We start from the raw sequence: 144179 nt of genomic DNA on the forward strand, positions 1-144179 counted from the left end.
TTTTTTTTATGTAAAGGTGAGCCTCACAGAAATTAAGCAACTGGGTAAAGGCTATACAGCTAAAAGCAAGAAACCAGGTGTGGCAGGGAAATTTTAAGATGATCCCCAATGATCTACATGCTTGTACAATTCCCTCCCCTTTCGTGTAAGAGGGACCTGTAACTGGAATTTCACCAACAGAATGTGGTATCATTATAGGACATCACTTCTGTGATTATGACATACGGAAAAGGTGAAGAAGTTGGGAAGATATAATTAGGATTCCTAAATCAGCTGACTTTAAGTTAATCACTGGGGATGTTGGTTAGGTCTGACCTAATCATGAAAGGCCTTTAAACACCTGTTTAGAAGTAAGAGACAAGCAGCAGCAGGTGCTTTCTTTTGGTCTGAAAGAGCAAAATGAATGTGTAGAGAGGACCATGTGATAGAGAACTTCAGTCCTACAACCACAAAACACAGAATTCTGCCAGCAACCAGGGAGTTAGAAGAGGACCTGGAGCTGAAAACGAGATTGTCATCCTGGTCCACACCTTGATTTTAGCTTCCTAACACCCTGATTCAGGCACCTAGCTAAGCTGTGCTTAGACTTCTGACCCACAGTAACTGTGAAATATAAATGTCTGTTGTTTAAAGCCACTGAATTTGTTATGCAGCAATAGAAATCTTATGTTCCAGGTGTGACTCATTTAGAATCCTATCATATTTCCATTACACTGTTTTCACATTTTTTTATGACACAGGGCCTATGCCATAGTTGTCTCACAACAGCTATTTCCCCATCATTCTTTTATTCTATCATAACATTTTTCCAGCTTCCCCTGCAGTAAGGTATGAAAAAGTAAATACATTCAAGTCAGAAAGACATAAAGAGAAGTAATGTGGGAGGCTTTAGGAAAAGATTTTCCTCCTTGATAAATGGGAAAACAATTTGAGGAGATATATCATTTGTTTCTTCCTTTCTTTGATGTGATTGTGTGAAGATCCAATTGTTTGAAAGTACAGCCACCATATTGTGTCTTTAAAGGGAAGACCGAAGACGAGGAGAGATGCTGAACAGCAGCTCTGCCAGTACCAAACTGCTTATAAGCAAACACGTTGTGATGTGAGAAAATAAATCCCCAATGTTTTAGCTTTGTGTGACAATAGACATAATAGAGTCTAGCTGGTAGAACATGCTTGCAGTTGAAAACAACTGTATTTGTCAGCGTTCTACAGAGAAACAGAACAAACAGAGTGTGGGTGTATGTGTGTGTGTGTACAAGATATTTATTTTAAGAAATTGATTCGTATAATCATATATGGAGACTTGACAAGTCCCACATCTGATGTGGGATTCTGGCAGACTGGAGACTCAGAAAGAATTGCAGTTTGAGTTGAAAAGCGATCTGCTGTAGAAACAGGAAGAACTGATATTACAGATGAACTATGAAGGTTGTTTGCAGAAGAATTCCCTCTTGATGGCAAGAGATCATCCTTTTACTCTTAGGCTTTCAACTGACTGGATAAGGCCCACCCACATTATGGAGGTCAATCTTCTTTATTCAAAGTCCCACCAATGAAAATGTAAATCTCATCCAAAAACAACATCAGATTAGCACTCAGAATGGTATTTGATCAAATATCTGGGCATCATGACTCAGACAAGTTGACATACAAAATTAATTATCACAGCATTCTAACTGATAAAGGAAAAAAAGATGCTTTGTATGTCTTATCCTGATAACTCTACATACTTCATGAGAAAAGAATTTAGCTTCAGCAATAAAAACAGCTGTCATTTACTAAGTGGGAATTTTGTGCTAAGTTTATTACACTTTTCATAAATTATTTTATTTAAAACACTTGTCAAGATTATAAGGGCTTTAAAATCTTTTATTTATTTATTCACCAATTATTTATTTAGCACTTAAAATGCGCCAAAGATGGTTTGGGGGGCATGCACGTAGCAGTAAGCCAGAAAAAGTCCCAGCCCTCAAGAAACGTATATTCTAGTGAGGTAGGTCAGACAGTAAGCCAATAAACAAATAAATATGTGACACAATGCTAGCTAATGATTAGTGCTATGAAGAAATGTATAGTAGATTATAGTACAAAGAAAGAAGAAAGACGTGGTGCATTTTAAGGAAGCAACATGTTAATAAATGATGTAAGGGAGTGAACTGTATGTGTATCTGAGAAAAAAAAATGGCACAGGTAGAGAGGAATACATGCCCTAATTAGAGTGAGCTCAGTGCATATAAAGAACATGAAAAGGCCAGCAGTCATTATTAGGATCGAGTAAGCCAAGGCCAGAGAGTTAGGAGATGATGGCAGACATAGCTGAAAGCAAATCATACGTGAATAGATTCATTGGAAAGTTTTAAGGAAACTTCTGTGATCCAATTAATGTTTAAAAATGTTACTTTGTCCCCTGAGTGAAGCTGGACTGAAGGGAGCTAAGGGTGGAAGCAAAGATGCCATTAGAAAGCCAGTGCAGCAGAACAGGACAGAGATGATGGTGACAGGGAGCTGGGTGACAGAGGTGGAGGGGTGATTGTTGTCTACTTTTCATAGATTAGGAAGCTGAGCTTGGGAAATGTTAAGAAAATGACTCAGGGTAACAGAAAAACAACTCAGCAAAACTAAAATTAAAAGATAAAAATACCTGAACAATGAAGAATCTTTCTTCAAGACAAAATGGATTAGAAAGAGGGAGGCATTTTTAGATCTTCCACTTCGTAGGAGAATAATGATGTTTTGTTTTCTCTTGACCAAGATGGTTGAAATGACATCACTTAAGCAAGAATTTAAATCTGGAGAGGGCATAATTATTTAATATATAAAGTCTCAAGGTATGTAAATACAACATTGCTGATCACTCATTGCAAAACAAACATACTAAGGTTGATACTCACACCCTTTCCCCCTTTCATTTTAACATACTTTCCAAACTATTCAGTGAGAATTATTGATTATTCAATGAGAATATCTTTTGTAAAACGATGACCTGATAAATACACACACACAACTGAATCGGCCATTTCAAGAAATAGCATTATCTTCACTGTTCACGATGAACTCTAGAATTTTTAATTTGATTTTATTTTTTAATGCTAGTTGCAAACCCCTAACTTCATTTTAAAACCTACTAATAGATCAGTGATTAACGTCTCAAAAGCAGTGGGGCAGAAACATAGAGAAAAATTGTAAATATTTAGCTTCTGTGTCCATTTGTGTCCTTCCCAATTTGGGTGCAGGATTATTACACAGTTCCTCTGAGACCAATCCATAGCCCAAGAGCAACTGGGTTCACAACTGTGACAGCAGGAACAGTCTCGGAGGCCTCTCCTTGACCTTTTTAATCTCTTATTACATTTGCTTTTGTCAACAGGTAGCCACCTGTGGTAGTGTGACAGAGTTAGGGACCTCAGACTTAAATAGTCTAAGATGGAACCGGGGCTCCTTATCTGGCTGCCCAGGGCCAGAGCCCACCTGCCCCTGCAGCCCACTGGTAAAGGATCCATCAGGGAATAGTTAAGAGCAGGAGCTCCAGAAGACAATGCCAATCTCTAGCCCTGCTCTAACATGAGTTGTGCAAGCTTTGAGGGTTGCCTAACTGTGCTTCAGTTTACTTAGTTTTGTAATAGCCCTAAAGGATCTCACTCAGAGAGTCACTGGGCTAGCAAATGAGTTGATGAAAGCAAAGGGCTTAGTCAAAGCTTGCACACATCGAGTACTCAGTTGATAATTGCTGTTACTAGTAGTAGTAACAGCAAGGGCATGATGTCAGAGGGAAATGGAGCAGAAGAGAGTGATCGAAATATGTTTTCTGATACTTTACTACTGCCAAATTTAGGTCCCTATTATAACCGAATAAATATGAAAAAGAGTAGAGTTGAAAAAGGACTTGACCTGTATCAGTCTGACCCCTTTATAGATCAGGATGCACAGAAATGTTATTTCACAAAATTTTAACTTAAAGGAACCAGGCCAATTAAGTTTTTATTGCCAAAAAGTAAATAGAAACTGTAGTAAATTTTTAAAAATTAAGAAACTGTTTTCTCTATATATATATTCTAATATATATAGTGTATAATATTTATATATTATATATTAACATTATATAAATATTCATATAACATAAATATTATATATAATATAAATGTTATATTATAAATTAAATATTTATATAAATAAATACATTTAAAGATTGGAAAGATTACTTTTCAATACTATTAAGATAATCCTTTCTAGTAATAATGCTTAGAATGAATGAACACTCAAACATGCACACGCATGTGCACACAGACACAGAGTAATTTCATAACCCCTGGAATTAAATTACTTTTTGTTTCTCACATACGATGAACTTGGAGAACTGTTACTGTCAATCCCACTATATACTTATGTAGCTGTATATTATTGGCAGCTGATCCCTGAGATTTAACTGGGCCCTGATCATAAGGTAATGCATACAGACGGTAATATGTAGAGGAATCACTAATGCTAACACTCAAGCAATAAAGTCAAGTCTTCCATGAAGTTAAGTGGAGTTAATGCTTGTCTAAAGTGTGTACTAGTAGATAACTACTTAAATTCATATATGCATATGTGTGTAGATATGTTTATATAGAAAGAGAGAGGAGATAAGTAAGTTAAAAGATATTTTAAAATTTTGAAGTTAGTATATACATTGAGTTAATAGTAGCAAGCATCACTTAGCTATTTAGTAGAATAATGGGCATTTTTGACTATTAGTGACAGCTACTGAAAAGAGAATCATAATTTTAGAATATGATATATATTTAGTGTGTATATATCTATTACTGTATCTACATCTATATATGTGTGTACACTACATGTTTATATATATGTATAACTATATATTGATATGTGTGTGTATATACATGGATACATATATGTAGAGAGAAAGAAAGAAAGAGAGAGAGGAGATGAGTAAGTAAAGGGGTATTTTAAAATTTTGAAGCTAGTATATACATTGGCTTAATAATAGCAAGCATTGTTTGGATATTTAGTAGAATAATGGGTATTTTTGTCTATAGTGATGCTACTGAAAAGAAAATCACATTTTAAAATGATGATGAAACTTTTAGTTCCAAATATTCTGGTTTATTTATTAATATACTTTCTAACGAAGTTCAACATTCAAAATAATAAATTTCCAAAATATATAGGCAAATATATTGATGGAACCATTGATAACATATGTTTCTGAATATAGATACACACACACACACACACACACACACACACACACAAAATCAAGACTTAAGAATGTGGAGGCTGCTTGTACCCAATCAATTAAAATATGGCTCTTCTTCTAGAAAGTTTTCTCTGAAATCGAACCAGAAGTACCTGAGTGACACTCAGTTTAAGAGAGAAACTCACATTTCATAACTGAAATTCAAGGAATAAGATGACTTTGATTGGTTCATTATAATCTGGTGAAGGAAACAGACTACTGGATACAAACTATTTTAAAACGACATAATTTAAAAGCTACAAGAGGCTGGGTGCAGTGGCTTATGCCTGTAATCCCAGCATTTTGGGAAGCTGAGGCAAAAGGATCACCTGATGTCAGGAGTTCAAGACTAGCCTGGCCAAAATGGTGAAACCCCATCTCTACTAAAGATACAAAAAAAATCAGCAAGGCATAGTGGCGCATGCCTGAAGTCCCAGCTACTAGAGAGGTTGAAGCAAGAGAATCACTTGGACCCAGGAAATGGAGGTTGTATTGAGCCAAGATTGTGCCATTGCACTCCAGCCTGGGCGACAACAGCAAAACTCCATCTCAAAATAAATAAATAAGTAAATAAAAGCTACAAGAAAAAAAGTTTCCCAAAACTATAATTCACATCAATAGGATTTGAATCCATCTAATTTATGCACTCATAAATAGGAAATAGAAATTTCAATCTAGATATTTTTCTTTTCACATCATTTGATTAGTTTAATACTCCAATTTTTTTATTATATTCATTGTGTTTTTAGAGGGCTTCTGCATTTGGTTGAGCAGTACACAGACTTACTGCCTGGGATGCGACTAAGATGTGCCTACGAAAGAAAGATGCCTGTTTTTGTTGCTGTTGTTTTGTTGTTGTTTAAGTTCTGGGTGCAGAATGTGTAGGTTTGTTACATAGGTATACAGGTGCCATGGTGGTTTACTACACCTATCAACCCGTCATCTAGGATTTAAGCCCCACATGCATTAGCTTTTTGTTTTAATGCTCTCCTTCGCCTTGCCCCCTACTCCCTGACAGGCCCCAGTGTGTGTTGTTCCCCTCCCTGTGTCCAGGTGTTCTCATTGTTCAACTCCAACTTATGAGTGAGAACACGTAGTTTCCTGTGTTAGTTTGCTGAGGATGATAGCTTCCAGGTTCACCCATGTCCCTGCAAAGGACACGATCTCAATTTATTTTTATGGCTGCCTAGTATTCCATGGTGTATATGTACCACATTGTCTTTATCCAATCTATCATTGACGGGCATTTGGGTTGGTTCCATGTAAAAAGACACCTTTCTATAATTCACCCACTGGGCAGGTCCACCTTTTACAATTCACTCAAAAGCTCCTTTTGTGCTAATTGTGCCCCTAACTGTTTTGTGTGACTATTTGTCTGAATAACCCAGCTAAATATATGGATGTGTGATGGGTGGTGGTATGGAAGTAGAAGCCTAGAATTATTGAGTAGTTTCAGTTTGTGAGGCTAAGCCCTTGCAAATCAGGAACCTCGTATTCCATATCAAATCTTTATAGCCTCAACTTTTGTAACAGGCCCTTCTGCAGCAACCAGTTCCATGCAAACTTCCACGAGCTTCAAACAGCAACCCTAAGACTACAACACACACCTCTCCCTTTCTGACTAGAGCTTCTTGGACACCTGGTATGAACTGGGTGCTCACTCATGGATGTACAACCCTGGAATGTGAGAGAATGAATGCACATATCAACAACTGCTTGCCAGTGAGAAGGAATCAATGGGTAGACATTTTGAGCTGTATTTCATGAGTCTCTTCATAACATCCTATAACACTGGGCACCAGTTGTCCACAGTGATGGTCAGTTTTATATATCCCTTTATTGGCTGCCTTTCCTTTCCTGATTCACTCTCCTATCTCTTACTCCCACTCCCCAGGATCAGGTCCTAAATAAATTACAACACAAAAACCTTTGATTCAGGCTCCACTTCTGTAGGAACTTAACCTAACACTCAGATCTTTTATGATCACATATCCTCGATGGAACATCTTAAAGAACAATTGATAGGAAACTCCAATACACACATTTACAGGTCAGTGTAAATGTGTATGTTTCTGTGTTATTACAATTTCAAGAAATTATAACTTTTATCAAATGATTCAAAAATATATTCTCTCACATACTACATAGCTCAGAGTAGGAAGCTGAAATTGTATCCTCTTGTATCCCATTGTCAAGTCCATTTCTTACTTGGCTCCTATTGTACAAATCCCTTCCACATGGCTTTCTTCGTTCCCACCCTCTTGCCCTGCTCACTCTATCAAATTTTAAGCCCCTGTTACATGCTTCAGTCTTCCAAGTCCTGGGGCCTGGCATGACTTTCTTTAAATTATTCATTTCAAACAGCAGTATTAAAATGTTATAATGTTTGTTTTCTTATTACAAAGGCAATGCATTCTTTAAGAGATACTTTAAAAATTATAGATAAAATTTTGGGGAAAAGCCACAAAAATTAACAGTAAGTACAAGCTTATGATGTAATCAATGTTATCCTTTTGTAATTAAAATTCCATATTTTTATGATTTTTTTTCCTAAGGCAGGAATATAATGTAAAGAATGTTTCATAATGGTTTTAAATAACTGAAAACATCATTAACTTTTGAGATAATAAATACCCTTTCATAGTGTTTTCTGGCAGCCTAGTTCCTCTTCATTCATTTGTTCATATATTCAGCAGATACTGTTTTAGAGTTGCCTAATTTCCAAATTCTATCCTAAGTATTGTAGATATAATGACCCAGTCTCTGTCATTATAGACTTTATATATAATAATTTCTCAGTATTAACAAAGGAATATTAACAAGTATGTTAAGTGCTAAGAGGGTATAGAACATAATCTATTCCTGGATCAGGAAAGAGAAACCTAGTATTATATTTCCTTCAATCAAATTCTTGGACATTTACTTTGTTTTTAATGTTTTATAATTTTTTTAAAAAAAGCTCTCCAGTGTGCATCCTTACAGATAAATCTTAACATAATTTCCTAATGACTACCTGAGAATAAATATATACAAGAGAAATTGAAGGGTCAAAATATATGTACCATTTTAAGATATCTAATTCTTATGTATGTTTTATATATACATCCTACAGAAAGGTTATACCACACTGCAGCGGATCACCCACTGTGCTCATTCTTAAATGTTTTCTTTTACCCCATCAATAATGGATATATTCTCAAAATCTCTCTCACTCTCTCCACCCTCCTTTCCTCCCTCCTTTCTTCCCCATAAATAGATGCCAATTACCTACTAAGTAGTTACACTTTTCAGAGAGAGAGAGAGATTGAGTTTTAAACTAATTTGTCCTGCATTTATTAAACTTGACTAAAATAAGAATCCCTTATGGGGCTTGTAAAAAAACGCATTTCTGGTCCCCTAAAAAAATCTTCAAGGGAAAGCACTGACAATTTTAATTTTTAAAAGTGCCAAGTTATTCTTTTTATAAAGAAAAAAAGAAAAAAATAGAAACTTATTCATGAAAATGTCTATTAAAATGCCTAAAGAACAGAAGGCTATATGGATTGTGAACTCCATTCTTATCAAAGAAACCAAGAATAATTATGTGCTGTCTTAAAGTCATCAGTGAAGCAAGTTCTACAGAAAATGTAGTATTTCTTTGGTCTGATACTCAATGACTGCAAAACTATGGCTGCAAGGACCTGCTCTGTCTAAACTTTGAAAGTGGAATTTATTAGAAAGTTCAAGAAAAAGCAGGTCAAACTGGTATCAGTATTTCCTTTATGTATTTATTCTCTTTCAGACAAATTAATGGTTGAGAGAATATCAAATCTAAATCAGTGAAGCAATTGATGAAGTTTTTCTCACTATACCCACAGAAGGAAGTGGCTGTGCTCTGCAAGGGAATCTGTATTAAACATTTATGAAATGTGTATCATATTCTACAGTACCAGGTCCTTGCCTAAATTGAAAATAAAGAGTTTACAGTTTCCTGTAACAGCCCAGTTATCCAATTTGGGAGCAGATTTATTTTAAAAAAATTATAAAGTCTAATATACTGCAGTGAAAACATATGCAAAGTACTGCAGGATTATTAAACAAGTCTGGGTGAAAGATTATCAAATTATTGCACTTAGAAGACCACTCATGATACAGAGATGTTGAGTTTAGCTTCTAAACCTAAGTGCACTTTTTACAAATAACTTGCAAATTCATTAAGTCCATCAGCATTTTCTAATACCATTTTCAAAGAAAATACACAATTATAAAGCCCTGGTTATTACTTCCTGTGTGCAGACAAACGGCTCTTCATTAAAGAGACAGTATCTCTCAGTGCACTTTGTTCTTACCAAGCAGTGATCATTAAACTACTTGCTTAGCAAACCTTGTTGGAAACAAAGGGAAACAACACCAGAATGAACTATAATATGAACAATATGTAATTTAAGGCTTGCACATATATGCTGGTATTCTCACTGCTGTTTTACAATGTGTGTGTAACTAAGTGTAATGCAGTTAGGCATAATCTTCTGTCCTCATAGTAGAATTTTCCTTAGTCTATAAATCTCTCATGCAGCAACACTGCTTAAATCAACTCAAAAATCTCAACAGACACTTGCAGTTAATCTATACATCTTTAGTTAGCACATAACCTGCTTATAAATTGTCTATTCTATTTACTCACAGTATGGCGGAATATGTTATATAAAACACATGATACTTTCTTCCATATAGTAAATCCTTGTCAGTGGAATGCCTTTGAATATTGGCTTCATAGTATACAGAGATAATTACATTTGAACCAATAGATTATTAATTAAAGTGTGGTCCTCTACATTCATGCAAGTTTTAAGTTATTTTAACATCTCTGTTGTAGATTTCTAAATGGCGAATTTCTCTTTATTTCAAAATTATTTAACACAGTTCCAAGCAAGGCTTATCAGCCACAACTTCAGGAAACTTTCACAATAACATTCCAAGAACTAATTCTAAAAAGCAGTGCATTTCAGAGTATTTCAGAGATAAATTTGTGAAGAAACAAGAACACTTTAGAATGGGTGAGATTTCTTCTGTTTGTACAAATTCCAATGCATTGGCTAATCTTGTTTTAACAGTGACCAATAGTGACACTTTCACTGCTTCACTCTTGGAAACCAGCATCCAAACTAGAAGTTATCATAAATAGACAGTAAGTTGGAAATAATATGATGGATTCAAGACAGAGGATTTGGGGACTCTGTGTAAACATTTGACTACCAGAATATTCCAAACGAAGCAAACGCTTAGGCAGCCCTCCACTTTGCTAGAACTAAATCTGGCAAGGGCTGCCTTCATACTTAAATAGAATATAGGGAAGAGGGGCTGGACTCCCCAAAATACTTGCACAGAAACATATCATTGCTAGGAATATATGACCAAATACAGATTTTTGAAAATGTTTACATCATTATAACTACCCCAAAGCTTATTTACAAATATTTTAAACAGAAAGTCACTGTAAAACTTATGATAGTTCCCTAGCTGATAAGGAAGCTTAGAGGAGAAAGATGTAGGCAGGAAGAGGCAGTGGGAACTTGGTGACATGGGGAGGTACTAATGAACATTGTCACTGGCCTGTTGCCAGATCATTTGGGAATCACTACTACACTAACAAAAATGTTTTGGAAAATTTCGAGATGAAATTCATGTTTGTTTCTGAATTCTGTGGTTGAGCTGGCAGGGAAAGAGTCAACTGATAAATTGATTTACCAAACGTTCATTTTATTTATAAATGACTTCAGCAGAAATATGCTTTAAAGTTACAGATTCAGGGATTTTTATAGTATGTAACTAACCTGTGAAATTTAAACAAAGAATGAAAACTTTCCTTTAATACTTTAATCACTAGTATTAACCTTATATTTCAAATAACTCGAAATGTGGTGTATACCTGGAATGTGGATTCCATATTTTTGAAGGGTCACATAATCCAAAACTAAAGCCAAACTTTTTTTTTGAAGTTGTAGCTAACAATCTTATTTGGTAGTTGATACAATTTTATGATCCATTATTTGAATTATCATGGTAAAATAAATACTCAAAGGATAGTGACTATGGTTACTACTCCCAATATAATTCTCAGAAGGCTGGAACTCTCTCTCTAAAATTCAAAGTCACTTTTTGAGGGTAATATCCTCCTTCAGTTTTACCCTCTGTCCCTCTGATCCACACTGTAATTGCCTTCTTCTTTGATAACATATTCCAAGAAAACCCCACTATATTTCCTGTGTCATGTGTTTCCTAAATCTGGGCCATCCCACTTAATTAAAGTGTTCTCTCCCAAGTTTAAACCATTTCTCATCTGAGCCATACTGAACAACCGATGATTTGGTATTTTCTATCATCTATCATCATCTGTCAATGATGTGCCAAAAGACAGATAAGATGAGGACACATAATTATGAGTACACTGATTGCTATTTTAAAAAGAGTATTAAATGCCACAGAGATTCATAAGAAGAGATTATATCCAATTCATTTAGGAATTGAACTAAGGAAAGACTTTTTAGATAAAATAAAACTTGAACTGGCATTAAATATAACCATGCCCAAATTAGAGACAGAATGGTAAAAATACAATATCACACTCTAGTTAAAAATCCTTCCCATAGCCTTCAGAATCCCATTACAACGTGGAAGCACAGAATATAAGGTCCTGAATGACGTAGGTCCTGTCTGCTTTTCCGTCCCTTCATCTTACCATAACTTCACTTTGAAGTATATGCTCTTGTCACATTGAACTATGTTCGGTTCCAAGTAGAAGAAACACATTTTTGATTTCATGCCATTGAATTTGCAACTTCTATTGTTCAGAATATACTTGAGTATCTCTCTTTCTAGTTAACTTTCCCTCTCCACAACCTGGCCTGGCCAACTCTTACTTAACAGCAAAAAACTCATTTCAAACCTCATTTCTACTGGGATGCTCCTCCATGACAATTCTTTTATTCTTTTCTTTTGCTTTTTTTTCTCTCTCTCTCTCTTTCTCTCTCTCCTTCCCTTCCTTCCTTCCTCTTTCTTTCTTTTTCTTTCTTTCTCCCTTTCTTTCTCTTTCTCTCTCTGTCTTCCCTCCCTCTTTCTCTTTCTTTCTTTCTGTCTTTATTTTCTTTCTTCTGTGCATGTGCTTATTCCAAGTGCTTCTAGAGCATTTCTTGAAAACTTTCCCTTTGTTATAATACTGTCTTTCTTGGCTGTTGGGGGCAGACAGTTGAAGTACTTATACTGTACTTCTCAGTTCAGGCCCCTTTATCATCATTGGTGTGAACAAAACCCTTCTCTGATTTTAGGTATTTATTTATTGCTTTTTAGTTCCTCATCCATTCTTAACCCTACTTTCATTATATGCAATCACTCATTCTGTTTAGTAAGTATAATTTTCTTTGTGTATTTTTATAAAATATATACCTCAAATGCCTGTATTTACAAACTTATACAAATGTGCTGGTTTTGATTTTTCATTTCTTAGTTTACCAAAATATTATGTATATACTATGCATCCGTGTTGCTGTTAATCCATGTAATCTGTTATACTTAACTGCTATACATAATCCACAGCGTGCATTTACTCTCTCAATACTACATATCTGGATTGCTTAGAAGAACCTGCCATCACACACACACACACACACACACGTGCATGCTCCCACATTCTCATACTCACATATACACACTTGCACACACATCCACACATATACACATACACACTAACTTCATGCACATATACACATATACAATTCTGCAATGACAATGCTCCTAGATGCCCCATCATGAATTTGTAAGCACCTCTTTGGTAACAGACCCAGGCATGGAACTGCTGAGTCATCATCTGTTTTATAATTAATTTATCCACAAAGTGCCAGACTGTCTTCCAGAGTGACTAAAGCTTCCCAAATCCTCACATCTCTGCCATCACTTAGCTTTATTGAGCTTTCTAATTTTTCCAGTCTAATAATGTGTAAAACATCTTTACTGAAACAGAAACAACTCCTTGACACTGAAACTGAATTATGTCTCTTATTTGTCCACCTATTGTGTAATAGCCTGTAAAATGGTAGAGACCATTAAAACCCAAAAGTGCTGAAAACATATCTAAAAAATGAAGATTTCAAGAAAGCAAGTCTGAAAGTGAAAAGCAGCAATAATATTACCTTAGTTAATTAAAAAAGAAATTGGCTAAGGTAAACTAGCTATGACCCAATTTCAATTCTAACTCCATGGTTATTTCCATATAACAGAAGGCAATGTCTTTATGCCTTAAGTGTTAAAAATTATTATAAAAATATTACATACTTCATTCTTTTGGTAGGCATAGTGATCAATAGCTCCAGGTCCTTTTTATGTCTCACTAATTCTAAGATACCTCTGTGATAGGTAATGTGACATTAGACTTTTCACAGTTATCATTAATGGGAATCAGAGGTGTTTTAGTAAACTATTCTTTCCATCAGTCAGATGAGCTTCTCAGCATGTTCAGCCTCAGCAAATTCATCTGCTCAGCAGGTTCTAAATGCCTGCTCTAGTTCTCCAAACTTCATGATGCAGGGGTTAAAAATCATGACACAAAACTTGTCAGCACAGCCTGCTAATACACATGTATCAGGATTGCCCAATGAACTGCCTGAGGAATTCTTTGTTTGCTTTGTTCTGACCTTTTCAAAGTCTTCATTAATTTATACATTCAAAAACTATTCTTTGAAGTATTTTCTAAGAAATAATTTAATCCATTTGTCGTTGATTTATATCTTGTTCATTACAAAAAGAATTTTAAGTGGCAAATCATTCATCACTTTTTATTTCAATGATACATTGAATTTATTCTTTTTTTCTATGAGTTGGAAATCTTTTTCCTAATGCTTTTTGTTCCTTATTAGAAAAAAGGTCACATGCATTTCTATGTGATTCACAGTGGTTCATAGTGAGGCAGCTCATCACATTCTGGGGCTATCCCTTCTGTTATACATACAGATTGGTCCTTTTCAGAGATCTTTTATTTTATCCTTTATAGATCTATATATAATTCTTCTTACTCTCCAGGCCTGTGTAACAGAGAATTTCTAATCTTGTGTGGCTTAATTAGAAAGAAGCAGGCACACATATGGCTGACAGTCTTGGAATTAGAAGCTTTGAATGTGAGCTATTCTCCCATAAACTCCACTCAGCAATTTGGAGCATTTGATGAAGATTCTTTGGTTTCCCTATTCATAATTTACAGTAACACTCCTGAATTTTAATATGAATATTCATTATTATTTATTGAACAAATACTTTCTACGGTGCTAACTGTGTGCAAGGTACTGTTCTTAGCATTTTAAATATATAAAGCACTTGGATCCTCAGGACAAACAACCCTTTTAAGCAGGCACTAGTATTATGTTCACTTTGCAAATGAAAAAATTGGGCCCAGAGAGGGTACCTAAATAGTCCAAGATGACATAGCTTGTCAATGTCAAAGCTGAGATTCGAACCTTAGCAGTCTAAACAGTTACTGGTCTAAATCTGTTTCTATGTAATGATCCCAAAATATACATGATTTTTAAAGCTTTCAGAAAAATTATATTATTTGGACCTACTATCATTGTGTATGCAAAAAGTAAAGCTTACTTTATGAAAAGAAAGACAGATTCTACTCCATGAAGTCTAGATCATTCATGGCTCTCTTCACTTTCCTCATTAAGAAGTTCTATTCCAACAATCTCCCAAATGTGCTCCATGGATTATAGAGCTACAGGACCAAGTGGGCAAACTCCCATGCCCTTCACTTCCCTGCCTGTCTTCTTTACTGAAACCATTACCCAATCTCTTTGAAGCAAAAATACCAACCATACCAAGAAAGCATAGCATCATACATTTAAAACATTTTTTCAAATTTCATCCAAGGGAAAACTTACCCAAATTTAACAATCATGGCATCAAGGCTTATGTATCATTCAATTATTTGGCATAGCAACTTAAAGGTCACCTTTCTAGCACCAATATGTTATATTTTATTTTAAAAAGACAATCACACACCATTTACCTTTCTAAGTTAACAAGGATGCATCAATAAACACTTATGAAATACTCACCAGCTGTCAAGTACCATGCTAGGGCTAGGGAATGCTGAGGTAGAGAAGGCAGTAACTGACCTCTGAAAATGCTTATACAGAAGTCAGAAAAACTGAAACCTGATAGAGATGCTGTGAACAAAGTAAGCTAAGGTTTATTTTTGTTGTTTTTGTGAGCATACTTGAATTAAAAGCATCAGATGTGAAGCTTAGGATATTGTTTAAATAACAAAATAACCATAATAATTTTTTTGATTAAGGATGTATATACACAGAGACTTTCTTTTAGGTCTTGTATGAATGAAAATGAAAGGACTTATAAGATTTAAATTGCTGTCTCAGATCAAGCTAAAGACATTTTGAAAACAACTCCACTAAGCAAGATTAATACATTTGAACAATTAATTCAAATACAAATTCTATAGGAAGTCATACAATTTTCAACCTAGAAAATATGTGGGAAACAATGCATTATTTTGGATCTTTCTGATAAATTTGATTTTGTGCTTATTTAAACTCCTACATCATTCCTCAATGTAACAATATCACTAAAACACGAATAATGTAGTGATGTCATGGTAAGAACTGGAAAGGCTTTCGGAACAGAGATAACAAACATGTTATTCTATCTAGCCATACACTCACAGATATAGAGTCAATTCCAGCAAAGGAAAAATCTTTATTATCTTTGTAACTTCAGTCTGAAGTGCTCACAGCTGGTTCTTATTCATTCTTCAGACCCAGCCTCTTCTCTTTAGATAAGGCTTTCTCTGACTTCCAATCTAAAGCAGGCTCGTTATATTCTCTCAAATCTGTTCTTTTATGGCACCTACTGCAATTTTTCATCACGTGGTAAACTGTTTACTTATTTGATGGCTTCCTCCTAATTCAATTATATGCCTATGGATGAGAGACCTGTCTGCCTTGGTCATCACTATATCCAGCACCTGGCATGCCACACTCCAGTTGAATCTTGAATAAGCAAATTAATGTGGTCATAACGTGCATTCTCAGAAATGTCTGAAATCCATCTGTGATTGATGGTATTCTTTTCAGTAGCTTCAGGACTTTCATTCTGCACACATCTTTATGTATACATTAAACTTTCCCATTTAAACCTTTTAAAATATTAAAGCACCAAACAGTGTTAACTGGTAATTCACAGAAGTACCTTTGGGAGATTATTTTGTAATGCCATCCTTATTAATTTCCACCCTAAATCTTGTGTATGAGGGAGATGTTCTGACAGTTAAGAAGTATGACAAGGAAACAATAGCTGACAAAGTTCATCTTTAGTTGAAGGACAAAAATTCATTAAAAAAATAAGTCTCACAAAGTAAGGAACACACAAAAAAACTATACTGATTAATATCTCAAGAACAAAATGAACTCTTATTTTCTTTACCCGTTTAGCCACGGAAGAGTGAAACAATCTAGGAAGCAGCTGAAGACAGATTTGCAGCTCTTTGTAAGTCCAGTATTGGCTAAACAAAATATTATAGTGGCTATTTTCCCACACATTTCACTATTCTATTCTAAAATTTCAAAGTAATATATTTTAAACTTCTATAGTCCCCTTCTATTCAGTTTCTTCATATATATCACAACCATCCTGCTTTGCCTATACTGACAGAAACATCTGTTTCAAAAAATCTGAGACATCAGATAAAACGGCAAAAGTTAACCTGAATTTTATCCGTGGTGCTGCCATATAGTAACTAAATCTAGTACTTAAATTCAGGGTTTTTTTTATTCATCTACAAAATGGGGATAATAATAAATTGTTAGAATTAAATAAAGGAATGAATTTTAAAGAGCTCTTTAACTGCAAATAACTCTATAAAGATGGGTAACTATTATTATCCTCTTCACTGGAACTCAATGAATTAAGGTCCCAGTTCAAAGGATTTCATAAATTTGTATTGTGTGTTAGTGCTGCAACTTTTATATCCCACTTTTTAAAGTTTTATTCCATTATAACACTCCTGATTTCTTGCCATTTTTATTCTCTCTGCTCCAGGTTAATTGAGACCAATAATCTGATGGTTGAGTTTGGAGGAAGAAACTTGGCCCACGTAGTTCAGCCCTTTGTTCTTCTCTTTTCTGGTAGTGAACTCAGTGGGAAGCCATGCATCTCCTTTACCATGTTCCTCCACTGGCAGGTTCAGCTTCTGATGGAGAAGGCCAACCCCATCACTGACAGTGACCAGAGACTTGGTAGCCAGCATCCAGTAGCCCACCAATGATTCATTCCTCCTGATACTTCTTCTTTGTGTAGACCCCAACCACTCTGAATCTGGCTAACTTGTAAAACCAATAGAATAATGAAGAAATGACAGTGTGTGACTTTCTGAGGCAAAACCATAAGAGAAATCATGACTTTTGCCTTGTTCCTTCTGGGAGAAGCCAGCTGCCATTGTTATGAAGACACTCAAACAGTCCTATGGAAAGGGACTGAGGAATACTGCCATAGCCTGCATCAATGTGTCAGCAACGTAATTAAGCCATTTGCAAGGCAGATCTTCTGGCTTCAATCAAGCTTCAGACTAGAGCTCAGGCTAACATTTTCACAACAACCTCACTGGGGACCCTAAGTCAGAACCATCGACTCCTGAATTCCTCATCAGGAGGAATTGTGTGATACTATATGATAAATGTTTATTGTTGTTTGAAGCTGCTAAATCTTGAGATAATTTATACACAGTGATAGATAATTAATTCAAGAGGTTAAATGCTACCAAATGTTGTTTCAGTTAGGAGACATGTTACATTCTCCAATATCAGCTTTAAATACCAAAGTTGAAATTTTACCTTCCAAATGTTGTACTTTTTGTGTTTTTGTTATTACTTCAGACCTTGAGTGAGGAAGAGGGGTTCCAGTTATGGGGTTCCCTAAAACACTCTAACATTATGCTTTGCATTTTAGCATTCATTCTCTATTCAACTAGCATTCTGTTAAACACCTACTAATTCCAAGCACTGTGCAAAAGTATTGAATGCCAAAAGAGTAAGAAGACCTTTTCCACTGACATTAAAGTTTGCATAGACTTGTGAAAAATAGACATAATTACTAATAACTACTAAATTATATCATAGTCAAATCTCATAAACTAGTCAATTGACTATGGGGGCAAGAAGAGAAGAGTTCAGCTAGAATAAAATTGATTTGATATATTTAATTAAAAGTACCTCCCATATATATATAGACAGTGTATGTTAGTAAGCCCAGCCCAGTGGGTTACCACACTTATAATAATCCTCTTTAAAGAGAGAAGCATAATGTTGAGAGCATAAACACTGGAGCAAGGCTGCCTCAATTCCTCTCCTGGCTCTGCCTCTTGGGACTGGTGTGATCTTGGGAAATTAACTTTTGGTGCCTTTTTCTGCATCTGTCAAATGAGGGTTAAATGGGTGAATATATGTGCAGTATGTAGAATAGTGCCTCGCACCATATTACTGTTTGGTATTACTATTAGAATTTACAAAATCTTTTCATTATGCTGACATATTCATGCATATAAGAGCCAAGTAATATGTTATTGTTTTCATCAATTAGTTTGCCAAAACATATATTGAAGATGTCACCTAGCATTTCAAGAGCTTCAAGAGAAAACTTTGCTCTTATCACAGCAGATTAGATCATGTGCTGGAATTGCTTGTGTCCATTTTTTGATGCACTAACCAGAATTACCTTACTAATGTTATCCTATGAGAAACAATTCAAGATTTTTTATTTCTTCAAGTTCTTCACATAAATAGACAACAATGCAAAATAGATTGATTTTTTATCTTGTTCAAATTCATACTTTTTCAAATAAAAATGCTTTATTTCATATTCTAGTTCAAGTTGTTCAGTAGTCCGCTCTTTTCATAATTGTTCTCAGTTATGACATCATTTATGGAATATAAAGCATTTAATAGATTTTGTTGAATAAGACATTTTACTTACTAAGCTATATATCTAAGGTGCAAAAGAGATAGCCTCTCCTACATTGTATTAACTACATTATGGCATCTTTTGCTCACTATTATTCAAAATCATAGAAATTAAAAAAAAGGAGAGAATAGAGAGGGAGTCACAAAGAATGTCTTGTACAAAAATAAAAATGAGTTAATGAGCATGTTCCAATACAATGGACTAATATTTGTGTCCTCTCAAATTTAATATGTTGACATTGTAACCCCCAATATGATCGTATTAGGAAATGGAGCCTTCGTAAGGTAACTAGGTCATGAGGGTGGAGCCTCAAGAAGCTTCATCAGCTACATGTTCAATCCATCTAGTATTTACACTTCTTGTGAGGTCAAATAAAAATTCCATAAAGTTATATCCTGTGAAATGTATTGCAATCCACCTAATTCAGAGTTGTATTTAAAATGCTAAATGGCCCCATTTTTTGTATGATGAGAATGATTTCAAATAATAATTTTAAGTTCAGTGTTATTTGCAAATGAAAATGGAGTAAAGGAAGGGAGAAAAAAATTTTGCTCAATCAAATTTGCAGTGTTTTACCCTAGATATTGAAAGAAGAAATCAATGGAAAACTCTTTGTGATTCGTTTGCCTTTTCCAAACATATTGCGTCATTCATCTAACCCAATTTAGTAACCTTATTTAAACTTTTTTCTTGATGTGAAGCACAAAGAACTTTGAGTTTGTTCTTTCTAATCTAGAGAATGAAAGGTCTTTAACAGTAACATAACTGAAATATTTCCAATAAAATTCTAAAATCAGGTACAATTAATATAATCACGATTCTACACAATAGAATTATCTCTGTGTTAAGAAACTGCTCGGAAAACATAAAAAGTTCATGCAGTGAAGTAAGAACTGGGGAAAAGTAAGAAAACACAAACCATGATTTCAACCTCTTCTACTTTTTCTCTGCTGTGTGTCTAAATCAGCTAAATATAAGAGTAAATAGAGGCTTCAGTGGTATATCTCCCATAAACAAATAAAATAAGATATTAAAACCAGAAACAGTATTCGTAATAATTTTAAGATGTGAACTGATATAATAAATAAAATGCAAATCTATATTGAATAATCTGTGGACAATATACAACAAAGAATAATGACTGTACATCAGCATTTGAAGCAATCACCAGTAAGCTTCAAAGAAAAGGAGTAAACTAACCATTCTCTTGGCAAAATAGATAGTAATTCACATTGTGTTCTTTGATAGTTCCCATCTACTTCAAAGGAACTTACCCACTGTCTTTCCTGGTCCTCCTTTACTCACCCAACAATCTAGCTGGTTGGAACGTCCTTAACTGGACTGCTAACACTGATGTTTTTAAACAGAGAATTTCAAAATTGATGGCACAAAACCTCACAATAAAGATTTATCTCACTTTCCACCTTTTCTCCAAAAAGACACTACTCAAATGCACATATTTTACTGGATAGAGACAGTTACAGTGTAGTAACCCTAAAGATATCATATGGTACTTGATTCTTAGTACATTAACACCAATATATTTAGTTATTTAAATGTTATTTTCCCTGTTGACATTCAGGCCTTGAAGAGCTTAATTATAAATCAAATACATTACAATACTAGCTGAAAGCTATGTCTGGCCTAGAATAGAAAGATAAGGGTGTAGACATCAGAGAACACTAAGAAGTTGCTTGAGACAAGAGGAAGGACAGACATTGTATTGCTGTAAAGACTGGGTAATTTATTTAAAAAAAAAAAAAACGGTTTAACTGACTCACAGTTTCCCATGGCTGGGGATGTCTCAGGAAACTTAAAATCATCGCAGAAAGGGGAAGGGGATACAAAACACATATTATATGGCTGCAGGAAAGAGAGAGAGAGAGCACAGGGGAACACCAGATACTTATAAACCCTCAGATCTCATGAGAACTCACTCACTGTCACAGAATAACATGTGGAAAACCACCCCCATGATTTAATCACCTCCCCCGAGTTCCCTCCCTGGACACGTGGAAATTACACTTCAAGATGCGATTTGGGTGGGGACACAGAGCCAAACACTAGCAGGCATGAAGACCACATGAGACCACGTCATTTCTATCTCTGAGTAGCTTTACTAAGTATTTATGGATGATATCACTTTAAATGTGCTTTTGAATTTCAGTTGTGTGTACAGTGTGTGGACCACATTCAACATTTTTTTCTTTCTTTAGGAAACAAGAATATTGACTATATAGAAACAAAGAGAATTCAAACACAAAAAGAATAAAAATGTTTAGTCTTTATTTTCCTGTAAGGAAAGAAAAGTCGGGGTCAGGAGCAGTGGCTCACTCCTATAATCTCCACACTTTGGAAGGCCAAGGCTGGCAGATCACTTGAGGTCAGAAGTTTGGGACCAGCCTGGCCAACATGATGAAACCCCATCTCTACTAAAAGTACAAAAATTAGCCAGGAGTGGTGGTGCATGCCTGTAATCCCAGGTACACAGGAGGTTGAGGCACGAGGATCCCTTGAACCCAAGAGGTAGAGGTTGTGGTGAGCCAAGATCGCGCCACTGCACTCCAGCCTGGGTGACAAAGTAAGATTCCAACTCAAAAAAGAAAAAGAGAAAAAAAAAGCTTCCACAGAAGTCAAAGACAATAAAAGCACACATGGATTTAGCCATAAAGTTTTTATTTCTAAAACATGGTTGTAACTGAAAGCAAACTGGGCTTTTATAAATTTTCTTATCCAGAGCCTTTCCCTTGAAGAGCAGCTTTCATTGTTTTATTTTCTAATGCACTGATTTTAATGAAATGCATCTGCCATGTTAAAGGGAACTGTAAAATGATAAACACATATAATACTGAAAACTCCAGTTGCTCACCAAGCATATTTTGCCATTTCTGCCACATGGTGTGCTTAAAAAAGAAAGTACAGCTGGGTTATTTCTTTATGTTCTTATAAAGTATTGAGGGATTCTTTTCTTCTTTTTACACAGAACCAACACACATTTCTTAATAGAATATGTAATGGCAATTTTTTTGCATGTACTCTGTACAAAACTTTCACAACAAAGCTTAGCACCATAAGAATTGGGTCACTGAAACAGTTGTTACAAGCTGTGTGTCCTGGATTTGTTCAATCCATTAGAATGACTGGATTTTAATCTTTTTCTGCGTCAACACAGTTCACTGACCCCGCCATCTTTTACTAGCTGGATGGGAGTTTTTATAAAGATTGATAGTACTTCTTTAAAAAATCTTTACTCAGAGCAATTAATACAGTGATATGTCCAAGAGGTCTCTGCCCTAAGGAATCCAGTGCTGACCTATTATGCACCGCTGTTTCCTGTACAGTCTAGCAGGATGGAAACTTTGTGCACTGGAATTTACAAATCAGTAATCAGAAATTCAGTATTAAGTATCACCAAAGACAGCCAAAGGCATTGGCTCATTGTTACTATTAAAATTGTTATTCCCTGAATAATGTTAATTATGAAAAATGATAGAACAAATTTCTATAAGTCATGTCTTTGTGAAACAAATGAATTTCTTTTTACAATATGTATTCACATGGATAGGTTCCTTAAAATAGGTGTTTTATTGTGACTTTTATTTATTTTTTTTTTTGAGATGGAGTCTTGCTTTGTCACCCAGGTTGCAGTGCAATGGTGCAATCTCAGCTCATTGCAACCTCCACCTCCCCGGTTCAAGCAATTCTCCTATCTCAGTCTCCTGAGTAACTGGGACTACAGGCACCTGCCACCACACCCAGCTAATTTTGTATTTTTAGTAGAGATGGGGTTTCACCATATTGACCAAGCTGGTCTCAAACTCCTGACCTTTTGATCTGTCTGCCTTGACTTCCAAAAGTCAAGGCATGAGCCACCACGCCTGGCTTATTGTGATTTCTTCCAAAACTAGTTTATTCAAACATGTTTTTAATACCACAGTAAGGACCTTGTTAGAATCACCATATAAAATTATAGTTATAGATCAGTTTCATTACTGCTGTCTCTTACTTTGCAGATTTTGAAAATATCTTTGATTATTATTAAGGCTTCTTCTTCCTTAGCAGAGAGAAGCTGACCCACATGTAAGTAAAGTGGAAATTGACAGGCTTTTACAAATAAGTAGAGAAGTATTGTTCTGGTATCTCTGCCTTGTAAGTTTAGAATCCTAAATTATTTCACCAGAAGGACTAAACTATCATACCTTTTCTAGGGCAGTGTATTAGACCATTTTTACACTGCTATAAAGAAATATCCAAGACCAGGTAATTTATAAACAAAAGAGGTTTAATCGACTCACAGTTCCCCATGGCTGGGAAGGTCTCAGGAAACTTACAATCATGGCAGAAGGTGAAGGTGAAGCAAGCCATGTCTTACATGGTGGCAGAAGGGAGAGAGAAAGAGAGAGAGAGAGAGGCCAAAGGGGAAACTGCCATACTTTTAAACCATCAGATCCCATGATAACTCATTCACTGTCATGAGAACAGCATGGGGGAAACTGCCATCATGATCCAATCACCTCCCACCAGGTCCCTCCCTGGACATGTGGGAATCACAATTCCAGATGAGATTTGGGTGGGGACACAGAGCCAAACCATAACAGACAGGGATCCCCAACATTAATTTGATTGGTGTTTGGAATGAATCTCAAGTAGAACCCAAGGACAATGTCAGGTGATAGGAGAGGCTCAACCTACATGTGCTGAGTATATTGATAAACCAAAGGTCTTCCCACCATATGACTTCCCCATACCTACTATCTCGGAGGACTTTAAAAGAGCTTCAGTGTATCTTAGCCACCTCTTACTTCTGACAGGCTTGAATGTACTGGAGAGAGAAATGTTGAAGTTATATGGCTGAAAGGTTATAAATAATGTAGTAAAGTTCTAGAAAAGATTGTGGAAGAACTGGCTTTAGACCACTTCCATTGTATAGTGGGATGAAGATAAACCCTGGCACATTGGTATGTGAATTTGTAGAGGAAGTGGTGGTGCAGGGAAAATTACAAAGAGAGTTGAGTGGTGTCTATCTAATGGCTTTTAGTTTCTCTGTGAAATATAAGACTAGCTCATTAATGTGTAAGGAAGGAGTATGAAGTAATAAAATATCTCAATAAGAGTGAAAAATATTTTAAACAAAAAATAGTTTGGAGCATAATTTTGAAGTGTCATGAATAATAGCATAAAAACTGTGTATTTCTATCACTGAGAGTGAGTCTTTTTATCTCATCTGAGACTTGACTAACAACTGTTAAATTTGCAATTTAAAAAGTCATTGATAATCTTAATGAGAACCATTTCAGTAAGGGAGAAAGTCAAATTGAAATAGATGGAGGAGTAACGGAGTAGAAGAAATGGAAATACAGAGATGGATTCAGAAGTGTGGCTCCAAAATAAGCAAACTCTTTAACCCAGAAATTCTACTTCTGGAAATATATCCTAAAATCTTTAAAGATTTGGCATGCCTCTTGTCTCATTCCCTCTTCAAGTTCTGACACATGAAGTATACTCATGAGAATATTCAAATAAAAACAAATTGTGTTAATCCATACAAGCATAATATGATAACCAATTTGTGATTGCTTAGGAAAGCCTTAAGAGGAGAACATAACTTGACCTCAGATTGAACTGGGGCCTCCTATCTTTACCCTGAATCTGTGTTTTAGGGTGCACATGATTGGCAGTCCATTGGGAAAGTGAGTAGGGTAGAAGTGGTAGCAAGGGTAAGAGAGAATGAGAAAGTGAGAACCAGCAAGACACACACACACACACACACACACACATAAACACAGACACACACACACGAGAGAGAGAGAAAGAGAGAGAGAGAGAGAGTGAGCACACCTTGATCTTTAAAATAGAATCTCTTCTGGATGGGCAGATAGAAAGAATGGTTAGGCTGACCTCTAAAATGCCAGACCAGAGTTTGGCCTAGGTGCCTACTCAGGGATTCATAAAGTGCAGTGTACCCACTGTGCATGAGGACTACAAACTCCAGAAAGACAAATATTATACCTGGTTTTGTTTACCATTGTAACACTAGAACAATACCTGACATAATGAATATTCACTGAGCATATTAATTAATTAAAGAATACAGATGTCAAGAAAACTATTTCAAGATGTCATATTTTGACCAAGGAGATATGAAATATAGGAAGGACTAATAATCAACAAACACACGTGGGTATACTTGAAACAATTATTTTCAGTTTCTCTTCTTTATGGACATGCCAGCATCAATTGTGATCAGTCCATGCCTGTATCTCACAGGTTATTTAATCATTTGAATTTTTCCCCTTGGAGGTTAGGGTTTAAATGAGAATGTAGTTTAGGGGAAAACATCACTTTTTTAATCAAAAATATCTTATTTTTATCAACATGGATTATCAAATTTGTTGGACAAGGATTTCTATAGTAATGCTTAGTGGTTTTGAATGCTATTATCACTCTTACCAAATCTTCTGAAAACATTGTTTTTATACTTTTTAAGTAATTGTTTTAAATGATGGTGAGTACTAGATGCAAATAATTTTAAGACATTTTAGAAAATCTAGTTTCATTTTTTTAAAATACTATATTTTCAAGATACATGTTATTCTAGCTAATTTATTTCTTTTACTGCATTTTGTGCTATAATCTTCTTCAAATGATACTTTGATATGTTCTCCATAACTCATAGAGGAAGGAACAGAAATTCATGTAATACTTTCATTTATTCAAGATATTTATTGAGCACCTACTATGCGCTGCACTGCTAGGTATAGTGGATAAAATGATGGCAAATGGCAACATGTTTTTAAGAGTCCAACATAGAATTATGCTATCATATAATTAAATTACTGATTCTATAATTACATACTAGAGGAAAGAAACCTGTTCTAAACTTCTGCCTCAGAGAAGATTGACCTTGGAAGATGACCCAAGAACAGAGATATGAGGGATGAGCAGGCGTGCAGGAGAAAGCAATCCATGAGAAGAAAATAAGTTTTGAAAAGGCCCTTTGGCAGAAGGGATGGTGAGGCTCGCCATGAACAACTACTCTGTAGACTGCCTGAAGGGAGCCTCTGGGGTTATTCTTTGGCTACCTTACATGTCAATGGCTATGGCCCTGCAAGTATGGCTCAAAGAGTGACAGCAGTAAAAGGGGAGGCTGGAATGACAGACGGGAGCTAAGTAGGCTGGGATTGTAAATCATTCTAAGTATTATTGTCCATTTCAGAATTCTAAATGAAATAGTTACACAGATTTGGGAAAATCTGTCTAACTGAGATGCAGAGAATAGAGTGGAGGGAGTACAGGGAGAAGGTAAGCAGTTAGAGTAGTTGTCCAGTTGAGAGAAGATGGTAGCAATGAAGGTAGAGATAGCCTCATGGACTCACAAAGATGGTATCACTCTTAAACTTTATTTAATCTTACTTCCAAGTGAATGTAGACTCTGCACAATCTCTACACAATCACTACCGGGTTATTATTTATGTCTCCTCTTGAGCACCTTCCGATGTTGATATAAACAAAAATCATATATAGGCTAATATAATTGAGCAATAGAAAACCCAGACTGGATTCTGAAAGTTTGGTTTGAAATCTACTACCACCTTGCATGGCCATGGGAAAGTTTCTTAACCAAACCATGTCTCAGTTTTCTCTTTGGTAAAATACTGAAAATAGTATCTACTTTAGAGAGTTATGAGAATGGACTAAAATAATGTACTTTTAGGATCTATAAAAATTTTTAGTAGTAAAAGTCCAATAACTAGATTTTCATATTAATAAATGATGAAATTTGATTTGTAAAGCTATAAAACAAACATCTGAATCAGTTGAGCATCCTATTATTTTATGATCATTTCAGGATAAAGTGAATATTTTACAGTGTACTATATTGCAACCTTTCTTTTCACATATTAAGATCCAAGTTACTTTCTTCCATTAAAAATTCTATTGTTCATTTTTTATTGTAGTGTTCTTGACATAAAATGTTGGTATAGGATAAACAGTGGGATTCCAAATAACCTGTTCTTAACTCTGGATAATTAGTATGTTAATATATCTTTTAAAATTTATCTTAATTATATTTAAAGCTCTGACTTACATCTATAAAATAGAATATAAAATTAAGTTAAATTCAGCTATAATAGAGGAATAAAGCTGATAACTTGAGAATAGTAAGATTTATGGAGCTTGTTAATTCTCTAAAATTACTTTATTGCTTCTCCTCTATAAGGTGAGAGCCACAGAGTATTGCCTAATTCAACTGTTGTGGCATAAAATATATTCACTTTTTATTGAAGTATAATATTTCTTATTACTGTGATTTTTTTTTTCCAGAGACTAAGAATTTGTGTGTCATCCCAAGGAGAGACAATTCTTCATCTTTTCTCTTTAACATAATGTAGGTTTTAAGGGCATTAGTATGACTAAAGTAGTAATAATAATAATTTCTGAAAAAGCCAGTTCAATTATCCTCATTATTGAAAAATGCCATAAACATGCTTTATGTTGTCACATTTCTAAAGTACAGAATGTTGTATGTGTTTTAAAATTTTGTGAAATAGTAAATTTAAGTATAATCTAGCATTTTATTTGTAGTGCTGGGTACTCATTTTACTCGGTATTACTAAAGGTAATAAACATTCTGGCTATGTTATTGCTGCCTCAAGTTATAAGTTTTACTTATGACCATTCTTTTAAAATGAGCAAAGATAATGCTTAATGTCTCTTTTACTCCTTAAAAGAGTGATAATTACTGACAATGAAATATAGAATGATTTAAGGTTTAAGAAATATAGGGATTCCCTTTCCTATAACTTATATTTATTTACTAATTTATTAATTGTTTCAAAAGAATTTATCATGTCCCTTTTAAACGACTGTGAAACTTCACTGAATTCTGAGGGCATAAGTGCTTAAAGAAAATAACCCATATCCTTACACAGAATGCTTTCAAAGCTATGAAAATATAATGTACACAAGTAATTTATTATGCTCATAGTGTATATGCGGAAAAAGATCAAGAGATAACTTGGACTGCAAATTAGGTGACACATCACAAAAGGCCATATAAAAGATATTAGCTCTAACATAGATTAAGGGCAGTCAATGAAAAAAAACTTTTAACAAAGAAGAATGATGATCATACTTTTTTGTATCCAAAAGATCATTTTTGCAGTAGCATGGAAGATGAATTGCTCTGCAATAGTGTAGAGGATGGTTGAAATTGGAGCAGGAATACCAGGAAAGATAATGAAAATACTAACTAAATAGTAATGATGAGAAAGTGAAGGAGAGATATAAAATATATTTAGTAGGGGAAAATAGAGTTTATTATGAAGAGTGAAAAGGAGAAAAGATGTGTATAGTGAATCCTAGGTTTTTGACTTGGGCAACCAAGTAGATAATGTAGCCAAACAGTAAGAGGGAACCAGGAGGAGGAACAGATTTGTGTGGGATGGAAAGATATGTTCATTTGAATTAAAGTGAAAATATCGTGTTGTGGCTATATTAAATGAGGTTGCTTTTTATAAAAGTAGTTCTGTGGTTCCCTGTGTTAGTCATACTACATTTATTTATTCAACAAGAGTTCCTGAGTAATAGCAATGCCAAGGCAGAGTAATGGATAGGGGTGAACAATACGATAATGAATATGTATGATTCCTCCTTTTAAGAAGCTTATTGAGTATGAAAGTGGAAATAAGTTACACAAATAATCAGCATTTATTATTACAGATGTCCAAACCAATTGCTATGAGAATTAAGGTAAGAAGGAATTTATTTGGTGACAAGTTTCATGAAATACACTTTTTTCCTGAAATGAGATTTCATTTCAGGAAATGAAATCTTTTTGTAAAATGAGATTAAAATTATACCTGAAAGATAGAAAGAAAAAATAGAATTTTGATTGGTAAAAAAAAAAAGTGTGGGAGGACATGCTAATAGAGGGAAGAGAATGGGCACATGCAGGGAATGTGAACCACATAGAAACATCTAGTGGTTACGCAGTTTGACCAAAGTGGAAATTATACGGGAGTAATTATGAGTATTAGTATTGGAAACTAAACTTGATCTTGAAAGAGGTCAAAGAGTCAGGATTTCACTTAGTAGCAATAAGAATATACTGAAAGTTTCTGAGAAGGGGGATGAATGACCTATCAGAGCTGTGCTTACTAACATTAATTTTGAAGCTGGTTTACAAAGAGACCATTTAAGGGGCTCTAGTTAGTATAGAAAAGAGAAAACGAGGAAGACTGATTTATGGGTCTTGTCAGATTGTTAGAATTAACAGAAATGAAATAAAAAATGACACGATGGTGTCAAACCAATATTACTGGGTGTATCCTAGTGACATTAACTAAAATTGGACAAAAAGATTTTTTTGTTGAAAATAATGAGATAAGCCATGGATTAATTCCACTGGTCATTCAAATGGTGTTGTCCAATGACCCTTTGCAAACAAGAAACAAAAGTCAAAAAAGAGTTTAGGCCTGGATTTATATGTTTGTAGGATTATAAAAATCAGAAAAAAAAATATGATATCCATTGCAAGAATAATGATTTAGTCTTTATGATACATACTCTGACTCATGTATTTATAATGTTTTCCTTACTTCAGGTGAATGAACTCTGTAGGTACAGAGATTCTTTGTATCCTAAGCACCTAAAACATAATGTTTGATGAGGCTCTTTTGGTTGCAAGGAACAAAGTCATTTAAACAAACTCAAGTAACAGAGATTTAACATAAGGCTCGGTGAGAGAGATGAGACATACAGAAATAGCTGAGTAAGATCCAGAGTAGAATCAGGACATGTGGGGATTGAAACTAGATTCAAGGCAGTCCTAGGGATATCAGAAGCCAGAATTTATATTCTTCAATGAACATGGTCCCACTAGTTTCATTCCTGTGCCTCTTTTTTCAAGTCTTTATTATTTTTTTCTCTTACAAACTAATTTGTAATTTTCTTCCTTTTTATTATCGTAACTATCCTGCTTATTGATAATTTCTGTGTTCTCATAACTTCTGCTTTAGCATGACCCATCATGATCCTGGAATTTACGGTATCTTTGCATCCTTTCATTTCTAGCTCCTGTTGTTACCTGCGTAATATTCTCTGTCGATACTAATATCTGCTCCATAGTGCATTGTGCTATTGGTCCTATTCCTCCCAGTTTTTGAAGAACTTTTCAGTCTTATTCACCCTTTAGGCTGCCTGATCAATCAATAAATTCGCTGACTTGAGTCAGCTGCCCACCCTTTGTTCAGTCAAAAGAAGCCATCTAAGCGGGAGGTCTTATAATAGAAAATATGCCACTCAGTGCTACCTTTTCATTGCAAGCTCTGGGTGCAATTGAAGTGTCTAGTACAAATATTATTTTTCCTATCAGAGGTAATTGTTAATAGTGCATATATTTAATTCCAAATAACTCAACATATATATTTTTTTATAAAAAGTGTGGACACATAGGACCATAATTCTATTAATGCTGTGAAAAATAAATGCTTAAAGTAAAATAATTCCTCATTATTATATTTTAAACATTAAAAAGTATATAGTCAGCTGTTTCTTGTTAGTATAATATCTGCTATGATCATGTTGAATTTATAAAGTTAAATTGAATGCAACAGGTAGTAACATATTTTACTTGATGTCAACTTGCAAATCATAGGACAAGATCTAAAATGTAGAGACTGACTTCACTTTATGGCATATTCTCTAAGTATTCTTCAGTTATTTTATCAATATTGTTTTCTTTTTCCAATTACAGTATGTATACTTCAAGTCAGGGAATATGTTTTTAACTAACATTGTATTCTCTCACAAAGTTTAATAATATTGAGTTAGATAATTACAGTTATGTTGTTGGTTGCTGGCTGGTTTCAGGTTTTATAAATGCACATTTCTCAATTTAAAGTTTAAGAGATTTAATATTTATGTGGATATATATGGGTACAAGCATGCACACACATGCAAACACACATATTATTAAATACATGCTAATTATAGCTTATATCTCTTGCCCCCAAATATACATAAATGATAAAGGAATTATTTTATGGCAATTTCATAATCAAGCACCTTTATATAATTGCTCATTTCTCTCTTATCTTACACTGTTTGGCATTTGAATTTTTAAATACACTTTTTTAAAATGTTAAGGTATTCATGATGGAATTAGAACAAGATCCTTTAGACCTTTCTGTTGACTCATTCTTATTGCATGAAATGATCTAAATATGTTTATCATTTTTTTTATTTTTCCTTTAGCTAATATTCGCTTACATCTCTATTAATTAACTCTCAAAGGCTAATAGTGCATTCAGAAAAAGAGCCTGACTCACTGTTTACTTTTAATATGTATATATGGATACTGAAGATTAGAATCCAACTCTGTGTCATTAAAACATATGATTACTCTTTTCTACTTATTCTTTTACTTTCCTTTTCTTCGCATTACCAATACAGTCAAAAAAGAAGAAATAAATGAATTTTAAAGGATAAAAAGTTTATGTTTTTAAACCATTATAGTGACCATTCAGAAATAGCTTTTTTATTCATAAAAGAATCACAATGATGTTGTATCAAAGATACAATAATTAAAGATAGTAAGTATATATTATTCAATACATACTTAGGCACCATTGTGGGCAAGTAGCATGCAGTGATTGGTAATACAAAAATGAGTTAGACCAATGTACTGCCTTTCAAACGTTTACAATCTATGTGAAGAAAACAGAACTGCCAACAAATAAAGTAAATAAAGTGTTACAAAACCCACATTGGAAGTTCAACACGTAAAAAAAATTTTAGTCTTCCACTCAATGTGCATTAAATGTGATTTTACTTTTTCCGTATTTCCAACTATTTATATTTTGGCTCCTCTTTTGCTGAATATTAGAAACTTAATCTCAGAATCTCACTTGATTTAGGACAACCTCAGAAAAATTTTTGGGTTTCCTCAGTCAATGCCGGGTTTCCTTGGTCAATTCAGAGTCTATCTTCGCACTGATCCTTGAAATTAGATCTGTGTTCCAAGGGATTCCTCTGTGCCCAAAATAGGGGTAAGAAACAGCAGGAAATGGAAAGAGGATGATTTGATTAATGGTTGTCATCATGTAGTCACACTGGTTTCTGCTAAAAATGTTCATATTCTCATTGTTTCTCTGGTTGTTGGTCCATATAAGTTGCTGCTCTTTCCTTCTTTAATCCTACTTAAACCATAATCTGGACAACCAGATGTCAGGTATGTGTGAGCCCTTCAAAAGCATATAACAAACACTTGATTTTCATGCACACCACAATGGGTACAAGAGAACACTGGAGACTGTCTCAGGTACCTCTGCTCAACCACTGCATTTTTGGTCATGTGTTACATCGCAAGAGAAAACACAGTTAAAAACATTCTGGTCCCAAAATAAGGAAAATGGAAGCAGTTTTAAATCCAGCTGGGAAAACTGCATTAGGTTTCAAGGCCTGGGAATATCGTCTATAGCTTTCCACTGTGTCCTCTGGACTTTGGCTTTGAGTCAACGTTTCTTTTTCATAAAAGGTAACATTTGTTTGTTGATGAGTAGTTTTAATAGTCCCTGCTTCCTGTTTGGATAAATTCAGAGTTCAGAGAGTCTCCTTCTTCTTCATATTGTCTCTATTCCTTTCAGTCTCAGCTGGCAGTTCTTCTCATAAAATATTCCCAATTACCTTGTGAGCTTTTTGTGGATTTCATAGTTCATTCCAATAGATAAAAAGTCATCCACAGATTTTTCTGAGATAACTCCTCTATTTTTGGCTTCTGCTAACATGGCTAAGGGACGATGCCAATAAGCTTCCTAGAGGCTCCCTGGTTTGATTGAGAAGAGCTATGAGAAATATACCTTTAATCTCTTGTATTAAATACTCTGGCCTTTTGATTTTTCTGAAGTTGCAGCAAAAAGTTATGAGTCACATCCTGAGTTTCTCTCTGTGCAACACTTTCAGACGCAATCTCTTAATGTTTGCATCTTTCACTATCCATATAGGCTTAGAATTTCCCAAATTATCAAGTATGGTTCCTTTTAGTTGAACAGTACTTTCCTCAGTTTAGACATCTTCTTACATCTTACTATAAGCAGAAAGAAGAAACCAGGCTTCACCTTCAACACTTTGCTTAGAAATCTCCTCAACCCAATATCCAAGTTCATCATTTATAAGGTTCGCTTTTATATAACTGCAGGAAGCAATTCTTTCCAAGCTTCCTGCTACTATAAAACAAGGATTCTTCCAGTTTCCAATAATATGTTCCTCACTTCCTTTTGAGCACTGACCAGCAGGATTTTCTTTTTATTTTTATAAATTCAAGGGGGTACATGTGCAGTTTTTGTTCCACGGATATATTGAGTAGTGGTGGCATTGGGCTTCTAGTGTACCCATCACTGGAATAGTGAACATTATACTTAGTAGGTAATTTTTCAGACCTCATCTCTCTCCGATCCTTTTCTCTTTTGGAATCTCCAATATCTATTATTTCCCTCTATATGTTCATGCATACCCACTATTTACCTCCCACTTATAAGTGAGAACATGCTGTACTTGATTTTCTGTTTCTGAGTTGTTTCAGCTAGTTAAATCAAAGTTTTAAAATATGGGGTCCTACAACATAGAAGGGCATCATTCCTTTAAAATTAACACAGAATTTGCGTATGTGCACTTTTTGTTTTTTCTGGTGAAGATTTTATATTGTTTATTAAATTATTAAGGGTTTCCATTTGTGGTATTTTACAAATATTCTCATAATGTTTTGTTTTATTTTGTTTTGTTTTGGGTCAGAGTCTGGCTCTGTTGCACAGGCTGGAGTCCAGTGGTGCAATCTTGGCTCACCACAAGTTCAAGCAATTCTCCTGCCTCAGCCTCCTGAGTAGCTGGGACTATAAGCATGCACCACCATACCTGGCTAATTTTTGTATTTTTAGTAGAGACAGGGTTTCACTATGTTGGCCAGGCTGGTCTTGAACTCCTGACCTTGTGATTTGCTCGCTTCGGCCTCCTAAAGTGCTGGGATTACAGGTACGAGTCACCGTGCCTGACTGATCATAATGTTTTGTACCTTATCCCTTAAAGAGGTGAAACCTATTTCCCCACCTCTTAAATCTAGGCCGTCCTTGTGAATTTCTCTGGCAGAAGTAACATTGAGTTCCAGAATCTAGGTCTCAAGAGGATTTATGCATCCTCCCTAAGCTCTAAGGGAACTCTGAAAGCACTGTGTTGTGAAGAAGCCATGGGTAGAAAGTGCAGTCAGTCACTCCATTATTTCAGCCATCTTAGTTGATGACCCAAATGTGTGAGTGATGCCAGCTGGCTACGACTGCATAAAGCCCAGTTGAGATTAGCAGAAGAAAACACCCAGGCAAGGAACAGACCTGTGAGAAATTATAAATCAGTGTTGTTTCAAGCCACTAAGCCTTAGGTTATGGTATGTGATGTTGCAACAGATATCAAAAATCTATAAAAAGCTGATGTGGGGCAAAAAGCAAGTTCTCTTTCAAAAATTTTCCCCTTTACTACTGAGTCTTTTTGACAGAAGTCCTAAGAAGGAGACATCTTTTATCAACATTTTAATGACATTTTTCTTCTCCCTGGGTCAAAAGGAGATAATATTCATCTTCAGAAAAATTTATTTTTCTACAATAACTCTGTAATTAAAATATTTTTTATTCATTTATATTATACAAAAATAACATATAGACTTGGTTTTCCTTTGAAGAAGTCAAAATTTCCAGGATCATTTTATCAATACACAAGCTCACAGGCTTACATCCATCTTCAATTTTTTAGGGATAGGTAGCCACTTGTTCAGGTATTGTTTGCTCTACTCTATTTTCTTTCTCCTTTTTCTTGATTTCTCCTGATTAGAAGAAGTAAAAAAATTCTTTGGGGTAAAACTGATGTATGCCAGCGTAGGAAATGGTGCTCAAATCTAGGAATGCAGACTCCGAGAAGCAAAAGAGTACCTGCCTCAGCTGATTGCAAACTGGGTTGCAGCTATTGTACATTGATTGGTAATTGCTTTCTTTAGCTGCTTAGTAAGCTTATCTTGTTATTTTTCTCCATCTCAAATTCTTATAATGTTGTCAATGGAATTTCTTGACCATTGTGTCAGGCCATTCTTGCGTCGCTTTAAGGTATACCTGAGACTAAGTAATTTATAAAGAAAAGAGGTTTAATTGGCTCATGGTTATGCAAGCTGTGTAAGTATGGAGCTGGCATCTGCTCAGCTTCTAGAGAGGACTCAAGTAGTTTTTACTCACAGCAAAGGGTGAAGCAGGAGCAAGCACCTCACATGGCAAGAGCAAGAGAGAGGATTGGGGGAGGTGCCATATACATTTAAACAATCAGATCGCATGAGAACTCACTCACTGTAGCAAACATAGCACAAACAAGCCATAGGGCACAAACAAGCTGTGAGGAATTCACCCCCATGCCCCAGACAACTCCCACTAGGCCCCACCTTCGATACTGGGTATAACATTTAAACATGAGAGTTGGGTGAGACAAATATCCGAAGCATATCAACCATCTTTATATAAATATACAGAATCTCCAATTTGCACTTTTAATGTTATCATAAAAGAGGATTCTTCCACTGAGAAATTAATCATTTTATGTTCATGTCCTGACTCAAAAACAATTATGACATATCTATATTATCTATTCTAGATCTTTTTTAACCCTCTATCAAATGCTCAGTATAATAACAATGAAAGAAGTAATATTTAGGCCAGGTGCAGTGGCTCATGCCTGTAATCCCAGTGCTTTGAGAGGCCCAGGTAGGCAGATCACCTGAGGTCAGGAGTTTGAGAGCAACCTGGCCAACATAGTGAAACCCCATCTCTACTGAAAATATAAAAAACTTAGCCAGGTGTGATGTTGTGTGCCTGTAATTCCAGCTACTCAGGAGGCTGAGGTGGGAGAATTGCTTGAACCCAGAAGGCAGAGGTTGAAGTGAGACAAGATCCTATCACTGCACTCCAGCCTGGGTGACAGAAACTCATCTCAAAAAAAAAAAAAAAAGAGAGAGAAAAAAATTAATATTTAATTTAATAGTATTTAATCAAAATGAGGTCCACACCTTAAAATCAAATTTATGTTATTGGTCCCCAAAAGGTTGTTTTATATTTCACCATGACATTTGAAAATTCCTACTATCAGCAGGTTCACAGTCTTAGTCTATTTAGTCTGTCATTTCATTTTCATTTATTTGTAGGCACAAAGAACATTTTGAATAATTCCAGACCTATTATATTTTGGTAATTCTATAAGTATATTTATTTAAATATCACTGTATTGGATTACATTGTATTTTAATCCCATTAACCATAACTAGGATAAATTGGAACATTCACATATAAACATTATTTCTTTCACAGGGATTCTTACTGCACTATACATTCCCAGTCAGAATAAATGCATATAATACTAATTCAAATGTGGTCTAATTTAAGTAAAAGGTGATGTTTTCAATTCAGTTGTCACTTATGACTTGCGGATGAATGGTTTTCATTTTTGATCCATAAGCTATTCAAACTGTCATGGGACATTAAAATGCTTAGCTAAACTTTGCACACACATATTCATTACAATAAATTTTTAAAAATCTTTCAGTTATCAAATTATACCTCTTTTTCTATTTGATTTTTCTTTTCATTGTTAAATTCTTTGTTGATTTGTTATCAGTGTAACAGAAATACCATTTTAATATACATTTTCAATAAAATTTCCTCCTTAAAGTTTAGAACTTTAAAATGAACAAAAGAGAATACTCGATAAATATTAAGTTAAAGGCAAACACTCTGTTTCCAATAAAATGAAAGAAGTCACTTTCTCATACAGGTATTTTCCCCAGGATCTAAAAAAAATCTTGATATTTTATTCTAAATTCTTATCCTTTCTATCATTTTCTCAATAGGTAACACTATTCCTGGTTTTATTAAATTTCTCCCCAGTATGTATTGCATAATGAATCATTTCAATAATGATATCCATACCCCTAAATAATGGGTCCTTATCCTTCCGGTATTCTTTTTTGACAATCCCTAGCTCTAGTTTGCCTTCATCGTCTGCACTGTGTTCCAGAGATGCTGAGAATACTACAGAAAGCCTCAAAATTGTGCAGACATTTCTAATTTCTTCCTAATTTATCTAATTATTCCCAACAGTAATAGAACTCTGATTTTTTTTTTTTTAGAGCAGCAATGTGTCTAGCTAATATAATCTATTTCCCTATCTATCTTGTGTAGTTCTGGTAAATTAGATGTAAATACAAATGTGCTGACAATTATCGAAAAAGTTTTACTTTCCTGATATAGGTGCCACTTACCACTTATTCACTGCTTCTTCCCCCATCTTCTGTTTCTAATGAATAAAAGAAGCTGGAGGTAGAATGCCATTTTGAGACCCTGTGGGGTGACCAACCCTCCTGGTGAAATAAGGGACTGTGGAGTTTACTTAGACATGGAACTTTTCCTTTCAAAACAGAGAAAACCCTAGGCAACATGGAAGAAGTTGGTTATCTTACCAAAGGGTGAAGTGAAAATTAAGATGAAAGCTATTCAAGATGGCAGAAGAGAAAGAAGCGCAGTTCCTGATGGCATCGTGGAGCTACCATATAAGCTATGGGGTTTTTATTAGATAAGAGAAATAAACTTCTGTGTATCAAATATTAAAACTTGGCTTTTGTTACAAATAAACATGCTCTTTAACTGAGTTCACAACATCGATGGAGTCTATTTCATGTGAAGCACATCGTAGTCCATTTGAATGGTGTCCCTTGAAGTTGTGCAGCACACAGCCTGCAGCTAGCTGTATGTGGTGGCCCTGACCGAGACTATACTGTCTTAAACCATAAAACTCCTAATGTTCAAATGATGTTTCTACCTTATAGACAAGCTGTTTCTCAGATGTATTCTCTCTCAAATATCTTCAAATCATATACCCTTTCTTTCTTCCATGTGGTCTTTTAGAAAAAAAGATTCTCTCTCTTTTTTTTTTTTTTGAGACGGAGTTTCGCTCTTGTTACCCAGGCTGGAGTGCAATGGCTCGATCTCGGCTCACCGCAACCTCCGCCTCCTGGGTTCAGGCAATTCTCCTGCCTCAGCCTCCTGAGTAGCTGGGATTACAGGCATGCGCCACCATGCCCAGCTAATTTTTTGTATTTTTAGTAGAGACGAGGTTTCACCATGTTGACCAGGATGGTCTCGATCTCTTGACCTCGTGATCCACCCGCCTCGGCCTCCCAAAGTGCTGGGATTACAGGCGTGAGCCACCACGCCCGGCCCTCTCTCTCGCATAAAATTATGATCTCTGAGTTCTAGTGAACTAGTTTATCTCCATCTTTAAATACTGTAGCACTAAACATGGACTCTTGAGTAAAATATTAATTTGTTTGTTCACTTGAATCATTTATATTTTAGCTGTGTACACTTTTCTTAATAATGTGCAAATATAGAATATAAATATATAGACAATAATGAGCAAATGTAGAATCCCCCATGGAAAAAAAGAAATTAAACAAAAGCTTTTCCTTAAGGTTAATGCTAGGAAAACAATGTTTCTCCTTCTTTCTAAATTTTGAATCAGTTACAAACTCTAGGCATTCAGAACTTAAATAGCATTACTGAGATAATGTGCTTCTGATTTAGACTGTGTTATGCTACCCTCCCTGGCATATCATTCCTTTATTTTATTTTATTTTATTTTTTTGAGACAAAGGGACTCTTGTCCCCTAGGCTGGAGTGCAGTGGCACAGTCTTGGCTCAATGCAACCTCTGCTTCTCATGTTCAAGTGATTCTCCTGCCTCAGCCTCTCAAGTAGCTGGAATTACAGGCACCCATCAGAACCGGCTAATTTATAAAACTTTGCAGGTGAATTGAGAGGGGAGCCTCTGACTCTCATGTATTATGAAGCATTATGCCAAAGCCAGATGTTTTTGTATGTTTGGAAACAACAAATGGCTGCCTAATAGGCTAGAATCAGAGGCTTCCTTGATGAAAGGTTTCTAATGAGATAAGGAGTGTGTAATACAGAGAAAAGACACTTGGAAATAAGTATGCATTCCCATTCAGTCTATATGACCTTAAAAATTCATTTAACCTTTATCTTGTCTCTTTAATTATTTTCAAATGGATAATATATGCATCAAATAAAACTAGGATGGTATAAACAAGGGCATATTGCTTCACTTCTCCGGAGCTATACCATTTGCCCAAGAGACTGGATGAAGAGAGAGATCAGAAGTTACGTTTAGTATTTATGGAACACTAGGAGATTTCCTATTTCTATCAGGTAGTGTTTTAGGTATTTACTAATAAAAAAAAAAATCTACGTTTTAGGTATTTACTAATCAAAAAAAAATCTACAGCTTAGAGGCTAAAACTGCAATCGTTTTAGAATCTCATAGTTCTGAAGTTTGATTGGGTCAGGTAAACAATTCTTTCACTTGGGGTTCTTCACAAAGTTGGCTTGAGTGTTGGCTGGGGCTAGAGTCATCAGAAGAGTCCCCTACCATCACCCTGCCCGCTGGGATGCTAGGCGGGGCCTCTCCATCTCTCCATGTGATCTCAGGGCCATTCCCTGGGGCCTCCTTCTGTGGCTCCTCTGCATGGCCTTTTCAGTAGGGTAGCCAAATTTCTTTAATGATGGTTTCTACAAGTGAACATTCCAAAGTAGGATGCAGAAGCTACCAATCATCTTCAAAATTAGAACTGGCACACTGTTACTACTGCTACATTCCAATGGTTAATGCAAGGCAAGACCAGATACAATATGAAGTGACTGCTTAAGGACATGAATTCCAGGAGGCATGGCTCACTGGGGGTATCTTTGGAGTCTAGCTACCACACACAGCAAGTTGGAAAAAAGGCATAAAATCACAGCTTTCTTTCTCAAGAGTGTAGAAATCTACACATGTACTTAGAAAATAACTGTAGGTTGGTATTTTCAGTATGTTTATAGAAGAGCAATAATCTCTGACGGGGCCCTGTGCTTCATAGTTAAAACACTTGGGTCCTGGTGCACTGGCTCGTGCCTGTAATCTCAGCACTTTGGGGGACTGAGACAGCGGATCCCTTGAGTTCAGGAGTTCAGGACCAGCCTGGGCAACGTGCAAAATCCCATCTCTACTAAAAATACAAAGATTAGCCAGAACCGGGTGCGGTGGCTCACACCTGTAATCCCAGCACTTTGGGAGGCCAAGGCGGGTGGATCACCTGAGGTCAGGAGTTTGAGACTAGCCTGGCCAACATGGCGAAACGCCATCTCTACTAAAAATACAAAAATTAGCTGGTATGATGGTGTGTGTCTGTAATTCCAGCTACTTGGGAGGCTGAGGCAGAAGAATCAGTTGAACCCGGGAGACAGAGGTTGCAGTGAGCCAAGACTGCAGCACTGCACTCCAGCTTGGGCAACAGAGCAAGACTCTGTCTCAAAAAAAAAAAAAAAAAAACAGAAAAGAAAAAGAAAAAAGAAAAGATTAGCTAGTCTTGGTGGCATATGCCTGTGGTCCCAGCTATTCCAGAGCCTGAGGTGGGAGGTAGCAGTAAACTGAGATTGTGCCACTAGACTCCAGCCTGGGTGACAGAGCAAGATCCCGTGTCAAAAACAAAACAAAAACCACTTGGCATACAGTGTTCCTCAACCAATTTAATCTAGACTTGTGATTTCAATTACTTTTTCTGACAGAATAATTTTCAAAAACAGAAGAGGTTTTATCAATATTAAATGAAAATAAAAATATATCTTAACATTCCAAAGGAATGATCATATAGTAAGCTGACTGGACAGAACTAACAAGAAATTCAAGCACCTAGATAAAATTGGCTGACTAGTAAGGATATTATGAATTGCCTCCTGGTGGGCATTTACCATTCAGCCTAACTTAGAAAAAAACAAAACAAAATTTTCTGAGAAGAACCACCAAGCCATAGGCTCTGGGTCTGCTACGCTGCACGGCTGTCCCTGCTCATATCATCAGTTCAGTTTGTGATATTTACAAGAGCCTCTGTGACCTTAGAAAAATGTCTTATGTGTTATTCCCACAGACTCTTTGTTTCATTTATTTTTATGCTTTTTAGTACAAAATATTAATCTTCCAAATTAATACAATCTACCTTCTCGTGGTTACCAATGCCAAGGCATGCTTAGCAAGTAACAGAGACTTGGACAAAGAAAAAATAAGATGTGATTCTAGAAGAACAGAAAATCTGAGGACAATAAATAAAATAATGTCTCTCATGTACTTGGGAATCTGTCAAATTAATAGATTATTTGTAGCAAAGCAAGTAGTTAATTTATCTAATGATTCACAAAAATCTGGTCAAAGGATGCGTAGTGGACGTAATTGAGAAAGCTTACCTTAACAGATGACATTGAATTATTATCAAATTAATATAATTACATGTAATTATTGCTATTATTGTGTATGACCATGACTGACACAGAACTCGGGGATGTAACTTACTACTAAGCCAGTTCCAGCTGTTCTTAGATATTTAAAATATAGTTCAAAGAATACTTGATGGAGGATATTAATTGGGATCTGAGATTTGATGAAAGGGTGATGGTGACTTTGGTGGTTGGCATGGGGAGGTCATTTAAACTACCTATAGATCCATAGAAGAAAACGAAGGAAAAAGCAATTATGGGAATCCAATAGAGGGGCATGTTAGAGAATCCTAATTTGCGTCTTTAAATTTCTTGCCGAATATTTGAGAATAGGAATTTCAGATCCATGCTGTCATGTGTACTGTTGGCGTAATTTAGGGATCTACTAAGAGTTTTTGCTCTATCTCGGAGCATGGAAAAAAGTGAAGGGTAAAGGTGAAGGAAGCACTGTATCTAGTCACAGTAACTATAGCTAATGAGTCTTCATTTCCCTTCACTGGTAATTCCACAAGATAAATCTTATTTGGGGATTTGTTTAATTATTTGAAGGAAAGGCCTATATCTTACACATTTTATAAGCAACAGCTATTTCTAGGCTTGTTTTCAAGGACAGGAATGAATACAGCTGGCAACAATTACTTTTAAAATGTAAGGCTTAAATAAGCATTCTTTTAAAAGGGTATTTAAGAGGGTAGCCACAGCTGGACGTTCCTATCATTATGCCTCCCATGTCAATCAAAGTTTATCTATAGTCTAGGTCTCCATCAAGTCCAACGAACATAACTAACAAAATGTGTATTTATGTAAACATAACACTGTTATTAATAGTAGCATTACAATAATCTGGGATGGTTTGGTAGACCTCCACTGTTTTATTTTCAGCTTCTGCCATGGTCTCGTTAAATAGTATATGAGATGAAATAAACAGAGTTCTTTAAATTTGTGGGGAAATCTGAAAGTCTGCCAGCAATAACTTTTCCAGATTCAAAGTAACTATCCTTTGAAGGATAGTGTGTAGGGTGCTAGTTGAAAAAAACAAAATACAGCTTAATATTGGTGGTTGATACATATACACATATACACACACACACATACACATACATATAATACGTATCAAATCCTGGGCTTGGTAGTAATCAGAGAAACTCTCAAGGCCGCTGATCCTGCTAGACACATGGTATAGTGGTTCAGTGTGCCCAGGCTTGCTGCAGCTGCCTTCCACATGCAAGAAGCCACCTGAATGCCACTTCTGAGAATCAGTAGTAAATGTAGAAAATTACATGTGAGGTATACCTGAAATATGTGAAATAGAGACTGATGTATCCTGTAGTAGACTATATAGCAAGTAGGCTGAACACTTTTGGTACAGTGTACAGAGTTCTTTAAATTTGTGGCATAACCTGAAACACTGCCAAGGATAAAACATCACTTTGTAAATAAAGCTGAGTGACTTACACTAGTTAATTTAGAGGACTAAAATGAGTCCTCTATATTTTCATAGCCTTTCATGTAAAATCATTGGAACTCTAAAATCAAAGTATTGAACTTTTGCAGTTTTTAGGTATTGTTGTACTTATTAGAAACAGAATTTGCAAATAGAAAGAAACTGAAATCTACCTCTACCAAACAAGGAACTGAATGTACTCTATGATGAGAACACAGACATTATAAAAGACCTAACTTTTGAAACTTATAATTGTGCTTTGGAATATCTCAACTTGTGGAATCTTTTGATGGAGCTGTTGCTTCTAATTGGGTAACTACATTTTGTATCTAAATGGATTAAAATTAAGATGACATAATTTTGTAGTATTTAAATTTAATTGAAACTATCAAAATAAACATATTTTAAAGACTTATATGATGAGCTTTGTCTTGTAAAAACGCTTGTTGTACAATACAACTGAGTGAGGTTTAAAAAAGACAACAGCCAAGAAAAGATTTGGACTGAAAAATTTGTACATTTCAGTATAGAGAAATTAGAATAAAGAGTAGATTTTATTTAGCAGTTTGTTGAGCTTAATACATATCTTACCACTTAATTTTCCATTTAAAACATTATAGTTTACAGAAAAGCATTTGTTAAAGCTGTCAGTAATTTCAAATTTATGGGAAACTATGAAGATTTCCGGAAATTTTTTGAATAAATTAAAAATAAGAAAGGCCACATGGAAAAAAATTGCATTCTTTGGAAAAATCCCAGTATCTGGTATTGAAGAAAATACAAATAAGAAACTGATTAAAGTAAAGAGTAAGTATTCTGCTTATGCCACATTTAACATTTAGGTAATTGATAAAAAGCAGTTTCATAAAATTATATATATATATATATATATATGTGTGTGTGTGTCACTGTTAAGGATTTTCTATTAAAGAAAGCAAAAAAAGCAATAAAAATAAAATGTGAAATAAACTGTAAAGCAAAAAACATAAAATTCTAAATAGGTCTGAAGATTAATTGCAGCTTAGTTATAGATGATATTATTTAAAACAGCATCAAAAAAATTAGCTGGGCGTGGTGGCACGCGCCTCTAGTCCCAGTTACTCAGGAGGCTGAGGCAGAATTGTTTGAACCCAGGAGGAGGCTACTGCAGTGAGCTGAGATCGCGCCATTGCACTCCAGCCTGGGTAACAAGAGCGAAACTCCGTCTCAAACAAACAAACAAACAAACAAACAAAAAACAGCATCCCATGACAGTACTTAGTTATCATAAATGGCCCACTAAACAAAAAGTTTCAATAACTTCTCTACTGGGCAGAAATTATTTTAATTATTGTGTTAGTTAATGGCTTAATAGAAATGATAATGTGATATACATATTTCTCATTTAATTTTTTCTCTAAACATAAAATTTTACAACCATGAAACTGAAGGAGTCAACCTATTAAATGACTATTAAGCTGCCTGGCAAACAAGCTAAGTGGTAATTAAAACTGCGTAAGCAAAAATAAATCAAAATTGTAGCTTTTTAAAAATCAATTTTCATCCCCCTAATTCTAGAGAATGTATACTCTGCCTCCTTTGCTTGTGTTTTAGGCAAGAAGCCCAAAATTTAGGATTCATGAATTAAAATTAAATATTAAAATCAGTAAACCTCAATTGCCACGAACAAACAATATGAAAGAGTACTCACAAACACGGATCTATTTGTTTACCCATGTTTCTTAATGTGATAGCTATACTATGAAATTCCTAAAACCAGATGGGAGACAGGCTTAATATTTTGGCAAATAAACACATTCAAGTTAATGAGGAATGGGAGACAGAGTACTCTGGATTTTAGCGTAAACAATTAAAATTAAAAGATGCTACATTTCCTATTCCATCAGTTGACAGTATACTCATTTTCCTGGCAGAAATTTGGAATCTAAGCAGCTCAGGTCCAGTGAGTGCAAACAACTGATATGCTTAGTCCAACAGGGCCCTGTGAGCAGGCCCTCTAGGGCATTTCCTCTGATTCCTCATGACCATGGACCTTTCCCCGCTTAGTGGATGCTGTGATCAGATGGCCCTGAAGAGCAGGGGCCTGAGACCCAGTCAAGACTGCTGTCAACCTCCATCTGATGGAGGCCACTTCCTTTTCATGAGGCTGCTAGGAATGTCGCCCTATACCCACACTATTTCTATTTTTGCAACATTCTTCCCAGTCCTTTCCTTCCTTCTCTTCGTCTCAGCCAAAGTAAAAGCATCCCTGGAATTTAATGGACTGAAAGAAGACCAGACGACTGAGGGGCAGAACGGGGCCTGAAGTGGCTTGGGAAGCAAGGGGGTTAAGGGAGAGGCAAGAAGGTTGAGCGGAGAGGCAAAAGACAATCTCCCCCTACCCAACTGCCCCTCCCAGGAGCAGATACGGCCCCAACAGCCGGCGATTCCCTCCGGCCTGGAAGACAAAGGAAGGATCAGGGCCCAGTGGTGACGGGGAGGGTGGGGGCAACTACTCGCGTGAGCACCGGGACGTGAGAACGCAGCCCCCGCCCCGTTCTCCGCCTCCCGTAGGAAAGGCGGGGCCCCAACACCGCCACGGGACGGGTCTCCCCGCAGCGCGGGCAGCAGGTCCCAGGCTCCCGCACACGCCCAGGCACCGGCTGCTGCGGACGGGCGCGGTGGGGGAGGGGAGAAACGCGGGGGCGGAGCCGGCGGGCAAAGAAAGGCTGAGCGGCGGGGCGGGGGCGGGGCCTGGGCTAGGCAGGCGGGGTCGCGGAGCGGGGCGGGGCGGAGCCGGCAGGCCGGGGGCTGCCGGAGACAGTCACTGCCCTGACGGCGGCGGCGGTGGCGGTTGGCCGGTGGGGGTTGGGACGAGCACTACTGATTCTGCTGGGAAAGCTGGAACTGGCAGCCACCAGGGGCCAAGAGGAGGATCCGGAGCTGGGAGTGTGCCCCGGACCCGGCGGAGGAGGCGGCTGCAGTTGGAGTCCCGGGAGCGCTGCTGGCGGCAGCTTCTCAGCGAAGCAAGTGTTTGAGTCCGCAGCAGCGGCGGCGGCGGCCACGGAGGCAGCTAGGGCCGAGGTAACCGGGGGGCGGCAGCGGCGGTGGAAGCGAGGCTCCTCCCTCGGGTTGGAAGCTGGGAGGCTGAGGCCGGGGCTTGGTCCTGTCCCAACCACCCACCCTCTCCGGCCTCGAGCCCCAGATTTGCCCTCTTTCCTCGCTCTGCCGTCGGCCGGGTGGGAGCGGGAGTGGGGTACGGTGCGGGAGCGCGGAGGCGGAAGCCGACCGGGAGGCGACCCCTCGTCTGGGATTGGCAAGGACCTCGGGCACCCCCTCCCCCTTCAAAAGACACACCCCAATCTCGGGGCGGGGCGGGGCGGGGTGCAGAGGCGCTCCCAGCCTCGAGAAAGGCAGACCTCGGTGTGGAGGCTGCACCTTCGCTCGTGGCCTCTCCGAGGTGGCCCCCCTGTGGCTCCTCGGGGAGGTTCAAACCCAAGGTGCTTCCCTGCGCTGGGAATCCCGGAGTTTCTTTTGTCTGTCAGCTGAAACTGGAGGCCGGACCTGTGGGCAGACACCCACTAGCACCGGAGCACTCTACTCTTTATCTTTTTCCTGCCTTGGAAGGAATTTCTCCCTAGCAGCCTATTCTCCGGTCAGAGTGGTAGATTTTATCACTGACCTCCATCCTTGGCCCAGAGGAAGGGAAGATTCACATTTTACTTGTGTTTGATTTATCATTCGTGTAAGAACTATCATCCCTCATTTTTTTTTTTTTAAGCTGTTTCCCATCCAACTGCGACCCTGGTAATCTTCCCCTAGATTTTTGCAAACTATCAACAAAGAAGTGTGCCTGGAGTAGTAGACAGTCCTTGACTGACTGGACTGTGTAAGTTAATAGAGCTTCCGTAGCTGGCGCTGTTCTACCAATCTATTGGGAATAAGCGTTTTGGCTGGAGTTAAGGACTGTCCTTAAAGTATCTCCCCAACCCCTTGCTATGGTAAAGTTGAAAAAATCTTGGGTAACTTGATTGAAATGTGGCTGTTTGGGAAGCGTAACAATGGGGAAGGAAAATGCAGAAAGGAGAATGTGATTATTTCAGGGGTATTTGTCCAACTTTTTGAAAGTGCCAAAGGTGAAGTAGGTAGATTTTTGAGATTACGTTAACTGGTAAATTGCAACTTTTATTGACCTTAATAAGTTTTTAACATATGATGTTTTGCACTAAGGTTTTTGTTTGTTTGTTTTATTTTAGTTACTTGTGGAAATTTTTGATTACCTGGACGTCTTAAAACCAAGAAACCTGTGAACAGGTTCATTAAGAATCTGCTGTCTTGAAAAATGCATTTTATGAATGCTTCGAATTAAGAAGGTCTGTCATTTCTGCCACATAAGAGACTCTATAATCTGAAACAGTGCCCTGGCAGTTGCCCAGATGCCTGAAACTGGCAAGATCTAGTACTTTGAGTGATCATCCTTCAACGAGAAATACAGAGCTACTTACATTCTGTACCTCATACCGTATAAATGTAATCTCTCTGATGGCATTTAATGCAATGGACCTCTTTTCTGAATCTAATTGTCAGATGCAGAATTAACACTTGGAATCTGGAGAAGCATTTTGTACAAATTGAAAGATTGGGTTTTTTCTTTAGTTTTCCAGATGTATTGTCTCGTCTCTGTACTTGAAACATCCACAGTCACATAAACTCTGGTTATAACCATGGAGTTATGTGACTCATTAAGATATAGGAAAAGTGTTGCTGAGCTGTGGAATCAGGCATTTCTCCCTCAGTTCAACAACTAAACTAATGTATAGACTATTAATCAAGAATAAGGAACCAAATAAAGTCATGCATGTTCTGGTGACAAAGGAACTCTGTGGTTGTTGAATTTTTTTAGTTACTCTGTCATTCAGTCAACTTAATATGCATCTTGGGTCATAATGGATGGAAAAACCTGTGTTGATGTATCCAGATTCTAGCAAATGAAGATTAAAAGCCTATTATGACTAATCCTTGGGAAGAGAAAGTCTGCAAAATGGCTCAAACCAGTTTACTGCAAGGGAAGCAATTTTACTGTAGGGAGTGGGTTTTCCACAAGCTTCAGCATTGCCTCCAGGAGAAAAGTAACTGCTGCAATAGTGCTGTCAATGCACCATCACTTGTAATGAATTCTGGGAATAATGCTAGTGGTGTCTCTGGAAAGGGAGCTGCCTGGGGTGTGTTGTTGGTAGGAGGGCCTGGCAGTGGCAAGACAGCCCTATGTACTGAACTCTTATGGCCAAGTTCACCTACAAGTTTACAGAGAGGTTTACATCGCCAAGCTTTGGCCTTTCATTTCTGCAAAGCCCAGGACTCTGATACTCTGTGTGTTGGAGGCTTTATTAGAGGTCTGGTATCCCAGATCTGCCGCAGTGGACAACTCCCAGGATATGAAGACAAGCTAAGGGATCCAGCAGTCCAAAGCCTCTTACAGCCTGGCGAGTGCGAGAGAAACCCAGCAGAAGCATTTAAAAGGTAACAATGAAAATGTCATGGTGTTCAAATTTCTGTGCTGAAATTAAATTAATTTTTAGTTGTAGTTTTTTGTTTTTGTTTTTTTAACTTTGTGGGGGTACTTTTACTAGTGCTGTACATTTGGCCTTAATCTGAAGTTATGAATATACCTGCTTACTTTGAATATCAAAGGAAGTAAAATTTAGGTTTTTGTAACGCACAGCATATGGATTAAAAGTGTATCTCAATTTTACGTAACAACAGAATGTTACTTATATTACCTATTAATGGTAAGAGAAATTTATTCTTAGGGTAGAGAATCACATTTAGCTGTCTGGAAATAGGTTACATTTTCAAAGGGGAAACTATACGTGGAGCTGAACTTAGAGTAGTTATCGATATAGCATGTAGTATCTTTTTTTTTCTTATAGTAGTAGTATTTCTTTAAGTAAGAAAGGTTTTCCTTAAAAGAGATTATTGGCCACTGAGAATCTGAAGAAAATTTGTTAATGAGTTTTGGGATTTAGTCCCTTATTAATTGAAAAGCTGAGTGATACTTTGATATTTTAAAGTATGTGAATTTATAAAATAGTGAAAAATTGGGATGATCTTACTACTTTTACTTTTAGTTGGTGGTACAAAGAAAGTGTTTTTTCCTAACTTCAACAAAGCTTTTTTTCATGGTAAATGGATTGGTCCAAGAAGTGAGCAAGTTGCTTTTCAGAGTGGTTGCAGATTCAAATCTGTTCAAGAAAACTTAATTCCTTGAAAATGTATTTTTTTGCATATCATGCCTCTGCTCTTTGTAAAAGCGGCAGGCAAATTGTTAGTTTGTGCCTCACTTATGCTTGAATTACCCATTTTGCCATAAGCTTTTTCTCATCTATAATAATATTCTTAGAAGGCAAAAGTTTGTTCTCCAAAGATTCTGGTATACTGTGCACTGGAGGTGTGTGTGTGTGTGTGTGTGTGTGTGTGTGTGTGTGTGTGTGTGTGTGGTGGGGCTCTCTTCGGTGTGAGTGTGTTTCTAGGAGAGATTTGAATTGCTCTGAAAAGAGCGATGTTTGTTTTTATAATACCCTCAAATCTAATGGGGTGAAATCTATAAATTTGGGAAATAATATTGAAAATATTTAATAGTAATTACAGTAAGTAGAATGTGTCAATCATTATTCTAAGTGCTTTACAAATATTAGATCATTTAATCCTCATAATAATCCTGTGAGGTAGTTACTACTCCCATTTAATAGATGAGGAAATTGAGGTACAGAGAGCCTAAGTAAATTGTCCAAGGTTACAGACTCCTAAGTGGAAGGGCTGAGATTTTAAGAGTGTCTGTGTGTGTGTGTGTGTGTCAGTAATCTTAGAAATTCTTAGGAGGACTCGATGGGAAGAGGAGAGGTTTAGAAGGTTATATGTACCAAAGTTGGAGAACGGGAGTTGTGTCACAGTGTGGTTTGAGTGTGGATTTTCAGGTTACCCTTATAGTGATAGAGGGAGTGGTATTCTAGAATGAGAATTATGGATGGTACAGAATTCAAATATGGGAGGAGTTTATTAAAGTCAACCAAAGGGACGTGTCTTTGAGAGGTGTGATATTCCTGAAGACTCTTTAATGTGTACATGTAGTGCAATTAAACTCAAGGCAAATCTCTTGTTGTTAGCCATCAAAATGAGTGTTAAAACTGTTGTATCATTCTTTAATTAATGAGGAAATCTGTTAGTTGATGCCTGTGATGTGTGAGATGCAAGGTTTGATGGAGAGTATTCAATATGGAATCACTGTATGGAATAATGTATTCTTTAATATAAAACTATACCTTTTAATAGAATTAAAGTCTGTACATAAGCAACTCTTTTCCCCTTCTTTTTCTGAAGATACTAGTGGCAGAGCTGAATTTTCATTTCTTTGTGATAATCTCATAAGCTATTTAGATTTATTGGCACCTACCAATAACTTTCAAAGAGTTTAGTCTGAGGTGAACTTAATCTAATGTAACCAAAGTATATAATTTATAATTTTTTGGAATTCATATGTAAATTTCTAATACCTGAATGTTCAATATTTAAAAATCATGTCTGATTACTATATTTTTGATATATTCTGATCCTAAGCATAGCTTTCTCTATGGTATCATAGATTTTCCTGAAAAATAATTCTTTTATTCAATTGTTCCTTTCGTTTTTTCTTTTTCCTGTGTGATTCTCAGTTATTAACTAATTGAAGAGGAAGAAGCAATTAGAGCTGTGTGTAAAAACCACACCAGTCCTGCCTCTCCGATTTACGGAAGGAGCCAATCACTTTGCATTCCCAGTCTACACTTTAATAAAAGAGAAGGTTTAGTCTTTCTACTTGGACCATTTTGGTGCTCTTAACTGATTTCTTACTGGATTTTTCAAAAACCTGTGTCACTTTCTTTCTTCATCATTACAGTAATTGATCATGATATTAATTAGGTAACTATGGTATTGGAACACTCTTTTTGATCATTGATAGAGACATATTTTTGTTAAAACCATGAAGCTGTAATACAGGTATATTCACATGCAAACCTGAGAGCACAATTTGAAGTTAAAAAGATATATTTTTGTTTTGTCTGTGATATTAGATAATCTAGGCCTCTACATTTGGACAAATAATTCAAGGTTCTATTAGTAGAACCTTGTACAACTGATATTGTAGGTTCTATTAGTGATTGACAGATTTCTTAAATAAATCCATTAGATAATTTTAATAGGAATGTATTTTATTTAGGCATGGATAGATATAATTCAACAGGTAGAAAATGGGCAGAAGACCATTGTTTCCAAAGAGTTATAATATTTTGAGGGAAAAAAATGAAGTAGCTAATTATAACATGACAGGAGATTAAATATAAATGTAAGCAAATAGCAGTGAAATATTTATTTTTTGCTTTTGACAAAAACTAAATCCAGAACTAGCTTTTGTATTATTACTTTTTAACCTTTAAATTTCTGATAATATTGATGATTTCATATACAGAATTTTCCAAATTTATGATAGTTCAACTTAGGATTTTTTGACTTTAGGATGGTGAGAAAGCAATATACATTTAGTAGAAACCTTACTTTGAGTACCCATACAACTGTTCTCTTTTTAGCTTTCAATACAGTATTCAATAAATTACATGAGATAGTCAACACTTCATTATAAGATAAGCTTTGTGTTAGATGGTTTTGCTCAAGTGTAGACTAATGTAAGTATTCTGAGCATGCTTAAGGTAGGGTAGGCTAAGCTATGGTGTTTGGTAGGTTGAAAGTTATTAGACTCATTTTTGACAAGATATTTTCAACATACAATGGATTTATCAGTGTATAATCTCATCATAGGTAAAGGAGCATCTGTATTCATATGTGAAACAATTTAATAGTTATAGAAAGTTGATAATGAAAAATCTTATTTATTTGCAGATTCACAAAGCTGGGGAAATTGCAGAGAATTGACTTACTTACAAAGTATGCTTTATTAATCCACTTATCTTTTCTTCAGTTTACTTCCTAGCTTCCTTTAAATTTTTTTTTATGTCTGATGATAGTAGATAGAATATGTAATACACGAAATAGTATGGCTAAATGGTGAACAGACAGAATTCTGCCTTCATGGAGCTTAAATTCTAACATTAATATTTATCTTATTCCTATAAAAAGAAATAACCATCAGAGGAAATACTTGTTATAGTATTCATGAAACACATGAACATTTAAACATTAATAGAATTTTGCGATTTGCTAAAGGAAATGATGTGAAGACACATTGATATCTTTTTTTTTTTTTTCTTAACTGGTTACGGTACAATGCTATTTTTAATTTGTTTACAATATTTTATTTCCGCATTTCTGAAACTAAATTGACGGTTATATTTTTACTTACTTTGAGAACCAAAGGCTGATTTCTTTAATTCTGCCTCCCACTTTAGGCCTTTAGTGCAAAACTTTGTATATTTTGCATTGAATGTGTCTTTTCTAGAGTTAGTGTTACAGGTGGACTCCTAGTAGCCCTATAGTTGTAAAACAAATTCCAATTATTTTTGACAAAAGTCTCAAGCATCTAAGCGTATGACGATGGAGGGTAGTAGCATTAGGTTTTGTGGCTGGTTTAGAAGACAGTTATTTGATTCAACCAGAAACTCCTTTCTGGACTTTGAACAGAAAGATCGTTTTGGAGATTTAGAAGGATGTGTAAGTTTTGAGAGTTTATAGAAAATTTGTGCTAATGGTTAAAGGCAGTATACCTTGTTAGAAAAAGAATGCAAACTGGGAGACCAAATGCTGACATTTGTTTTGTATGTCAAATGGGAATCTTTGAATGTTTGGATGTTCTTTCTAGTTATCTCCTCCAGGAGCATTTATGGATCTTCACTTATATCTAGGGTTTAGGTTTTTAGCTTGTGATGTAGTTACTTATGCACGTATCCTTTGTTATCTTCCCTATTAGGCATATGCTTCTTCATGACATGAATTTCTGATCCATGACTGATGAATTTTTTATATTTGCCATAGTGCTTTGTATAGCACTTTGCATATAGTAATTGTTAAATGACTGTCTTTTGAATGAGCACATAATGCTACTTGCCTATCTAGAGTATGTGTGAACCTAATTGAAAGAAGCCTGAAGCTCTTGAATAAGAAAGGAAATTGAAATGTTACATGATTTAGGTAAGCTTTAAATGCAGACAAGACTGGCATAGTGATTATTAATTTATTAACCTGCTGTCTGTTCTTTAGCATATATTAATATGGCATTAGTCCAGATAGTTTTAAGTGGCCAGATATCTATATCCTGTCTCAACTGACTCCAAGCATTTTTGGCACACTCAACAAAGGGGCCAAGAACAAAAGGGGGCTGGAATGTGTGCCTCCTTCTTACCCTCACTTGTATGTTTTCAAGGCAAAATATATTACATTCATGATCAATCTTGTATAACTAGTGCTATTTAAGATATCTGTCATTATCCATTCTTAAGTATTGTCAAATTAAAAGATCCTTCTAAAGTGCCATTACTATTCGAACTTTAAATAAAATAAATGTATCAATATAATTTCATAATCAGAAGTTTGTCTTTTAGTCTAAAGATCATCATCTTTCACTGAATGGTCCATTGTTTCCAACATTTAACTATATCCTTTCTACTTCAAGTTATAAACTTCTGTTTATTCAAATCCCACTTTCCCTTCTGAAAATCTTTTATTTTTACCCTAGATTGGCTGTTCCTTTCATATTTCAATCTAAGTGCTGCTTCCTTTGGTTCCTGGTACTCTTTATCATTTGCTGAACCACTCCTCAGCCTCTAGTCACTTCTGCTTTGATGGTGTAACATATTGCTCCTGTTGCATACTTAGACCTTTGAAGTCAGCCACGTTCTTAGTTCTGTTCTGCAGTCTAATTTATTGTTTGATAACTCAGAATCCTTTTAGATCAGAGAGAGTAAAGTGGTGCCCTAAAAGTTGAGTATGTTTCTTTTTTTCCCAATTCAGTAAATTTCACATACATATTCAGATTTTTGCTTTTTCTTGAAGGAAAAAAAAACACACCTGGAAATTTTGACAATACTGAGTTCTCATTCCTTTGAGTCAGCCGATGTCTTTATATGAGCCGTGCATGCTCTAATTTGATTCAGTCTTTACCATGCTCTGTTATTCTATACTAGGACCAGTTCATGTGTTTACATATGCCAGCCTGGCTCCTACTCATTTTCAAAGACAAATATGTTTTTTATTCCTCTGGAGAAAAACACTCTATTGTTTATCACTCCCAAAATTTGCTCTCATACTGTCTAGAGTCTGTATCTACAAGTGCTGCTTCCTCTTCCCTATTAGTTTCCCTTCCTCTTTCCTATCAGTTTCTTCTTAGCTTACTGAAATCTAACGTTCATCTCTACACATTTACAGAAAGATGTTTATGCATTATTGCCTGTGAATTTATTGCTCAATTTGCATTTAGCCTTTAAATGATGTATTTTAGAGATTTTTTTTTTTTATTATTTGCACTTTTTTCCTTTTAGAATCTCCCACTGATGCCATTCTTTGGTGGACCTTCCTCTGGGTTCTCTCTGGGTATTTTCCTCACAAGCTTAGATCTTCTCTCTTTATACATATGCCTTCAATTAATTTATTTACTTACATGGCTACCAATGCGTAGATAAAGCTGTTGATGCAAATTTGATTGCTAATAAGATAGCAATTACTAATAAGATAGCAGTCAAATCTGCATCAACAGCCTTATCATCATTCAGATCAATAGATATCCTTTCACTTGGTAGTCCCTCACTAACCTATGTGTAAACCAGCTTCTCTTGAAGCATTTTTATTCGTTGATGATTCATTCATTTCTTAAACAAGTATTCAGTGTCAACTATGTGCCAGATATATACTATTAGGGCTAAAGTCATGAGCCAAGCAGAACACTAAGTTAAGTGAGGGAAAATACATTGAACAAATAATCACAAAAATACCTATTAAGAAAACACCTTTGGTAAGTGATAAGAAGGAAGAAACAGGATGATAAGAAAGCATGTAATAGGAAGCTTGATTATTATCTAGAAATCTGGGAAAACTGACTCCTTATCTAAGTTCTATAATGATTCTTATTTCATAGGCTCTTTTCTGCTAATAAAAATGTAATCTTAGGATCATTGATATTAGTGTCACCTGGGAGGTTGTTAGCAATGCAGACTCTCAGGTCTAGGGAATCAATCTGCCTTTTAATAAGATCCCTAAGTGAATCCTGTGCGCATTAGAGTGCTTTGAGAAGCACTATCCTACGCAGAATTCTAGAGTTTTCTTTAACTATCTTCTGTCATAATATTCTAGTCTAAAATACTTAATCTTTATCTTGGGATAGTCCTCTAATTCATTTACCCTACTCTACAATTTTTATTCACCCATTCTAGTTGATCTACTTGCTTCATTTTTCTCACAGTTGTCTAACTAACAATAGTAAAACAGTATTTTCTTTAGGACATTCCTTGAGCCTGTGATAACCCACATAACAAATTCAAATTTCTCTGCTTAGCTTTAGAAACTTTTAATAATTTGGTTATGCCTCATCTAACATATATTTCTATAACCTCAACAGAGTGCATTGTGCTCATTCATTCTTTCAAGAATTATATTTAAGTATATAAGACATATTAAAGCTTGTAGGGGATATGGACAAATGAGAACATTCCAATTTTTTTAGCATTTAGTAAAACCCTTACATGAACAGTAGAGATATGAAACTTTTGTTTGATATATGTTAAAGATATTATTTTTTTGCAGTTTGCTTTTAGGTCTTTGTTTTCAGCAATTTTGCCTTTTTAAATTTTAATTTCGTGAAGTAAAATAGTTTGATTTTTATGAAATAAGATAACTAAATACTTTTTTTTTTGCAATTAAAAATCTCTGGCTGGTTGTGGTAGCTCACACCTGTGGGAGGCTAAAGTCAAAGGATCGCTTGAACCTAGGAATTTGAGACCAGCCTGGTAACACAGCGAGACCCCCATCTCTATAAACAAACAAATGAGCAAATCTCTTTGAAGTGTGCTCCAGTTGGTTGCCTGTCTTTACCCTCTGGTTGCTTTAGTAGTGTCTTTGACCATATAATTTTCATTGTTTCAAATTTCAAACCCATATCTATTATGCTAACCTAATCTCAGAAATATTTCTAATGCCATTTTCTTTCTACTGTGCACATGTTTGCCTAAATACAGTCTTTAATGATAAAATAGAGTTTGAAAATGTTTATTTTAATTGCTTAACAGAACTAAGTATTCAGAAGAATTACATGTTCCTCAGATTTATCTTGAAAAATTATTTGGAGCTTTCCAGAAACTGGTAGCCTTTTACAGTTGTCTCATTTTTCTCTATTGTTGGCTCTATTCTTTGTACCTCCATCTAATTGTGGTCTTTGTCCTAAGATATTGCAGGTCTTTCCACTAAAGGAAAAGTGTACTTCTCTATCTTTTAATTCTGGCTCCACTGTTAAGATTTGCGTTGGCCAGTGGATTGTTAACAGACATGACCCAAACAGAAGCTTAAAGTTGAGCTTGTCTTCTTGTGTTTCTCCACCAAAATGAGAAGGACAAGATCTTGCTAGCCTGCTGATCCAAGGAACATGAGAGAGCTATGGAACAGATGGGACCCAACCTGCAACTTGTCTCCAACCCTAGAGCAGATCAACAAGAACACAGATGCAGAAGAAAGCTAAAATGATTGTTATTTTAAGTCACAGAGTTTTGGGGTGTTTATGATATACCACTATTGTGAAAATAGCTAACAATACAAAAATTAAATATTTAAAATGGCAAATCATTAATTTTTATCAAAAATATAGGAGTCACCATTGATTCATCAGTTTCATTTGTTGTCTACATTCAGTCCACCAGATACTTTGGTTCTGTCTCCAAGATAATACAAATACCTCCACTTCTCTCTCTCTCCATCACTACGACTCCCATTTTCTACTGCCTGATCTACCACAGCACTAGATTCCTAACCGCTCTTGTTGTTGCTCTTATTTTCACAAAGCAAAGTTATCAGATCGTGTTACTTCCCTGCTTAAAATCTGCCAATGGCTTCTTACTATGTTTAGAATAAAACCTAAGCTCTACATGGTCTACCCCTTGCCTAGCCTTTGACCTTATCCTGTACACTTGCTCCTTCCACATTGCTCTTCATCGACATTGCCCTTACTATATTCTAAAATAGGCCATGTTCCAGCCAGCACATTTTTGTATGGCTACTCGCCCTGTTATCACTTAGGTGCTATCTTTAATGTTACCTCCTCAGAGAGCTTTCCTTATTCACTGAGTCTTTAGAAGTCCCCTACCCAGTCATTGTCTTAAATCACATCACCCCATTTAGTTGTCTCTATTCTAATTTTCAGTATCCTTTCATGATCTGGAACTATTTTGTTCATTCATTTCTTTTGACTTTCTGCCCATCTATTGGCATGAACAGAGTATTTGCCTTTCTTGTCCTCTTTGTATCCAGGACTTATAATACCATAAGAACTTAGAAATTATTTCTTGAATTAATGAATAACTATTTATATTTTAACTTAACATTATAATTTTATTCACACTGATAATTTTTATTGCTTTAGCCATGTTCGATTTTTAAGTAGTCTATAGTTGTTTATTGTAGAACAATTTATATATGTAGATTATATAGTTATAGATGATTAGTTTTAAACCAGTATTTTGGTTATTGTATATGTTGAAATTAATTTTTATCAAATGAAAAATCTTTTGAATAGCAGTAGATTTATGTTATTTGATGAGAGTCATAGGAGGTCACCTTTTGCCTCTCTTCTATAAATCAAAGTTTCAACTGTGGAATAGCTGTCATTCTTTCTGAGACTATCAAAGTTAATATTTATTTGGAAAGTAGAAAAAATTTTTGAATTCAATCTCAGTTGATATGTTGGTTAAGTTGCCGCTTAGAGGGACACAGCTCACAAACAATAAAAGTCACAGGAGTTGAAAGAAAAAAATTAATGGCCCTAAAGGAGAAGAAATCCTTATAAGAAAGCAATTTATGGAGAAATGTTAGATTGTTTTCATCCCCTAAAGCGTTTCGGTGATATGGAAAGTAAACAGGAAAGCAAACATACATGTACCTACCCATTTTTTTTTTTTTGGTCATATCTGCTTCTAACCTGAGTTTTCGGTCTTGTTTTAAAGAACAAATAATCCACATATAAAGGCCCTGAGTATCCTTTCGAATTGAGATCTACTCTACTCACCCACACACCCCATAGATGACCCTTCTTGTAAATTTCCTTTTTATGAAATCTATGTAGTTTGAACATAAGAAGAGATATATGGGTATACACACATACTTGTTACAGACTCTAGTTTTGTACATTTTTTATTCTTTAGCAACAGTTTTCAAGCTTCTTTAATGCATTTACAGACAATTTTCTTTTACAATAGCACAAAATAAGCCAAATACCTGGTGATAAATCTAATCAAAGATGTGTTCAATCTGTACACTGGAAACCAAAACATTAAGAAAAACTGAAAAAAAAATTAAGTAACTGGAGGAATATATCATTTTTATGGATTAGAGGATTCGATATTGTAAACAGGGTAATTCCTACAAGTTAACCTAAGCTTCAATATAATCCTAACAAAAATCCCAACTGGACTGTGCATTCAGTCTCTTACAATACCTCACATCACGTAGCCCCTGGAAGCTCCACCATACCTTCAGAAGTAAATGAGAGTGAAATGAGCTTAATATTGTATTAGTATTTCTTTGATAATTTTGACGTCACAGATTCCTTGAAAAGTTCTCAGAGGTTCCTAGGGTTCCCATATCATACTCTGAGAAACAGTAAGCATCCATTCTTTTGCTCACCTAGTTGACCATTTCACACTTCCCTCTTTTCAACCTCTAATATTTCCCTGCCCACCTCCTGACCCTTACTCTTAGCTATTAACTTGGCTTCCTATATAATAAAAAGTATTTAAATAAATAGCATATACACACACACGTATATATATGTAGAAGAGAACATCTACACATTCACTGGAATATCTACGGTACTAACCCTTCTGCATTTACATCTATATAGTCTGCCTTACATTAACTAGGGATATAGAGTATGGATCTATACTCTAATTATGTTTAAACCATCTGTGCTCCTTTTCCATTCACTTATTTACCAGATCCCACCCCACCTCACCTACTCAATGACATATTTATAGCACTTTATGCTTTCCCATCATTATTCAAATATCCTGTACTAGTTCCCTTTTTAAAACACTCCCTCAACCTGCATCATTCTTCAACTACTACGCAATTCACTGCTCCCCTTTACAGCAAATGCTTCAAAAAATTATGTGAATATTTACTATTTCTTCTCTCATGCATTCATGATCCTGTTAAGAGTATAATCACGCTTTATTTTCCACTCTGCCAGTATTCCGAAACCAGCATGTTGCTAAACCCAATGCTCACTCCTCAACACAGCTGAAATACTTGACATGACTTATCTCCTACTGGCCACCCTACCCCCTTTCTAGCAACACTTTCTTCACTTTCTGATTTGGTTCTCTCCTCTTATCATACTAGCGACTTTTTCTTCGTATCTTACCAATCATGTCAGTCCATTTAGTGTTTCTATAACAGAATACCTGAGGCTGGGTAATTTTTAAAGAAAAGAGGTTTGTTTGCCTCATGAGTCTGGTTGCTGGAAAATCCCAGAGCATGGTACTGGTATCTGCTTGGCTTCTGATGAGGGCCTTGTGCTATGTGACAGCGTGGCAGAGAAGTGGAAGGGGAAGCAGGCACATGCAAAGAGACTTAGCACTAGTGGCAACCTCACTTCATAACTCACCTGCTTTCTTGGGAACTAATCCATTCCCTGGAGATCTAATCTAATCTTAAGAGAAACATATTAATCTACCTTAATAACCTATTCACCTCCTAAAGGGACCACCTCCCAACATTGCTATACTGAGAATTAAGCTTTCAACATGAGTTTTGGCAGGAACACTCAACCATTGCACCAGCCTTTGATCTTGAAATACATCAGGGTTCAAATATTGGATCTCTTTTCTTTGTTTGCATTTGCTTCTTACATAAAGCTTGTTCATGGTCTTAATTATCAAGTATATCTCAGTGGACCCAAATTATTTATGCAGTCAGCAGCTCTTCTCTGCACTTAGACCTATAAATCTAACTGCTTACTCAACTTCTTTGCGTAGGTTTCTAATGTTGAACATGTTCAAAATTAGACTTCTGACTTCCAGCCTGCATCTTGCTGCTCTCTTAGTCTTCTCCTTTTTAGTAAATAGCAATTTATCCTTCTAAGGAAACCACTAAGTACTAGTACAGTAACTGAAGTGAGAGATAGTGGTGCTTGGATTTGATTTGGTGAAGTATCAGTGCAAGTGAAAAGTGTATCCTAATTTATGTTTCAAGATTGATCTGACATATTAGATGTGGGGTATGAAAAATTGAGGTCCTCCACTTTTATGTCAGTTTAGCTATCAAAATTTGTTTGCTATATTTGAAATTTAAATGGATAAATTTTAAATATATATATTCATGTATTTAATAATGAATTCATTACATGTTAATACAAATAAAATTTTGATAAAAGAATATGTTGTCTAAGACAAAAAAACTTAAGAGAATGGCATTGTTTTTCATTTTTTGCAAATCTTTTTTAGTTTGTGTTGAAAGCTTCTTGAAGTGTTATTTTTGCTTCTTTGGAGATAATGCCTTTTTTCTCTGGTTCCTTTTAAGGTTTTCTGTCTTTGGATTTCTGGCATGATGTGCCAAAATGTGGTTTCTGGGTATTTTTGTATTTTATATTTATTGAGTTTCTTAAATCTGTAGATTGATGCTTTTCATAAGTTTGGAAAAGCCTTAGTCTATAGTGCCTCCAGTTTATTCATTCTTTTTATTTCATGCATTCTTTTTCTTTGGAGACCACAATTACATGTATGTTGTACCTTTTAACTGTGTTCCACACATCTTTTAAATTTTTTTCTGTTTTCTCTTTTTCTTTTTTTTCTCTGTGCTTCAGTTTGGATATTTTCTATCAACTTGTTTTGAATTTCTAATCCTGTCTTCTGTTCTAATAATAATGGTGTTGAATACATTCAGAGTTTCTAATGTCAAATATTGTATTTTTTTTAGTTCTAGAATGGAATTTTATTTCTTTTTATAGGTTACATTTTAAAATTGCAATTCTTTTATCTATTTTTATCCATCTGCTCTACTTTCTTTAACATATTAGTCGTTAGTTTATACTAGCAAAAGTATTTATATTATTCCTCTGTCTGCATCAATTATCTTTGTTTTCTCTAGATTATCAATCTATATTCCTGACTTTTTACTGCTTAATAATTTTTTATTTTTATGTCTAAGTGTATGTTAAATGATTATAAATTTCCAGGTGATATCTTTTATCAGAATAGGCTTTCTAATTAAAACAAAGTAACAACAACAAGAAAACCTTGGACCGACAGGGTGAGGGGGCCGATGCAGTCAGTCATCAAGCTGGGCTTGTATTTTTTTATAATATTATTAAGACCCCTGGTTTATTTCTATTATTTTTATGTGGTTCTCTTAAGCTTTTAGTTGGAGACTCAGAAGAGTCTTTTAAGCTCTGAAGACCCTTGGTAATTCAGTTCTTCCCCCCAACATAAGAAATTATGTTTAGCTCTTTAGCTTCCTGCCCTTTATACCTTCAAATTCTTGAAAATCTTCTGAGTTACGTGTTTAAAGTAAGCACCTTGCCTTTAGCAGAATTTTGTTTCCAACATACTGACTATGAGAGATTTCACGTTGGCTTTTAGATGCAGTTGGCCTAGTTCCTCAACTTTTTAAGCATGACTCAGAATATAAGTAAATGTGCCTTGAAGAAATTCAGCCTCCTGTTCGGGACACCACATGTTGGCACTTTGCTTTATAAAAGGAATATAACTGACCCCTTGAAAGCCTTGCTGGTTTGGTTCTCCTGGTAGAGTCCCTGAGGGTGAGCCAAACCTGATTCTTAGTCTGTAACTAAAATCAGTATAGGCTTCCCAAATTAGCAAATAACCCGAGAAGAAATTAGTGGGTCATTGTTTTGCTCACTTTGGAAGAGCTCCTATCCTCTGAAATTCTGATTCATCTTATCTTCTTGCTTCAACAAGCCCTCTCATATCTTGAAAAAGATAAATTTTGTAATTTATTCATTTTTTTCCTAGCTCTTGCGATGGAAGTTTTGGGCTGCTGCCACCTACTACATTTTATCTGGCAGAAGTTTCTATAAACAAGATTTCTCTGGCTCTCTCCAATTTTATTAGATTTATACGTTTGTTAAATAATTTCTTTTAAAAAATTAATTTTATTCTTATTACAAATACATTTTCTTTTAATTCTGTGGCAGTTTTATAAATTAATTTGAATACGAATACATATTCATATTCTGATCATTGATTTTGTTGCTCTGTTTCTAAGCATTATAAGTTTTATAATTTTTTTCACTCTCCTTTTTGGATCTCCTCTCTATTATCATTTCTACTGCTTTGCTCTTCCTGCTGTCTAATTGTTATTGATTGCCTCCATCATTCCCCGTCCCCAGTATGATCTAAATGAGGGCTAAAAATTGAGATAGTAAGTTTCTACTCCAAGCTGATACTAGTGATTTTGGAAATTTAGTCACTGACCCATGATCTTTTTAGGTTTAGTTCCTGTCTTTAAGCTAACTTTATGTGGTCCCTGCTGCTTCTTAAAAGCCATAGCCCAAGCCATAGCCCTGGGTGGTAGTCAGCAGTGCTTTTTGTTTTGTCTTTCTTTTTTTTTTTTTTTTTTTTTTGAGACGGAGTTTTGCTCTTGTTACCAGGCTGGAGTGCAATGGCGTGATCTCGGCTCACCGCAACCTCCGCCTCCTGGGTTCAGGCAATTCTCCTGCCTCAGCCTCCTGAGTAGCTGGGATTACAGGCACGCGCCACCATGCCCAGCTAATTTTTTGTATTTTTAGTAGAGACGGGGTTTCACCATGTTGACCAGGATGGTCTCGATCTCTTGACCTCGTGATCCACCCGCCTGGGCCTCCCAAAGTGCTGGGATTACAGGCTTGAGCCACCGCGCCCGGCGTTTTGTCTTTCTTTCATTATTAATAGGGCATGCCCTAGCTCTAGCTCCTTGTTCCAAACAGTGAGCCTGAGTAGTCCTGCTGCTAGAAGTGGGAGAATTTGTATTCTCTTTACTCCCATCAGCAAACCTGCAGGTTGCCTTGAATACTTCCTTGGCAAACTAGAGATTTTGTCTTCTTACACTTCTTTTCCATTTCTGATACTTTGAAATGTTTATCTTATTCTTGAATGGCTATATTTTGCTTTTTATTTAGAATTCCATATTTTCCTGCTATGTTTTAACAAAGGGGGGACAGTTCATAAAAGCATGAAATTACTACACCTTAGTCCAAAATTCAGGGACAAGTTGTATTCTACATTTTGGCCAAACTCCGGAACACATTTTAATAATCAATTTTACTTACTAGTTTTTTATCCTGGTAAATACATAGTTAATATTTTTTCCCTGATTAGAAGTAGTAATTATATTGCCTGTTTTTTTTTTTTTTTTTTTCCTCTTCTACTTTACTTTATTGGATGGGTAATTTTGTTCCTAAGAAAGGAAGGTCTAGGTTTGTTTTCCCAAAATAAGAAAAGCTATATTGAGTAAGAATTGTTAGTGTTTTACTTTTTCTACTTCTCATCTTATATAAAAACATTTTTAACACCTGGCTTTTTGTAAGAATTTAATCATTTGTTTAATAAAGTGATAGGCAGATGTGTCAGTGTGTACACCCCACCTATTTTAGAAAGTTTAGGTTCTAGGTGAAATTTAGCATCAAAACACATCTCATTACTATTTGGTGAAATTTAGCATCAACACATTATACATTTAGAGTTTACCTTCTAAGTAGTAATGAGATTTCAGGCTTCAGAATTCAGAATGGATAAACAGCTAACCTTACATATAATTTAAGTTTTTTAATCCCATAAATATCAAGGTAACTGGTAATAAATGTAGAAAAAAATATGGATAATTACAGTTGAAAAGCATTAAGTTGGAGGATATTTATGGTTAAAAATCATAATTCTGCATTTAGCGTAGTAGAAAGGGTGACCGAATAAAATGAAACTTGTGAGAGCAAGCTTCATATTTACAGAAAAAGTATTCTAATACATAACAGGTAATTAACTACAGATCCAGATTTAGTGAATTCAGGAGCTGTAGGTAATTAGACTCTTGATATTAATTATATAATAATTTCAGCAAAATTATTGCAAACACCTGTCATCTATTGAGTTTTCTGGAATTTCAATATTGAGATAAGTGATTTTTAGTAAAGGATTTGTACCAAACAAACAGGAGTTTTAATATCCTCAAGAAAGTGAAATTTGAAAAGTAGCATATTCAGTTAGAAGACCTTAAAAGTTACAATATTATTTCTTCCAGAAAAATATTTTCAGCTAATTCAATTGCTGAAAAGTTAGCATCACTTGCCTGGTTTAGCCAAGTTTTAAGAACTTTCATGTTTAATATTGGGTCTCACGCTCTATCTTATACTCTTTGATATTTTCAGAAGCAATTTAACACAATAATCAAGAAGAGGAACTTTGAAATGAATAGAATTCTGTTTCTTCTTCTGCCATTTACTAGTTGTCTCACTTAGCAAGCTACTTACCCTTGAAACCCCTGTTTCTTCATCAGTGAAATGGAAGTGATATTAGTATCTTAATTTACAGAATTTGGGTGAGGGATAAATGGGTAAATCTATAGAGATTGTGCTTCTACATAGTCTAGGTATAAATGTCAGCTTCTGTGTTAGTCCATACAGGCTGCTATAACAAAATGCAATAGACTAGGTAGCTTGTGAGCAACAGAATTTATTTCTTGTGATTCTAGATGCTGGAAAGTCCAAGTTCAAGATATGGGCAGATTTGAAGTCTGGTCACGTCCTGTTTCTTTGTTAGTAGATGACACCTTGATGTCTTGTGCCATCACATGGTATAAAAGGGATGAGCTGCCAGGCATGATGGCTTATGCCTATAATCTCAGCACTTTGGGAGGCCGAGGTGGGTGGATCACAAGTTCAAGAGATCAAGACCATCCTGGCCAACATTGTAAAACCCTGTCTCTACTAAAAACACAAAAATTAGCTGGGCGTGGTGGCATGTGGCTGTAGTCCCAGCTACTTGGGAGACTGAAGCAGGAGAATTGCTTGAACCTGGAAAGCAGAGGTTGCAGTGAGCTGAGATCTCACCACTGCACTCCAGCCTGGTGACAGAGTGAGACTTTCTCTCTCAAAAAAAAAGGATGAGTTAGCTTTCTGGGGTCTCTTACAGAACATTAATCACTTTCATGAAGTTTTTGCCCTCATGACTTAATTGCCTCCTACAGGCCCTGCCTCTTATACCATCACCTTGGAGGTTAGGATTTTAATGTGACTTCTGGGAGGGACTCAAACATTTAAACATAGCAGGATGATTATGTTTATTTTCCATTTTTATATTTAGCTTGACTTCCTGAGGAAGAAAATTAATCAACATACATTACACGTTTCTGATTTAAAAGACAAATGCATTACATCCCACCAACCATTACCTCCCTCCAGAAAGCAAAATTGCTTTAAAATATCTACCAATTAAGTCACCTTCCAAATATGTATTTCAGTGTCTTTATGTTGAGTGTTTAGTACTTGAGAGTTTTGGTTCATTATCTACTTCTGAATGCAGAGCAACTTGAATTAATACAGGTTGAGTATCCCTTATCCAAAATGTATGGGATCAGAATGTTTCAGATCGGGATATATGTATTTTTAATTTTGGAATATTCTCATATACATAATGAGAGATCTTGGGAATGGGACCTGAGTCTAAACATGAAACTCATTTATGTCTCATCCATACTTTATACATATAGCCTGAAGGTAATTTTATTTTTCCCTTGGGAACGAAAATAAACTGTGTGTGATGTGCCTGCGTTTTGACTTGGGCTTGTGTTATGTCCGTGCTCAAAAAGCATCAGACTTTGGAGCATTTTGGATTTGGATTTCAGATTTTTGGAAGAGGAATGCTCAACTTGTGTACTGCATTCAAGTAGAAATCAGTGATCAGTAATTTTGGATCGCTGTTGCATTAGTTTTCTCTTCTGCTGTCATTTTAGGACCTTTCACTAGAGGCACACAAGTTTTTCCTAGAGAAAAGTGTATTTTTCATTCATATTGTACTATTTGTAGGAGACTCATAAAGGGCCAGGGGAGAGAATTACATGCGACATCGGCATGTTTAAGTGTATTGTTTAGAGCAGAAATGGGAAATCCCTCCTACAAATTTTGTTTCACTAATGTTACACTGATCATAACCCAAAGAGTTAAAAATCTAAGTATTTTCTTTTTTAAAACCAGTGGATAACAAAACAAGTGCAGAATAACATGATAATATTCTGAATCATAACGGAAAGTGGGGAGTTGCCACTCCATTTATAATTCAAACCATGGAGCCTCTTTCTCTATTTCTTTCTATTCTAGTTTTTGTTTGTTTGTTTTTTAACTGTACTTTAGGTTCTGGGGTTCATGTGCAGATCATGCAGGATTGTTGCATAGGTACATACATGGCAAGGTGGTCTGCTGCCTTCATCCCCCCCATCACCTATATCTGGTATTTCTCCCCTCATTATCCCTCCCCAGCCCCGCTGTCCCTACCCTAGCCCCTCCCACTGTCTGCAGTGTGTGATGCTCCCCTCCCTGTGTCCACGTGTTCTAATTGTTCAACACCCACCTATGAGTGATAACAAACAGTGTTTGGTTTTCTGTTCTTGTGTCAGTTTGCTGAGAATGATGGTTTCCAGATTCAACCATGTCCCTATGAAGGTCACGAACTCATCGTTTTTTATGGCTGCATAGTATTCCATGGTGTATACATGCCACATTTTCTTTATCCATTCTATCAATGATGGACATTTGGGTTGGTTCCAGGTTTTTGCTATTGTAAACAAACAGTGCAGCAGTGAACATAGGTGTGCATGTGTCTTTATTATAGAACAATTTATAATTCCTTGGGTATATACCCAGTAATGGGATTGCTGGGATATTTCTAGTTCTAGGTCCTTGAGGAATCACCACACTGTCTTCCACAATGGTTGAACTAATTTATACTCTCACCAACAGTGTAAAATTGTTCCTGTTTCTCCACATCCTCTCCAGCATCTGTTGTCTCCAGATTTTTTAATGATTGCCATGCTAACTTGTGTGAGATGGTATCTCAATATGGTTTTTATTTGCATTTCTCTAATGACCAGTGATGATGAGCCTTTTTTCATATGTTTGTTGGCCTCATCAGTGTCTTCTTTTGTAAAGTGTCTGTTCATATCCTTTGCCCACTTTTGGATGGGTTTTTTTTTTTTTTTCTTGTAAATCTGTTGTAGTTCTTTGTAGATTCTGGATATTAGCCCTTTGTCAGATGGGTAAATTGCAAAAATTTTTTCCCATTCTGTTGGTTGCTGGTTTTCTCTAATGATTGTTTCCTTTGCTGTACAGAAGCTGTGGAGTTTAATTACATCCCATTTGTCTATTTTGGCTTTTATTGCCATTGCTTTTGGTGTTTTAGCCATGAAGTCCTTGCCTATGCCTATGTCCTGAATGGTTTTGCCTAGGTTTTCTTCTAGGGTTTTTATGGTGTTAGGTTTTATGTTTAGATCTTTAATCCATCTGGAGTTAATTTTAGTGTAAGGTGTCAGGAAGGGGTCCAATTTCTGCTTTCTGCACACTGCTAGCCAGTTTTCCCAACATCATTTATTAAACAGGGAATCCTTTCCCCATTGCTTGTTTTTGTCAGGTTTCTCGAAGATCAGATGGTTGTTGATGTGTGGCATTGCCTCCGAGGCCTCTGTTCTGTTCCATTGGTCTATGTCTCTGTTTTGGTACCAGTACCATGCTGTTTTGATTACTGTAGACTTGTAGTATAGTTTGAAGTCAGGCAGCGTGATGCCTCCAGCTTCGTTCTTTTTGCTTAGGATTGTGTTGGTTATGCAGGCTCTCTTTTGGTTCCTTATGAAGTTTGAAGTGTTTTTTTCCGGTTCTGTGAAGAAGGTCATTGGTAGCTTCATGGGGATAGTGTTGAATCTATAAATTACTTTGGGCAGTATGGCCATTTTCACGATGTTGATTCTTCCCAACCATGAGCATGGGATATTTTTCCATGTGTTTTTGTCCTCTCTCATTTCATTGAGTGGTGGTTTGTAGTTCTCCTTGAAGAGGTCCTTTACATCCTTTGTTAGTTGTATTCCTAGGTATTTTATTCTCTTTGTAGCAATTGTGAATGGGAGTTCACTTTTGATTTGGCTCTCTCTTTGTCTGTTGTTGGTGTATAGAAATGCTTGTGATTTCTGCACATTGATTTTGTATCCTGAGACTTTGCCAAAGTTGCTTATAAGTTTAAGGAGATTTTGAGTTGAGACAATGGGGTCTTCTAAATATACAATCATGTCATCTGCAAAGAGAGACAATTTGGCTTCCTCTTTTCCTAATTGAATACTCTTTGTTTCTTTTTCTTGCCTGATTGCTTTCGCTAGAACTTCCAATACTATATTGAATAGGAGTGGTGAGAGAGGGCATCCTTTGATGCACTCTTTCCTAGTTTTTTATTCCTCTCTGAGTCCTATTTGATTATTCTTCCTGATATTCCTCTACCATTTACTCTTAAGGCCATAACAAGGAGAATATGTTATATTTATTGAGTTAATTTATGCCTGTACCATTCAATAGGAAGTATAAGTGAGTCAAACAGTGTATCTGAAAAATACAAATTTGTTTGGGGTACATGAGTCACAACTGATTCTTTCTTCTTTCTATACTTGGTCTTGCTCTCTCTCACACAGGTCAGTGGCCTTAAAGAAATATAACTGTACTGTTTACCCCAAACTTACAGTGGAGCGTTCTGGTAGTATTATTTTATTAAAAATTATAAGAATGATTTAACAGCATCCGAAGAGTAGGGATATGTTAAAGCCTACAGCAGTTAATTACAGTAAACCATGCATGGTCTTTTTTTAATTTTTTAAGGTAATGCTTTAATTTGTAATGATAATGCTATTTATTTTAAATAACTGATTATTTTATTGTGTCATCATATTTTTAATTACCAGTATCTATTTTGTCTAGCTTCTTAGTTGGAAGTGTACATTTTTTGGGAAATGCTCTTACTGACATGAAAATGAACCTGTTATAAATATTTAAAAATACTTTTCTCAGAAGATGTGCTCCCTCTCCTCAAAGGTTAGGTGATAATTTATATAATGCACCTTAATCTTAAGAGAAGATCAGTTATCAAGAGTATAGGAAATGAGGCAATTGTGTGTTGCCATTTTTCTAGAAGCTGGGATTTCAGAGATGACATACGGATATTTCTCTAGTCTTACAGAAGTCAAAGAAAGATGTAGAGTCCTCATTGTTATTCCTGAGTGACAGTAACCATTTTTGCCACATTTTGGCATATTGCAAATGTCCCTGCATTTGAGAGGTACTTCTCTCTTAATGACACATTGGTAGCAGTTTAATTTGCTTCTTTCTAGAGCCACAACCAAAAAAATCATACACAGACTTTTATCTAGTACTTTGAAGTATGGTAAGAATACACTAATACTGCAAAAATGAATTGGAAGATATAAATAAATGTTTTGTAGGTATAAGTAACCTATATAACGGGAAATTTTTGTAATAAGGCCTGTATTATGGTCCTCGAAAGAAACAGAAGAGATCTCTCTCTCTCTCTCTCTATTTATATATATATATATATATAAATCTCTCTGTATATATATATATATAATATATATGTAGAGATTTATATATTAATTTATATATTTATAAAAATATATATTATATATACACATATAAATATATATATTTTATATATAAAATATATATATTTATATGTGTATATATAATATTATATATACACATATAAATATATATATTTTATATATAAAATATATATATTTATATGTGTATATATAATATTATATATAATAATACATTTGGCTCACACAATTTTGGGACTAAGAAATCCTAAGACCCGTAGTCAGCAAGCTGCAAACCCAGGAGAGCCACTAGTTTTATTTCAGTGGAGTCCAGAGGCCTGAGAATCAGGAGAACTAATGGTGTAAATTCCAGTATGAAAGCTATCAGTCTCAAAACTCAAAAGGAGCTGATTTTTCATATCCAAAGACAGAAAAAGACTGATGTCCCACCTCAGTTAGTCAGGAGGAAGGGTTAGCCTTTTGTTGTATTCAAGCTTTGATTGGATGAAGGCCACCACCACACATTAGAAAGGAATATCTGCTTTACTCAGTCTTCCCATTCAAATGTCAATTTCATCCAGAAACACTCTCACAGACATACCTAGATTAATATTTCACCAAATGTCTGGGCACCCTGTGGCCCAGTCAAGTCGGTACATAAAGTGAACCATCACAAGCACTTAGGAACTAAATGCAAGCCAACAATGAGCTGTTGTTTTTGTTTAAAATTTTAAAGGCATGACACTGGAATGAATAAGCACTGTTCTGTATACCAGTAATGAAATAAACCCATTTATTTATTCATTCCATAAATATTTATAAATCATCCACTTTGTGTGAAGTTCTGTGTTAGCTGCTAGAAATGCAGTGGTGAATAATATGTGGTTCCTTCTCTTTCAAAGTTTTTGAAAGTGGATGCTAAGCTACCAATTCCTTAGTTATTTGATTAATTACAATTGTTATAAGGGCTTTCATGGATGTTGTAGGAGTGTATACATAAAGAATGTTACCTAGTTTGGGTTGTCGGGTAAGGAATGTAGTCAGGGAAGACCTCTCTGAATGAGTGATATTTGAGCTGATTTCTAAAGGATAATAAAAACCTTGAAATGAGGAGGGGTGAAAATTATGACAGGAAAGAGATGAGCATGTATAAGGGTTCTAAGGCCAAAGGGAGGATCTACTTAAGGAACTAAGAGCAAGGCTGATGAGGTTAGAGAAATTGGTAAGATGCTAATTTTTGGTCAGATCCTGGAAAACAGAATCCTATAGTTTGATTCAGCATCCTGCTAGGTCTAGATGGGCCTCAGTGACTTCACTGCTAATGATCTGATCTAAGAGCATTGGTCTGTTCAGAAGAACCTCAAAGGACCAACAGGAAAAAGGACAACTCAGTAACAGTGACTTGCTCAATATTACACATATAAAGGACACAGTTTCCTGAGTTCTGAATATTCAGACTCCCCGGTATGTACCAAGCTATGTATTTTGTGTTTCAGAGAAACGTTAAAAAATAATAATTTTGCATTAATTTTAGTTTTCATACATTAAAATTTACTGTTTGTAGAGTACAGTTTTATAATTTTAATAGATGCATGGACTTGTGATACAGAGCAGCTCCATCACGCCAGCAATTCCTACTTGCTATCCTTTTTAGTAAACTCCTTCTTGTAGTCCAACGTATGGCAACCGCTGATGTAAATTTTATTCCTATAACAGTTTTCCATGTGTCATATAAACGCAATAGCATGTGCAGCCTTGGAACTGGGTTCTTTCACTTAGAAAATTTATTTGGGATTTATCCATGCTGTTATGTGAACCAATAGTAGTTTTTTGTTTGTTTGTTTCTTTTATGACTGAGTTATATTCTGTTGTATGGATATGCCACAGTTAGTTTATCCCTTCACCAGTAGAAGAACCTGTAGACTGTTTCTAATTTGGGGGATTGTAAATAAAGCTGCTGTGCTGTAACATTTATGTACAGATTTTTGTGTGGCCGAACATTTTCAGTTCCCTTTGGTAAATACTTAGAAGTGGGATTGCTGGGTCATTTGCTAGGTGTATATTTAACATTTTTAGAAATGTGCCAGACTTTTCTAACGTGGTTGTATCCTTGTCATTGCTCTGCAGCAGCACTTGGTGTTGTCAGGGTTTTTGCTTATTTGCCGAATTCTAATAGGTGTCAGTGGTATCACACTGTGGTTTTAATATGCACTTCTCTAACGACTAATGATGTTGAGCATGTTTTTATGTTTATCTGGCACTCCACTATCTTCCTCTCTAAAGTGTCTATTTCAGTCTTCTGCCCATTTAACATTCTTTTTTTGTTTTCTTATTTTGAGAGGTCTGTATGTATTCTGAATAAAAGTCCTTAGTCAGAAATTTCCTTTACAAATATTTTCTGCCAGTCTTCAGCTTGTCTTTTCATTATCTTAACAGTGTCTTATAGCTATAGCTAATTTTGATAAAGTCAAATTTTCAATTTATTTTTTCCTTTATGGATCCTGCTTTTGGTGAAGTGTTTAAAAACTCCTTCCCTAACTCAGTATTACAAAGATTTTTCTCCTAAAAGTTTTACAGTTTTATGTTTTATACTTAAGCTTATGATCTGTTTTGAGTACGTTTTTCTATGATGGGGTGAGAGATATGTATTAAAGTTCATCTTTTTTTTGCATTTGGACATCTAGCTGTCATTGTTTTTCAGCATCATTTGTTGAAAAAAAACTTGCCTTTCTCAGTTGAATTACCCTGACAGTCTTGTGAAAAATCACATTCCTGTATATATGCTGATCTGTTTCCAGAATTTCTATGTCTCTATCGTTAACAAATACATAACATACTGTCTTGATTGCACTAGCTTTAATGGTAAATCTTAATTGGGTAGTGTGAGTCCTTCAACTTTGTTTTCTCTTTCAGAATTATTTCTGTTATTTTAGTATTTTATAATTATTTTTTGAAGCCACATATCTTACGTAAAACAACTGGAACATAATAGTCTTTACCTGGAAACAGGCCTACGTTTTGTTTTCTGCAGGAGGCTTTAATGTGGAAGAGAGGTGAGTTCATCTAGTCAGGAGTCATGAAATTTGATATGTGTTGTTGCTGTGGGTACCCTCAGTGCACCTCTGACTTCAAATCTTCTAGTAATAGGTTGTATTTAGGTCAGGGGCTGATTTTCCAGGTCGATTTTATCAATATCTACTCTACCTTCAACTCTCAAATTCTTCTCTTCTGCAAGTCTCAGTAGTGAGGGCAGAAAATGGGGACATTATTTGTTTTTCTGATTAAGATGATGTATACCCCTTGACCTGGTGTGAGGTCTTCTGATCGTGCCCATCCCCTTGCTGTAGGCTGCAGTGGGTTTTCATTAGTTCCTCAAAGACAAGTAACTCTTACTCCTCCCCACGCATTCCTTATTAAGGCTTTTACATAGGGGTCATATGGGAGAAGAGCCTAGAAAAAATGGGGGCAGGATTTCATTCCCTACCTTTCCCAGCCAGGGTGGTTGCTGTATTTTTTAAAGCCCTAAGGTGTCAGTAGAGAAAGAGTTAGCAAGAGAGTGTGAATGCTCTTGATCAGTGGCTCTAGGGGCTCCACATTCTGTCTGTAGTTCACACTGTTTCTCCCTCCAGCTCTGAGGTGTTTTGTTGAAAGGCTAGGAGGGACATTCTTCCTAATACTCTATGTCTGAACAAGTGAGGAAGAAAGTGAGCTGAAACCTGGTGTTTCATAGAAACAATTTTAACTCTAAAGACACTTTGGACATGTTCAATCTGTTCATCTATCTAATAGTATATTCCTTATAATTTATTTACAGTAGCTTTAAAAGCTCATTAATCTCCTAAGAAAAAGTCAGTAAGTAAATTCATTGTATCAAATAAAATGAACAGTGAATGTCTTTCATTTCAGAATTTCAGCTGCCTTTCTGCCAGAAAATCAAGAGTGTCACCACAAAAAGGATAACTATGTGAAGTAATACACATGTTAATTCATTAGAGTTAGGCCTTCCTCAATGTAGATCTACTTCAAAACGTCATGTTATACATGGTAAATACTTACAATTTTATCTGTCACTTTTTAAAAAACATTAAGTAAATTAATCAATAAAAGGCTAGCTATCGAAGGCATTACTCATATTCAAGACAATTGAAAATGGGGGAAAAACTAACTCAAGGATTTTAAATTGAATTAATAAAAATATTAAGAATGTAATAAATATTGGCTCAATATTAATGAAGATAAGAAAGGTAAGACAGTTAAGATATGCATACAAAGTCAAACCCTGTATCATACGGTTGCTTTTAAATACAGTGTTATCTTTATGACTATGATAACCGAGTGTCATTACATTATCTCATTTGGAATAATAATAACAATATACATGTATACAAATATTCACAAACACAGGAAAGTCTGTTTTAGACTGTCTAAATTATTTATGCTTTGTGTACACATACTTTGGTGGGATTTTTATTTACAAATAATAAAATGTAATCTAACAGAAAAATGTGAATTTGTGTGTCAATTGGTATAGATATCCCCAAATAGGTGCTTTTGAAATAATTGAAAGGGAACTTAAATATGGGAATTCTGAGTTTAGTAAATTTTAATCCTTTGTTTTAAAATAACAAAACTTTTTCCCATCAAGTATCATTCATTCATGAAGCAAATTTATTGAGTGTTTATGATGTGCTGAGAGTGGTTTTGAGTGCTGGGAAACTGAACAGTGCACAAGACAGGCATAGTTCCTGCCCTCCTGGAGCCTACATTACGGTCAAGGAGATGTAGAGGTGTGCAAGAACTTCACGCCTAGCCTTTTAACAAAAGAAGTACAGAAATAACACAATAAGTTAATCTAAGAATGTGATAAATGCTACAAAGAAACAATTGCAGGAACAGTAATGGCGATAAGGGCTGCTTAAGATATGGTGGTCAGAGAAGGCTTCTTTCAGGAGTAAAATTTGTGCTGAAACCTGAAGGGTAAGAAGTACTGCCTTGGGGAGGGAGCTTTCTTGGCAGAGAGAGTAGCAAGGCCTTCAGTGGACAAAAGCTCAATGTTCGAAATAGGTCCCGAATGGGGAAAAAAAAAAAAAACTTGGTGTTAAAACAGAAAGGAAGACAATGTACTAAAATGAGAGGGAGGACTTAGGAATGAATCCTATCTGCTTTTAACATGACTAAGACCATTTAAATAGTCCTGGGAAATAGCTTCAAGGCAAGAAAGTGAATCAAAAACCCCATGTATTTTGAAACTATGAGAGACCTGTAATCCTAAATCTCAATGTAATGTGCAAGTTAGTATCAAGTTGAGATGCAAAGCTGGCAGACCATTATTGGTTCAAATAAGTGCATACTCTGATGAGTATCAAAAGGACAAAAGCTCTCATTTGATCCCAGGGAGATAAGTTATAGACTTATGCTAGAAGTTTCCTGGACCCAGATAAGCATATAGAAAGAATGAAGAGGGCAGGGCAGAATGAGTCACACAGATGAGCCATGTGTATGGGGAGGAAGGTATTGAGGGAGGGGGTGCAGTAAGAAACTCTTCTGGTAGTTGTGTACATCCCCACAGCTTTTGAGCTTAATTGGCTCCAGGGGAGTTGAAGCTCTAATTATTTATACCTGTAACTCTGATGCATAAGGAGACTTCTTGCCAGCCTGGACACTGCATGTACTCGACTTTTAGTTGCTGATCCAGAAAGAATTTACTCAAAAAGAGTTATCACAAGATACATCAAATATGTCTCAAGAACAAATTCGAAAGGAATGTGAAAAACAGGGCATAAGAAACAGCATAAAAAATGTTTCTATCAAACAAAAAGAAATCTGTCACCAAATATGTTGCCTTAAATGAAAACATAATTAATGAGTGATTGCCCGAGTTAAACAGTTGCATGAAGCAGACATATAAGTGCTTGGAAAAGAGTTTATAAAACAGAATGAGATGGAACATAGCAAAAATGCTTTCTTATAATCACTGAATTGGGAAATTCCCTTAGAAATGTGACATAAAACTTAGAAGGTGTAAAATGAAAAAAATAAAGACTGATATGTTACCTATACAAAAGTAAAAAAAAAAAAAGAAGAAGAAGAAGAAATTGTACATGTCCAAAAAAAAACCTTTTAAAAAGTCAAAAGCAAAATGATAAATGGTGGAAAACATTTGTATTACATACAACAAACAATTTCGGTTTTTTTGTTTGTTTGTTTGGAGTCAGAGTCTCGCTCTGTTGGCCAGGCTGGAGTGGAGTGACACTATCTCAATTTCTTAACACTTAAAGAGTGTCAATACGAGAAAAATTATCAGTCTTTTAGGAAATGGGTAAAATATATGAAAACACAATTTAAAGAAAAAGAAATATGATTCCTAGGTACTTGTGACTATGATTGCCCTTATGGTAAGGAATTATAAATTAAAAGCATAAAAAGATACGTGAATAGAAAGGATATGTTCTCGTATTCAATAATAGAGAAAGTTAACCTAATTTATTACGTTTCAAAATAGCTAGAAAAGAAGAATTGTAATGTTCTCAATACAAAGAAAAGATAAATGCTTGTGTTGATAGGTATCCCAATTACCCTGATTTGATTAATACACATTGCATGTAGGTATCAAAATATGGCATGTACCCCCAAAATATGTACAACTCATATATATTGTAATACATAGTATATAATATTAATATATGTATTATATAGTTTTTTTTTAACTATAATGAGGATGCCATTTTTCACCTAGCTGTAGAAAAAGTAAATAAAATTAATCACTATTATGGAGGGGCTAGGAAAACACCTACTGTTACACAGCTGTTGGCTATGTGTGTGTAGATATATATACACACACATTACATATATATGTCTGTGATAAATATGTACACACATTACATATATGAGTGTATATATACATATACACATTGCTTGTATGTACATATATATGTATACATATAATTCATAAGGAGAGCATCACTTTGGCAATATCTGTTAAAATATACATGAAGGTGTCCCCTAGTCTAACAATTCTATTCCTAGCAATATATCCTACTGATATACATTACAAAATTATGTGGACAAAAATATGATAGATTTAAACTGTACCATATCAACAATTACATTAAATGTAAATGATAAATATCTTAATTAAATGGTAGAATTTGACTGGATAAAAATACATCTAATTATATGTTGCCTATAACAATTACACTTCACATATAAAGAGGCAAATAGCTTAAATATAAAAGAATAAAAAAGTATATACCATGCTAACCCTAATTAAAAGAAAGGTGGTGTGCCTACATTTATATCAGACAAAGTGGATTTTGGAAAAAAGAATATTACCAGGTATAAAAAGAGTCATTTCCTAATGATAAAGGGGCCAATTTCTCAAGAGGATATAGCAGTCATAATATTTGTACCCCTTATAACAGAACTTCAGAATATAGGAAGCAAAACTAACACTATTTTAAGAAGTACACACTTATATTCAAATATTTTATCACTCCCCTTTTAACAATCCATAGAGTAAATAAACCAAAAATCAGCTAGTACATAGGACACTTGGACAATACTGTTACCAAATGAGCTTAATTGTCATTGACAGAACAATCTGCCCAGCAACAATAGTATATACATTCTTTTAAGTGCAAACATAGCATTTTCTAGGATAGATAAATTCTTGGCAATAAAATAAGTAACAATAAATTTGAAGCTGTGAAAGTTACACAGAACATGTTATCTGATACAATTGTATTAAACTGTGATAATAACACAGTAACATAAAGATAATTGGGACATTCCCAATTATTTGAAAGCTCTATAACTCACTTCTAAATAATGGATGTTTTACAGATGAAATCAAAGGGAAAGTATTTTGAAGTGAATGATACTGAAAATGCTTAGAGGGAAATTAACATCATTAAAGGATTATTAGAGGAGAAGAAAAGTATGAAAAATGACTTTAATTTCCACTATAAGAAATAAGGTAAAGGAAGAGCAAATATCCTGGCATAGGCAAAAGAAAGGAGATAATCACTAAATCCTATTAATATTACCAAATTTCTTTCAAATCTGTCTACTTTATGCTATCCCCACTGCTACTAATTTATAATATACTTTCTAATATCGGTAATGGTTAGTCAGTGGACCACAGTGGGTAAGAGTATAGACTAGGGTAACCCCCACTATGATGTGCCCAGGACTAGGGAAGGAGGAGATTGGGAGGAGGTGGGGCTGGGTCCTGAGACCCAGTGCTTAAAATTGGGAGAGTCTCCGGCAAACCCAGATGGATGGTCCCCCCTGTGTAGGTTCTGGAACCAGACCTTGGACTTGAATGCCTTTCTTGTCACTTATAAGTAACAAGTGACTGATCCTCTGTGCCTTGATTACCTCTCCTGGAAATGAGTATTATAATAGTACCCATCTTAAAGAATTAATGTGAGAATCAGATAAGTTAATGGATGTGTGAAGTACTTAAGGGGGGTGGGGAGTTGGGGAGAGATAGCATGGGGAGAAATGCCACATATAGGCGAAGGGGAGGAAGGCAGCAAATCACACTGCCATGTATGCACCTATGCAACAATCTTGCATGTTTTTCACATGTACCCCAAAACCTAAAATGCAATAAAAAAAAAGTATTTAAAAAAAAAAAAGCATATGGAGCACTGAATTAAAGTTGGCGGTGATGGCATTGGTGATAGTGGTAGTTCTGATGGAGATTTTTTTTTTCTAAGTTCTAAGCATTGGCCTCATATCTCACTCTTTTCTTCTAGACTTACCCTACATCAGATTTTCCTTCACATATACCAGAGTTATCTCTCTAAACTCCAATATAAACATATCAATTTTCTGCTTAAAATATTTCAGTGGTTCCTTAGTACCCTTAGGGCAAAGCCCACATTTCATATGAAAACCCAGCATTTACTCATTTCATGATTCTCATAATTCTTTCTTCTGTACTTCACTGGTTTGTCTCCTCTTGAAGCCTCTGCATGTGCTGTTGCCTCAAGTAGATTTTCTTTACTGCCTGTCCTCCCCTAGCCCCAGCTGTTTCTCCTTACTAAACTCCTTCGCCTAGCTCATTACCTTACCAATCTCAATTCCCCAGTTTCCCTGACCTCTCCCCCAGACTTTCCCTAAAAAACACTGCATTTTCTCACTCATAGGTGGGTGTTGAACAATGAGAATACGTGGACATAGGTAGGGGAGCATCACACACTGGGGTCCGTTGGGGAGGACTAGGGGAGGGACAGCGGAGGGTAGGGAGGTTGGGGAGGGATAACATGGGGAGAAATGCCAGATATATGTATATAGGTGACAGGGGCAGGGTGGGAGGGGTGGATGGAGGCAGCAAACCATATTGCCATATATGTACCTATGCAACAATCCTGCATGATCTGCACATGTACCCTAGAACCTAAAGTACAATAAAAAGAAATATATATTTATTTATATATAAAAGTAAGTTAAGGTGGCTTCCTGTGTGCTGTATCTGAAGTGGTACTTACTATGTACATTATTCTAGTATATTGTGTTCTGTATATATTTTACTATATGATTTTTTTTATCAGCCATCTTTGTGCTCGTAAAGGACAAAGTATATATGTAAGATACAATAGAGTAGGTTTTCCCAAACTCAGCATGTTCCTTGCCAGGATTGCCTCACATTCCCTTTACCCTCCTGTAGCAGTGTGATTGGTTCCTCAAAACCTAGATCATCTTGAGCACCTAATATATGAATATTATACGGACATTCTCTTCCTTCCCTACCTACTGCACTTGAGTTGGTCATTTCTTCTTGTCTTTTTAGTAATTTTACTGCTTTTTCTCATAGCACCCTGAACACTGCATTGAAGTTAATTCATTTTCCATTCTAGCTTACAACAATGTCAAATCTTTAGTTTCTATTGTGGGCACTGTGCTAGGTTCTGTGGGTACACTGATGAGCAAAACCAATTTAGTCTCTCTTCTCTTGATGCTTCCAGCTGAAGAGAAAATTTTTAAAATGACATTAAATAATTAAATATATAATTGCAAATTTTATAGTGGAGTGGAAAAGAGCTACTGTGTTTGACATTATGAAAGCATGTTATAGGGATTTGACCTTGAAAAGGTTACTCTCAACTTAAAATTGAAGATAAACTGCATGAAGAAAGACAGGAAGTGCATACCAGGCAGAGGAAGCTACAAATGAAAAGGCTCATGTGTAATTGTGTCTCATAAAGTCATTGAAAGAAGGCTAGTCTGGCTGGCAAAACATTTGAAGTGACCCTGGCTGCAGTAGAAACTCACAGGAGAGGAATTGTTAGAGGCATGTAGATTGTTAGGGGAGTCCTGGTAAAAGAGATGAGAGTAGTTTGGGTTACAGTGATGATGTTACAGACTGAGATGAATTTTAGATTTTTTTTTTTTTTTTTTTTGAGACGGAGTCTCGCTCTTGTTACCCAGGCTGGAGTGCAATGGCGCGATCTCGGCTCACCGCAACCTCCGCCTCCTGGGTTCAGGCAATTCTCCTGCCTCAGCCTCCTGAGTAGCTGGGATTACAGGCACGCGCCACCGTGCCCAGCTAATTTTTTTGTATTAATAGAGACGGGGTTTCACAATGTTGACCAGGATGGTCTCGATCTCTCGACCTCGTGATCCACCCGCCTCGGCCTCCCAAAGTGCTGGGATTACAGGCTTGAGCCACCGCGCCCGGCCAAATTTTAGATTTTTTTAAAAGAAATATTGATTCTTGCATGGTGATAAATTAGATCTTGGTGGCTATGATACTGAAAGATTAAGAAAACAGTTTTAGAAAACATTATTTGTCAGTTTCTGGTGTCCATAACTGGATGGATTATGTCCTCTTCACTGTTGCATCTGCTCAGCACCTTATTGACCCCACAGCACACATCAGGTAAATATATTTTGAAAATGAATGAGCATTGTTCTATTTCTGAAAAAGTTATAGTCAACTGCAATATAAATTATACACATAGGAAATGCATTAATTAATGAAGTAAAGCCTAATAGTTTGTTCTTTACTTGGAAATTTGAAAGTATGGGATCTTGACTATAGTTCATCTTTGTACAGTCTTTTAAAATGTGTAGAAGATAAGCTAGTATAAATTGCAGTATTTTTGTGAGAAAAATATTGATAAAATACTTCTAAATTCTACAGTACTCTTGATATTTTTCTTTTTATTAAGGTGGTCCCCAGCATTTGTTTTGTTTTCCACTCTGCAACATATTTTAGCTTTGTCATAAGGAAATCACACTTTTTAATCACTGACTCAAAACAATCAGAAAGGGAATTTTGAAATCTAGTTTTTTTCATTTCCTAATGCCTTTGGTAATTTATAATTATGCTGAATCACACACAGACACTTTATAGTTGAAAATGCTGTAATTGGAAATGTAAACTATTTGGGACCAGTATTGTACTTAACATAAGGAATTGAAACTTGTATATTTTTTGGTCTGATACCTTATTTTATTCTTAAAGAATTTATAATTAATACTCTAATATTTGAATAATAAATCTTAATATCATAGCCACTTAACATTCAAAATGCTCATGTGAATGTGTTTTACAGGTGTGTTCTACTCCCTCTTCTGGGAATGAAGCCTCCCCAGCAAAGCCTATACCTGCTTGTTGATTCTGTTGATGAAGGGTGTAACATTACTGAAGGTGAACAAACGTCTACCAGCTTATCTGGGACTGTTGCGGAACTTTTAGCTGGTCACCATGAGTTCTTTCCACCATGGCTGTTGCTTCTCTGTTCTGCCCGAAAACAGAGTAAGGCTGTTACTAAAATGTTTACTGGTAAGCACAATTACTCACTGCCATCCTTAAATGCTTTTCATTAATGAACTAGTTTTTTAGAGGAAAAAGTATATAGTTGAAGATCTGCATGTTGCATTTGCTTCTTCTATCAGCTATTCCCCAACTGTGCCTTTGAAATGTATATAAAAAAGGCTTAGCCTGTTTTAAAGATCCTTTAAACATTACCTTTTTTTCAAGATTCTTTTCCTAAGTGCTTTAGTAAAGGTTTGGAGTACTTCATGCCACATTTGCTGCTATACATCTTGAGGCTGCATTGATTATGCTGTTGTATCATGACCAGTTTATGGTATTTCTTCTAACTAGACTGAGCATCTTAAACAGTTGTGAATATGTTTTGTTTTGTTTTGTTTTGTTTTTAAAAAATCAATGGCAGTTTACTCTAAGGTGTTTTTCTTGGTAAGTGGAGAAACAGTTTACGCGTTTTAGGATACCTCTTGAAATATATCTTTCTTTAAACCTTTTTCTGATGTTTGAGATTATAGTCTATATAATATATAAAAAATATACTATCAGAGATTTTTTTTTTCTTTTCGCTTACTTTTTTTACTTTATTTACTACCATAATAAAGTTATGGTTACTCCTATTAGATTATGTAACACACGCTTCTTTGTCCTGTGGGAAATAAAAGGAGTGTAAAACAAAGACGTATCACAGGATATATAGTGTATTGGAGAGATACTAATTAAGTTAATGGGTAATTAGCCATGCCACTTTTGAGTAGTTCTATACATTTTACATTATGGTGAAATCTTATTCGTTTGTTAAAATAATTTTCTGTAAGCAGCTTTATTCCTTCTATCAGATTGTCTCGTATTTAATAATTTTTTTTGTGTATACATATATATGTAAAAGTAGATTCTATTTTTATATAGATTTAAGGATATAAATCTATATTAAAAGGGCTATATTAGGGCAACTTAGTTATTCATGTTTTATTCTTGGTAGGTTGTTTCTTATTTTTCAGTAACTGTCCATTTCATCTACATCCTTAAAGCTTAGTATTACAAAATCGAATTCATCAGCTTTTTCTGGAAACCTACTATTTGTCCTTCAGTGGTCTTCTTTTCAGTCCTGTTGGCAGAGCCACAAGTTAATGTCAGCTTCAACTCCTCCTTCTCTCTTTAATTCTCCACATTCACCAAATACCATACAATCTAGCTCTTATTAAAAATTCCCAAGTCCATCACGTTATTTTTGCTGCTGCTGCTGCAGCTGCTGCCACCACCATGGCTGTTGTTCAGGCTCAGAGTGATTTTCATCTAGAGTTTATCACACCTTCTTTAAAAAAGGTTTTGCCTTTAGTCTTGACTTGCTCCAGTTCTTCTTTGGATGTTAGAATATTCCTTCAAAGTGCAAATCTGCTCATGTTAGAGACTTGGTAAGTTCGTTCATTCACAAGTTTTTTGTTCTGTAAGATGAATACACAGTTGTCTAATAAATTCATATCTGTACATCATGATGTCATCTCCCTTCAGTCAATGAAATTATGGTTTCCTTTAAAGAACTTAAAATGAGTTTAAAATGGCTGTAGCTAGTATATTTTTAGGTTGGTTTAAATTTTATTATTTATTTTACAGTGCTGAAGATTTTTGACCGTAATTTGGCCAAGAAGTTGGATCTTAATTGGTTCAAGCTATTTATTGATGATCTGAGATTTAGTTATTTTAATTTGATAAAATGTGTAATGTGGTTTAAAGGTAATGACTGGATATTCTAATTAGATGTAAATATTCAGTCACATAATTAAGGCTAGTGTACATTCAAGTGTATGGATGGAAATATATAAATTATTTATATGAAAAATATCCTGTAAAAAGAAACTTTACTTGTTATATCTCCTGCAGCTTTTCCCCTAATCACTTGGGAGTTCAGACAATGTTAACTGGGTGCTTTTATGGTTATGTAAGACTGCTTTTTAATTAGTATCTATTACCATGGAGTTGTGAGAGGCACCAAGCTACTAAAGGGATAAGTAGTTGGATTTGTGGGTAGGAAAATGAAACTTTTCTGCCATCAGTGTGTTTTTATGGAAAGAAAAGAAAACGGATTCACATACTAATAGGTACTGATCTGCTTATTAGTATTAATTTATTAACTGATTGATTGATTAGTTTATATGTTGAAGACATTCTCTACATTCTCCTTGAAGATGTGGTAACTTCTATAATCCTTTTCAACTGATGACATCTTTTTTATTTCTTCTTTAGGTTTTCGAAAAATAAGTTTAGATGACCTTCGGAAAGCATATATTGTTAAGGATGTTCAACAGTACATTCTTCATCGTTTAGATCAAGAAGAAGCTTTGCGGCAACACCTCACAAAAGAAACTGCAGAGATGTTAAATCAACTGCACATTAAAAGCAGTGGATGCTTTCTTTACCTAGAACGAGTTCTAGATGGAGTTGTAGAAAATTTTATTATGTTAAGAGAGATTCGTGACATCCCAGGAACTCTAAATGGTTTATATCTCTGGCTATGCCAAAGACTTTTTGTAAGAAAACAATTTGCAAAGGTTCAGCCCATTTTGAATGTGATTCTTGCAGCCTGCCGACCTTTGACTGTAACGGAATTATATCATGCAGTGTGGACCAAAAACATGTCATTAACTTTGGAAGATTTTCAACGCAAGTTAGATGTCCTCTCCAAACTTCTTGTTGATGGACTAGGAAACACAAAAATATTGTTTCATTACAGTTTTGCAGAGTGGCTTCTGGATGTGAAACACTGTACTCAGAAGTATTTATGTAATGCAGCAGAAGGACACAGAATGTTGGCTATGAGTTATACCTGTCAAGCCAAGAATTTAACACCATTGGAAGCACAAGAATTTGCATTGCACTTAATTAACTCAAACTTACAATTAGAGACAGCGGAGTTAGCTCTGTGGATGATATGGAATGGTACACCTGTCAGAGATTCCCTTTCTACTTTAATACCCAAGGAACAAGAAGTGCTACAGCTGTTGGTTAAAGCTGGGGCTCATGTCAACAGTGAAGATGATCGCACATCATGCATAGTTCGACAAGCCTTAGAAAGAGAGGATTCCATTCGGACATTGTTAGATAATGGAGCTTCAGTAAATCAATGTGATTCAAATGGAAGAACATTATTGGCTAATGCTGCATATAGCGGCAGTCTTGATGTAGTCAATTTACTTGTCTCTAGGGGAGCAGATTTAGAGATAGAAGATGCTCATGGACATACACCACTCACCCTAGCGGCTAGACAAGGACATACCAAGGTGGTTAATTGTTTGATTGGGTGTGGAGCAAATATTAATCATACTGATCAAGATGGTTGGACAGCATTAAGATCTGCTGCTTGGGGTGGCCATACTGAGGTAGTTTCTGCACTACTTTATGCTGGTGTAAAAGTGGATTGTGCAGATGCTGATAGCCGAACAGCTTTGAGAGCAGCAGCATGGGGAGGACATGAAGATATTGTACTGAATTTGCTACAACATGGTGCTGAAGTGAACAAAGCTGATAATGAAGGTAGAACTGCTTTGATAGCGGCAGCATACATGGGACATAGGGAGATTGTGGAACACCTACTGGACCATGGAGCAGAAGTAAATCATGAGGACGTTGATGGCAGGACTGCACTCTCTGTAGCTGCACTTTGTGTGCCTGCAAGTAAAGGACATGCATCAGTTGTTAGCCTTTTAATTGATCGAGGTGCTGAAGTAGATCATTGTGATAAAGATGGCATGACTCCACTGCTGGTAGCTGCCTATGAAGGACATGTTGATGTGGTTGACTTGCTTCTAGAAGGGGGAGCAGATGTAGATCACACAGATAACAATGGTCGTACACCCCTCTTAGCAGCAGCTTCTATGGGTCATGCATCAGTTGTAAATACGCTTTTGTTTTGGGGTGCAGCTGTGGATAGTATTGATAGTGAAGGTAGGACAGTCCTCAGTATAGCTTCAGCACAAGGAAATGTTGAGGTGGTACGTACTCTACTGGATAGAGGGTTAGATGAAAATCACAGAGATGATGCTGGATGGACACCTTTGCACATGGCAGCTTTTGAAGGGCACAGATTAATATGTGAAGCACTTATTGAACAAGGTGCTAGAACAAATGAGATTGACAATGATGGACGAATCCCTTTCATATTAGCGTCACAAGAGGGTCATTATGATTGTGTTCAAATATTATTGGAAAACAAATCCAACATCGATCAAAGAGGTTATGATGGAAGAAATGCACTGCGGGTTGCAGCATTAGAAGGGCACCGGGACATTGTTGAATTGCTTTTTAGTCATGGAGCTGATGTTAACTGCAAAGATGCTGATGGTAGGCCCACACTTTATATCTTGGCCTTAGAAAATCAACTTACGATGGCTGAATATTTTTTAGAAAATGGCGCCAATGTAGAAGCAAGTGATGCTGAAGGAAGGACAGCACTTCATGTCTCCTGTTGGCAAGGCCATATGGAAATGGTGCAGGTTCTGATAGCCTACCATGCTGACGTCAATGCTGCAGACAACGAAAAGCGCTCTGCTTTGCAATCTGCAGCCTGGCAGGGCCATGTAAAAGTGGTTCAGCTTCTGATTGAGCATGGTGCTATAGTTGACCATACATGTAACCAAGGTGCAACTGCGCTCTGTATTGCAGCCCAGGAAGGGCACATTGATGTTGTGCAGGTCTTATTAGAGCATGGTGCTGATCCAAACCATGCTGATCAATTTGGACGCACTGCTATGCGTGTTGCAGCCAAAAATGGACATTCTCAAATAATTAAATTATTAGAAAAATACGGTGCATCTAGTTTGAATGGCTGTTCCCCATCTCCTGTTCACACGATGGAGCAGAAACCTCTACAGTCAGTGTCTTCAAAAATGCAGTCATTAACAATTAAATCAAATAGCTCTGGTAGCACTGGTGGAGGGGATATGCAGCCTTCATTACGTGGTTTACCTAATGGGCCAGCTCATGCATTCAGTTCTCCTTCAGAATCTCCAGATTCCACAGTTGACCGGCAGAAGTCATCACTGTCAAATAATTCCCTGAAAAGCTCAAAAAATTCATCTTTGAGAACTACTTCTTCCACAGCAACAGCTCAAACAGTGCCAATTGATAGTTTTCATAACTTGTCATTTACAGAACAAATTCAGCAACATTCATTGCCACGCAGTAGAAGCCGACAGTCCATTGTTTCCCCATCTTCCACAACACAGTCCTTAGGACAGAGTCATAATTCACCGAGTAGTGAATTTGAGTGGAGTCAAGTAAAGCCCAGTTTGAAGTCAACTAAGGCCAATAAAGGGGGGAAATCAGAAAATTCTGCCAAGTCTGGATCAGCTGGGAAAAAAGCAAAGCAAAGTAATTCTTCACAGCCAAAGGTTTTAGAATATGAAATGACTCAGTTTGATAAAAGAGTACATGTAGCCAAATCCGGAACTACTGCACCACCTAAACAAATGCCAGCAGAATCTCAATGCAAAATGATGATACCTTCAGCTCAGCAGGAAATTGGTCGATCTCAACAGCAGTTTCTTATTCACCAACAAAGTGGGGAACAGAAGAAGAGAAATGGAATAATGACAAATCCAAATTACCATCTTCAGAGCAACCAGGTTTTTCTTGGTAGGGTTTCAGTCCCACGAACAGTGCAAGATAGAGGGCATCAGGAAGTGTTGGAGGGATACCCTTCCTCAGAGACAGAATTAAGCCTTAAACAGGCTCTGAAGCTTCAGATTGAAGGTTCTGACCCAAGCTTCAACTACAAAAAGGAAACACCATTATAAAAGGTAATATTTTGTCAACATAAAGAGTAAAAAACAAAAGTATAGTTCCTTCTACTTGGAATGCTCTTTTCCCTGATCACAAGACTGATTCCCTCAGTTAATCTCTACTCAAATGCCATCCGGGCCAGACCTCCCTCATCACCCCTTAACATCAGAATTCTCCTGCCTCTGGCACTCCTTTTCCCCTTTCCTGCATTATGTTATCCAAAGGACTTATTATTTAAAATACTTTAGATGTTTTTATTTATTATGCTTATTTTTCTCTTCTGACCTAAAATACAGTCTTTGTGAAGGTAGGGATTTTTATCTGTTTTGTTCATTACTGTATTTAATGTACTTGAAATAGTACTTGGACCTATGTTAGTTTCCCAGTAAAAATTTGTTGAATAAGTGAATGAACTAATGAATGAATGTACTACACTACTTATGGATCCCAGATTAAGAATTCTTTCCTATTCTGTTGTTTCCTCCTCTTAAAAGATCTTTGATGGTGGCAGAGGGCGGAGCTGTTTCTGTAATACTCATCTTTTTTTTGGTTTGAACACAATAATGTCATTAGTGCTTAGTTTATAGTAAATATTAATTCATTCCTTTTCACCCAGAAAGAAGTCAAAAATTTAATCAGTAGAAGATAATTTTTATGATGACAGATCTCTTGAGAATCTTCCAAGTAATGTTTTCCACACATAAGGCATAGATGTGAAAAATGGTAAATGGATTTTTTGCAATATTGGTATTTAGGGCACTTTATACCTAGATAAAATAGTCATATTTATTAAATAAAAACATTTTTTCTCCTCCCCATGACAAAGGATGCTTCATTCGTAATATAGAGGATGTTAGTGGAAAAGTAGGTATGTAAGTTTTATATTTTATATACTTTTTTAGAAGCACATTTCCTATATTAGAGATAAATCTGAAGATTGTCTTAGGGATCATCCCTAGCTTACACTGCAGCTATATTTATGCCACTTCACTTAATGATTTTTCTTCCTCTAACAAAATTATACTCTTTACTTTTTTGCTACTTCTGTCTTTGTAAATATATATTAGGAATATAACAGGCAAAACATTATAGATTAATTTCCCATATCTTCTAATAATAAACACTTTTCAATGTGAATCTTGGGGTGACCAGTCAAATATCATTCAAAAATAATTTGAATAAAGTAGTTAATTTATCCCCCAAATGTGTTTCATTTTTAAAATAATTAGTTCTGATGGTATAAGCTTTCAGCTCTCATGATATCTGTTGTAAAGGCAAAGTATAAATACATATTAAAAATGAAACACTAGAATTAAGGTAAACATTTTGTGGAATTTTAAAAGTGACTTATAAGTTACTTTGTGCTTTTCATGATAAACATATAGATATATAGAGATAAATGTATTATATAAAGTTTATAAATGAGATGTAGCTGTATAATACAATGTAGAAATTAATTATTTGTTTTTTAACTTTTGCATTAGTTTCCTGTTCTGTGAAACAGAAGACATTGTGATTGGAGTGGTTCTTCAGCTACTGGATGGAAACATGCCTGTTGATTTGCTGAAAAAAAAAAAAAGAACAATGTGGTATCTGCAGTACAGTTACCTTAATTACTGTAATGTGCCTAAATAGTAAGGCTGCCTTCTCAATGTAACCCTCTGTGCTTAAAAAAATTTCATTTTTTGTGCTTTGTATTCACTACACAGGAATAAGCACTTTTTAAAAATGCGGATACATACTGCAGTTCCCTGATAAAAGCTGAAAAGAAAAATTGAGTATTTTAAGTTAAGATTTGATAAAACGTGCATGTGCCATGGTCAAATATATATGAAAAGGCAGTGTTCCTTGTATTTATTTTTTTTCTTTTTGTGGCAAAAGAAACTTAAACATACTGTTTCAGTCACACTGCATTGTAGTGTATGGCCTGTTTCTTGTATCTTTAAAAATGTTGTTCAATAAAACAAATCTTGCAACTGTTTTATGTTCACTACACCTTCAGCATTGGATAAAAATCAGTTTCTATATAAATATCACATTGAAATAAAAACTGATTTCTTGGCAGATTAAAAAATATGTTTTTTAGTAGTTTAGGGAGCTGCTTTAAGTAGTTTAAATCTGGATTTTTCCCAATAGAATTCTTCTCATCTCTGGCTAAAGGTGTCAGAGCAAACAACCAACCAGTCTGTAGGCAGAACAAAGTCCTATTTCATCCACTGGGATACAATTTCACCTTCCATTCACTTTGTCATTCCACCTCTAAGAAGACAGACTATCATTCCTGAGGCATGAAAATTCTCAGGGATAAAGCCATGCCTCAGTCACATGTGTGTGCAGAGAGAAATGCACCTGTCTATCTGAGGGTAGATTTTTGATCCCTGAACAATTCATTGACTAAACTGACCTCTTCCTCCTGGCTAAATAAATTCATTTTGCTGGCTTCTCTCTCAGCTGTTTCTGTTTTGTAAATTGCTGCATGACCAAAATAGCCCCACTCAAAATCAATTGGATTAATTTTAATGGTTTGGTTGGATGAGTATTCTTGATGAATATAAAATGTGCTGTCCTTCACAGATGACATAACTCACCTGTCAATCATAGCACATGTGTACCTTTTATTGTTACTTAAAATAATAGTGATGGATTTGCACTTTCCTATCCTCATACTCTTTCCTGTTTTCTTCTTTGTACAATTGCATGCAGGAGGGCTGGATGCCAGGGTTAAGATAAATTCATGACAAGGAAGGTTAAATAGGTTCAAATGAGCATGTGACCCACAGCCTTAATCTCCTTACTCTTAACTCAATGTAGCTATAGCTTAGATGGGTCGTTTGTATGTCTGGAAAAGTTGTCACAACAGTTTAAAAGCCAGGGTTTTGGATTTGATCTTAGAATGGGCCTGTTAATCTTTTAGAACCCAGAAATTCTGTTCTTTTCATGTACTGTTGATAAGGAGGAATAAGGAAAGAGAATTTGGAGATTCAGCACAAAACCATTGCTACTTCTAGAACAAAATCTTTAGAACATATCCTAGTAACAAAGGTCAGTAATGTCATCTTCATATATGAAGGACACATGTGATACATTGTGGAAATAGAAATGTATAATTATGATAAATTGTTTCACTTGAATCTTACTGTAAGGCTTTCTTGCTTTTATTTTTTAAAGTCAGCAAAACTCATTTGTCTGTCATCTATAAGTCATAATGAGGACTACAAGATAAGTTGATAAGTTCAATTGATATTAAGGTGACATGGCAATATTAATAACTCAAATGTGAATGTTTCAAGTATTGAATTCTTGTCCCTATGGGACATTTATTAAATACACTTAATAGGACTCTTGCAAAGTAGCCTTAAAAGTGTTAATGAGTCTATTAATAAATATGAACACATACTATTATTAGAACCAACTTTACTCATATCTCAAATACAGTACATTTACATTACTGTAGAGGATGAAGCTCTAATTTCTATTACATGTATTTTTCTTTAGAAAGAGGACCCTGAAAGCTGCCAGTTTTTCTATTAACTTTGAATTATTGAAATTGTATTTATTTAATTTTATTATTTTTACAAAATTGCACCTTGTGGCCAAAGGGCAAAGATACGACATTGTGTAAGGGATTTATGTTTTTCAGAGCTAAATGTTTTCATATCCATACTATATACACTTGAAACAGTTGGTAGGAAGAGCACCTATTGGAAAAATATGATTTTAAAAAGTAAGTATTCCTTGGGATGTTTTTATATAAATTATGTTTTAGAATAGAACATAAATGACTTTGAGTTAGGATAAGGATGATAGGATGGGTGCTGGAGATGCCCTGCTTTGCTTATTTGTTTCTGTGGGGGGATTTAATATTATAAATGAAAATGGCTTCTGTTCCATTAAAAAATAAAAATTGTCCTCTAAATATAAAACTCCTTAATAGATATTTTTGAAATTAAAATCTTTAAATTTTATAAATCAGCTCTTGCCACTTCACAACTATGATGCCATGTGCTTCTAACATTTTTATAGCATTCTGTCTGTGTCTATTCCCTAAATATCATGAGTTCATAATAAGGAAAGTGATAAAAATACAGTGATGAAATAAAAACCTGAATGTTTCTAAGAAAGGTTTTGGAAGGAAAAATGACCTGGAATCAGTGTGCACTGCAAAGTACAGCCAATATTTTTTGTTCTTTGTCTTCACCCCACCCTCATTGGAATTCTCACCAAAAATAGTTTGATACTTAAAAAACAGAAGTAAATTCTTTTCTTAGTATTGTTTTGGCTATGCAAATATTTGTTTTGCTTAATGTCCTCCATTTACACTTAGCAAATGTAGTTGCAAACAAATGCTTTCTTTTTATTTTTCCCTTGGTTTGGGGTATGTAAATAGCCTAAAATGTACATTGAATTTCACATTGTAAAAGTTTTATTTTATTCCTTGTATGATATTACTCAAAAAATCCCTATGTATATGAAAGTGCATAATAAATATATTTGCTTTACAGAGAAGATCTTGTTTTAATTTTATCCTTGAACCAGTAGAACATGCATGATACGCATATAGTAAAAACAACTGTTAGTAGTTTTAAGTTATTATTTTAAATAAATCCTCAGCAAATGAATTTGGAAACATTTTACAAAGAAGAAAGTGAAATATAACAGTGTCCAAAGGAAGGTAGAAAAACAAAAAGATTTAGTGTTTATATCGTCCTAAGCCTTTTTAAGGACTTAACGTTCTTTTTCCCCCGTGACTGATTATATACTATATCACACCATGTCAGGTTTTGTGCATTCTGAGAATTGCAGTAATCCAATAAATTCTGTACATGTGTGCTCCTTCATCATCAGAATATTATGGCCATCTTATGGTGGATATTTTGGGAGTTATTACAAACATGGTCATTCATTTTATAAATAAAATTTGTGTTTCTTCACTCAGTAAACTTGAGTCACTTCTTCATGACCTTCTCTTTCCCTCACCAGAACACAGCATACATACACCGTATGTGTATACACACACACACAAATGGCTTTTCAAATCTGTGGGTTCCACATCCCTGGATGCAACCAACCAATCTCAGATCAAAAATATTCAGAAAAAAAACTCCAAAGTTCTGAAAAACAAAAATTTGCTATGTGCCAAGTACTACCTTGAGTCCACCTGAATGAAGTTATGTGTAGGCATTGTATTAGGTATTTTAAGTAATCTAGAGCTTATTTAAAGTGTACCGGAGGATATGCATAGGTTATGTATAAATGCTCTGCCAATTCATATAAGGGACTTGAGTGTCTGAAGATTTTGGTATCCAAGAGGAGTCCTGAAAACAATCTCCCTATGTTTATTAAGGAATGACTATCCTATTACTCCAAAGAGAGGTTTCTAAAAAGGCCAGCAAGGTATCTTCTGTCCAATCATTTCATGAAGATTATAGTGTTCTGTAATAATTCCCTTAATTATAATTTTTATACATTTGTTGAATTAATATAAATCTTACTCTAAAAAATTAGTAACCTGACAAAATGTATTTAAACACAAATATGTGGTTTACATAGAAGAATTCAAAAACAGCCTGGTAGCTGAATAAACTTACATGGAGTTTTCTAGCTAATGATCCAAGGAAATGCACTGTGAGAACTTGGTGATGACTAATGTTTTCACTCCTTTGCCCTAACAATTGGAAGGATTCCAACTACAGTTGTCCCACTGGATCCTGGGTGGCTTGGTTCCAGGAACCCAGATGAATACTAAAATCCGTGTGTGCTCAAGTCCCACAGTCGACCTTCTGTATTTGCAGATTCTGCGTCTCTCCAATACTGTATTTTCCATCTGTGACTGGAAGAATCTGTAGATGTGGAATCCGCAGATAGGAAGGGCTGAATGTGGTAGTGGTTAGATATACGCTGAGGATTATGTTGTGGAATTTCTTGGAAAAATTCATTTATGGTGCAAATATTTGCGCCAATCTTATTTTCAAGATATGGCCTCTGCTTGCCAGTCTTGCTTGTATAGTAAAAGTATAATTATCCAATATTAAAATTATTTGAAATTTACTGCATGTTTACATTTCCACTTTTAATTTCACACTCTTATTACCACACTGGCAAAATTTAGCTAAGTTCTGAGGGCCATATTCTTAGAAGAATATATTTGTAATGTTTCTAAGACCCCTGTGTGCCTATATTTTTTAGTCATTATTGGACTTTATGTGTGAACATTGATAATGGTATATCCTGATAGAATTGAAACTAAATTTTAATGGGTATGTCTGTTACTCTTATTTCATTCATAAAGTTACATTGAACTCTTAATATAGATACTTAGGAAAATACACAAATTCTAAATGGCTGTGCTATAAATTTTTATAAATTGAACAAACCTATTTATCACCTGGATCAAGATGTTGGCTATAATTATAATCTCAGAAACCTACCTTACCACTTCCAGACATGACCCCAAGAAAGAAAGCCACACTTCTGACTTTCAGTACCATTAGTATTAACTTTTTTTTTTTTTAACTTCACATTAATGGAATTAAACAATATGTCCTTTTTGTACTGGTTTCTTTCCCTTAATGTTATGATTGTGAAATTTGTTTGCACTGTTTTCTTTGTCCTTTTTTGAATTGTTGCATACTATTCCATTGTGTGAATATACCATACTTTTTAAAATATTGTTATTATTATACTTTAAGTTCTGGGGTACATGTGCAGAACGTACAGGTTTGTTACATAGGTATACATGTAACATGGTGGTTTGCTGCATCCATCACCTTGTCATCTACAGTAGGTATTTCTCCTAATGCTATGCCTCCCCTAAGCCCCCACCCCCCAAACAGGCCCCAGTGTGTGATGTTCCCCTCTCTGTGTCCATGAGTTCTCATTGTTCAACTCCCACTTATGAGTGAGAACATGTAGTGTCTGTTTTTCTGATCTTGTGTTAGTTTGCTGAGAATGATGGTTTCCAGCTTCATCTATGTCCCTGCAAAGGACATGAACTTGTCCTTTTTTATGGCTACATGGTATTCCGTGGTATATATGATGTCATATTTTCTTTATCCACTCTATTATCAATGGGCATTTGGGTTGGTTCCAAGTCTTTGCTATTGTGAACAGTGCCACAAAACATATGTGTGCATATGTCTATATAATAGAATGATTTATAATCCTTTGGTATATGTTCAGTAAAGGGATTCTTTAGGAATTGCCACACTGTCTTCCACAATGTTTGAACAAATATATACTCCCACCAGCAGTGTAAAAGCATTCCTATTTCTCCACATCCTCTCCAGCATCTGTTGTCTCCTGACTTTTTGATGATCGCCATTCTAACTGGTGTGAGATGGTATCTCATTGTGATTTTGATTTGCATTTCTCTAATGACCAATGATGATGAGCCCTTTTCATATGTTTGTTGGCTAAAAATTGTCTTCCTTTGGGAAGTATCTGTTCGTATCCTCCGCCCATTTTTTGATGGGGTTGTTTTTTTCTTGCAAATTTGTTTAAGTTCTTTGTAGATTCTGAATATTAGCCCTTTTTGAAATACATGTTACTACTAATGGACATTTGGATTCTTTGCAGTTTGGGGGCCTTAAGAATACTGCAGGTAATAACAGTTTTGTACATATAGTTGCTACCCATGTGTATATATTTCTTTTTAATAATATAAATGAAATTACTGGATTTTAGGGTATGTGTGTGATGAGCTTTAATAGATAGTGCCCAATAGTTTTCTCAAGTGGTTTTATTAACTTTTACTCTCTATTGCTCTACACCTTATTTGGAATTTAATTTTCTTCTTTTCTTTTTATTTTCTTAATTCTATTTGGTAATACTAGTATTACCTTGAGATTTGAATTTGCATTTCCCAGATGACTAATGAATCAGCCAATTTTACATATGATTTTTGTCCATTTGGATATCTTATCTTGTCGAGAAATGTGCACGTTTTTTCCCCTGGAGTTTCTTGGCTTGTAGAAATGCTTTTATATTTTGGATTTAAGTCATTTTATAGCATATGCAATGCAAACGTCTTCTCAGATTCTGTGCTTTGTCATTTCACTCTCATAATGACATATTTTGATAAACAAAAATTCTTAATCTAGTCTTTTTAGCAGTTATGAGTTTTATGTCCTATTGTATAAAAATTACCTATTCCAAGGTCATGATTATGTTCTTTTATGTTTTCTTAACATAGCTTTTACTTTTCTTAATTATCAAATTAATCCAGCATTATTTTTTGAACAGTTATCTGTCACTGCATTTTAGTGGTAACTTTGTTATAAATCAGGTACTTTTATATAGGTTGGTCTTTTTGTCCTTCCTTGAGCCAATATTATATCCACTTAATCACTGTAGCTTTATAATAAGTTTAATATCTGATAGTATAAATTCTCCCACTTTTTCCCTCAAGATTGCCTTGGCTTTTTTTTTTCCCTTTTGGCCTTCTGCTTTCCATAGAACTTTATAATAGGTGTCTCAATTATTATTTTTTTTAATCTGAAATTTTGATTAGGATTGCACTGAATCTAAAGATAAATGTGGGGTTGGGTGAATTGATTTGTTTTTATTAATATCTTTAGTCTTCCAATCAAGGAAGTTGTCATATCCTTCATTGATTTAGATCCTCTTTACCTTAAGTAGTGTTTCATATTAGGTTGGTGCAAAAGGAATTGCGGTTCTTGTCATTAAAAGTAATAAAAAAACCTCAGTTACATTTTGCATCAATCTAATAGTTTTCTATGTAGAAGTATGTGTTTCTAGTCACTGTATTCCTAGGTAATTTGTTGCTTATTGATGCTGTTGTAAATAATATTTTTATTTAATTTTCTATTCATTTCTGATACACAGACATATAGTTTATTTAAACATTGAGTGTATTCAAAAATCTTGAAAAATTTACTTTTTAACTGAAGTATAACTTGCATACACAAAAATTCACCATTGAAAGTATAGTGTAATGAGTTTTGACAAGTTGTACAATGTAATCATTACCACAATTGAGATATAGAATATTTCCATCACCTCAAAACATCTTTTTGTGATCCTTTGAAATCAATTTTCCCTCTTACCCCCAGCCTCTGTTAACCACTGGTTTCATTTCTTAATAGTTTTATCTTTTTAGAGATGCCATATAAGTGAAATTATATAATAAACAGGCAATTGTGCCTGGCTTATTTTACTTAGCTTAATGCTTTTGGGATGCACCCATGTTGTAACATGTATGAGTAGAATGGCTTTCTAATTCTGATTATTCTGTATTCCACTAGCTTATACCAAAATTTGTTTATCCATTCACAAGTTCATAGTATTTGAGTTGTTTCCAGTTGTTGGCTAGTATGAATGATGCTTCTGTAAGCATTTGCATTTAGATATTTATATGAATATGTGATTTCATTTGTCTTGGGTAATACCTAGGAGTGGGATTCCTGGGTTGCTATGTATATAGTTAAAATTTATACGAAACTGACAAAACCTTTTCAAAAATAGGTGTACCATTTTGCATTCTCACCAGGAATGGAAGAGATTTTCTGTTTCTCCACATTTTCACACACACGGTATTGTCAGTCTTTTTTGTTGAAATTTTAATGTAGACGACTGTAGACTCACATGCAATCAAAAGAAATAATACAAAGAGATCCCAGAGATCTTCTATACCCTTTACCTAGTTTTCTCCCATGGTGACAACTTGCAAAACTACAGAACATCATAGCCAGTATGTTAACATTGACAATATCCACTCATCTTATTCAGAGTTCCCCAGTTTTACTTGTACTTATTTGTGTTTGTTTGTGTATGTTTGTGTGTGTGTGGAACTAATACATAGTTGTATTCAATTTTACCACATATATAGGTTCCTGTCTCTACACAATAGTCAAAATACAAAACTGTTCCATGACTACAAGTAGCCTTCTTGCTGCCTTTTTATAACGTCACTCAATTGAGATATAGAATGTTTCCATCACCTCAAAATGGTGTTTGTGCCCCTTTCCTGCCCAACCCATTCACTCCTTTCTCATGGCAACCACTATTCTAGTCTCTATTTTTATAATTGTATCATTTAAAACATGTTATATAAATGGAATCACAGAGTATGTAATCTTTTGGATTGGCTTTTTTACTCTGAACTCCCTTGAGATTTACCCAAGTTTTGTGTATCAATGATGATCTTCTTTTATATTGCTGAGTACTATTCCACAGTACGTATCACAATTTATTGAACCATTCGCCATTGATGGACATGGGATCTGTTTCCAGTTTTGTCCTATTATGAATAAAGCTGCTATCAACATTTGTATGTAGGTTTTTATGTGAACATAAGTTATTTTCTGGGACAAATATTCAAGAGTGTAAATATTGAGTTACATGATAATTGCATGTTTAGTTTTATAAGAAATGAACTTTTCAATTTTTTTTTAGCTGTTTTTCTTCCTTTAAACTTTTTTTTTTTTTTTTAGTAGAGACAGGGTATCACCATGTTGGCCAGGATGATAGTCTAAATCTCTTGACCTCGTGATCCACCCACCTTGGCCTCCCAAAATGCTGGGATTACAGGCATGAGCCACTGCGCCCAACCTGTTTTACAGTTTTTACACTTTGCATTTAAGTCCATGATCCATTTTGAATTACTTTTTGTATAAGGTATGAGGTTTAGGCTGAGTTCATATTTTTGCCAAAATATGAAATATGATGGATATTCAATTACTCTAGTACCATTTGGTGAAAACTCAATCCTTCCTTCACTAATTTGTTTTTGCACCTTTGTCAAAAATCAGTTGAGCATATTTGTGTGGGTCTATTTCTGAGTTATCTATTTTGTTCCATTGATCTCTGTGTCTATCCCTCTATCAGTACCATACTGTCTTGATAGAGTAGCTATGCAGGAAGCTTTAATATGGACAAGGGTGAACCTTTCCATTTTGTTTCCAAGATTGTTTCAGCTATTCTAAATCATTTGCCTTTAAAATAGGCTAAGTTTATTCAAAATTTTTCTGAGATTTTGATAGAAATTGCATCAACATGTAGATCAATTTAAAGAAAACTAGCATAGTAAATATTTTGTTGATGTTCTCAAACCAGGAATATAATATGTATCTCCATATATTTAGGTGTTTGATTCCTTTTAACAACATTTTATAATTTTTCATATATGGATCTTGTAATGTTATATTTATATCTAAATATTTAACTTTTGTTGTAGCAACTTGAAATTTGTTTTAATTAAATTTTCACAGTCATTTTTACATATATATATATATATATTTTTTTTTTTTTTTTTTTTTTTTTTTTTTTTTGAGACGGAGTTTTGCTCTTGTTACCGAGGCTGGAGTGCAATGGCGCGATCTCGGCTCACCGCAACCTCCGCCTCCTGGGTTCAGGCAATTCTCCTGCCTCAGCCTCCGGAGTAGCTGGGATTACAGGCACGTGCCACCGTGCCCAGCTAATTTTTTGTATTTTTAGTAGAGACGGGGTTTCACCATGTTGACCAGGATGGTCTAGATCTCTTGACCTCGTGATCCACCTGCCTCGGCCTTTCAAAGTGCTGGGATTACAGGTGTGAGCCACCGCGCCTGGCCTATTTTTTGTTTTATCTTGCTGAATCCATTTTTCTTTTTTTGCTAGATTTTGGGGGATTTTCTGTGTAGACAGTCATTCCATCTGAAAATAGGAGCCATATTATTTATTTTTTTCCTCTCTGTATGCCTTTTATCTCTTTTTTTACCTCATTGCAGTGGCTAGGTGTTCCAGTGCCACATTAAATAAGAGCAATGAGGATGGATATTCTTGTCTAAAAATTCCCAATTTTAAGGGAAAAATATTTAGTCTTTCACCATTAAGGAGGATGTTCACTGTAGGTTTTCTATAGATGTTCTTGTCAGGTTGAGGTAATATCCCTCTCCTTCTAATTTACTGAAATTTTTTATTATGAATGGGTGTTGGGTTATGTCCAGTGCTTTGTATGCCTGGAATGAATCCCACTTTGTCATGATACACATTTGTTAATACATTGTTAGAACTGGTTTGCTAATCTTTTGTTGAAGAATTTCATCTAAGTTCATGAGATATATTGTTATGTAGTTTTATTTATTTATACTCTCTGTGGTTTTGGTATCAAGTTACTACTGTCCTTATGAAATGAATTAAGCTGTGTTCCCTCCTCTCATATTTTCTGCAAGAGATCATATAAAATGGATGTTAATTCTTCTTTGAATGATTTGTAGCATTGTCCAGCTAAACCATCTGGGCTTGACAATTTTTTCTTCAGGAGGTTTTTAATCATGAATTCAAATTTTTAATGGTTATAATGGGATTCTTCAGATTATCTGATTCAACATTATTTTACTGACTTCCTCATTTGTTATTTTCAACTTTATTGTTTTCTGTTTTTATCTTTACTATTTATTATTTTCTTCCTTCTGCTTACTTTGCTTTACTTTTGAAAAGCTCTTCCTCAGATTGCTTCTTGTTCGTGGAGCTGGGGATGAATCTCCCTTGCTGGTGGTGCCCACCTGCTGTCTCTTACTAGGTTGGGGTTGGTAAAAGCAAGACCTGGGTCACCTCTATCAGTTGGGTGGGGGTCATAAGACATCCTGCTTCTGTGTTATCTAGCCATAGGGTGCTAAACTAGTTTGCCTTCCTCTTACTATATTTCAAAGTTCTACTTTGGCTGCCTCTTACCTGATGTCCATCATTTACAGTCATTCTTAGCAGAGAGGAGGCTGGAGAAATGAGTCTACATCACTTCGTTTGGTTCAAAACTTTCTTCTCAGTCTTTTTTTAACTTTAACCATTCTAGTGAATGTGTAGTTGAGTCTTATTATAATTTTTAATTGTTTTTTTTCCCACTCTGCAATGATGCTGACTGAGCCTCTTTTCACATGCTTATTTGCCATCTCTATACTTGGTAAAGTGTCTGTTTAAACATTTTGTCCATTTTCAATTAGGTCAAAATTCTATTTTGTTATTAGTAAATATGACAATTTATTTATATGTTTTAGACATTATGATAATTTGATAAAAAGACTATCCTTTTCGCATTGAATTACTTTGGCATTTTTGTTGGAAATCAGTTGAACACATACATGTAAATCTGCTTATGGACAATATTCTGTTTCATTAATCTGTATGTCTATCCTTATATCAATACTACACTATCTTAATTATTTTTACAGTAAGTTTTATATCAAGTAGTTGAGACTTCAACATTTTTTTTTTCAAAGCAGTTTTGGTTTTCCTATTCATTACATCTCTATCTAAATTGCCAAGGCACTTTGGTAATATCCACAAAAAAAAAAAAATTAGCCTCCTTCGATCTTGATTGAGATTTCACTGAATCTATAGAAAAATTGGGGAGACTTGACTTCTTAAGAATGTTGTGTCTTCTGATCCATGCAAACAATACATCTCTATTTCTTTCAGCAAAGTTTTATAGCTTTCTATGTACAGTTCTTGAACATATTTGTTAAATTTATCCCTAAGTATTTCAAGTTTTTATCTGATGCTTTTGCAAATGGTATTTTTAATTTTATTTTCCAATTTTTGTTATTATACAGAAATACAATTTTGTATATATGTGTATATTGACCTTGTCAAATTCACTTAATATTTCAAGTAGATATTCAATAATTTCTTAGAGATTTTCTACATAGATGATTGCATCACCTGTGAATAAAGTAGCTGTATGTTTTCCTTTCCCATCTACATGCTTTTTACTTTTTTTTATAACCTTACTGCATTGTCTAGAGCCCGAAATATAATGGCGAATATGTTTGGGGAATGGACATTTTTGTCTTATTCCAAACTTAGTGGGAAAGTAGTCTTTCGACATTAAGTATAATGTCAGTTGTAGATCTTTTATAGATACCCTTAATTATGTAGAGTGTATTTCTATTTCTAGTTTGTGAATAACTATAATTATAAATGAATGTCAAATGGGCAGAGTGTTGAGCAAACTAATTCAAGTTTAAAAGGCAAATGGTGACGTGGAGATTGAATTGAATCAGTCTAATTGTAGAACTTGCACTCTCTTTTAGTATATCTACTGCCAAAAGGAGCCCCAGAACCTATACTCTTAAATTCTATACCCTATTGTCTCTCAATATGTTGTTGCCTATTTTAATTTAGAGACACTTTGGATGGAATAAACATATTTTTTATTTCTAAATTAGCATAGCTTTAACATTGTATCTGGGAGGCTATATCCATTCAACTTCTCCTTCCATACAGTAATTGGCATATGGTCTTTCATCTGTTAAATAATAGCATATTAAATAAATATATGACATAATCATCTATGTAGAAAGTCTCTCTATATCTAATATACAACTCCATTAAACTTTTAAAACTATTATAATTAAGAATGTGTTAAATATCTTAAATGGAATTAAGATTATATAGTCAAAAGTTTACTTTAATATCAGTATTTTAAAGGATAGTTATTGTGGTAAAGAAGAACAAACTTAGTACTCATAGTTATTTTGGATGGGTCTTCAAATTTGAAAAGACCATGATTAAGAGAAAATAAAATTTTAGCTATTCCAGCAGATGGAGTCCACTCAAATGCTTTCATTCTTTCAATCTTTTGTACATAGTTTATTGTGACCAAAATGCTATCTTCACCTTCTTAATATGTCAAAATCCAATTCATCCTTAAAAACTAACCACTGTTCTATGAAGATAAATAACTATTGAGCCCCTATTTTTTGCTATGAGCTGAGAAAACAGCAATTCATAATATAAATAATGTCCGACTCATCTGAAACTTCCCTTTTAGTGGTGATGGTAGGTAGGGAGAGGGGACAGAAAATGAACAAATACACAAATGGAATGGGCCAAGTAGAAAACTGAAACATGGTGTATTAGTCTACTTTCACACTGCTATAGAGAACTAGCTGAGACTGGGTAATTTATAAAGGAAAGAGGTTTAATTGACTCACAGTTCCATATGGCTGGGGAAACCTCGGGAAACTTACAATCATGGTAGAAGGCAAACGGGAAGCGAGGACCTTCTTTACATGGCAGCAGGAGAGAACAGAAGACAGTGAAGGAGAAAGAGACCTTTATAAAACCATCAGATCTCGTGAGAACTTACTATCATGAGAACAGAATAAGGGAAACTCCCATTCACAACTGCTACAAAGAGAATAAAATGCCTAGGAATACAACTAACAAAGGATGTAAAGTACCTCTTCAAGGAGAACTACAAACCACTGCTCAAGGAAATAAGAGGACACAAACAGATGCTAGAGAGGATGTGGAGAAATAGGAACACCCTTACACAGTTGGTGGGAGTGTAAATTAGCTCAGCCATTGTGGAAGACAGTGTGGCAATTTCTCAAGGATCTATAAATAGAAATTCCATTTGACCCAGCAATCCCATTACTGGGTATATACCCAAAGAAATATAAATTGTTCTACTATAAAGACACATGCACACATATGTTCATTGCAGCCCTGTTTACAACAGCGAAGACCTGGAACCAACCCAAATGCCCATCAATGATAGACTGGACAAAGAAAATGTGACACATATACACCATGGAATACTACACAGCCATAAAAACGATGAGTTCATCTCCTTTGTAGGGACATGGATGAACCTGGAAACCATTATTCTCAGCAAACTGACACAAGAACAGAAAACCAAACACCACATGTTCTCACTCATAGGTGGGTGTTGAACAACGAGAACACGTGGACTCAGGGAGAGGAGCATCACACATTTGGGGCAGTTGGGAGGCTAGGGAAGGGACAGTGGGGGGGTGGGAAGAGTGGGGAGGGATAACATGGGGAGAAATGCCAGATATAGTATGCACCTATGCAACAACCCTGCATGACCTGCACATGTATCCCAGAACCTAAAGTAAAAAAAAAACAAAATCAGCAAAAAAAATAAAGTAAAATAAAATGCCCATATTTAAATCTGCTCTTTAACAATGTAACATGTGTATAACAATAATACCTATCTTTTTAGGAAAAAAAAAACCTTGAAGGAAAATTTGTGAACTTACTCAAAAGATTTAAAGTAATGTGCAAATAGATAAAATGCTCCAAGTCCTAAGCTATTGAGCTAGACTAGGTCACAAAGGCTAGTTGTGGTTAAAAGACTACAAGAAGTACTTTCACTTTGATTTGTTATCGAATCAGCTAATAAGTATCACATGAATGTACCCAAGATCAAGGATGTGAGTGGGACACAGCACCCCAGCGTGTCCTTCTCTTCATAAGAGGCATGTACTGTTGGGAAAGGCTGCAAAGGAGAAAGGACTTACAGATTGCCTACAAACATTGGTTATGAGTAACGTATAAACAAGGAACAACAAACTGCAGACGGCTGCAGGCCTTTGAGGAGGAAAGCCTCTCTATGTTTTTCTTGTGTCTTACTTTTTGTGCCACTTTCTCTTTCTTTTACACCCATCCTTTTTCCATTTTTTGACATACTTTGACCCTTCTAACGTTTTTCTGGCTGGAGCGGGACTTGCCTTGGGCTGCTGGTTTTTTCCCCTGTTGGCACAGGTGTTGCACCTTTTTGCCCACAAGGTTTCCGACATGCAGCCTTGAACCGCTTTGTTGCTGCTGTTGCCTTTTAAGATATTATGTAGGTTTTGCAACTTATTAATTAATTAGGAATTTTTTTTTTACTGATGAGCAAAAGTAATAAAGTGAAGGCCCCCTGGTCCCACTTTTTCTCTTAATCTGTCTTTCATTCCTTTGTCATCACCAAACTTGGGGTACCCATGGGTAATGTGGGGCTCATGGATTCCCTACATACTGGTGCCCAATGTAGGGCTCCTAAATTCCTGCATTCTGGCACCCAATGTGCAGGGCTCATAAATTCCCTACATGTACTAGGTGGTTTGTGGGGCACACAGGGAGTAGGGCATGTGCATTTTTAGAAGAGCTCAGTGCTCTTTCCTTACATTAGTCTGGGGCAAAGCATCTCCACTCTTAGGGTCTACCCTGTTAGAAATTTCCTGCTGTACCACTTATCTCCATGTTGGAATTCTTATTGTGTCTGGCTGTGGCCTACCTTAATATTTTTAAAAATAGTCCAAGGGAAGTGTGGTAATATCGTTAAAATGTTCTTTCTATTATTTGTTTTTTAGAGACAAATTCTCTCTCTGTTGCCCAAGCTGGAGTGCAGTGGTGTGATGATTGTAGCTCACTGTAAACTCAGATTTCTGGGGTCAAGTGATCCTCCCACCTCAGCCTCCTGAGTAGTTGGGACTAAAGCACATGGAATTATAACTGGCTATTTTTTTTTTTTAACTTTTAGTAGAGATGGGGTCTCACTATGTTGCACAGGCTGGCCTTGAATTCCTGGCCTCAAGAGATCCTCCCACTCGGCCCTCCAAAGTGCTGGAATTATAGGTGTGAGCCACTGCTCACTGCTTAAATTTTAGAATCTGTGAATATTTATGGACATATCTACATATCTAATTCCCCATAATTATGGCTTTCAACAAGAAGTATGTTTTGTTATCAGTGTGCTACTTGTTCAGGTTTCTCTGTGATTCTTGGAGACAAGAACCAATGCATCTATGTGTAATTTTTTATCTAAATGTAAACTTTACATCTGAAGAAAGTAATGTTTATTGTGACGATAGAGGTTACAATAAATTAAACCGTGTAATTTTATTAGATTTGATGACAATTTAATAACTTCATTAACATACTTCAGTAGGGAGATAAAGAAAAAACACTCATACACATACATACATACAGTTAAACTAAGTATTGTAATTGCCATTAATTCTCATAGGGAAAGGCAATTTATGCATTTCCAAATACCAGCTAAAAATCTCTACATACATATTCTAAAAACTCTAAAATCCGGTATACCTAAACAGAAAATCATCAATTTCCCCAGCCAATCGTGAGTTATCTCCTGGACTCCTTTGAAAATAGAGTATTTCATTCTACTTTAAAGAAACTGAAATTGAATATTGTAGGTGATGTCAAATAAGTGAGGCATATGCATAAAACAGGAAAAGGAACTCCATCTGGGAACTCTAGTTAGTGGAAAAGCTTTGTTCTTCATGAAATTAGTGAAGAAATGCACATTTGTTTAATGACTAAAATGTTAAATAATTAACCAAATATTTTGATTAGAAAACCAAATATACATCCTAGTTGAATCAATAAAAGAGCTTCCACTGTATACTTTAGTCTTGGCACTTAGGCTTAAAACTCCAAAGTAACATTTATTGAACTTTGTTTCCAAATTGTATTAACAGATCTAAAATAAATTTTATGTTGTACTAGGCTTAGTAATTGCTACAAGCTATTCCTCTCTCTCAGAAAATTATAATGCATGTTGTCATACTAAAGGCTCTGAGAGGTCCCACAGGAAAAATATTAACTATTTAACTTTACAAAAACGGGTTTTTTGTTTTTTTTTTTCAAAAAAAATTTTTGACAATAAAATGCCTGTCTTCGCATTCTTTTTCAAATTTATCCTGTTAAAAACTTGGTAAGGAATACTTTCCAGAGTTACTTTGCTTCTCGTCTTCTCTCACACCTAGGTACAGTTACTCTCCGCATCATGATGCTTAAGTCAACTACGGATTACATTTATGACTGTGGCCCAAAATCATTTAATGGAGCTGAAATTTTTCTATCACCTAATAACATTATAATGTCAAGAGCAAAGCATTGCTTACATGTTTGTGTGATGCTTTGTGGTAAATAAACCTACTGCACTGCCAGTCCTATAAAAGTTAACACATATAGTTATGTACAGTGAATAATATTTGATAGTAAATGACTGTATTACTGGTTATTTACTACACTGAACTTTTTATCATTATTTTCTAGTGTATACCTTACACTTAATTTTTTTAAATCAGCTGTAAAACAGCCTCAGTCAGGTCCTAAAGGAGGTACTCCAGAAGGCATCATGATCATAGGCGATGACAGTTCATGCATGGTATTGCCCTGCAGACCTCACAGTGGGGCAAGATTGGGGAGTGGAAGGTAGTGATATTGGTGATCCTGAGCCAGTGTAGGCATAGGTTAGTTACGTATATTTGTGACTTGGTTTGTAACAGAAAAAGTCTAATAAGTTTTTTAAAAAATTAAACTTAGGAAAAAGCTTAGAGTAGAAGGCTATAAATATTTTTACAGCTCTACATTTGTGTTTTAAGCTGTGTTATTACAAAAAAGTCAAAAACCTTAAAAATTTAATAAACTTTAAAAAATTGACAGTAAGGTAATGTTAATTTATTATTGAAGAAAGATCAATTTTTAAAATAAAGTTAGTGTAGCCTAAGTGTACAGTGTTTATGAAGTCTACGGTCATATACGGTAATGTCCTAGGCCTTCCCATTCACTCACCACTCACTCACTGACTCACCCAGAACAACTTCCAATGCTACAAAGTCTATTCATGGCCTATATAAGGATGTGGGGTCTGCTTTTTTTATCTTTTATGCTGTATTTTTACGGTACATTTTCTATGTTTAGAAATTGTAGCCTAGGAGCCTACAGGGTCTAACTCTACCCCTATTCTGTGCTCCCTGCCCATGTCCCATTTCCCCCATCCTTGTTTAGAGTCTCTCCTGGTCTCCTGGAACTTGCCCTTAACCCATATTCCTCTCTGGTGCTCTGCCTTCTGCAACTCTCCAAGGTGATGGCAGCTAAATTCTCTTCCAGCAGAGCTCTGACCATGTCACAGCCTCTTCTGTGCTTGTCAGTCCAGTGCATCTGCTCTGCAGCTTTTCCTTCCTGTGGCCACCAGTTATCTATTCAAAACATCACTCTATTACAGCATAATCTGAGCTCTAAACTTTTAAGATCTCTCATTTCTAACAGAATGCCAGTTCATGCATGGCACACAAAGCTTTTTACAGGCTATCTTTCACCTAACTTTCCAGTAAGTTCCTTCTTCCTCCATTTTCTCTGCTACTCCACTACCACTGGACAGGCACCAAACCCTCTGCTCACATCCTCATAGAAGTGTTTGCTATTGCTGGAACACTCTATGCTTTTTCACAGCTATATTTCTCTGCCCACATTGACCTTTGCTCTCATCTCCCAGACAGGGGTTACTTATTTTTAATGACTATTGTAATTTATTTCTATATTTTATAGTTCTTTTCCTCTTTTATGCTAAACAGATTGTCTCATTTTTCTCCCACTGTAATCTTCATTTAGATAGAAAATGAGTCTTACTTATCTTGGTATCTTTTGGATTGTCTTGTACATAGTATGTGTTCAATTACTAATCTTTGAATTCTACTTTCTTTTCATTTAGAAACAGTTGTGTGGTAGTGAGAAACACTTAAATCCTGCTATTTTAGGCCACTTGTTAAAACATACTCTTGGCTTAATCATTCTCAAACAGGATCCCAACTCTTAGTACAAAATAGCATATATTTTCTTATCCTTCTTTCCTATCTGTTCTACTCACTCAGTTTGTATTGAATATAATAGGAAACCAACCAATTATTCATCACTTATTCATTTGAACATTTGTGGGTTGACTGCCTAACTGCTTTTAGCTGATACTCTGCCCTGCCCTCTTTTTATTGGAGATAATTAAGTTGAATTCAGTTGACTCTTTTAAGAAAAATTTAGTAGCTGTCACTGAAGTCAAAAAGGCCTGTCCATTTGTCCTCTAATTATCTAACAAGCATGGAGAAAAAGAAGGTTTCAGGTATGCAAAAAGAATGAGTGTGGCTGTCAGCCGCACTCCATACCACAACCCTGCCTCTGAGCATTTACCATACATGCTACTGGTACAATAATAGTAACAATAATAATAATAATAATGGGCACTGAATTGAGACCTGGTAATGACTTGTTTGATATAAATTTTAATACAAGCTGAATTGAAAACAGATGAGTAGGAAAACTAGATCATTTAAAATAAAATGAAATTGGGAAAACAAAAGAAGAAGAGCTATACAAGGATGAAAAATAAAAGAAAGTATAATCTTAAAACAAAAATAGAGCCCCTACAAAGAAAAGCAAGATAAGGTGACAAAACGTAATCAATGAGGCTGAGTGTGGTGGCTCACACCTGTAACCCTAGCACTTTCGGAGGACAAGGCTGGAGGATTACTTGAGTCAAGATTTCGAGACCAGAAGGGCAACATAGTGAGACTCCATTTCTACAAATACAAATAAAGAAACAAACAAAAAGTGAGATAAATAATCAATGAAGTCTATGATTTTGCCTTATATTAAGGTCCTAGACTACATATCTCTTTATTTGTGCAAAAAAATCATTATTATTCATTAAACTGTAAAATAAACTTTATTCACACATTTCTTGTTTTTATTTGTAATTCTCACATTTTTTTACTTTTTTCTATTTGATTGTAATCATGTTTATTTTTCAGTTAAATTCTTAATTAATCAAGAATGATTTGTAGTGTTCCTTGAACATTGAGAATTTATTTGCCAAATGCATACTAATTGTGAAAACTATTAGATTGGCCCCACTTAAATACAAGAGAAATCTATTTATTGTTTTATTATCTTAGGTTTAATGCTTTTAATGTTTGTCTTGGACAATTCTGTTTGTGACCAACAATGCATTTATTTCAGTTCCAGCAACTTTCCATTGGAAATGTCATTTATTTATTTAGTCAATAAATGCTTATTGAATGCTTATTGAATACTTAATGTCTACTATTTTTTTTAAAGAGAGTAGAAATTTGATACAGAATAGAATTAGAATGTGTGCTCAACGACAGTAGAGGCATTGCTCTTTTGTTCATATCTAGCAGTTCTTGGCATAAAGGAAATGATCAGTAAGTCTTGAATGAATGAATGAATGAATGCTTTGAAATAGGTTTCTAATCAGAGAGATAGACAAAATCTAGAAACGCAGGGTGTTTGACTGTTTTTATTTATGTGTTTATAGTCTTGTTTCTAATCCCCACATGTAGTGGGAGATGACCATGCTTTATGAAAAAGCAGCTGGCCACGATATAAAAACACATATGACCTTGTAGAGAGTGAGACGCAGACTGCTCAGGATGCTGGCTGATTATGTTAGAGTTCTCTGATGCAAAGAAACAAAAGCTAACTTCAACCAAAATAAATGTATTTTGGGATATTTGAATCTCACACAATTCATGGAAAAGGTGAGGAACCTTGCCTACATATAGGCAGAGTGCAAGTTAGCTATAGATTCTAGGAAAAGGATATACAGAAATAGCAGAAGATATTTGTTTAGGGAGTCACTGCTGGGGATAAATAAATGGCAATTGTTTTCATTGTCTTTGTCACTCTGTTTAAGATTCAATGAGGTCAGCCTGCATCATGCCTCCATGTCTTAGCTAGGAGAGGACAGAACACCTAATTAAATTCCTGAAGGTAGTATTCAATGGGGAATAAATATGTAAGTCTCAAGAGGGAACCAGAGTACCATTAGGAAATGGAAATAAATTCTAGGAAAACTCCAAAGAAACAATGTCAGCTATACTAGATGTATGAACTGAGGCATGTCAAGTGCTGTGAATGGTGTGGGATTTTTAGTCTACTTAGGAGCTCACAAGTTAGCTAGCTACCATCTCATAGATGCCAGCTGTCATCAAAAACAGACATAAGATATAGATTTCTGGGTTAGAGACAAAGAACTTTATTACTCATAGCACACCAAACAGCATGAGCTCCATCTTTGCACTAGTTTTTGTCTCACCCCAGGCTCCACTCAGATGATTTAGAGGCAGGCACAGAAGAATGTTGCATGCATAGAGGTTGTGCTGAGGAACGCAGAGCCTAAGAAACCCTCAATCTTATAAAAGGGCCACTAACAGATTTACTCCAACTTTGCCCTGGAGAGAGCCATTGTCTTTATTAACTTAGGCAATAAAGAAATCATCCTCTGCATTGGAAGTATATTTTATGTCTGCAAGGCTATTTACTCACAATATCTTTGGGGTTTTAAGTATTACGTATTTATATTTTATATTATTTTTATATTATATTTTATATTTTTATAGTTACTTATTTTTTAATGTTTATTTTAGGTTTGGGGGTCCATATGAAGGTTTGTTACATAGGTAAACACATGTCATGGGGGTTTGTACAGATCATTTCATAACCCAGGTATTAGGCCCAGTATCCAACAGTTATTTTTTCTGCTCCTCTCCCTCTTCCCATCCTCCAACCGCAAGTAGACCCCAGTGTCTGTTGTTTCCTTCTTACACAAATATCTTTGAAAGGGTAATAGAGACTGGAAGGTGTCACAGGATGGGCAAAAACATAAGACTCATGGAAAATGGTCTCCCAACAAATTAAGAGTGTGAGTTAAGATGAGTAAAGGAATGCTGACAGATGAATGTCTGATTTAAGTCAAAGGTGGAAGAAGAAGCCAATGTCCAAAACATTAGAACTAAAGGTTAAAAGAACTAGAGATTAAAGATAACATTAGGATCACACAGCTGAGAAACTGGGTTTTGCAGATTCAGAGAAAGCCAGGTGCTGGTGCTGATACTAGAATGAAGTTATCCTAAAACCCTGATTGTTATTTGTTGCTGGTGTGGGCCAGGCTGGCTTGTAACATCAAGAACAGCATGTGCATTTTGTGCCTCTATCTATTTGGTAGAACTTGAAAAATTATATGCATTTATTTGTGAGGAAGGCGTGGGAGCATGTAGAGATCAGGCAAACTCAGTTTGGGATTAGCCAAGAGTTCAACTTCACTCCATTGCCTTGGTTATGAAGGACTTAACCTCTGACATCACCTTAGTGAAAGAGTACTTAACTTTGATGCTGCCTTCAAGGAGCTCTTCTTTGGTGTTAATTTCTAGCATAGCAGCAGACCTTTCGTAGACTTCTAAGAGGGAAGAAGACTGTGGTCATCATGCTTTAAAATATTTTCCCCATCAATATGTCTTACTGTGTATGATATAGATATCTTCTCTGCCTATGCTCACAGGTACTTCCTTGAAGAACAGAGCCAAATTCTGTCATTGTTGGTTGGTCTCAGCCCTTCCCACAGGGCAGTGATGAGAGTACAAATGTGGGACCTGAACCAAGAGTGACACCCTAAAACCTTAATGAGAGAAGATAAGCAAGTATGAGCAAGTTCCCTTATTTGCCCTGCCTAGACCTATTTCTCATGAAAGGTGCCTTTAGGAAGAGTTGAAGAAGCAGTTTTTGGTTTCTGTTTTAAAAATACATCAATCTATTAAGTGTAAACACTAGTATTAAAGATAAAATGTCTGAAGGTAAACTTTTTTTTTGGTTTTTGAAACTAAAGCACAAGGTTATAGTGGTTGAAGTGAGAGTCAGGACTTAACAGCAGTTAGCCCCATGTAGGAGAAAGATTCTACCTAAACAATTTAAAAAATATTTTTTAAGAGAAATAAAACCTGCTAAGTCATTCTTGAAATTTAAGCAATGAAGAGCTAGAGAGAATATAAAATAAAACATCAACTATTCAAGAATTGTGTGATCATTTATAAAGTCAGATACAACCTTTTTCTGAAGTATTTCCCCTTTTTCGTAGTGTTCCTATTCAAATGTTGAATAATTACAGTAGCTATACATATGAAAGAAAAGTTTGACTTCATTTTACTTAAAGCTGTTATTTAGGATGTATTTAAGTCAAATATATTTTCAATGGAGTGTTTAAGAATAAAGACTTGAAGGTTATCCAGAATTTCCAATGGGTGAAAAGTAATTTTTAAATAAGAATAACTATTCCTCTAAGGTCTGAAATGCATATTTGGGTTGGTTTAAGAACTCTCACTTTTTTAGTAAATTGGTTATTAAGTTGGGAATAACAGTTATTGCTGCAATGGATGATGTTCTGGTCCTACTTAAAATAATAATTTAGACATAAAGTTTGTCTTGAATCAGTGGATTTTCAAACCTGGCTTGTCATCTGAATCACCTAGCAGCTTCCCAGCATTTCTGAAAATCAGTTCTGCTTATGAAGTACTGCATTGGGTCATCTTGTTCAACTTCCTCCTTTAAGAGAATGACTCAGAAAACTTAGTTTCATTCATATGACATATCTTCTTAATCCCTGTTGAATGATTTTCCATCCCCACCTCAACCCCTAAGATTTTACGTTTCTACTTTCACATTGATTTTGCTAACATTCTTTTTTCCCTAGAAGGGAATCCACAGTGAAGATTCATTATTTCAGAGGAGACTGGATCGTATTTCCTTCTTCAACCTGTCACACAGAGAACAGAGGTGCTTCTGTTTTCCCATCAGGGATCAGCACAGGAAACAGCAGCATATATCCCAGTTGTAAGTAATTTTTCAAGTGGAGAAAGATCACTATGCTATATGAAATACAACCAAACCACATAAGACACGTTATGAACTTGAATGTGTGTAGACTAAACAATATTATTGGGTTTTCTACTATTACTATCTATAAGCATATCTAAATATCTAAAAAGTCTAAGTTTCTATACAGAAATAAGTCTAAAAATTAGAACAAAATCCTATCAAATGCAAGAAAACTTTTTATTTTACTTGTGTAAATTGTCCAGGGTTCCTTTGTATATTCTTTACCTGGATTCTTCCAATGATAACATATTACATTACTGCAGTACATTTAGTAAAACTGGAAATTGACATTAGAGCAATACCGTAACAAAATCATAGACTCTACTTGTGTTTCACAAGTTTTTATATGTACTCTTTTTTTTTTTTTTACAGGTATTTGAAACTTTATCAGATATATCCTAAATTAGTAGTCCATATAGTTCAAAAGAAAAAAAAAATTAGCGGAGTTTGCAATAAAGAAGATTAAGTTATTACTATGTGCAGACAATGTCATTGTATACTTAGAAGAGCCCAAGTGAATCATCTGAAAAACTATCTGATAAGTAATGAGAGGTTTCAATAAAAAAGTAAAGTATATAATATATATTTTCAATCATTTTCACATATAAAACAATAACTGAGTATAACAAGTAGTGTCAGAAATATACTAAAATAACGTTTTTGATCTATTAGAATGGAAAAAATCCAAAAACTTGATTTAAAAAAATCTCTTTTTATAAAGTCTATGAGAAATAGGTATGATCACAAATTGCAGATAGGAGTAGAAACTGCCACAATCCCCATGAAAAGCAATTTACTTATATTAGAAAATTGTAAATTCATTTACTCTTTGACCTAGCAATCCCATTTTGGTAGTTTACCTACAGATATGCCTATACCTGTTTGAAAGTATGTATGTATAACTTTATTCATTGAAGCATTATTTGAATAATCAAAAGATAATTGGCCAACAATGATGAAAGTATAGCACGAAAATGAAATTGATATTGGCAAGAAATTTGAAAAACATACCCATTAGTAGGAGGCTGATTCAATAAACCTCTATTTAATGAAATACTCTGCAACTATAAAAAAAAAAGAAAGAAAGAAAGAAAGAAGAAAGAAAGAAAGAGGTAGCTATCTATGTACTAATTCTTCAGTAAAGATTAGTAAAATTCTCCAAGATGTTCTGTTATGTAAGAAAAAAACTTGGTGTAGAACAGTGTGTATCTTATGCTTTCTTTTGCATAAGAAAAGTGACAAAATGTCTGCATGAAACAACCACTGAAAGGGCACATAAAAAGCTAATCACATCGTTTACATATGGAAAGTAGGGACTAGAAACTCTCAGCTCACAGGGCAAAGTTGGAGGTAGACTTTTCACTGGATACCATCCTTTCATTTACCAAGTGAATGTATTCCCAATTTAAAATAAGTCAATGAAACTGACATTTTTGGGTTGTTTTTTTTTAACTTCTTTTCCAGCTCAATATTCTGAAATATTATTTATTCGTTTGGAGCCCTTTTATTCATTTTTTTCTGAATGCAAGTAGGTCCCATCTGCCAATTTGTACTGGAGTCATGCCATGATGACTCATTACAGTGTCACCTTAGCATGCCATGGTTGCAATCCCGTGAAACTAGCTAAGGATGCCAAACTTATTTCCTGCCTGAACTACAGGACTTAGCTAAGGTGTGAACTTTTTTAGTCAGGCTTAATTTCAAATCTGGTATTTACCATTTCCTACCACTCTGACCTTAGGCAAATTACTTAACCGCTCATATCTTGTTTCCTCTTTGTAAAATGAAGATAATAAACTCACTGCAAGGTTGTGAAGATTAAAGGAGTTAACATTATGAAACACCTGTTGAGGTACTAAATAAATGTTAGTTGCCCTTTTCTTTTTCTCTTTGATTTTCACATGGCTTGCTACATTAGGCAAACTATTTTAAATTAACTGACTGGAATCAAATGTATCTCTTATTTATTCATTAATAACTTTCATAGTCATTGATGACTTGATTATTATGATTAAGAGTAGTTCCAATTTAACTCTTTACTCATACAAGTTCTTCTTTTGCTGATATTGTGACCAAGACTATAATTGGCCTTCTATCTGTTCAAACTGATTAAACAGTTTTTAATGTATAGCATATTCCTTCATAAAATGCTAATTGCTGGCTTATGGATTTTTTGGAAAAAGCTTATTTCATCAAAACTCTAAATAGATTTTTGATGCAGACAACCTTATTTTTTTCCCTAGTCAGAATTGATTTTATTGTGCGAAACTGTATGCTTGATTTAGAGACCAGAAGTAGAACACACTTTTATTCCTGAAGAATATCATGTTAGTAATAGAGGTGAGGCAGAGATAAATAAGAAAAAGATGAAAGCAGATTAAAAGTCAAATTAGTATCTGCAATAAACTTTCTCTTCAAAGATTACTAAATATTCTGAAATATTCTCCTTAGAAAAATGAAGCTACAAGTTAGCTCATCCAGTGGGTACATGTGATTTATTTGAGAATTTCCATGTACACAATTATTAAAACTACGGAACTGTCGGGAAAAAACCCACCTTGTTCTGAGACTTTATTACAGAATCATTGCAATAGGCTCCGTCTCAAAAAAAAAAAAAAAAAAAAAAAAAAAAGCTATCAAAATACAGGAAAGAAGTCAGGCTGAATTCTGAATACAGCAAAAACTAGTGGGAGATTTGTAACAAAAGAGCAGGTTGGAGAGTCAGGTTGGTAGATAAAAATTTACTAAGTGGAGACATCAAGGGCAGTAGGGGGTCTGGTGGAACTGACCTAACAGGACTCTTGCTGAAGACAGGCCAGAATGACCAGGTATTGAGGGTAGGGCATGAGGAATCTGATTATTGATATATGCTAAGAGTGATCAGATATTAAGGGTGAAGAGATTCTCTCTAAAGTAACTTAGCAGGATTCTTGCTATAAATGGACACTGAAGAATAGGGGAGGAAAACCCTGGGTTGAAACCTAGTTGAGAAGAGGGCTCAGAGGAGCCTGACTACAGTTTGGTCAAAGAGAGAGTCTTTGTCAGAACCTTATAGCTGAAAGTCAAGATTTAAAAACGAGACACATTTATACACTTCTTTAAAAGGCTGGCATTTGGTCTCCCAAATACATTTCTGAAAAAGGATCCTGAAATTTTATGTTATAAGTGAATAAGTTATCCTTGAGGACAACCTATAATGGAAATCATATTGCAAGATTTGTAGCTGTATGTGATTCATCACAGCGTTACAATATGAAAAAGAGCCAAAGAACAACAAAAATTGCGTATTGACAGAATAAACAAAGCCAGCTTTCTCTTCATCATCTCTTGCCTTTATTGGATGAAAACACTTTTCACCAAGTTCTGAGGAAAAAAAAGATGTTCTTAAAACCATGTTGACCAATAACATCACGAATCGCCCCTGTAATTGCCTCTAAACAATATATTTTTTAAAAACAGAATGCATAGGAAAAAAATGACCAAAGCTTCAGTGGTTTGTTTTGTTTTGTTTTAATAGGAAAAGCCTTTCCTTGATGTGCATGCATATGCAGTTTCTATTAGCCTTTACGTGGGACATATGCCTACACCAATGGTGAATTCTTTCAATCAAGTTACAGGTGGAAAGGTCATAAGAGAGAAACATTAGTATGAAGCTTCTTACAGAGCATGTTGTTGAAAATGTAACCTACATCCATTACCTCAAGCATTTATCCTTTGTTTGGTTACAAACATTACAAACATTTAGTTATTATAAAATGTACAATAAATTATTGATGACAGTAATCACTATTGTGCTATCAAATAATAAATGTTATTCATTCTAACTATACTTTCTGTTCCCATTAACCACCCCATTCTCTTCCTCATTCATTATCCTTCCCAGACTCTGATAACCATTCTTCCATGAGTTCAATTGTTTTAATTTTTAGCTCCCCCAAATAAGGGAGAACATGCAAAGTTTGTCTTTCTGTGCCTGACTTATTTCACTTAGTATAATGATCTCCAGTTCCAACTATGTTGCTGCAAATGACAGGATCTCATACTTTTTTTATGGCTGAAGAGTACTCCATAGTGCGTATATACCACATTTTCAGTCTCTATTCAACTGTAGGTGGACACTTAGGTTGCTTCCAAATCTTGGCTATTGTGAAAGTGCTGCAACAACATGGGAGTGCTGATATACTGGTTTCCTTTCTTGTGGGAATATACATAGCAATGAGATTGTTGGATTATATGGTAGTTCTGTTTTTAGTTTGAGGAATCTCTGTACTATTCTCCATAGTGATTGTACTAATTTACATTCCCACCAACAGTTCATGAGAATTCCTTTTTCTGCACATCCTTGCCAGCATTCATTTTTGCACGTCTTTTGAATAAAATCCATTTTAACTGGGTGTATTCTCTTCAATCCACAGGCAAAAACTTTCATCTACCTTCCCAAATTAAAATATCAACTCTTTAGAATTACTGGGAGAAAAAATTAAACAGTGTCTATCAGGTTTCTACAATAAGAAATTGAGAATTTCACTTTTTCTTGATCATCTTAACAAATTTAAATTTTAATATTTTGCCCCTCAAAAGGAAACATCTTTTAGGATACAGAGTTAGTTATTCTGGTGATTTGGAGAGAAAATCAGCAGGAGGTGGTACTCTTGCTGATCTCAGGCAAGAGGAAAGTTAACCCTGTAATAGCTTTGGGGGACTGAGCCATCTGGTTTTACAGTTCATTACCCTTTAACTCTCAGGAGCAACACATTCTGTGAGGAGTTGCTCTTTGCTTGCTGAGTAGTTTAGAATGGAATATAACAATGGGATTAAATTCATTCTGCTGCCCTGCAGGTTTCCATCCTCAGGGTACCCTCAATTTGAAGAATAGTAACATCAGCTCAGGAGTTGGGGAAATGAGAACAGCAGGCAGAACACATGGGCGTAAGGCAATCAAGGGATGTGTTTTTAAGGAAATAGCCTATTTAGGATGAAGCCAACAGGCAAAGCCAGAAACAGAGCCAGCCCCTGCAAACACAGCCACAGCGCCCAGTAAAAAGACAGGCAGCACTATGAACTGACCAAAGCACAGGAAATGCCTTTCCTGGGGAATCCATGAATCTTGGTAAAATCTAATTTAGAGATTTTTTTCTTTTTTCTTTTCTAAGGAGAAATATCTTGTAAATTACAGATAATCCTCTCTGCCCTTGTCCTCCTCAACCTAGGGAGCTGTGAAGAAAATACAGTTTACCAGAAGTTTAGATTCCAGACACTGTGCTAAGACCATTATATACAGTTAAAAATGTACAACATTTTATAAAATAAATTTTATTAACTATATTATATGAATTAAGGAAATAGTTTTAGAGAGGTTAAATAACTTAGTCATTGTTAACAAAGTAAGTAGAAAGACAGAGCCAAGATTTTTATTTGTCATTATTGAATGCTAGCTGGACAACAACCTGAAGAATCAAGTTGCAATTTAGGCATCTATGGATGAGTCCAGTAAACTGAAATTGCAAGACATAGGAAACAAAATAATAAAATATAAAGGGTGACAATATTGTCTCTGAATTCATACAATCAATAAGGAAAATGTTACATAGTTGTTTTGTACCATACATACAAAAAAGAACAATAGGCACAATTTAAATTTATAATTGTTTAGTAATAATAAATGATTTTGTGATAGGAAGAATTTAAGGGTGATGATCCTCAGAAAATTAAGAAAATTAAAATATATGTGATTTTGATGAAAAAGATCTACCCATAGGGAGGATTTAGAATGAAATGATCTCTTAATTATTCTCTTAATTATTGCCTTTTAATTACGAGATAGGGAAAAGTTATCAAAACTGAAGATACCCCAGTGGATGTAAAAGAAAAGAGGACCAGATAATCAGGATCACGTGAGTTTCTCCCTGTTTTCTGAGCTTTTTAGGCAGAGAGCTTCAATAGGAAAACCTCCAGGAGGATTTTTCAACAGTTTCAGAAAATGAGATTCTGGCATGTTGTTGACATGGTTTTGACTGTGTGGTGAGTGGAAGAGTTGCCACAGGAATTTGGTTATCTTTGAAAATGTATTAGTCTGTTCTCACACTACTATAAAGAAAAGAGGTTTAATCAACTCATCATTTGGCAGTCTGTGCAGGAAGCATAGCTGGAGAGGAAATCAGGAAACTTACAATTATATGGCAGAAGGCCAATGGGAAGCAGGCTGTCTTGACATGGCCAGAGCATGAGGAAGAAAGCAAAGCAGAAGGTACTACATACTTTCAAACAACCAGATCTTGTGAGAATTCACTATCAAGAGAACAGCAAGAGGGAAATCTGCCCCCATGATCCATTGCCTCCCACCAAGCCTGTTCTCCAACACTGTGGATGAAAATTCAACAAGAGATTTGGGTGGGGACACAAATCCAAACCATATCAGAATATCAGGAAAGAAATAAGATGAAACTATAAGCTATTATGTAGGAACCAATTTTGGAGTAAGGCATTGATACAAATTCAATGTCCTTACTGAAACAAAACAATCGAAGCCAAACACTAACTACCAAACCAATTCACAACTGAAGGTGTTTTCATTCATAAAACCACAACAATAAACTGTTTTCATACCTTTTCACTGTGATTCATCAATTAGCAAAAATAAATAAGGCTTAGTTAGCTGTCTTTCAGTGAATCTTGAGGATTAATGGTGCTGTGCTTTCTGTTAGTATGAAACATAAATTCCATTCGTTAAGGATTCAAATGCTAAACTGGAAAACTTTTCACAGCTACATGTGTGGTTTATTCCTGGTTTATTATCTTTGCATCAATGTTAATTTATGCAGTATATGTACAAGAGCAAAACAAAGAAAAATCTGACTTCATAGGTTTCTGTGGGGACCATTCCTTTGTAATTAAACTTTGGAGACTTTTTTTTTAAATAGCATGTGATGTATTAGAAAGATCACTGAGTTAGCATCCAGGAGACCTAGAAAGTAACCTACACTTTGCTGTCCTTTGTTCCACATCCCTTCCTTGGCTACTTTTCTATGCATCTGTGAATTAGAAATAATGATTCCTATTCTTCCAACTGTTCATATGATTATATGAAAATATCTTCCCAACCATAAAATGAGAGATGGTATATCTAGATTTTAAATACTGGTGACTGTTAATATTGAGACTTGACTGAAAATTATTTCTAGATTTTAATAAAAATAAAAAGTTCAAAAGTGAATTTGAATAGTCATAAATTTCAGCATCTCAATACCAGGAAACATGAAATCTCAAACATTTACAAAGAAGAAAACAAGAAGACTACAATGAAGACAGAAAACTTAAAAATCATATTCAAATATTAAAAGTGAATATAATTGATTAATGACAGTATTTGATAATCTGTATTTTGTTCAGGTTAGCCTCCCTATGACCCTGGACTATGGTAATATGGCTTTGTGTTTCTAGAGTCCCATTTTTGTTCTATAATTCAGTCTTTTATTGGTTTATTAGAGAACTACAATTGATCATTTGGATCCCTACAGTTTACCTGTCACTTCTATCTTTTCTTCCAATTTAAGCTTGAGGTCTAAGCCCACTCTTCACAGGACAGAATGCACCACAAACATTTTCAAAACCCTACTTTCAATGTGCCTGAAAAAGGCCAATGTTCCCTGAGGAAAATAAGTCAAAATCGGAACAGCCAAGATCTTCAAACCTACTCTCTTTTTCCAAAATAGGCACGCATCTCCTTTACTATGGGATAGTATATGTTTTCATTAATAAATGACACAAGTTTTGAGAATATGTATTCCCTCAAAAGAAGGTTCCAGTATCATTTTACATTCATGAATAGAAGAATGACAGGAAAGTTGAATTTCTAGAACCATAAAGCCTTGTTTCGAATCCCCCAAATATGCTTTTTCATATCCATAAGTTTCTCTTTAAAGTAAATACATTGCTGAGAACTAAGAGAGAAAGTACAATAAAGGGAGAAACATGCATTTTGCCTAGGGCGATTTAATTGATCTAAACAAAGGCTGAGCTCCAAACAAATGTAGCTTTGGAGATCAGAAGATTGTAGCTGCTGGCAAATAAGCAGGTTTTGGTAGTTCATACTTGGGAAGGACTGTTATGGCTGCTCAAGAGACCCCCTTGCATTTTGCCGGTGGTTATTGAGCAATCAAAACATTTAGAATTCTCATGGAGATTTGCCTGAAGCAGGTATGAACATATTGAGGTGTAAAGTAATGATTAATTCATGACTAGAGGTGTTGCCCTGGTTTTTTTCTCAGTCTCTTTTGGATTATTCTTAATGGGAGCAAAGAACACAAAGAGTTTTCTAACATGTACAGAGCTGTATTTCTCATGAAATATTTGCAGTAACTCCTTACATCAGAAATCAGGCCATGGGCTAGGCAGTCAGGTTATGGTCTGTAAAATGAGCTCCTGAAAGTACCTGGTTGTAGATTTATTACAAACTCCACATGCTAATTTACTTTTATATGTTACTTGTTTGCAGAACTCTGCTGTACTCTGTTCTACCACTCATAGATATGCGTTCACCCTAAAATTAATGATGAAACCAAAATGGCTCTTGTGACTAAACCCACTGCGATCCTACAGTGCTGAAAGCACCACATTAAGACTCCTGTCTTATCTTTATTCTTAATGCCCCAAGCTAATCTGAATGTAAGTTCTTTTTGATGGAAAGTCTAAATTTAAATTAATTCTGCAAGGCCTGGAAGAGGAGGAGAGACAGGCCCATTTATACCGAATCTAAAATAAACTTGCTTTTTGGCTGAGGGAACGTTGTTGATATGGTAGATCCTTCATCAGAAGATATGAGTACATATAGGTATTAAACATTTTAAGCTGAATAATACAGGTCCAGTTTAGTTAAAAATACCTCTGGAGGGCCGGGCGCGGTGGCTCACGCCTGTAATCCCAGCACTTTGGAAGGCCAAGGCGGATGGATCACAAGGTCAACAGATCGAGACCATCCTAGTCAACATGGTGAAACCCTGTCACTACTAAAAATACAAAAAATTAGCTGGGCATGGTGTCACGTGCCTGTAATCCCAGCTACTCAGGAGGCTGAGGCAGGAGAATTGCCTGAATCCAGGAGGCGGAGGTTGCGGTGAGCCAAGATTGCGCCATTGCACTCCAGCCTGGGTAACAAGAGTGACACCCTGTCTCAAAAAAAAAAAACCTCTGGAAAAAAACGTTATTCAGTCTTGAAATAACTTTGAAAACCTAGACAACAGTAATGTTTTTGCTTCAGATGGTTTCAGTAAAGCCTTATCAAAAGGTCATGCTAACTAGCCAAAGAGAAGCAAAGGCCTCCCCAGGCCACATCTAAGATCTCATAAAAGGAGAGTTATTCAGTGGCCACAGGAGATAATTAATCATGAGTCTTCTGTTTGCAGATGTCAGAAATCCATTCAAATTATTCTCGAAAGAGGGAACTTTATGGAAAGGTTAGATTGCCTAACCCTGGAACCACAAAATGCAGCTTAGCCAGAGGGCCAACTGAATCCAGGAACTGGGTATCCTCCTGACTGTCTCTCTTCTGTTCTCTCTAGATGTAATATTGTTGTCTTATTGAGGATCAACTTCTTTCATAGGTTAGGGTCTTCAAATCTCATAATATTACCATTACAGACAGATTTTCTGTCTTTTCACTCTTCATAGAGGAGAATTTAGGTTGGCTCACACTTGAGTAAGTCAACTCTATGAGGGGAGGTAAAATATTAGAATTCTCATGGAGATTTACCTGAAGCAGGTCAGCTCCCACTGGAACTTCAAGGTTGAAGGGGAAGAAAAGAACAGTATCCTAATGCAAAAGGGGTGCAGATCCTCCAAAAAGGGAAAAACCAAACTGGAGGAAGTCAATACACCTTAGAATGGGCAGAGATAAATTATTAGTTGTGCTTAAATTGAGAATCCTTGCCAAGGGAAACTGAGGGCAGAGGAATACAAGGATTAGAATGTGGGAGGGATATTGGGACTAATTTTTCCAGTAAATGGAGAAGGATCAGGCAGGCAGTATCTTGTTCAAGTGACTGTGACAAAAGCCTAGGAAATTATCAGGCTGATGAGATAAAGAGCAACATGGAGATTACTCTGTAGAAAGAATTAAGGCCAATGAGCCATTCAAGCCTTGAGATTTTGATGACTCATGATTTCCTGCAACTTCTGCTGGTCTTCAAAGAACCACAGCCTCAGGGTTAGTAGGGCCCTCTGCCAAGTTTCAAAAGTATTTCAGACTGTGGTATCACTCCTGACTGCCTGCTCACCTCTGAAAGCCATTTTGGGCTGAAGATGTTAGAATTCCCTCATTTCCTCAACTCTAGAACAGGCTTTACTTTTAGCAAATTTTATTGAAAGACGAATGCATGATTCTTTTTCTTTTCTCTTTTAACTTGTTAGGCCTTAAGACAAAAGGCAAAGCAAAACAAATTTTTTTGAGAACTATTTTGCAAATTACTTCTATTCTGAATATGGAACTTTATAAACCCTGACTTCTTTTTTTTTTTTTTGAAAGAATTTCTTCTGTCTTTTGTTTTGAAAATTCAGTGAATATATTTAGACCTAAATGTCTATTCAGGCCCTTTGTCTAGAGACAGATATTTTGTCTCTAATTATCATTCTGTCTTCATGTATATAATTTTTATTCTGTGACAATATATCAGAGAAGTCTTTTAGTTTTTTTGAACTCCAGTTCTTTCAAGCATTTAGTAGAGCCAACACCTGCTCTTTATGCTCTTCTTAGGACACTTATGTAATAAATAAAACAATATCACAACAAAACGACAAAACCCTTCTCTGTATCTCCTTAGAAGAAAAACAAGTTATTTCAGAATTTTAAAAAGAAGTTTAATTAGTACTCCTTTTCAGCATTCCTTTTGCCAAAATATCTATCTCTAGACAAAGGACCTGAGTAGACATTTCTCCAAAGATTATATACAACTGGCCAACAAATATATGAAAAGATGCTCAATATTGCTAATTATTAGGGAAATGCAAATCAAAACTGCAATGAAGTATCACCTCACACCTATTCGAATGGCTACCAGCAAAAAAAAAAAAAAAAAAAAACAAGAAAACAAAACAAAAAAACCAGAAGATAAATGTTGGCAAGGATATGGAGAAATTGGAACCTTTGCTCATTGTTGGTAGTGAGGGACTCCTCTTCCTGGATCCACAAGGGGCGTGGTTTCAAAGGCAGTAGTTTCCCAGCTCCATGCCTCCATCCAGGAACCAGAGGGGTTTCAAATGTAAAGTACTTTGTCTGGGTTTCCTGTACAAGGGCTAGGTAGGGAAAGCCAGGTGAGGCTTCTTTGTCCAAAAATCCCACTGAAAGCTCTGGGAGGAGGGGGATCTATAATTCACGGCTGTGGACCAAGTAGCCAATCTGGTATCAGAGTCAAAGATCAATCACTCCAGAGGACGTCTGAAAGAATACCTCTCATTGGATAAGAATATAAATGGGGAGGGAATAACTCAAGGGTTAAAACTTCAGCTGCTCCTTACCTGAACAGATATCCCTCTCCAGATTCCCCTCCTACAACAGCGTCGGCGCTCTCTCTCTCTCTGTCTCTGTCTCTCTCTCTGTCTCTCTCTCTCTCTGTCTCTCTCTCTCTCTCTCTCTCTCTGTCTGTCTCTCTCTCTCTGTCTAATAAGTTGCTCTCCCACAAAACTCTTTGGGTCCACAATATTTATATGAATGGTAAGCTCACCCACCTCCCGGGCCCCTTTCCCCATCCTTTAGGGTAAGAGAGGCCAAGAACCTCTTCCGAACTGAGAGCTGGGGACACTGCCCCAGTTACAGTAGGAATGTAAAATGGTACAGCTGCTATGGAAAAGAGTATGGCAGTTTCTCAAAAGATTAAAACTAGAATCAACATATGACCAGCAATTTCACTTCTGGGTATATATCCAAAAGAATTGAAAGCAGAATCTCAAAGAGATTTGCACACCCAAATTCATATCAGGAACTGTTTACAATAGCTGAAAGTGGAATCAACCAAGTGTCCATTGAAGGGTGAATGGATAAACAAAATGAGGTGAATACATACAAGAGAATATTATTCAGACTTAAAAGGGAGAAAATTCTGATACATGCTACCACATGGATGAACCTCCAGGTCAATATGCTAAGTGAAATAAGCTAGTCACAAAAAGACAGAAACTTTACAATTTCATTTACATGAGAAATCTAGAATAGTTAGATTCATAGAAACAGAAAGTAGAATTGGTGTTTGACAGGGACTGGGAGAAGAAGAGAATGGGGAGTTTTTGTTTAGTGGGTACAGAGTTTAGATTCTATAAGATGAAAATTTTCTTGAGATTAATTGCACAACAGTGTACATACACTTAACACAACTGGACTGTAAATTTAGAAATTGTTAATATGGTAAGTTTTGTGTTGTACGTTTTTAACCAACTTAAAAATAATTTTAAAAAAATAGCTCTAGGGATAGATTTATAGTTTTTGCATATTCCTTAGACTGTAAATAATATTAGAATGTGCTATTCTAAAAATATTTTGATTATTTAAATAGTAATGTTTCTATTATTAGTTGATTTGACATAAAACAGATTTTTAAATGTCTTGTAATTTATACTGCTTTGTGTTGTATAACGTTTTCATCTAAAAATTACATTTAGGCAATTGCGGCTAACTTTGCTATATTAATTTAAAAAAACTATAATGTTTATAAACACTACTAATTTCAAAATTGAATTTTTCCCTACATATTCAGCTTTTAGAACATAAAAAACAGTGTTTAAATCAATCATAATTAATTACATTTTCAGACACATCTACTAAGCTGGGCCTTACAATTCCAAAGCTAATTATATTGAAAATGAAATTTCACTATCCCCCAGGCGTGCTCAATTATTTCTGTGCTCTAATTTAGGCATGCAAGAGTTTATTTGCTGCTAGGCAACACCTGATAAAAATAAGTATATGCAGGAACAATTATATACCTATGAAGACATGCAAAACATAGTTTTATGTGAGAAAGGTTATTATCTGCTTAACGTTTTGAATATTTTCTTGATTTTTATGTGTTTTTAGTACGACCAGGCAAAATAGTCCTTGCCACAAATATAGACTGCAAAAGATACTGGGTTTTCAAAACTGAGGTTACAGTCAAGCTTTTATGTATAACCAAGGCACAAATTTCTCTATATTGAGGCATGAGAGATGTCACCTAAGTAGGTGTTATTTTGTAGGTTGACAAGTTAAGACATTCTACTAGAATTTTCAACATAGTATGGCAGAATATTAGTGTCTTAAGAGGTAGTCAACTACTAATCTTTCTAAAGAGGTAAAGTTTAATACTAGGTGTGGTACAGAAAACAAAGAGCTTACTTTATGCCTCTAATTTTTATTCTGTGACAACATATCAGAGAAGTCCTTTAACTGTTTTGAATTCTAGTTCTTTCAAGCATTTAGTAGAAACATCAACTGCTTTTTATGCTCCTCTTAGGACACTTAGTTAATACAATAAAACAATACAACAACAATACAAACAAAACCCTTCTGTGTATCACCTTAGAAGAAAAAGAAGTTATTTTAGAATGTTTAAAAGAAATTCATTTAGGATTTTCTTTTTTTTGAAAAAACATTAGTACTTAGGTAGTGACTACTATACAGAAGCAGCACTTTCAATGCAATGGAATAAATTTTTGTTGTTGTTGTTCTAATAGTTTTTGTTTTGTTTTTAATTGTACTTTAGGTTCTGGGGTACATGTGCAGATCATGCAGGACTGTTGCATACATACATACATGGAAAGGTGGTTTGCTGCCTCGATCCCCCCATCACCTATATCTGGCATTTCTCCCCATGTTATCTCTTCCCAACCTCCCCACCCACTGCTGTCCCTCACCTAGCCAGACCCCAGTATGTGATGCTCCCCTCCCTGTGTCCATGTGTTCTCGTTGTTCAACACCTGCCTATGAGTGAGAATATGTGGTGCTTGATTTTTTGTTCTTGTCAGTTTGCTGAGGATTATGGTTTCCAGATTCATCCAAGTCCCTACAAAGGACACAAACTCATCATTTTTTATGGCTGCATAGTATTCCATGGTGTATATGTGCCACATTGTCCTTGTCCGGTCTATCATCAATGGGCATTTGGGTTAGTTCCAGGTCTTTGCTATTGTAAACGGTGCCAAAATGAACATACATGTGCATGTGTCTTTATAATAGAATGATTTATAATCCTCTGGATATATATCCAGTAATAGGATTGCTGGGTCAAATGGAATTTCTATTTCTAGATCCTTGAGGAATTGCCACACTGTCTTCCACAATGACTGAACTAATTTACACTCCCACCAACAGTGTAAAAGTGTCCCTTTTTCTCCACATCCTCTCCAGCATCTGTTGTCTCCAGATTTTTTAATGATTGCCATTCTAACTGGCATGAGACGGTATCTCAATGTGGTTTTGATTTACATTTCTCTAATGACCAGAGAGGATGAGCATTTTTTTCATGTTTCTTGGCCTCATATATGTCTTCTTTTGAAAAGTGTCTGTTCATGTCCTAACCCACTTTCGAATGGGTTTGTTTGTTTTTCTTGTAAATCTGTTTTAGTTATTTGTGGATCCTGGATATTAGTCCTTTGTCAGATGGGTAGATCGCAAAAATTTTTTCCCATTTTGTTGGTTGCTGGTTCACTCTAATGATTGTTTCTTTTGCTGTACAGTAGCTATGGAATTTAATTAGATCTCATTTGTCTATTTTGGCTTTTATTGCCAATGCTTTTGGTGTTTTAGTGATGAAGTCCTTGCCTATTCCTATGTCCTGAGTGGTTTTGCTTAGGTTTTCTTCTAGGGTTTTTATGGTGTTAGGTCTTATGTTTAGCTCTTTAATCCATCTGGAGTTAATTTTAGTGTAAGGTGTCAGGAAGGGGTCCAGTTTCTGCTTTCTGCATATGGCTAGCCAGTTTTCCCAATACCATTTATTAAACAGAGAATCCTTTCCCCATTGCTTGTTTTTGTCAGGTTTCTCGAAGATCAGATGGTTTTAGATGTGTGCCATTGCCTCTGAGGCCTCTGTTCTGTTTCATTGGTCTATGTCTCTGTTTTGGTACCAGTACCATGCTGTTTTGATTACTGGAGACTTGTAGTATAGTTTGAAGTCAGGTAACGTGATGCCTCCGGCTTTGTTCTTTTTGCTTAGAATTGTCTTGGCTATCTGGGCTTTCTTTTGGTTCCATATGAAGTTTAAGGTGGTTTGTTCCAGTTCTGTGAAGAAGATCATTGGTAGCTTGATGGGTATAGCATTGAATCTATAAATTACTTTGGGCAGTATGGCCATTTTCACAATATTGATTCTTCCTAACCAGGGGCATGGAATGTTTTTCCATCTGTTTGTGTCCTCTCTTATTTCCTTGAGCAGTTGTTTGCAGTTCTCCTTGAAGAGGTTCTTTACATCCTCTCTTAGTTGTATTCCTAGATATTTTATTCTCTTTGCAGCAATTGTGAATGGCAATTTGCTCTTGATTTGGCTCTCTGTTAGTCTGTTATTGGTGTATAGGAATGCTTGTGATTTCTGCACATTGATTTTGCATCCAGAGACTTTGCTGAAGTTGCTTATCAGTTTAAGGAGATTTTGGGCTGAGAGGGTGGAGTCTTCTAAATATACAATCATGTCGTCTGCAAACAGAGATAATTTGACTTCCTCCTTTCCTAATTGAATACTTTTATTTCTTTTTCTTGCATGATTGTTCTGTCTGGAACTTCCAACAGTATGTTAGGAGTGGTGAGAGAGGGCATCGTTGTCTAGTGCCAAATTTCAAAGGGAATGCTTCCGGTTTTTGCCCATTTAGTAAAATACTGGCAGTGGGTTTGTCGTAAATAGCTTTTATTATTTTGAGATATGTTCCATCAATACCTAGTTTATTGAGAGTTTTTAGCATTAAAGGCTGTTGAATTTTGTTGAAGGCCTTCTCTGCATCTGTTGACATAATCATGTGCTTGTTGTTTTTGGTTCTGTTTATGTGGTGGATCACATTTATAGATTCACATATGTTGAACCAACCTTGCATCCTCGGGATGAAGCCTATTGGATCATGATGGATAAGCTTTTTTTTTTTTTTTTTTTGAGACAGAATTTCGCTCTTTTTACCCAGGCTGGAGTGCAATGGCGCAATCTTGGCTCACCGCAACCTCTGTCTCCTGGGTTCAAGCAATTCTCCTGCCTCAGCCTCCCAAGTAGCTGGGACTACAGGTGAGCGCCACCATGCCCAGCTAATTTTTGTATTTTTAGTGAGACGGGGTTTCACCTTATTGACCAGGATGGTCTCGATCTCTTGACCTCGTGATCCACCCACCTTGCCCTCCCAAAGTGCTGGGATTATAGGCGTGAGGATAAGCTTTTTGATGTGCTGTTGCAATTGGTTTGCCAGTATTTGATTGAAGATTTTGGCATCTATGTTCATCATGGATATTGGCTTGAAGTTTGTTTGTTTGTTTGTTTGTTTGTTTGAGTCTCTGCCAGGATTTGGTGTTAGGATGATGTTAGTCTTATAGAATGATTTGGGAAGGATTCCCTCTTTTTGTATTGTTTGGAATAGTTTCAAAAGGAGTGGTACCAGCTCCTTTTTGTATGTCTGGTAGAATTTAGCTGTAAACCTGTCTGGACCTGAACTTTTTTTGGTTGGTAGGCTATTAATTGCTGCCTCAACTTCAGCCCTTGTTATTGGTCTATTCGGCGTTTCAACTTCTTCCTGGTTTAGGTTTGGGAGGGTGCAAGTGTCCAGGAATTTATCCATTTCCTTCAGGTTTATTGGTTTATGTGCATAGAGTCGTTTACAGTAATCTCTGATGGTAGTTTGTATTTCTGTGTAATCTGTGGTGATATCCCCTTTATCACTTTTTATTGCATCTATTTGATTCTTCTTTCTTTCTTTTTTATTAACCTGCCTAGTGGCCTATTTTGCTGATCTTTAAAAAAAAAAAAAAAAAACAGCTCCTGGATTTATTAATTTTTTGAAGGTTTTTTGTGTCTCTATCTCCTTCAGTTCTGCTCTGATCTTAGTTATTTCTTATCTTCTGCTAGCTTTTGAGTTTTTTTGATCTTACTCCTCTAGCTCTTTCAATTTAAATGATAGGGTATTGATTTTATATCTTTCCTAGCTTCTTATGTGGCCATTTATTGCTATAAATTTCCCCCTTGACACTGCTTTAAATGTGTCCCAGAGATTCTGGTACATTGTGTCTTAGTTTTCCTTGGTTTTGAAGAACACCTTTATTTCTGCTTTCATATCATTGTTTATCCAGTCAATAATCAAGAGCCAGTTGTTCCTTTTCCGTGAAGTTTTGCGGTCCATTCTTTTGCATTTGCTGAGGAGTGATTTACTTCCAGTTATGTGGTCAATTTTAGAATAGGTGTGATGTGGTGCTGAGAAGAATGTATATTCTTTGGATTCAGGGTGGAGAGTTCTGTAGCTGTCTATTAGGTGTGCTTGGTCCAGATCTGAGTTCAAGTCCTGGATATGCTTGTTAATTTTCTGTCTCGTTGATCAGTCTAATATTGACAGTAGAGTGTTAAAGTCTCCCACTATTACTGTGTGGGAGTCTAAGCCTCTTTGTAGGTAATTAAGAACTTGCTTTATGAATCTGGGTGCTCCTGTATTGGGTGCATATGTATTTAGGATAGTTAGGTCTTCTTTTTGCATTGATCCCTTTATCATTATGTAATGCCCTTCTTTGTCTCTTTTGATCTTTGTTGGTTTAAAGTCTGTTTTAACAGAGACTAGGATTGCAACTCCTACTTTTTTTTTCCTTTGCTCTCCATTTGCTTGGTAAATCTTCCTCCATCCCTTTATTTTGAGCCTATGTATGTCCTTGTGTGTAAGATGGATTTCCTGAATACAGCACACCGATGGGTCTTGAGTTTTTATACAATTTGCCAGTCTGTGTTTTGATTGGGGCATTTAGCCCCTTTTACATTTAAGGTCAATATTGTTATGTGTGAATTTGATCCTGCCATTTTGATGCTAGCTGGTTGTTTTGCCCATTAGTTGCAGTTTCTTCATTGTGTCAACGTTCTTTTACCATTTGGTAGATTTTTGGAGTGACTGGTACTGGTTCTTCTTTTCCATGTTTAGTGCTTTTCTCAGGAGCTCTTGCAAGCCAGGCCTGGTTGTGATGAAATCTCTCAGCAATTGCTTGTCTGTAAAAGATTTTATTTCTCTTTCACTTATAAAGCTTAGTTTGGCTGGATATGAAATTCTAGGTTGAAAGTTCTTTTCTCTAAGGATGTTGAATATTGGCCCCCACTCTCTTCTGGCTTGTAGGGTTTCTGCCGAGAGAGCTGCTGTGAGTCTCATGTGCTTCCCTTTGTGGGTAACCTGACCTTTCTCTCTGGCTGCCTTTAGCATTTTTTCCTTCATTTCAACCCTGGTGAATCTGACGATTATGTGCCTTGGGGTTGCTCTTCTTGAGGAATATCTTTGTGGTGTTCTCTGTATTTCCTGGACTTGAATGTTGGCCCGCCTTGCTTAGGTTGGGAAAGTTCTCCTGGATAATATCCTGAAGAGTGTTTTCCAGCTTGGATTCATTCTCCCTGTCACATTCAGGTACACCTATCAAACGTATAGTAGGTCTTTTCACATAATCCCATGTTTCCTGGAGGCTTTGTTCATTTCTTTTCACTCTTTTTCTCTAATCTTGCCTTCTCATTTTATTTCATTGAGTTGATTTTCAATCTCTGATATCCTTTCTTCTGCTTGGTCAATTTGACGACTGAAACTTGTGTATGCTTTGCGAAGTTCTTGTGCTATGTTTTTCAGCTCCATCAAGTCGTTATGTTCTTCTCTAAGTTGGTTATTTTTGTTAGCATTTTGTTTAATCTTTTTTAATGTTCTTAGTTTCTTTGCATTGGGTTAGAACATGCACTTTTAGCTCAGAGAAGTTTGTTATTATCCATCTTCTGGAGCCTGCTTCTGTCAATTCATCAATTCATTCTCCATTCAGGTTTGTTCACTTGCTGGTGAGGAGTTGTGATCCCTTGGAGGAGAGACGTTCTGGTTTTTGGTGTTTTCATCATTTTTGCACTGGTTTCTTCCCATTTTCGTGGATTTTTCTACCTGTGGTCTTTGTACTTAGTGACTTTCAGATGGGATCTCTGAGTGGATGTCCTTTTTGTTGATGTTGAAGATATTTCTTTCTTTTTTTTAGTTTTCCTTCTAACAGTCAGGCCCCTCTGCTGCAGGTCTGCTGGAGGTCCACTCCAGACCCCGCTTGCCTGGAAATCACCCACAGGGGCTGCAGAATTGTACGGGTTGCTGCCAGTTTCTTCTTCTGTTATCTTCATCCCAGAAGGGTACCCAGGAGATGTCAGCCAGAGCTCTCCTTTATGAGGTCCCTCTTTGTATCTACCAGGGTCAGGGAGCCACTTGAGGAGATAGTTTGTCCCTTATCAGAGCTCAAGTGCTGTTCTGGGAGCTCCATTGTTCCATTCAGAGCTGCTGGGCGGGTATGTTTAAGTCTGCTGCAGTGGAACTCATAACTGCCTCTTTTCCCAGGTGCTTTGTCCTGGGAAGGTGGGGCTTATTATTTATAAGTTCCTGAGGTTCTGCTGCCTTTTTTCAGAGATGCCTTGCCCAGCAAGGAGGTAGTCTAGTCACAGTCCGCCAACAGAGGCATTGCTGAGGTGCTGTGGGCTCTGCCCAGCTGCTGTGTAAACTTCCTTGCAGTTTTGTTTACAGAGGTACAGTTAGAACTGCCAGAAATTGTTTCTTTTATGGTATATTACTCTAAGAGCCAGGCTGTTAAAAAGTTTCAAACAGAAATAACACTTTATCACACGTGGTTAAACTGAATTTTTGTACTTTGGTTTCTGAAAATTAAAACCTCTCATGATTTTATTTAAACATCTTTAATAAAAGTGGGCTTATATGAAGTGAAGCAGTATGAAGAAGTATGATAAAAATAAAATGTGTGCATATATATGCACACACATACTAAAGAGATTAGAGATGAAGTTAAGATCAGAGTCAAGTCTTTTTATTAAATGTAAAACCATATAATCAAATAATTGAATTTCTGTAATAGATCTTTCATATATCAAAGCATTATTATAACTTTTGGTACTGAAATGTCTTTTACTTCTGGCATGTTCTATTATGGAATTATTAATTCAAAACAGCAGATAATCTTAAATGTCATACTTTAGAAAAATACAAATAGAGCCAGGTGTGGTGGCTCATTCCTGTAATCCCAGCACTTTGGAAGGTCAAAGTGGGCAGATCACATGGGGTTAGGAGTTCAAGACCAGTCTGGTCAATATGGTGAAACCTCATCTGTACTAAAAATGCAAAAAATAGCTGGGTGTGGTGGTGGGTGCCTGTAATCTCAGCTACTTGGAAGGCTGAGTAAGGCAGGAGAATCACTTGAACCCGGGAGGCAGAGGTTGCACTGAGCCTAGATCCCACCACTGTACTCTAGCCTGGGCAACGGAGTGAGACTTAAAAAAAAAAGAAAAAAATACAAATATTAGGTCAATTAAATAATCTGTATTTTAGTATTTCTTTGGATGTATAATCGATTTGATCAAAAGATAAAAATACTGAAAATATGTCAATATATTATATTATAAATTTTAGATAAACCACTCATTATTTAGACTTCTAATGAAACTTAAAATGCTTAGTTACAATTTCATTGATTTACTCATATTCATTCATTATTTCTGCTCTCTTAATACTGGGAAAGCTGAAATGATCTTTTGTTAGTGCATGCTAGCAATTAGATTATTGGTAAAACTAGTTCTTCTTTAATTAGGTCTGTTTGTATATGGAAAGTGAAATGTCACTTATTTGGATGTTTATGTACTTCTTGTTAAAGACAGTGTGGATAATCTATTTTTTTTTAAATTTTTACTCTCTTTATACTGATTCTCATGAACCCAGTTCTATTTTCTTTACCTCTGAAGTGTCTTTCTAGGTATATGGAGAAGATAAAAGGAACAGTGGAAGCTGAATTCTTCACTGGTCATCATGGGTCCAATTCTGCTATAAGTTATTATCTATAATAGCAGGATGAGAAATGAAGAGCAAGGTGTAGCAAAGGACACAAAAGTCTAGTCATAGAGGAAGAACCGATAGATAAATACTTTTGTGTTAATTATTTCACTTCCTAGTAACTGGCTCATTGTAATCAATGCTTCATTCTTTATCCCCCACTACCTGACTCCCCAGAACTGATGAAGATCCAATGTTTCCTATGCCCAACTAACAGTTTTATTTTTAGAATGTCATCAAGCTAGACATATATTTGATAAAAGTTCATTACAATCTTCTGAGAAATTACAAAGAGTGAGTCTTCACACTGTGGCAGAACCAGGATGAGTTAAAGGCTTACTTACTAATTTACCATGGTTTATTAAAGCTGTCAAATGAATATCTGGGTAGTTCATTTAGGTACCCTGCTAACTAGAAACATATTAGAAAGTCCATAAATGAGGAGAGTTTTGAATAGCTTTTCTATAGTGCAAAGAGATTTAGCCCTTGAGGGAGAAGTAATATACTTTATATTTGGAAAATATATCTCATTTAATTGATATCTATAAAATATAATTCATCTGTCATATATTTATGTACCATTTGCTATATATGAAAATATTATTTACAGTTTATAATTTAATGTGATATATACGCATGTATACCATATTCAGAAATTAAGTAAAAATACATGACTGCAAAACAATCACATATCATCTCTTATGGTTCTATAGTTAGCCTGGGCTTAATAGGGCAGTTCTCTCTTAGGGCCTCTCATACCATTTAATGATTTGATGGAAAAATACTCAAGATGAATGTTTTGCTGACATGTCTGGAGCCTCAGTTCTCCTTGGCCTCTTGGTCAGTCTTCATGATGTTTTGTCCTCCAAGGTTTCCCCATGTAGCTAGGACTATCGCAGAATGATAGTCTCACTTCTTGCGGCAGCTAGCTTCTAAGAAGCAAGAATCTGAAGCTACCATGTGAGAAAAGGACTGCCCCAGAACTGGAATTGTTTCACTTCTGTAATATTCTATTAGTTAAAATAAGTTCAGGATTTAAGGAGTACACAGACATACACTCTACCTGATAAGTATGTGGAAAAGTTGCATTACAGGAAACTGTGTAGAATGGAAATTATTGCTACCTTTAGGAAATATAATATGACACAATTTTAAGGTAAAAATGTTAACAGATAAATATGAGATTAAATGCTAACAAATATAAACATGCTATTTGGGGGAAAAGGGGTCAATGAAAGATGGAGAGGAGCTCTGGTGAAAATATGAGGGCAAAATGGATTTTACCCATGGGTTAAGGAAACCAGGACAAAGAGCGTCAAGAATGAGTTATAGGCTAATGAAAATATCTTTGAGAAAAGTCAGAAAATAATAGTAGAAAAGGAGGGTAAGAATCAGGAATCTTAAATGACAGTATTTTATGGTACTTACTAAAGTAGTGAGGGATGAAATGTGCTTATCAAAAGCCAAAGACAGAATCTATTTCGCTAGCTTCTAAAGTGGCTAAGACTGGAAGATTGGCTGTAAAATAAAATAAAACTTTTTTGCTCAAAGAGAGAACTAGAATGGCTTATAATTTTTAATGCAGAATTTGGAAAGGGATGGTTAAATGATTTACTCCTCTCTTTTGGTTTGAAATGTATTTCTGCTGCATATAGTTTGTATTTTTGTCATAAGTCTTCCAGTTTAGCCTCAACACTCAGAGGTCCAACAAATAGATTTTTCTTTTTTCCTCCAACTGGTATTTCTAACGTGAACTTGAATTTCACTTGGTGACCGTTCCTCTACTCACCTCCAAAATACTCACTCCCCATTCTCTGGGGTTGTCTCTGTGTTTCAAGGAGCTTACAAAATGCCAAGTGGTTAAGGATAGCTTCGGTCTTGGGTAGGCACTCTGCATCTCTTGCAGCAGCCTTCTGTGTTACAGCCTTTTCTGGCCTTTGTGTGTTGACTGATGCTGATTGCTGTTGTGACATTTTAAAATCTTGCAGGGCTCCATGGGTCACGTTATGATGCAGTTAATGCCTGGGCCCTTTTTCCATGCACAAGTATCACTTTATACTGGTCTGTCCTAGGACTACAGAAACCCAATGGGGCCTTGTCTTAGTCTGTTTCGTGTTGCTATAAAAGGATACCTGAGGCAGAGTAATTTATGAAGAACAGAGGTTTATTTCACTCATGGTCCTGCAGACTACCTTTTTGGGTGAGTAGAGGAATGGTCACCAAGTGAAATTAGAGTTTATGTTAGAAATATCAGTTGGAAAAAATAAAGAAAAATAGTACAAGCAGCATGGAGCTGGAATCTGCTCAGCTTCTGGTGAGCGCCTCAACTGCATCCTCTCATGGTGAAAAGCAAAGGAGAGTTAGCATAAGCAGAGATCACATGACAAGACAGGAAGCAAGGGAGAAAGTGGGAGGTGTCAGGCTCTTTTTTAACACCAGCTTTTATGGGAATTAATAGAGTGAGAATTCACTAGACCCCAAGGGAAGATACTAATCTATTCACCCTCATGACCCATACACTTCCCACTAGCCCTATGATCTCAACAATGCCACATTAGGGAATACATTTTAGCATGAAATTTGGTAGGGGCAAATATCCAAACCACAGCAGGCTTCATAAAACTCAGCTATTTACCTCTTCCTATTTACTCAGGAAAGGGGGAATTATCTATTCCTGGTATAAGAAAGTTGTATTTTGAAGCCATTCCTACCCTGAGGAACTTTCACTTTATTCATCTGTATTCAGAAAAATGAGGCAAGTGATCTCTCTACTCTTGTTTTCCACAACAGATTGAGAATCCTTCTGTCATCCTCCCTCAAGGATGACAGCAGAGTGTGACTTCTCTCAGCAGAGTGTGGATGTCTCCATCTCAATAGCCTACAATGTCTACTTACTCACAGATTTTCTTCCCACTGTCTTCTCCCAATTTTTGGAGTTGCTTTTTATCTTGGAATGAGAAAAGAGAAGGGAGGAAGGGGCAGAAACAGTAAAATTTCACTTGAGTCATAAAATATCTGTGCCTTGAATTTCTTTGTGGGCTACATTTTCCTAATAAGAAATAGAGCATTTTGAGCCTCAAAAGGCTATTTTCTGTTTCTATGAGTACATTTATTTTTTGAGGAGTCAATGGATGGTGCATGGTTTAGCTGCCTGCTATGGTTTGAATGTTCCCTTCAAAATTTGTATTTAAATGTAAGTGCCATTGTAACAGTGTTGAGTGATGGGACTTTTACAAGGTGATTAGACTATGAGAGTTCCACCTTCATGTATAGATTAATATCCCTATTATAGAAGTAGGTTAGTTATCATGGAAGTGGATTCCTAATAAAAAGATGTGTATGGTCTGATTTCCTCTTACTGTCTCATATGCTTGTTTCTGCCCTCCACCCTTCCACCATGTAATGGTCCTTGCCAGATGCTGGTATAATGCTCTTGGACTCCTCAGCCTCTAGAACTGTGAGGGATAATTTCTTTTCTTTGTAATTTACCAAGTCTGTAGCATTCTGTTAGAGCTGCAGAAAACAAATCCAGAACTATGAAAGATAATTTCTTTTCTTTGTAAATTACCAAGTCTGTAGTATTCTGTTATAGCAGCAGAAAACAAACTAAGAGAGAAAATTGATGTTGGGAGGTATTTGTTTCTATAACAAATACTCCAAAATGTGGAATGGCTTCGGAACTGGATAATGGCTAGAAGCTGGAAGAATTTGGAGGAAAAGCCTTAAAAAAAAAAAAAAGCTATATTGCTGTGAATGGAACATCAAGGGTGATTCTGGTGAGTGCTCAGAAGAGAGCTGTGTGAAAGTCTGAATCTTCTTAGAGATTGCTTAAAAGATTGTGACCAGAATTTTAATGGAAATATAAGGAGAAAAGGTCATGCTGATGAAGTCTCAGACAGAAATGAGGAACAAGATTTTGGAAACTAAAGTAAAGGTCATTCTTGTTATAAAGTGCAAAGAGTTTAGTGGAATTGCTTCCATGACTGAGGGCTTTAAGGAATGAATTAGGATATATGGCAGAAGTAATATCTAAGCAACAAAGCATTCAGGCTGAGTTCTGGTTACCTTCAATTGTATTCAATTAGATGGGGAGGAAAGGAATGACTCTAAGGAAGAATTTATAATTAAAAGAGAAGCAGAATAAAAAGATTTGGAAAATTCACAGCCTGGCCACATAAGCAGTGAAAAGGTATATTAGGGAGAGAATACCAAGGGAGCAGCCAAGTGACCCATTGCTAAAGATGTTAATATGGATAGAATAGAGCCAGATCCTATTCATCAGATCAATGAGAGAAATACCCCAAAGGCATTTCAGAGATCTTCAAGACTGACCCTCCCATCACAGGCTCAGAGCACTTGGAAGGCAGAATGATTTTTGGAGATGGGCCAGGGTACCCTCCACAGGCTCACTTCCCTGAGCTGCCCTAGGTCTCTGCTCCCCATATTTCCACTCAGTGTCTTCTGGCCATGCCATCCATAGCTCAAGTGGACTCTGGTGTGGCTTGATCCACTGCTCTGGAAGGTATAAGGGACAAGCCTTGCCATTATCTGTGAGGTGTTAATTCTGCAGGTATGCAGAATGCAAGAGCTTTGGGGGCATGGCTATCTCCATCTAGATTTTAAAGGATGTTAGGAATTGCCTGGGCATCTGAGCAGAAACTTGCCACAGGGATGGAGCCACTGCAGAGAGTTACCACTAGGGCAGTGCCTGGTAGAGTCATGAAAGTTGGGCCTCCTGTAAAACCCCAGAACCGTAGAAGATATCAGCATACAATGCTAGCCTGGAGAAGGTAGGGGACTCAAACCCATAAGAGGTGCTGGGTGGACTAAGCCCAGCAAAGCCATAGGTGTAGGGCTGCCCAAGATCTTGGGGGCCCAACCCAGTGTGCCCAGGGTGTAGGAGATGGAGTCGAAAAGATTATTCTTCAGCTTAAATAGTTCATGTTGTTTTCCCTGTTGGGTTTTGGACTTTCTTGGGACCAGTTACCCCTCTATTCTTATCTATTTTTCCATTTTGGAATGAGAATGTCTTTCCTATACCTGTCCCACTATTGCATTTGGGAAGTAAGTAACTTGTTTTAATTTCATAGACTCACAGCTGGAGGAATTTGCCTCAGATGAATTATGCCTTGAGTCTTACCCATATGTTAATTAGATAAGAACTTGGACTGTAGAATTGATGCTGTAATTAGTTAAGATTTTAGGGACTATTGGTATGGATTAAAAGTATTTTGTATATGAGAAGGCATAAATTTGGGGGAGTCAGGGGCAGAATGCTATGGTTTAAATGTCCATTTATTGAAATGTTGAAATTTAATTGCCATTGTAACAGTGTTAGAGGTGGGATTTTTAAGAGGTGATTAGATAACGAGGGCTAAGCCTTCGTGAATATACTAATGCCGTTATTATGGGAAAAGGTTAATTATCGCGGGAGTAGGCTCTTGATAAAAGGATACGCTCAGCCTAATTTCCTCTCCCTGTCTCATGTGCTGGCTTTTGCCATCTGCCCATTTATCCAGATGTCAGACCCATGCTCTTTGACTTCCTAGCATCCAGAATTGTGAGAAATAATTTCTTTTCTTTATAAATAACCCAGTCTGTGGTATTCTGTTATAATGGCAGAAATAAGCTCAGACATTGCCCTAATGCCAGAAGGTCACAGGGTAACATAAAATATAGAAGATAACAAGTTAGCTAAACTTCAAAATATTATTCTACCACAACACTAAATTCTGCAACTCATTGGAAAGCCAATTTAATGTTAATATGACAAGAGGGGAAAATACTAGATTGAATCATAAGAAATTGCTGATAGTTGACTATTTTCACTAGAAGTGCAGAAGAAGATTTCAGTATAGAAGTGTGATTTCCAATGTACTTTTTCACATGATGTGGTCCAAGTAACTTTGCTTCAGAATTACATATGACAGGTGTAGTTGTGGGAGATAAAGAGAATAACAAGGCTACAAAATTGGCACTAATTGCAACCATTTTCCAAACTTTTAACAAGTAATTCGAGAGGTGAGGTGCATGAATTTTTATTTTAACCAGTGTATTAGATGACTGACTACTCTATGTATACATCAGCTTCTGCTTGTGGGTTTTCTTTCTTTTAATGATGGTAATGAGTAATCAATCTGAATCAGCAGCAAATGAGAAAATATATTTTATTCAGAAAGTCATCATTTTCTCTCATTGGCCTCAGCCATTGTGTGCTTATGACACTTTCTATCATATATGCTAACAGAAACTTAAACTATATTTTTACATCATTTTGTGATGAGTGATTTGTTTTACTTGCAAAGCGGGGGTGGGAAAGTATTCCTCCTTGGTAAAGCATATTTATACCAAAGAAATACACAGTGGATAAAGTAAAGAGAAACTCAAGGCTGTAATCATTGTTTGTATAAATAAATAGAAATGTGCCTACATTTAGCAAATAGAGGGAAAAAAATTGGAAAATGTAAGTTGTATTTATGTAAAATAATAATAGGATTGGAATTCCTGTTTCTAAAGCTGAAATTACTTTATAGGACACAAAAAGACATATATAACTACTAATAAAAATATTTGCATTTACATTGTTATCTGATACATTAGACTTTTACAAAATGGGTATGCTAACCCAACTATTTAAAAAAATTTTAAAATATAGAAAAAAATCTAATGAAAAATTTCATGCTTAACTACTAATTATGAGTTGTAGGTTGGGGAAAATATTTACTTGAATTTAATTATAGGAAAGAAGAAAAACCAATACATTACTTGGAACAGCAAACCAAGGTGCTGTGTAAGCTAGTCATGTATCAGCAAACAAAATGCTGAAGAAACTGGAACTTACAATTAAACTAATGTTGGCAAAAGAAAATTGTCATTTTTTTCATGATTTGGTTATTTAACCACTGCCTTTAAAGTCTGTGGCCTCGAAAGAAAGACATTGACTGAGTTTATATACGGCGTTTCAAGAGCTTTTCTTTCAGCATGGTCAAATTCTGATTAAATTTAATCCATATGACTGGAACATCAAATTAACTATGTTTTTCCTCAAAAAGCTGAAAAAATGAAGTAGCACACAAAAAAATGGGCTTATGTCAAGATTTTACTTTACAAAATTCCACCAAAATTTCTAGAGCACAGTTTGGTGTCAGTACCTATTCAATGGAAAAATGAAACAAAACAAAATAAAACCAACCTCAAAAACAATGTTTCCACTCCACTATTCTCCTTATTATACAATGATTATATCTATCCTCTAATTGTTGATCCTAGGCTATGTTAAATTCTATTAAAAAGAGTCTGTTATGTTCAATATATTCTACTTCCTAAGGCAACAAAGTAGACCAATGTATTCTTTATTGTAAAAATAGGAACATATAGAGAATGCCAAGAATGTTTTAATTTGCAGTTAATCAAAATGCTGAAGTAATCAAGAACAATCCATTTATTGAACTTTTTGATTAAGTAAGTTTAAACTTTAATAGCTGAGGCAACTTATTGAAAACTCATAGGAAGTTACCAATAACAAGAATGAATGACTCCGACAATGGAATCTTCTAAACTGGAGACAGTGACCTCTCTCTCCAAACACACTGAGGGGAAATTAAAGTCACTCATATGTATTTCTGCTTAGTCCAAGCTTTAGGATGGAAAAGAAACAAGGGGTACAAGAATAAGAAAATAAATAGAAGAAAGGATGATTAAAAGAAAACAAACAAATTAGATGAGAAAGTGAAGGACTAATGTTCTCAGAAATTGCCTTGGGTCCCATTCATTGGTATCTCTCTACTGATGGGTGAAAACACATATTCCAAAAATTACTACTTTATGTAAGAGTTTGTGATTTCAATGATGTCTATAATATTAATCTTTATGATATAGTGACTTCTTGGACCAAATATTTTATTGAATCATTTAATATACTCTCATTTATGTTATAAACAGACAAAAAATAAACCTGTTGTTTTCATGGTGTCTACTACACAATGATATACCAATGTTGATATTAACTGAGGGAGGATGGGCAACTAACAAAATTTAAAACATAGCTTATGCTGTGAGCTACTAAATAATATTGAACGATACAGCTATCTCTTCTCTGTTTCTAATAATGATGATTCACACAGCTTTTAGGTAGGTCACAGAGAAGTATACGCAAAATAATTTTGTTCCAAATGATCTTACATTTATCATTTATATAAATGAAACAAGGATTTCTTCACTATCAATTTTAAAAAAAAAAACCTAGAAGAATTTAATTGCCATTTATTGAGCAACTACTACTCTCAAAACCCTGAGCTAGCTATGTTGAAGACATAGAAAAAAGAAAGACTCTTTCCATGTTCTGCAACAGCTCACGAACTGTTTCATCAAAACAGAGCACTCATATTTAAGATGGAATATGGAAAGCAAGAAATTCAAAATAAGTGATGTTAGAATTTGAGGAAGGGAAAGATTAATAAGAAGAAAAGATTTCTTTTTTTAAAAGAAAGCATTATGTGAAAGCAAGATATAGAGTTGAAAAAGTAAAGTAGAATTCAACAGATAAAAATGATGGAGAGGGTGTCATTTTAGGAAGAAAGAATAGAGTAAGCCAAGGTTGAAAATGCAAATTTCCTAAGAGGTGCTTCATCACCCATCAATCTTCAAGGGACTCAAACTAAAGCAGTGTGGCTCAAGGGTGATATAACTGAAACTGGTGTCTGGCAGCAATGGGTGGAATATGGTTGGAAAGAAGTATTATCGTTTTTAATTTTTTTTAGCCTTCTTATTTGCTGAGAAGAGTCAAATAGCATCACCTTTTAGAGTGTATTAGTCTGTTCTCACACTGCTATTAAGAACTGTTAGAAACTGGGTAATTTACAAAGGAAAGAGGTTTAACTGACTCACAGTTTCACAGGGCTGTGGAAGTCTCAGGAAACTTAGACTCATGGCAGAAGGTGAAGCAAACATGTCTTTCTTCACATGGCAGCAGGAAGAAGTGCTGAGTAAAGGGGGAAAAATCCCTTATAAAACCATCAGATCTCATGAGAACTCACTATCACAAAAACGGCATGGGGGTAACTGCCCCCATGATTTAATTACCTCCCACTGGGTCCCTCCCATGACGCATGGGGATTATGGGAACTACAATGCAAGGTGAGATTTGGGAAGGGATACAGCCAAACCATATCATAGGCTGATGTGAAACACCATTTAAGTATTTCATGTTTGGGTCTTTCTGATCCACATTCTTTTGAGTTTTTTATATTGCTTCTGGACTTTTTTTTGTTTGTCTGTTTGTTTGTTTGTTTTTAATGTCAGCCTACCTATATAGGACTCTTATCTAATCATTTTACCATATCTTTGTTAAATCGGCAAAATCTAAAGCATATTTTTTGTCTAAGCTGTGCAATTAAATGTATATATTTGCTTTATTTTGAGGCAATTGTGACTGTTATGGAGAGATTAGGCTTGGAGTTAAGAGATCAGGTTTGAATCTGAGCTCCTATACTTATCATCTGTATGAATGTGGGACATTTTCTTAACTTGTTTTATTATTTGAAAAAGAAAGCTGTTAAAATGTTCTTGACAGCTATTGGAAGAATCTAAGCATTTCAAAGTGCCTAGGACTTAGACATGCTTTTTTTAGATGAGTCGTTATTTTTTTCATTTTTGATATAGTAAGTTTAGAGAAAACTTATCTACTTTACCCACTTTATGTGCTATTAATCACATTGTGTGCCTGTAATGGTTAGCATCTCTCATTCACTAATAGATCAAGATGACATGATTAACCAGAGAGAGTTCTCATTAGGAATTTTAGAGAGAAAATAGAAATATTTCTTTTGCTGTCTATTCGAGGTGTATGATCTCATTACTCTTTCATACAAGAAATTGAGTTTCCTAAGAATTAAGCAAAGAAGTAACCCTTATTTTTCCAATATGAAATCTTTTTTTTCTGATGAGCTGTGTCATCAGAAAAATATCCTTCCATGTCTTCTCATAGTAGAGTAATTCTATATGGAGGTGAATGTAATCTCAGTTATAGAAGAGAATTTGGGAAATAGTGATAATCTAGTGTACGTATTTATTCATTCTCCCTGAATAACATTACTAATCTAAGTAAAATAGGTGTGTATGTGTGTGTGTATGTGTGTGTTGAGATAGGTAAAGAAAAAGAAGTGATCAAAAAGAGATCATTATTACTCCTTCTCTTTTAGAAATAATGCCTGATTGCTCTGGCTAGAACTTCCAGTACTATATTGAATAGGAGTGGTGAGAGAGGGCATCCTTGTCTAGTGCCAGATTTCAAAGGGAATGCTTCCAGTTTTTGCCCATTCAGTATGATATTGGCTGTCAGTTTGTTGTAAACAGCTTTTATTATTTTGACATACATTCCATCAATACCTAGTTTATTGAGGGTTTTTAGCATAAAGTGTTGTTGAATTTTGTCAAAGGCCTTTTCTGCATCAATTGAGATAATCAT

General features: G+C 35.6%; 1 protein-coding gene across 1 annotated transcript; it reads left to right on the top strand.

Moving 5' to 3' along the window:
- The first annotated feature begins 45887 nt into the window (after window positions 1-45887).
- On the top strand, window positions 45888-91942 carry ANKRD50 (ankyrin repeat domain containing 50). The gene is made up of 5 exons (XM_012473058.3): window positions 45888-46149; window positions 47322-48585; window positions 81444-81673; window positions 83903-87453; window positions 88921-91942. Exons 2-4 carry the CDS (start codon window positions 48074-48076, stop codon window positions 87448-87450), a joined length of 4290 nt encoding a protein of 1429 aa, XP_012328481.1. The 5' UTR covers window positions 45888-46149; window positions 47322-48073; the 3' UTR covers window positions 87451-87453; window positions 88921-91942.
- Window positions 91943-144179: the final 52237 nt, after the last annotated feature.

The sequence above is a fragment of the Aotus nancymaae genome, unplaced genomic scaffold (assembly GCF_030222135.1).
Source record: "Aotus nancymaae isolate 86718 unplaced genomic scaffold, 86718_ANA_hifiasm-v0.15.2.pri h1tg000033l, whole genome shotgun sequence".
NCBI classification, from domain to species: Eukaryota; Metazoa; Chordata; class Mammalia; order Primates; family Aotidae; genus Aotus; species Aotus nancymaae.

What these genes read in the sequence shown, in the direction of transcription:
- ANKRD50 (XM_012473058.3), top strand. Translation starts at nt 48,074, where the DNA reads ATGACTAATCCTTGGGAAGAGAAAGTCTGCAAAATGGCTCAAACCAGT. An exon ending in CCAGCAGAAGCATTTAAAAG is followed by an intron (nt 48,586 to 81,443) that starts GTAACAATGAAA and finishes TGTGTTTTACAG; the next exon opens with GTGTGTTCTACTCCCTCTTC. An exon ending in TGTTACTAAAATGTTTACTG is followed by an intron (nt 81,674 to 83,902) that starts GTAAGCACAATT and finishes TTTCTTCTTTAG; the next exon opens with GTTTTCGAAAAATAAGTTTA.